General features: G+C 38.1%; 1 protein-coding gene across 1 annotated transcript; it reads left to right on the top strand.

Annotated features, from left to right (window-relative positions):
• The first annotated feature begins 30,328 nt into the window (after positions 1–30,328).
• On the top strand, positions 30,329–119,211 carry LRRC2 (leucine rich repeat containing 2). The gene is made up of 9 exons (XM_058826438.1): positions 30,329–30,462; positions 42,262–42,407; positions 62,909–63,119; positions 76,875–77,031; positions 90,286–90,422; positions 112,021–112,166; positions 114,271–114,426; positions 116,260–116,396; positions 117,844–119,211. The coding sequence occupies exons 2-9, from the start codon at positions 42,283–42,285 to the stop codon at positions 117,891–117,893; spliced, it is 1,119 nt and encodes a 372-aa protein (XP_058682421.1). The 5' UTR covers positions 30,329–30,462; positions 42,262–42,282; the 3' UTR covers positions 117,894–119,211.
• The last annotated feature ends 24,968 nt before the right edge of the window (positions 119,212–144,179 follow it).

Raw genomic sequence — 144,179 nt, 5'->3', positions numbered from 1 at the left:
AGCTGAGTACATAGATGTCTGGTGAGGTGAAGCCACATTGCTATGTTAACTATTTAGGCACTGGCTGGAGTTTTTCAGGGCTGGGTTTGAATCACTATCATAGGCTATTCCTCTTCTTTTGCTCTGTGTTGGGATTGGAGGGCAGTAGGATCAAAGTGAGTTGTTTTGCTTTCTTTAAGCCCTTCCTACACTGACAGTGCTGGCAGATTTGTCAGTATTTAGTACAGTGGCTGAAGGTTCATCAGGATGTCTGGAGGTCAACCTCTCACCAGTCAATATAGTTTGCATTTTATGTTTCTGTGGACATTACCACTTTTCAGTTTGGCTGCTGTCAGCCAGGGCCTTGTTATTTAGGACCCTGTTGGAATAGATGCAACCAGCACTAGACAAGTGAGAAAATGTCTGCTCCATAAAGCTTACAGATTACTAGGTTCTCAGAACAGCATCTAGTGTTATGGTTTGAAGTTAGCCAGGGAGAATAGGAGAAATAAATACCTACTTTTCAAAACGATGATCTATCTGCTGTTCCCACTTCTTGATCTTCATTCTGGTTGTTTTTCTTTTGGACTGAACTCTCTCTATTCACTCTCCAAACTTGCCCCAGTGTTAACATTCTAATGTAGCGGTGTGTATCCTTCGCAGGCTTTTGCAGATGCTGCTGAGAGTCTGTGCTTGCTGACCTTCAGGCTGTGCAGAGGAGCACAGACAAGCAGGGATCAGCAGAAGGTCTCAGAATTGTACAAAGTTACTCTTTACAAACTCAGTCCTGCTCTTCATTAGTGACCAAGAGTTTTTGCAGCATTACAAACTTTGGGGAAGCATTTATAACCTTCTGCTGATCAAATGACCAGAACAATATCTCATTTTATAGGAAACAGCTCTTTCAATGAACCATGCCACTTTTGTTACCTTATGTCCACTTTGTCACATTCCTGCTAACAAGAGACTTTTATATATATTTACACTAACAAGACAGAATGCCAAGCATACTCAAAAAGTAATTTTGGAGATTTAATTTTACTGGGTTCCCTTTTACAGACTTTGAATATATCACTTCTCCTCCAGCTATGAAAAGACTCCCTGTGCATAAGTTGCCATCTCAGGAGGTCTTAGTCTAGCAACTCCTAATACTGGCTGGCAATATTAGACAAGAGCCATTGTCTAATGAAGAAATTACACTTAAAAGAAAAAAAAAAGAAATCACAAGGACTACTGGATTACTTCAGTGATGCACAGAAAGAAAAGGGCAAATAATATATATTCCAATGTGACAAAGGTTGTAGTCTGTAAATTATGCCACTACCTACCCTGGATATAGTTAATTTGTCTATTTTGGGTGAGCGATGCTTGATGATCAGACCACACAAGGCAGTGCCAGTGTGTGTGGCATTAATGCTGGGGGCTTACTTTTGCCACAGGATTCCACTATACTTCAATGCAGTTCTGAGAAGCTAGGTTTGCTGGTGTGATGTTAACATGGAACAGGAAAGATTGAATGTGAGTTTTAATCTGCCTGTGTGTGATCAGCCTGAGCAAGAAAAGACGTCAGGCCGGAGATCAGTGGAACTATGAACAAGAACTTCCTGGTTTCTACTCAACTTTACATCTTGTAGGTAGTGACTTGTCTATGAATTTTTTACCAGAAAGAGGGAGGTAGACTGACAAAAGATTTTGCAACAGTTTATTTTCCAGTCTGAACACTTTCTCCCATCTGGTTTACAACACAGCTTCCCAAACACTTGAGTAGCCTGAGAGGAAGGTGAAGCATGCTGTGGAGATTGGAGGAAGGAGGAGAGGAAACGGGAATATTCATATCTGTTATTGCTCCTGAAAGGGAAAATGAACCTCCAGTAGAGAGTAAAAGGCAGAAAAAACACAACCAAATTGGAAACAGTCTGTTGCCAAAAATTTAAATAAAGGGTTGGTTTTGGTTTTTTAAAAACAGTCTTTTTAAAAATACTGTCAATATAACTTATTCTCTGTAAAGTTTTCATTCTGTCAGAAGTTATGTCCATTCCCAAGTGTCCATTTAGCAAAAAGAAGACTCACCTTTGGAGAGAAAGATAAAAAATAAAATGCTCTTTGTTTATGACAGGTAGAATTTCTGGGCTTGCATAGAGGTACCTTCAGGCAGCTGTTCCACGAGTCTGACAATAAGCATGCAGTCTGTAGCTATGGTTGTTTGGAAATGTGACAAATTGGAGAGGGCCCGTTTTCTAAATGAGATGCTGTGGAAATGTATTGTTTTGATACAGTATTGTTCAGGAAGAAGGACTCACCTTCAAAAAAAGGAAAATAACTTGACAGTTGAAGCTCTCAGCTGGGATTTGTGAGACCTAGGTTTGAATTCCTACTTTTTCTGATTTAGCCTAAGGAATGGACTCAGTCTTTCCTAAAATCTAGTTTTAATGACCTATCTAAAAGACTATCAGCTATTTCAAAACCCATCTCTGCTCATCTGTTTCTGTCTTCCTCTTTTATTTTTTTTTTCAGACCTTTTTTCCATTTTTTCATAATAATAGCAAAAAAAAAAAAAAAAAGTAAATCCTTGGCTTTGTTCTGATGCAAGACAGGAATATGTTTTACACCTCAACATTTGCAGGACAGGGAATCAATTTTCTGCCCAGCTCTGTCTGGAATATAATTATGGCAATTTTAATATCCTTTAACTTTAATTCTTTTTATTGATCCTGTTATTGACCTGTGTCTGCTTGTTACTGTGTAAATACTGGCAAAGAAACAGGTAAAAAAATAACAGTTATCAGGTGGCATCAGTAAAGTTTTTAATTTTTTGTGAATGGAGAAGGAAAGAATGTTTTTTTCAGTCAAAGTCCAAACCTCTTCTGTTCTCTTTAGTGTAATCTTCAGTCCCTAGTGTAATTGTACCCTTTCTTAGTGGCAAGCGTGTTCTAACTCTTCTGTCAGATTCACACTGGTGTCTAAAAAAGTCTGTCATGGCCTAAAGAGTGAGAACTGGAGACGTCATAAAGCAAAAAAAGTTCTATGTCCATTTTGAAATCATAATATAGGATAAAAAACCAGTAAAGGACACTGCACTGACTGCAATGATTTCCATAGTGAGTTTGGGTTTGTTTTTCAAATATTACAACAGAATTAACTGTTTTACTACTGAATGGCTGCAGAAATCAGGGGTGGAAAGGAGGAGATAGGATACCCTCACTCTGACTGTGGGTTTACACCTGATACAAATTCTTGGCTGTATCTGGGCCATTTCTGAGCTTCTTCATTTCAGATGTCAGAGCATGTCTGGCATCCAGAGCATGCACACCACAGTCCTTGGGTCCCATCTGTTTACATATGCTTTGTGCATGATTAAATGGGTAAAGGGTAGATTGTCTTTGTCAAGCAAGATTGGCAGATTGCTTCTCCTGCATGGTCAACATGAGAAAGAAATTTCTATGCCCGTGTATGCAGTCATACAGAGAGAAATGTGCAGCTTTTTAGCTGAGATAGCCAAAGCCAGCTCTCCTCACAAAAACTAACTGCAACTAAGCTGTTGGTTTTGAGCAGGATTATTTTTCACTCATTTTATTCTAGTAGAATTACCTCATGCAGGCAAAAGGTATTATCTCTTTAATAACTGATGAGTCAACCTGTTTGTTTTCATGGTGGAAGTGAATGGCTTTGATACAAGCAGTGTGTTGCGATTACAAATGAATGAAACAAATGAAGGCCAGGTTATATCCAGGGACAAATTTTCAGAAGGGGTCTTTTTTGTTGCTCTGAGTTTTTGTTGCTACTGCCAGTACTTCTGATTCCCAGGTGCAGGTGTGGGAAGGTGGAGGGAGGCAAATTGTAGGGCAATGTATCAGTTAAAGGGTGTGCAGTTCTATCATGTGCTTGGTGTGCATGAAGATGGCCAGGACTGTGCCTTGTGCATCTGGCCTTGGGGTTGTTTTAGGCATTGTTTTTGGGGAAAGCCAAGAATGATGTCTCAGCTGTGCTGGGACAGTCACAGGCCACAGCTCCAATGCATCTGTAGTCAGTACAGGTCAGGTCTCTAATCACTGTACAGGCAGGACACAACAAATTGTAAAAACCAAAAAAAAGGCTCTGAACTTTTGTGGTTCAAAAATGGGTTTTTTCTGAGACCGTGTGACAAAATATAAGATAAAATAATAATGAAAAACAACAGAAGCTTTCAGAGGAAACAAGGGATTAGGCTTGGTTGGGAATTAAAAAAAAAAATGCTAAAAGTAAAGCCTACAGGCAATGAAATGAAACCTAATCTGTTTGCCTCTCTGCAGGACCTCTGGACTAGAGTGTAATCTCTATTAATGTCACATTACTTTCCAAGGATGGAATTTTAAACTTAACTCTTGTTAATTATTTTGTTTATTTTGCAACTTTAATTTCCATTCTTTGCTCCCATCATGAAAGATTTGTGAGTTGTGTGGTTTGATGTTCTTGCACATATGTTGTCTTAGTTTTGTCATTACGGACAGTAAAAAGAAAGTTTTGAAATCCAGATTCAGCTCGCTTTTGCATTTAGATATTTGGAAAAGAGTGGGAGAAGAAAAAGGGCTTCCTTGAGATTTTTGGTTTTATATGGTGCTTGAACAAATCAAAACATGACAAATATCATGAGGAGAGGTGCAAATAGAAAATTTAAGTATCTTTTTCGAAAGTTGAAAAGGTTGGATATGAGTACAGTCACGCAACTTCAATTTCATGGTGTACAGATTACTTGGATGTGCCCAGGGATATTTTGAGCCTGGTCTGTCCTGACAAGTTTTATCCATAGACTTTGTCTTTTATAGTACTAATCTTCACACTCAGTTTAAAAACCTGAATTCAGCAAGTTGTCTGGTTTTCCGCCATGCAGCTTAATACAGGCAATGACTCATAAAGCATTTTGCTTTAAGCAATGGTTTCCATGAAAGTGGGAACACCAAAAACTTCAGAGTTAATAATCTCTTCTTTTCCTAAATGTGTTCAAATTAAATAGATAAAAATGCACATTGTCTCGGGTATCCTACTATATTTTGTAAGGCACAGGCAGGGTCACATGAAAACAATACTTTATGGAACTGAAAATGTCTTTTTTTTTTTTTTTTTTTTCATTGGAGGGCAGTGGAGTTCATATTCACTACATAATCAGAACAAGTGTGTGTTTAATTACTGTGAAAGAGCTACCATGTGAATACTTATTTCATGGCTTTCAGGACTCTGACATCTTGGTGTGGGAAATTACTGCCCAAAATGTAACCACAGTGAACACAAAATGTGTGGGACATACTGATCAATATGTGTGAGGAGTGGAAAGTATAGGTAATAGAAATTCCCTGCATCACACACAGATAAAAGAAAAGGGGTTTGAGGATGTGCATATCCGGGATTTCCATACCTCATGGAATCCTGTCAGTGCTACTTCTCCAGCTGAGGTAATTAATAAGTATTCAATAAAAAAGCCCAACGACTGTGACATCAGTTTATCCCTTCACAGGCAAAGATATTGCTTGAATGTCTCTTGTAGCCAATATCCCCTCAGCCCTGTTGGAGCTACCAAGGTAGCTTTTGCAAGAGCTGGAGGTACTGCCCTGGCTAGAGACATATTTAAAGATTCCCTTGGTGCATAAAAGACTTGAATTGATTTCTGTTAAATGCTTGTGTAAATAAAATTCTGTGCTTACACTGAAAAAGAAAACCACTGAGTCTGGGGTATGCCAGGGTTGGAAGAAGCAGTAGCTGTAGTAACACTATTTAAAGCCACAGAAAAGCAAAATGTCTCCTTTCAAATTTTCTTTCTGGCCAGTGTTAGGCCATGATTGGGTTATTTTTATTTCTGTAGGAAGAGAATGCGACATTGAACAGCTGTGAGACCAAAGGGCAAATAACTCTGTTTTAAACAGCAGAGGGTGATGAGGGACTTCTAATATACCTCATCTTAATTTGCTCTTATAAGTGACCAGCTTGAGTGTTCAGAGTGCTTTCCTAGCTTGACTCTGCTAGTGTCTCATGAGCTCTCAGCTTCAACATGCATGATCTGTGGAACTTTTGTGCTCCTCTTTCATGATATTTTATTGATAAGAGTTATACCAGAATTTTGGACAGTAGGTGGCTAGAGACATGCATTCCAGCCCAGTGCAATTTAAACTCATGTCTCCTAGATCTGGTGAGAATCACCTTAACACCTAGCTAAATTCATAGCAGAGTAGATTATACTTGTAACCAATCTTTTGAATTTATGTTCCTATGTATCAAAAAGCCCTATGAGCTATAAAGAAATGGAAGAATTAGTCTGCAGTCCCTGTGTGGTCACAAATGTATGTATTTTTGTCACAACTGTCTCTATGTAAGTAAGAAAGAAATCTGTAAATGGTTGCAGGCAGCCCAGACTTCTGCTTTGAAAATGAGTGCACTTAGCACCAGAGTAAATTAGCTCCCTAGATTCTCACTCCTCCAGTGAGCTTGTGGCACAGCTTCAGCAGCTGCAATAAAGGATGCCCCTACTGATAACCTCTAGCATGGTGATCACAGCCCTCAGCTCGGGAGTGAGAGATGAATGTGAGTTGCTCTGCTACAAAATAGATTTTCCATTTCTAGATGAGCAGCTGTTTGTATAAAGACGGATCTCAGAATCATAAAATTATTCAAATGCAATCAGCTGAAGAGGTATGGTGACTTGATGTCCTAAGGAACATTGTGTAATTTTGCTAGGTATGCACACCAATCTGCTAGAAAGAGAGGGACAACCCAATTTTGACACTGATCTAGGCAATGTTTGCCTATAAATAATGGCAAGGAAGTCAAGAACAGGTAGCCTACATTTTGAATTATAGCTCTTTTTTACACCTGTTCAATTTTTCACAATCACTATCCAATACCCAGGATGGATTTACCTATCATTTCATTGTAGATAAATCTTTGGAGAGAGAAGTCTGTCTTCAGCTGGAGAGGCTAGCTCTTTTTAACTAAAGTCTCTCGTGGTCTCAGCTCGCTTGACATTTCTGAAGAAGTGATTTGGTTTCAAGTAGATCGGACTACGTGAAAGGATTCTTTGGTTACCCATGCACCTGATGAACCCTAGGTGGTACACAAATATTTTTATCCTAATGATCAAAATGGATGGAAATACAGGATGCATTGTTGTTTTCACTCCCTGAAGATACTGGCTGAGACATACGGACATAACAGTACCAGTAGAAGCAGGTGTTTAAGGGTGGATTTTTCATTTTTTAAAGAGGGGACTTTGGCTCTCAATCTGTCCCTATTAAAACAGTTAAACTGCATTAGTGGCCAGAATGAAATAAAATTATTCAATAAGACTTTAATATGTCTTTATACAATTTTTTAAAAAAGTCTAAGAAGAGATCAGGTATTACTGTAAATGTGGAATATTCCTTCTGAATTGAATTCTGACATGCAAAGCAACATAAAATGTGTTGCTGTTAAATTCCGTAGGAATTTTGCTATTGAGGCAGACAATAGGTGCATCTACCTTCCCCTTCCCACAAGCCTAAACTGCGTGAACGGCCTTAGGGAAAAAACCAATGCAGTTTGTACCAGCCTCAGTGAGAGGGGTGTAGCATCTTCACAGTGGGGTTGCCACTGCATGGGATAATACCTGGTGAATCCCAATTCCTTTATATAAATAAACACCCAGTAGAAGGCTGAGGTCCTTGAGGAAACCTTGATGCAGAGAAGAAGCATATGAGATATCTCAGCAAGATAATTTAACTGACTAAAACTTTAAAGTATTTTCTTGTTGCAAACATTTTAATGATGGTGTGATCACTTTTATATAATCCTTATAGTGCAGTTAAGATATTCAAACTATGGAATTGTTCAGGAATAATTATAAACACTTTTTTTACTGCTGCAACTTAATCTACTTTAAATTACTGGTACAGACTTAGTCTACCAGATTAAGTAACACATAAATATTAACTATGTAGGTAATTTGGCACTTCTCTAAAAACGGGCGGATAAATTCTAATGACTTTCATAAGAAGGATTCATTTTTTGGGAAGCCTGAACCAATCCATAAAGAGGTATTTAGAGTGATATAATTTGCAAAATCTCAGCATGTATAATTTTTTCTCATTCTGAAGCAAAGGGTGAATGGGAAGGAAAGCTTCCTCTCCACTTAAAAAATAAATTCATTGCTATGAACTAAAAAGAAAAAAATAAGATTTTCAGTTCTAAAAAGGTCAAGTAAACAATTTATGTTAAGTCTTTACAGCAGCTCAAGATGATCACTCAGTCTTTTCAAAGAGACAATCAACTCATGACATGGCTGTAATATCGGTGGGTTGATTTTGGGAAAAGTGCCACTCATCAACAAAACCCCTGAGACCCCAAAAAATCAAAAACCCCCAGTAAATTAGACAAAAACCCCAACCAAACAAAAAAGTAACTGCCTAGTGGATAGAAGGATAACATATTATTACATCCACATATTATTCAGTTACAATGAAAAATTCAAAATTATGAAGCCAGTTGCCAAGATTTTGCAGAGTGGGTTAATTTTAAACACATGGGAAGAAAGCAGACTTCGTCACAAAATATCCTGTGAGCTTGCAGCCTGGCACCAGCTCCTGCTGTGCACAGCAGGAATTTCCCCTGCAAACTAGAGCATATACTCACAAGACACTAAAGAGGATCAGAATTCCTCCTGATCCCTCCTTGAGGAAAACATATTACCTCTGGCTTTGTCAAGAGGATATAGATCCATCCTGAAATGGGATTGAAAAAAGCATTTATAAGCAACAAGATAGGCATAGATTCAGTATTAAAGATGCTACTCCTGAGTTTTGCTAGCAAAAAAATTCACCCAAGTTATTTGAGAACAATCAAAACATTCAAAGTTCCGTAAAGTCCTCCCCTCCCCTCCCCTCCCCTCCCCTCCCCTCCCCTCCCCTCCCCTCCCCTCCCCTCCCCTCCCCTCCCCTCCCCTCCCCTCCCCTCCCCTCCCCTCCCCTCCCCTCCCCTCCCCTCCCCTCCCCTCCCCTCCCCTCCCCTCCCCTCCCCTCCCCTCCCCTCCCCTCCCCTCCCCTCCCCTCCCCTCCCCTCCCCTCCCCGTTTCCTTCTTTTTTTCCTTCCTTCCTTTTTCTGTAGAAATGTTGAAAAATCTTTCATAGGTGTAATCACAACAGCAAAGTACTTTTTTTCCCCCTTGAGAATCAGCAAAATCCATACTTGTATTTTCAGCTACCTCAGAGGGAGATAAAGTGATAGAGAATCCATGTCACGGTGAGAGTTGAAGTGAAAAAGTTGATAGATACTGCTGAACATAATTTTGTCAGGCAGCAAAACTCACAGGTCAGACTGAGAAATGTATGAAAGAGTTTCTTCAGTGAGACCTGTGGTACCGAAATCCCTCTAAGATCAGCCTTGAATTAATGTTGGGGATCTTTGCAGTCACTTGTTCCTGCTCACAGTGGTGGTGGTGCTGTATTTCTTCCTGGTTCTAGGTGTTTATATTGTGTGTCTCTATGATACTTTTTGGAGAACCTCAAAGAGAATGGTTCGGCTCTGGCCCAAACTTTGGCTTTAAATCTCATTATACTGTTTTGTTTGTACCCTCACAAAAGGGCAGATTTGGTGTGAAGCGTTTATGCTCCTCCAGGTTTTCCTCTAATTTGTCACGATGTAGTGAAGACACTTCTGAAGTATGTTGTAGTCAGAATCTCCTGCTAAACCTACATGCCCTGGAAGAAATCACCCAAGAAAGGCTTACCTTGTCAGAGGAAGTTTCTTTGCTTTGGTTTATATCACAGGTGTTGTTAATTATTGGATCATTTCAGACAAGGCTCTCAGACACCTCAATATCTAGCAGTGTAAGCTGCTTGGATAACAGTGTTGCTGTTTTCCTTTTCCATCAGCTACTACTGGACATCTGGAAGCCAAATCTAAACCTACAGCTACAAATGAATGCCTTGATGTCAGTCTGTATGTTCCTTTTTCAGGGATGTCCATGGCAAAAGAGGTCTGTCTAGAGACAACAGGGGCAGAAAAACCCCTTTTGTTCTCAAATTTTTGGCCCAGTGTATTCTTTAACATAACTGTGGGACCACCCAAAAGCATGAACATGTTTCACTTTTTCTCCTGAACTGAAAGGAGACTAATGCCAAATCACCCAGGAGAATCAGGACCTAGTTACCCATGTGATGCACAGATTGTTGGACCTTTCGGTTCACCTACTGAAAACATTAGGTCTGACATTAATTAATTAACAGTGATTATTTCCGTTTAATATAACTCTACTTGAATATTTGGGGTTTTTTCTGTTTGAAACACTTGAAAAGAAAATTAGAAACTCCCATTGCTGGTTGCATGTGAGGCAAGATAATTGAACAGCTCAGAAAAGAGCCGCAAACCATGACCCTATATTCACTTTGTCCCACTGGGTAAAGGTACTTAGACCTAACATTTTGATACAGGCCCCATCTTTACTTTAAAGCTTCACTTGACTGCTTTAAATAGAAGACCGATTGCCTAGATGGATTTTCAGTGCTCCACAGCAGCAGTCTATTAACCTATTTAGATGGTATCTAAGGTAGTAATGAGATTAGAAACAAGAAAGGAAACTAGGAGGGAGGAAAGTCAAGAAACTCAAAAGCAGGTTAAAATTTTGGTGCTTTTTGATGAAAGCATCAGAAATAAGAGTCAAATTGTCCTGCAAGTGAGTGTGTCCAGTTGATATGAAATAATCATTTAAAGACATTCATGTACTATCTATAATTCTGAAAGAGGCTAATGCCAAGATAACACAGAATTATTAGAAGATGTTATGCATTTCTCCCCAGTGGCATCTCCTCACAGACAAACTGCAGCTTTTGGGAGCACTCTGTTTGCAATAAAACTAGTTTTTCTGGATTACAAATCTGTACTTTCCAAACTTTCACTAAGGACATTAAATACAAACTTCAACCACTCCAGCAATTAAATTTTCATCAAACTCACAATCTGACAGCCACTGCCCTTGGCCAGAGCCATTGTTCTGGACTTCAGACAATCAAGTGCTACTTTCTCCAAGAGTACGTTTTGTTTCAGAGCTATGTTGTCTTTGGATCCAGCTTTTACACCTCTAAAGCAGTAGTGAATTTTCATTAATTCCTAATTTATCTGTATTGCCTAATAAAAGTTGTCATGTTCACAACAGTAGGATCTGTTTCTCCCTCTCTTTGTATTGGACCCAACTTTGTAAGATGTTGTTTGTAAGCAAATGAGATGTTATTGTAAATCAGGTTTGCAAAACTTGTAGTTGCTAATTTTCAGGGAATCCCTTCAGGTCATCAGTTTGGGACAGTACTGAAAGCTGGGGATCAGAGGCTTTCCACAATAGGTCATTGTAGCTATATTTTGCCACTGCTTTGCTTAAAACAAAGGCTAACCATTCTACAGCCCTGCAGCAGGAGGCAATTTGTTTTTCATGGAAAACCACAGCCTATTAGCAGTTGTGAGCACAAGCTATTGCCCATTACAGCCATTCTTAGAGGAGATGGCATGTGTACACACTTGGAAAATTCTTCTGATTCACTTGGGCTAAACAAATCAGGGAATGGCCATACTGAGATCGATATCAACCTTGTTTAAAAAATCTGCCACTCAGCAGTAAGTCCAGCAAGAGTTATGCTGTAAAAATATTTTAGCAGAGATGTTCTTAAAGCACAGAGATACCCTAAAACCACGAAGCAGGTATCAACAGTGGGCAAATGTGAAGTTTGAAAACTGGAAAGAATTCAAGAAGTAACAGGGGAAACAGCACTCAAAGAAAACTTTTTTTTTTTTTTTTTTTTTTTTTTTTGTTAAAAGCATAAGCTTCTAATAAGAAGTAAGTGATTTAAGGGAGGCTCTAGGACAGTATTATGAGCTTAGTTTATTTTGCCATGACTGAAGTACAGACTTGGAGAGAGCTAAAAAAGCAGGTTACACAATTAGATTTGTAAATCTTCATCGAACTGGCACATGCATGGCAGGAACTGTTTCTGACCGTAGAAGGAGATATGTATACATATAAAAGTCTAAAGTAAGGATGGCACTCAAATTAAGCTTCTTGATGAGGCAGGAGAAACAAAATTTTCAAAGTGTGAGAAATAGTCACCTCAGTTTTCTGATGAAGAGTCATAAGAAAAATAATCTAGTTGCCTAGGAAAAGAAAGGTTTAACAAGTAGTTGTTTGAACTATGTAAGTGGGTACTGCATTATTTAATTTGCCATTTTAACTTTTGTATCAGTCATTGAAACCAATATATTATAAGCCTAGATTCTTTCCTAAAGAGACTGTCTTTCAGTTCTTGTGAAGAAAAAACGCTGCTTAGGAAATTACATTCCTTTCAAGGAAGATAATTTGGGGAATTAGAGAGATATTAACAGGCTTGTCAGATGTCCATGAAAAAAACCGTGGCTATTTAACTGAACAACTATGTTCTCTACTCACTGTAGAAAATAGCATCCTGTGTAAAAATCTCTGTCAATCTCCCCATCTCCCTTCCCCTTTTTTCCCCCTCATAAAAGAGTGTGAAGATCCCCGGATAGTGACTTGAGGTATACTGACAATCAGCTTTATTTTTCTGTTACACCTTCCATGGTGGTAGAGACAGATCCCTGCAGGTACAGAAAAACACAGCTTTAGAAGAAATTGCTCAGGACTGTTTAAACATCTGCAAGAAGCCAATATTGCTAGCTAGGTACTACAGAAATTTTCTATTAAATGAAGAAAAACCAACCCTGAAATCACACTTTCAAGCCCAAAGAAAAGTGAGAACTTTCTGTTCAGCTTCCATTCTGGAAAGCAGAGTATCAGTAGTGTGAAAATAACCACAAATGTTTTCTGTTGGTAAGATACTGGGAAAGTATTTTGAGAATCTCCTCTTCATCCTTACTTTTCTTGAGAAGCCGAAATCAAAAGGACAAATTCTTTCTGCAGTGAACATGCACATTTTCCACTTCTATTCAAAAACCTTTCTGAGCCATTGGAATGCATTTCTGGCGGGCACTCAGGAGCACAGGAAATTTGAAAGGAGCTGTGAATAGCTGTTAACAGTTGCATTCAGAGGAGAGAAGATAGTGGAAGCCAGAAAAGCTAGAGCAGCGGTTTGTTCCTTACCTAGTAGGCAACTCAGATTTTTATGTTTCTACTTAGCTTTCTAAAATAATCTTTTTATAAACAGAGATTTTCCCTATTCCGTGGTTCTAGCAACACAGACCCTTAACTTTGCATTTTCCCCCTCAAGTAATTAGACAGTTGTCTTGTAGTATGAGGTTTCTCCAAGATGCTTTTTTGGCATGTTTGATGTCCTAGTTGTAATGCTGATGTCAGCAGCCTTCTGCAATCTAGCAGCTTAGGATCCTGCTTAGTGAGAAAATGCACACTGTGTATCTGCTATCTCAGCCCCTAAAGCTAATTTACTTACCACAGTCATTTTGAAATACGTGCTATGCTATGCAGAGTCCTACAGACACACTTGTATGGAAAGGAACCAATTCCTTTTTTACAATGGATAACAGCATCACAGTCTCTGCTAAATACAGAGAAAACAAACTGTTTATTTTTAAAATGAGCCTATAAGTAAACCAGTAGAATAAGGACTTCTTTTGAAAATTTCCATTATGTTTTTCATAATGTTTGTATGTTTTCACTGTGACTATGTCCATCAGTCACAGTACCAGCCACAGAAGTGCTAATACATTAGGCCCTCCCTGAAAACACAAACCAAACTTCCCAAGGTACAAGTTCTTAATTTTTGCAGCAAAGTTTAACAACTTTAACTACTTGCTTGTAAAGTTCTGTTAAAACTAGTGCTCTTCTCCTGAATCCTACCTTCACACATATGTGTTTTTGTGTTTGATCACCTGAAAGCTACAAATAGTGAATTTCCTTCAACTGTATTGAAAAAAATAAAGGAAAAATATTTTGAAACAGAGAAATATTGGAAATGTCTGTCTTACAAAGATTAGGTTTATTTTGGATATTTTTTATCCTATCCTGGACCACAGGGCAGGATGATAACTTCTTGATGTCTTGCCTTCCTGTTTGTTGTAGCTCTGTAATTGCTTGATATTCTTTCAGCAGAAACTGAGAAACAGGGTTTCCCTTCAGTATTGTATTTTCCTCATGTTATTGCTTAATGCAGATTGAAGTCAGGGTGACAGGAGGAAATGGTTCCGTAACACGATGTTTAGTAAAAATCCACCTCTATGCTGTGGTCAGGGAGCTGTATTAATTTATTGACAGCAGCATTTCAGCAAGGATACAGAGAAAACTTGAGTCTTTTTCAAGTGAGAGTACATATTAAAAACATTATTTTAAGTGAAGAAATTTTGGGTATCACCAAAGTTTTAAAATATGATTGTAAAAGGCTGTTTGCCTCACCCATTAGTGGCTTTTGCCATTTAAGACCAAGCATCTTCTAGTACAAAAATCATCTTCTTCAGGCACAGCATGTACATTTAATTTCCCAAATGACTTTTCCATTTTAAAAGATAGATTCTTCAAGTGGTTGGAAAATAGATTCTTTGAAAACAGCAAAGCTCTAGCTGGCTTCCAGCATGCAAAACCTTTAATAACTTCAAGCAGAGGCTGGTGGATACACAGCAAGGTTACACATTTTTCATAACTGGTAGTTTTCCTTTGTTTTAAATTTTCTAGAGTGAGAAAGCTTACTATCTGCAAAAATATCTCCCTACAAGAATGATCCCAGAAAATCTGAGAAATTTTGTTGTAATTATCTTAAGACAAATAATCTAAATTAAGGACTAGAAATATGCAGAGTATTATGGAAGTCAACTAAAAGTTTAGAAATCTGATAGAGAGCTCAGGTTTTTAAAACCTAGTTGAAGAGTAAAGAAATCTGTTCACAGCAAAAGACAAAGGAGAAGCAAAAGTCACTAAGGTGATGAGTGTGAACTATTCAGTCAAGTTGCCACCATTCCTATGGCATAAAGTTTGTCCAGTGCACAGTCTTCAATTATAGGGTGGCACAGGAACTTACTGTCTGTGAGGCCAAGGAGAAGTAGCTAGCTTATACCCTTGAAAATTTATTTGTTCCATGAATACTCTAAGGAGAATCCAAAATTTGTGTCCTGGTGACACTGTTCATTTCTGTGGATGACTTCTGCTGTGCTCTTAATTTTAAAAACTGAAAAATATACGATAAGGAAAAAAAAAATAAAAAAAGAGGGGAAAATATTTAAAATTTTTTCAAATCTTCCCTAGCACACTGAGTGGAAAAACCCTTACCAAACACCTGTCCCAGCTTCACTGTGTCAGGGAACAGAAGCAGAACAAAAATGAATCCATGACAAAAAAAGGGGTTCAGCAGAGGCAAGAAGGACAAGTCTAAGTTGCTGTATAGGTAAGAAAAGTGGAGTAATTCCTCAGAAGTTATATATATAATAAAATATATAGCAAAAGTTCATGTAAACAAAATTTAATCCACTAGAAGAGCAGAGAAATCTATCCCCTTCAGTTGCTAAAAAATAAGTCAAGAGCACTAACAGAGCTGTAAGGAGGATCTTGACCTTTCTAGCCTAGTAGGGAGGCTCTTTACTCATCATCCTTCTGTACACTTTCAAAAGCAAGGAAGAAATAACAGCGCATTCTGTTGTCAAGTCCCTCTAGCTGTTGCTTACCAACGTCTGTTTTCGAGAACAACTCGCCGTGAGAACTTAAAAGCGGCTTTCCAAGCTGCATCCTATAAGGTTTAAATGCGGCTGCCTCTGCTTTCCTGCCTAGCAAGTTAGTCAATAAGCAATTGAAAGGCAATTATCACCTGTCTACCTCCCATTCCCAGTTTGGATATTTCCACTATAGCTCACCTGAGTGAACATATGTCACAGCAGATATAGGCTGCCAGTGTTTCTGGCACATACTGCCCCAGTACTGCACACGTTTTGCAGCAGGTGTCAGAGGCAGATGTATTTTCACTCATATTCGTGGGATGAAGATTTATTTGTACCTACACAGACATAACTGCCCCAGGAACATTTTGGAAAGCCAGCAGGTAGTGCAGAAAGACTTTTTTGTGAATGAAAAAGACGTATCTGCAACACGTTCAAGGAAATATCTAATTAAAAACTGAAAACTGCAGGAATGAGTTGAATGATTTCTCATATTCGAAAGAATCCTAATTATATCAAGTCTAGTATGTCTAATAGCATCGAGTCATGCAGTAGCAGACAACTTTAATTTCCTCCTTTCCAAACAGGAGTCCTGGCCATTACTTGGTCATGGAACTGAAAGCTGCAACGTACGAAGTCTTTAGTCCCATCAAAGCTTCATGAAATCACAGGATCTCTAGGTAGGCTTAAGGATCTGCCAAGCCAATACAAAACAGAATACCTTGTATGCTAACCTTGTCTCTTATGCAGATGATGTCTGCCTCAAGGAAATTTGCACCTGTAAAGTTTAAATTTGAACAAATCATCAGGTGAATGTCAGGCAGGTGGCCAAGGCTCTTTAAGCCTAACAGAAGTAATCGAGGCTTTGTGGGCACTGTAAATTACACATAATTGCCATGTCAAAGGGCCTAGCCTTTTGGGAAAAATAGTTTGACAATATAGATTTATGCACTCATTTTGCAATACAAGGTCAAAACACAAGGTCAAGGCAATAGAGAATAAAGGACTAAAAGTCATACCTCCATTGCATTACAGAAAATTTCAAATGGGGTCTAATAAGCAGTCAGTTCCACTACTGTTGAAATTAGTGGTGGCCCCTTGGGTAACCACTGCTTGTGCTTTGAGTACACCATCATCTGCAGCTACTTGTGATGGATCTCACAGGACTTGTGCAGTTTATTGACTGTACAACAGAATGGCTGTACTGCAGTCCTCGGGAAAAAAAGCATCTTCTTTTTCTCATGTGCAAAGCTGTGACAAAAATGTGTAATGATTTGCTAGGCAACTTGGGGAAATGAACTTTAAAGGCCACATATAAATAGGTGATAACTAAAATTTAACACTGGGATACCAACATTCCTTGGACGTTTATGCACATAAACACACACTCTCTCTCTCACACACACACACACACACACACACACACACATATATGCATATAAAGCAAAAAGATAAATCTGTGGAGATGGAGGCACAACATGTCTTCCAAGTTGTACTATTTTAAAGTCATGGACTCCCCTGCAACACTTGCATAGTTTTTTCAATACTTTCTTTTTTACTAGCTTCAGCATCTTGGCGTTAAATTGAGCTGGCACTGTTGCAGGCCATTTTAAATTGATACTTGCAGAACAGCAAGAAGTGTGAAGCTGCCAATGAAGAGTCAATGAGGAGCCAGTGATAGCAGTTATCAGCTTCTCCACACAAATGTCCTGAGTTTTCCAGATGTGTGAACCTTTCCAAGTTTGATTAGAAAGGGATTAATTTTCTTTTTTACACACACACACACACACACACACACACACACACACACACACACACACACGTATATATGTATATATCTGTATATACGTATGAAACAGTTTATGTAGGGTTGCAAGTTATAGCCCTTCAGGCAGATTTACATTTCAATGCACTCCTTTTCCCAGGGCTAGCTGTTATTTCAAGAAGCAGTGAAAATTTTTGATCAGACATGCTCATGCAATTTTACAAGCAGTTTGCATCATTTCACTGTTGAGCCAGAACTGGGAGAGGCTATGCTTTAGCAGCAAAGCCAGTGAGTTGGTTATGACATTATTCCTATAATGCTGAAAATGCAGGAGGTTCATGGTGTCTGAATGAAGCAGAGTTTTTTAATTCCCTTGGTATTCATCACTATTGATGTGATGCAGGGCTTTCTGGATTAGGGAGGGGAAGTCATGCCATTTAATGCAAAATACATGAGCTGCTCCCATCCAGTGAGCTGTTCTTTGTCATTGGCTGATCACCTTCTCGTCCCTTCAGAAAGAAAACACATTGGGCAATAAAACAAATTGTTTTTTCTTTCTTTGGTCTGTGACTGGAATTGGCCCATTTGATATCAGATTGGGCGTCTCTTGGTCAAAAGCAGGGGAAGTGGGAAAGGGATTTGGAGAAGGAGTGGGAACCATGGCTTCTGTTGCTGCAGTCTACCCCATTCACCAATCCCACTGAAATCAGCCTTGGGAATAGAATTAGCTAAATATGTAAAGAAAAAATGTTGAATCAAAAAACTGAGTTAGAAACACCACAGCCTCTCTCATTTGCAATGTGATGAGAGTGCACAGTTAAGACTTCCATGTGAACATGCTGGTACAAGGACTAGCCAGCAGGCCATCAGCATGTTTTCACTATGGATTGTATCTGTCAAGATGTATTGCCATTTTGCATCAGACTGGTTAGACAACATAAGAGTGGTATGTGCTGGGGTTGCTGGAGCTACATATATTAAGTTCTCCATTGTGTAAACCGGAATTTATTAAACTATGTTTTTTTCTGCATGTTTTCTGTATTCTTCAGGAAGAATGGTGCCATGAATTTATCAAACATAAACAGTAACTTACAGATCCTGCAAATCTGTTCCTTCCCTTACCCATGTTTGTATTTGCAATTGCTGAGGTATAAATCAAAGCAAAAAATCTTGTATCAGTAAATGTACTGTGAGTTTTCCCCTTGTGTAGCTGTAAATATATTTGAATCCTAGGGGATGATGTGGACATGGAATGTTAAATGATCCTGAGTTAGATACTGAAGCAACATGACTCCATAGGAGAAACTGAATGTCCTGTCTTCCAAGAATGTCTCAAGCATTTAAGACTTAAAACAAATGTTACTATGACTTTCTTTCCCACTGCCCAGTCCTGATAACCCCCCCCCCCCCTGCTTCCACCTCCCTCCCCCCATTATTTTAAACTGGTTTTATATCCTGGATAACTGAATGTAAAAAAATTGTTTTCATTGATGTGGTAAATCACATGCTGTGATTCTTGGGATTGTCCTCTACAGGGACAGGAGTTCAGCTTTGATGACCTTTGTGGGCTGCTTCCAACTCAGGATAGTCTACAATTCCACCCTATGCTATGAAATCTCCCTCTGCCTCTCTTCTTAACTTCTCTTTCCACTCCCATCTGAGCAACCCGCTTTGTGCTGGTATGTGTTAGATCCAGAAATCCTGTTATAAACTAGTTGCTTTGTCAGAAAGCTGCTGATATATTTTGCTGGAACTCTTTCTTCTGAGCTAATTATTAGCCACAGAGAGGAACTGCTTACTGGCAGAGCTGGTACAACGTAAAGGACGGAAGTATTCACTCAGCAGCAGAGAATGAACTGTGACTTTCAAGGAACTTTCATACAGCTTGTTGTGCTTTTCTACCAAGGAGTCTCAAAGTTCAAGTTTGCCTCTCCTCATCTCTTGCTTTGGACCTGAACATGTAAGGCAAAATGGAACAAGAAACCTTCTCCTTTTTGATGAAATTGAGCTCAGTTCACCCTGTCTCATGGAATCATGCCTTAAACATTACATTCAGGCTTGGATTACATGCCATCATAGAGAACTAATCTGTAAAGTGTATATAAAGTGTATATACCTCTATATGGTACTCAGCCCTTCCTGAAGGCAGAAACTGCTATTGTTCACTTCCAGAACAGGTTATTGAAGACACTGGGAAATTTTGGATTTGACTCCTGAAATATTATACCAGCAAACTGCTGTCAGTATGGACCAGACACAAAGAGGGAAATAGTAGATCCTAAGAGATGTCTTGTAGACACTGATCAGAAATCATATAGAACAATGCAAAAGTCTGATGTGCTCATTGACTGACTTTTTGCTGGTGGTCATTGCAGCAGAGGACAAGCACAGTGCAGTAGGTGCTTCTTACTGTATTGGAACTTATTCAAGATACTGTCATCAGCACTTTAGCCAACGCTATCAATTTATTGTCAACATTCACTATTAAAAAGATAAGACTTTAAATGCCTATGTACAATCTCTTTGTAGAAGACAGAAAGATCTTTGAGATCCCTGGAGCTTTTCTGAAGACCCTTAAGTCTCCTAGAATCTGCTCAGTAGCAGTACAGTCATTAGCTCTCTGGTCATCAGTCAAAAAATTTGTGCTTGGTTGTCTGAGAGTGAGACTTCAGTTTCCCAAGTGCTGAGCTAATTTGGCTTTGCCACAGTCCTGCTTCCTTAAAGCTGTGGCCCTGTGGGACTCCTCCCTTCCCTGCAGGTCTCCCCACCTGCTGAGGTCTGCCAGGTGTGGATTTCAGACGACAGAAATTAACTCTGCCGAAAGAGACGGGATGTTTTTCCTCTTATGCATTAGCTCCCCAAGCCTGCTGTGTCTGGAACAATGCATGTACCAGTGCCAAAAGGAGAGAAGGGCAGATGGATGTGTTCAGGGCAGAGAGAAAGCTAAAATGACTGAAGGAGGTCTAGTAGGTTTCTTTTTCTGGCAGATTTTATCCCAGCTTCTTCTGCCTCCTACCGGGGGCCTCATGTAGTCCTCCAAGAGATTAAAAACAGACTTGGATCAGTCAAAATGTGTCTTTTCATGTTTAAAAAAAATCTCATTTTGGTGCTCCTCCATTACTTGCTTACAATGTGGATAATACACATTGAAATACACTCTGAAATACAGTCTTCCAGTTAACTTTATTATATTGAATGAAAAACTATTTAAAGCACAAACTGCCTGGGAATCAATGATAGTCTGAAAACATAATCTCCCATTTTTTTTTGCACCCATTGCTTGTGGATACACAATGAAATGCTGCTTAAATCCTCTTTTTCTTCTCCAGTACTGAGAAACAGAGGTTTTAATAGTTCTGTTTTTCACAGTGTGTATTTTACTTAGTTTGTTTGGTCCTGGCATCCTTCATGTTTTGTAATTATTGCAGAGGCAAGAAATATGACTGAGGGATCCTTTATTCAGTTCCTGTGCTTTTGCAGGTCAAGGCTGTGCTAGGCTTTGCACAACCAGCATGAACTGGCTGTGAGTAATTATTGGCAGAACACAAGGAGAGGGCTACTTGCCTCCAAACAAATGAGATACCGGAGCCTCTTTCTCAATAGCACTGGAGGAGTTTGATCAGCTGCTGGAAAACGCTGCAGTAGTATGAAACTTAGTTCAAAAGATCCTGAAGTTAAAAGGGCCTTTCTAAAAGATATTTTCACCACAGTGACTGTCTAGAAAATGCTGTTTCAGTAATATCTGCTCTTTTTAGGATATTTTGTTATATTCATTGTAGTACCTAAGCGCTTCACATGACTTTTTGAATCTGTGTTAGAAACCTGTGTCCTAGTATAAATGCACATTTATTTATCTGTTGTTGGAAATAGTTGAAAATAACAAAATATTTCCATCAAAAGGAAATATTCTTTGTGTCTCTGATTTTAAGCATTCTGAGAAATCATTACCAGTCCTACCGATGAGTTCATTGTACTAGGATCTGTTCCACCTCAGACATTCATCTATAAACCTGTAATACAATTATTAAAGCTGTGCTAAAGGTTGGGTTTATTAAAACTTCCAAATCAAAATGATGAATTTGGGTCTTAATGGGATAGTTCATTTAAACAAATTAAACACCATTTAAACTGTTTTTTAAAAATCATTACATTCTACTAGGTTAATTATTTTAAAGTTATTGTGTAATCTGTATGAATTGCCCAGACAGAACAAGGGTCTTTCATCCTCTCTTACAATTCATCTTCTGCTGTGATAAACTGCTTTGTCTCCACTTGTAATTACCTTCTGTAATTGCCACTGCCCTCTCCTGTAATATTTTCTTGACAGACTGAAAGCTAATATATATTTAATGATTGTAGCACCTTTAATATTTGCTGTTGTCAACAATACAATGCTCAACTGTGCAAAGATATACTGGTAATAGATAATGCTGTTGTTATTGTGATGCTAGTAGTGAACTGCTGTGATGACTTTCATCTACAAAGGCTGGTGAGGTCTTCAAGTGTGCCTTCCATCTGAGGATTATAGCACACGAGATCTGACGGTGGGCCTGTGTGATCACAGGAATAATTAACGTATCTGTCTTGTCTGGGCTGCTAGAACCAGCTTCAGTAAGCATCCCTGAACCAAAGCACCTGCCAAACCCGGACCTGGTTCTTCTGCAGGTGGAACAGGGTGCCACACCTACCCTATTTACTATTCACACAGCTTCCTAGACCCTAAGGCTCTCCATCGAATGACGATATATATCTTGTGGCTTTTGGCTCTGTGAAGATTTATAAGTGGTGGGGTCAGCAAAATTGATGTCTTGTCCCTGCGGTATAGAGGTTCTTTTCCAAAGAGCCTGTACTCTGTTCCAGCTGAATATTTGATTCTGATAACTAGCCCCATGAGTCATGTGTAGAGGAGATGCCTGACTGTTACTGGGTGAATTACCTTATCAATATTAATGTGTGCTAAGAATGTTCATAAAACTAAAACTTCTCCTTATCCACTTTCAATACTCCATCCTTAATCTTGTTCTTTGTATTTCTCTCCTATTAAGTAAAACCCTTGTATTCTATATAAATGAAAACCATTAACAAGCCATCAGACTGGCACAATTAAGTTATTTCTCTTCCTTTCAGGGCTCTTCCTGCAGTCTTTACAACTGCAGTGTTATAATGGTGTGTTTTGAGGCTGGACTTTCATTCAGTGTAATTTCTTTCACCTCTTTTCATAGTATAGAGAATGAAATAAATTTCAGAGAGAAGCACTACAAAATTAGCTTAACTCCAATGGCACAAGATCTGCAGTGACCACAAACTTTTTGTTACTAGCCTAGATTGAGTTTTATTGCCCTAGTTTGAGCTAGCTTCTTACATGTCACTTTGAAACTAGAAATTATCTTACTCATATGGGCTCCAAGCAAAAGAAATTCACTTCAACTCTTTTAATACTTATTAGGTCGTCCCAGTGAGATCTAAATTTAGTGTATAATCAGTATCATGGCACTGAGTTGAGAAGTCACTTTGCGATTTTTTTGCTGTGTTTATCTGAAAGTTACTTCTCTTGAAGGAGATCATATTCATATTTACACTTTCTCTGCCTCTCAAGGCATTTTTTTTCTTTAAGTCACCTGGGTTACACCTTTAATGTAATTAACTCTTTCTTCTGGTTCATGTGCCCTTCAAGAAGTGTCTCCCGAGTCAGGAAAGCATTGAAACTGCCTGGCATTTCTGCTGCCAATCCAAAATACTGTTGGCAAACATGCTTCAGAGACCCTTTATAGTCTGTTTGTACCTCCCCTCCTGCTGGTAGGGAGCAGGCAGTGGGCAATGTAAGGGCATTTGTTATCATGGCAGGCAATCCTTGGTCATGAGTCAGAATCCCAAAGCCTCTCTAAGCCTTTAGCCCAGCCTCCTCTGATTAACCATGCGTCAGAATGGTTTTATGAGGTCAGATTACATCTTCTTCCCTGTAAAGACAGGAGTAGACACCTGGCACTGCAGGCCAAATTTGTTTTCTGATGTCACAGTTTTTCCTCACTTGCTGGCCTGACTCGTGACAGCCTCGTGAGTTCTCACCGATCTTTTGTTTCTTGTTTTTTTGTTTAATTCTTTGGTGCCTCTTTTCCCTTACATCAGCGGCTCTGAAAAGGTCAGCTCTATTTTCTTGTTTTCTTTTTGAAATGGCTTGTGACAATTATTTCCAAGTATGAGATGGTTAAGGAATGCCAACAAGGCATTTGGACTACCAAAAAAAAAAAAGCAACTATTGTGTTGTTTATTGATGAACAATTTAGTTTATTAGCATCAGCATGAATTTAAAACAAAAACTTCTGGATCAGTAGAGAGAGACAGCTTCTCCGCTCTGTCTTTTCTATCTGTAGCTAGTACATCTACATCCAGGAAAATTACTGTCTGTAGACTAGTAATAGACATGGGGAGCCCTTTGAACTGCATACTGTATGTAAATGGCTCTACAGTGGGACTGGAGGGATGAGGCAGTCATGCCAGAGGGTTACTCTGTGTTCTAGTAAAATATTCTTGCACATACCTGTACTCCATAAAATAGACTGCTGAAGCAGATCTATCTCTGAGGCCCCATGTGGCACACAGGAATAAAGGAAAAAGCAGGTATTTGTATTCATTTCTGCATAGTAGCAGTATAGTTGAAGACAGAAGCGCCTCAGGGTTCAATGCTACAAGTGCAAGGAAGTGGATGTCCCTGCAATTTGGACAATAGATGGCACCCTTTGTTTCTTTCTTAAAAACATCATCTTCTGCTGGGGTTTTGTAAAGCAGCAAGTCTGCAGGAGGAGGGTGACAACAGTGTGTGTGCTGCTTCCTAGCCAGCTCAGAATAGGAACCTTTCTTTGTTTTCTTTATTGTACCACAGCGGAAAGCAACGGGGCAAGAGCCATAAATCTGTATTGATCCACGGTGTGCTGTGGTTTTCACAGGGTAGAGAGTCGCTTTGTCCTTTCAGACACATTACAGGAACAGGCTGCTGTACTGAATTTGTGTGGCCAGGTTTTGGCGGGGGCAGGGGTGTGGGTACAGGGGTGGCTTCTGTGAGAAGCTGCTAAAAGCTTCCTCTATGTCTGGTTGAGCCAATCCCTGGCAACTCCAAAGATGGATGTGCCACTGGCCGAGGCTGGGCCAATTAGAAATGGTGGCAACACCTCTGGGATAACAGACTTAAGAGAAAAAAGGGTTATTGCACTGATGTAACTGTGACCAGAGAAGAGCAGAGTGAGAACATGTGAGAGGAAAAACTCTGCAGATATCAAGGTCACTGGAGACAGAGCGACAGGCGGTGCTGCAAGCACTGGATCTGAGATTCCTTTGCAGCCTGTGGTGCAGACCGTGGTGAGGCAGCTGTGTCCCTTCAGCGCGTGGAGATCCACAGGGATTCAGAGATCCACCAGTAGCTGGTGGAGGAGCCCCACACGGGAGCAGGTGGGTGCCTGAGAGGAGGCTGAGAGGAAGCATGAGAGGTCTGTGCTGGAGCAGGCTCCTTGCAGGGACCTGCAGACTTATGGAAAGAGGAGTCTTTCAATAAGTTTCCTTATGGAGGTTTCCTGGTAGTCCCGGTAGGACTTGTAAACCCATGGGGGACGCACACAGGATAAGCCTCTCCCAGAAGGACTTCACCCATGGAAGAGTGCCCCCTGTTGGAGCAGTTTGTGGAGTTGCCCATTGGATGGACTCAAATTGGGGAAGTTTGTGGAGGACTCTCTTCTGTGGTAGGGTCCCCACACTGGAACAGACTATTCTCCCTGAGTAGTGGGAAAATCAACTGTTTCCTGTTTCCTTGTGCTGCCAGGGTGGAGGAGGTAGAGCTGGAAAGGAGGAAGGGTAAGGGAAAGGTGTTTTTAAGATTTATTTTTACTTCTCATTATCCTGCTCTGAATTTGTTAGCAATAAATTCAATTAATATCCCCAGTTAATGCCTGTTTTGCCCATGATGGTATTGGTGAGTGATCTCTCCCTGTCCTTATCTCAACCCAGGAACATATATTATATTTTTCCTCCCCTGTCCATTTGCAAAGAGGAGTGATAGAGAAGCTTTGGTGTGTGCCAGGAATCCAGCCAGGATTAACCCACTACAGCTGCCTAGGCAGGGTGTTCAATTTGGTAGTGGTCTATTTTCTCCTGAGCTTCTGGCAGGCAAAGGTGACTATAAATGGGATTGAGTTTTCCTATATTTCCCCTCCTTCTTCCAGATTTAATTGTCCCTGGAATGCTATGAGTTTTGTCCCTTGATAGTGCCCTGTTACACCTTGATGAAGACATGCACCCCCAAAAAGAGCTTGTGCTACTTCACTGACGTGGTCAGGGTGGAGGGATAGCTATGGTTGGCTCCCTTTAATGAGGCTGTCTCCTAAGCCTGGCTCCTACCAAAAAGCCTCCTGCTCTCAACAATTACTGGTCAATCAAATGTAACACACATCTAATTTCTGTTCATTCACATCAGTGGGCTCCTGGTGGGCTCTTGTGTCTTTAATTTGTTGCACAATTAAATGTAATGAGAGAGATCAATAGATGACATGTCATTATTTAGTTCAGAAAATGTTTCTTAAATGAGGTGATTCAGTTCAAATCAGGTACAAGTGTAAGTAGCTCTAAAAGGAATCTGTGGTTGAGTGAAACTCTGCTTCCACTTACAAATGTGTACGTCATTCACACAGAGGGATGGTCATCATATCTTAATTTTGATGTAAGTTCTGACATGTTTTCATCTTGGGAATCTTTATAACCTTGTTAACAACCTCCTGGGTTAATGTGACCTCAATCAGTCACAGCCTTGTTGTCTGCTCAAAATCTATGGTGTTCTGTACAACTCCGGATTTTAAGTGCTACGTTTCTTCCTCACAGTGTCTGTGCAATCCTTTGTGAACTTTTAGACATTCTTCCTGTCATGATTTGAATGTCCTTGCACATTTACTGGAGGCTGACTTACCTCTGCACAAACAGTCTAAATGAGTTAAAATTATTTTTAAGGCATTTATGAAATTTTGGGGACAGATATACAGATGTCTTATAGTTCTTTGTGAGCTGCTTATTCCCAGATACTTTGGGAGCTGCAATTTTGAGGACTTCTGTATTAAGTCGACGTAGTCTCCAATGAAATCTCTAAAGAGAAGCAGAGGAAGAGGATGTTTTGTGCCATCTCACCAAAAAACCAAGATGAACCACAAGCCAAGCCTGCGGAAGCACCTATGTGACAGAGAGGTAAATCTGCACAAAAGGTCTCACAGCACAGGTAGGACAGCAAAATAGTGTGAGTCAGAGCCCAGAATTATGAACATTGCCTGAGACTCAACTCATCATACTAATGCTCCAGGCACATTTCAGAACAGTCATCTCTGGGCTGTAGCTTTGTCTGGAGTTATAAATTGGATCTTTCTTTGGTGCATACTGAGATTGCATCAGGAAGGACTGACCCCTTAATACTGGAAGGTCACAGATATAAGAATCTGACCTGCTGAAGTGATTTCTAATGTGACTTACGGATTCTGCAGTATTACATTTACTCAGCAGCTCTGACAGCTCAAGACTGAAAGCCATATGGATAATATGAAAGCAAAGCAATAAGCAAAATGTTTTATTTTTGCTGAACAGTTTGATTCAGTACATGATAAATTACTGTAGCAAGTTCTATGTAAGTCTTTGTTCTGTGTAAGTCTTTGCCTGGATTTTACTTTGTTGTATAATTATGGGAAATATGTCCCTTAAAAGCTGTTATTTGTCAAGTGTTTCCTTCTGGTAGATGTTTTGGTTTCAGCTATGCTAGAACCACTCTGTTGTCAGTCTTTTAGGTCTGAAGGTCTCGTGTGAAGGTGCCTTGTCTACACAAAGTGCTGCTCCCACTTCTACCCCATGCTAGGTCTTGGTTACAGCCTGTGTTACTCATACATTGACCTTAACCTTTAGAGTTTTCTACTCACCTTAATTTAATTGCATGTAATTACCCTTAGAATGAACAATGAAGACAGACCAGAAAAAAGGCATAGACATGCTTATATGGCAATTATTTATACAGCAGATTATGTTGCTAGTATCTTTGTTGCCTTTACTGTGTGAGTTTTCTATAAAGAAGAGATTAAGTAGGGAAGTTTTGCAACAGCTGTAATGGTTTAGTTGTGCTAATGCACAAGTGGAAAAAGATAGTATCCCTTGGTTTGTTTGTTTGTTTGCAGTCAATTCTCATTTACATCAGTTGGACTATCTGAGTGGTGGATTTATCAGTTTCGCGGGCAGAGGATCTGCTGTCCTAGGATAGTACACTGATTCATAACCAGGGCTGTTTTGATTTCGAGTGAATTCATCACTGGAAGCAATACAGCTGCTGCCTCTGGAGCAGCTGGCTTCAAACTGCAACAGCTTGGGCAGATTTGCAAGCTATTTCGAAGACTCGGATGTCAGGGAATCCAGTGCTGGCTCCTTCTATATTTCACAATAGCTCCAGTTTATGAGACTGATGAACTCCAGCAGCCAAAAGGGACTGTGCCTCTTTATGAAATGACTGTTTTTGTACCACTTACCAGGCAGTGGTCCTCATCCAGGAGGATGATTCAGTAGACTGCAGTGTCAAATGAGTACATAGATGCTGGTCAGTCTACTGGATCACCTGGACGAGGAGCAATTCCTGTGGGAATGCTGTGGCAGGCATGCAAGGCTGTGTTTGAACCAAGGTCAGTTGGCTCTGACAGATGAATACTGCTGATGATGAGCTAGGATGCAGGATGCAGCAGGCAAACACCTTTGAACAAACTAGCTTCTGTCACTCTGGCATGCCTTAAATAGATTCAAGCCTGCCAATAGGTTTTGTTGTTAGCAAGCAAGCCTTCTGTCTGTTCACTGGCCTGAGCAGTCTGCTGTCTACTACTCCCTTACTTGTGGTATTTTTGTACTGTGCCAGCACTTACGTACTGACTTACAGGTTTCCTTTTCCTTAGTATTTTTTTGTCAAGTATACTGAGTTTCACAACTAAACAATATTGTATATTCTGTCTCTCTTTCTCTCTCTCTCTTCTGTCTTTCTCTCTTCCCAGCCAGTCACTTTTAAATACTCCTCTAAATCTTTCATGCCCTTCCTCAGTTGTTTTTCCATCCTTAATGCATTGTCTTTAATAGGATAGCCTGGTGGTTTTCTGTTGCTTTTTTTTTGTTTGTTTGTTTTTTTGTTATGTAGGTGATGCCTACTTTATCAGCTGATCCTTTTTCTCATTTGCAGCAAACACCCCAAGCCTCTCCTTGTCATGGGTAAGCTATGATTGTAGTTGGAAGGTTAGCTGATCTATGAATCCTTGGTTAAGGCCAGGGAATTAACTGCAAGCTCAGCTTTCTGTTACTGAAACACATTTCAGTATTTCAACACTTAAAGAACACAAGACCCCTTACTCTCCTGTGCCAAAATCAACACCTGTACACCAAAGGATGGATCCTGAAAAAGTGAGATGGAGGTCAGATTTTTTCTTAATACAATTACTAATTAATTATTATTTCATTTTTTCACATTCTGAACAAAAATATAGCAACATGTTTTCCCAGGCAAAGTGCATAAAAGCAGAATTACAGACCATGCTTTTGAATATAGAAGGGACTCACTTTCCCTGCTTCAAGGTATTGTCTCCCTCACTGATTTCTTCATCAGCTCCTCTGGCTGAAGTTTGGTAACTACCACAGGAAATCTGTATAGCTATGTGGCAAAAGAAACATGCAAATGGGTAGTTGTATCAGAAAATAAAAAGATATTATAAAAATTGGATGTGGTGATCACTATTTATTTATTATGTAATTGAAAACAAAGATGACTGATTAGTAGGGATATGTGATGCAGGATCCTTAAGATATGTCACCATGCCTTTAAACATACTTCATTGAGAACGATCAAAGTGAATCCTGATACTACCTCCTTCAGACCTGAAGACAGAACTGAACATTTAAACTCACAGCTCATGACTTTCCTTGACTTTCCTATTCCAATCTGATGTGGTCTCAGCAAGGTCACTGAAAGCACAGCAATATAAAACTAGTATCTGAAACTTCAGCCAAGCCCAGCTGCAGTAATTAATGCTTATTGTTACTGGCAGGGATGAAAAATAAGCAGAAATTGTTGTAAAACCTTTTTTTAAAAAAAATTATAATATGAAACTTTTAATTGAAATGCTGAATTTTAAAGGAAATCAAATTAAAAGCATTTTTTGAAAATATTTTGGAAGAAAAACTTTATTTTTTGAAAATAATCCTCCCTCCCTCCCTCCCTCCCTCCCTCCCTCCCTCCCTCCCTCCCTCCCTCCCTCCCTCCCTCCCTCCCTCCCTCCCTCCCTCCCTCCCTCCCTCCCTCCCTCCCTCCCTCCCTCCCTCCCTCCCTCCCTCCCTTTTTCGGTGTCCATGTCCATCTTCCCTCTTACACCTCAGGACCCTTTCCTTTTCCCATGGCTCAGGACCCCACATCAGCCCCTTCAGCTTGTCAGTCCCTGCCCTGGCAATGCTGATTCTGCAGCAAGATGGTCTCTGGCTGCCCACAGCCCTGCTCTTCTGGTCCATTAAAAATAATTAGGAATACCACCATCAGTGACAAGCATTGTCATAAAAAGATGAGTCACCTCAGTAAGAAAAAGCAGAATTTGCCGTAAATCACTCAGTCATGCAAACTGCATGGTGATTGTCTGTGTACACATGTGTATTAATTTCAGATTTGGATGGACGTGGGAAGGAAAAGGTAGCCTGTACTAGAGGAATTCAGACTCTCTATGCATTTTTGTTTTGTTCTCCTTGCCCTTTTCCAACAAATATACATAAGCATGAGTAACATTTTCTCTGTCGTACTTTCCTTGAAGCAAATGAGATGCTGTCCTAGCACTGTTGTTTCCATCCTGTGTTGACTCATGCACTGCAGACATTTTATCCTGCCCATGTCTCTGCTGTAAGACCACAGATCATGTTATCACTTTACAAATATAGCATATTAGTACATCTGGAAGGCTAGTCACGCTGTGGGGTTCAAACAGATCTGGCTGGCCGTGAGCTATGCTATAAACAACCTCAGTGTCCCACATTGAATAACTGCAGAGCACACTCAGGAGTTCTGGACACTTGTGTTTCTTTAGTAGTAGGTAAGTGACAGTTTTGCTGATTGTTGTGTTTCGCCAGATGTGTGGGGTCAAGGTGGAAAATGGCAGGGAAAGTTAGAAGTAGCTATCAGGTTGCTGCTATTTTGCTGTGGATCTTTAAAAACCAAAGCATATAGGAAATACAGCTGAAACAGAGAGCATTTAGTCCATTTAGTATGTTAGGTGGATATCCTTAAAGAGAGTGAGATTCATCCTGTGCATAGTTCCTCTAAGTAGATTTACACTTGTGACAAATCCAAACTTTATAATTTAGGAAACCTTTCAAGTTCCACTCTGTGACTCAGATATAATAAACCATTGCTATTACATCTCAAGGACATATGCTGGTGTGAGAATGATTTTCAATAAAAAAAATGGTTTGAGAGGTCAGTCATTTATCTTTGTTGTCTGTCAAAATTTAGAGTGGAATTTAAAAAGAGTTATAGAACTTCAGTTTCTGAAGGGTACTTACAGTTAATCTAACTGGCATAGGAAATACAGCCTGCTACATCTTTTGTGAACACAGCCTATCATTTAAAGTCAAATACTGTCATTATTGTTGCTGTTGTTACCACAAGTATTTATGGGCTATCATTGACATGTTACTTTCTGTAGGTTAAAAGGTACTGACCAGCTCTCTTCCTCTCAACAGCAGTTAACTGAGCACAGTTTCAAGGATCAGGGATGGATGACAATTCTTATTAAGAGGTAGATCGTACCAAAGATTTTAATTCAATTTGCTCTTCTCAGACAGAATGTAAAAGAATTATTACAAAGGAAGGTATCCAGCTGTCAATGTCACCTGTGACTCCTATCCACAGATGTGGTGAACGTTTTGTGGGAAAGACTAAGGACACAGCTGTGATGAGAGAACTGATAAAATACAGAGGCCACCTCATGACTGTATGGTGGGGTTTGGGCCATTAGTGCTAAAAGAACCTGACTGCTGGAGTAGTTGAAAGCAGCATCATCTCTTGCTTATCTAAAAATGCTTATCTAAATTGTCTGCTATCTTAAATCACAGAATTTAACATCTTTGCAGTTGGCTATGACTATGATTTTACTCATTATATTACTAATGATCTTGTATCTTATGCTGGAAATAGGACTGCTATAGGTCAGATGTAGGTTTTTGTTCTTCTGCAGTAGGGGCAGGTGGCAGGATTGAATTCTTAGATTAATACATTTAAAATGGCCCCCAGGGAGCAAAAGAAAATTATACATTTGGAAGGTCTTTAATTACTGTCAGTTAGGACAGAGAGTCTAAAATAACATTTGTGATGTGGTCATTCACAGAGATAATTTCTGAAGCTGTACCCTCTAAGGGTACATGAAAGGTAAGTAATAGTAGCCTCAATTCTTGGGAATTGTTCAGGAACCTTAAGACAAGCAAGAAGTCAATGAAACATTGTGTTAAAAAACACAATGGACCTGAAACAAGTTTGAGAAATCTGAGAGTGTAATGTTATGCTAAATTAAGATCATCTAATTGTATATGAAAGCCTCTGTGTTTTGCTCAGTGACAATGAGTACAAGTTTATTTGCCACAGGTCTATGTATAAGAAGTTAAGGGGGATCTCTCTAATCAGTTCTTAGAACATGCTTTTGGTTTCCCAGGACTCTGTAGTATGCTGCCTAAGACAATCATTTACACCTGCTGACTACAACTACATTCATAGATTGAACACCTCTACCAATATGTAATACACTTTTGAGCTGTTTCTCGTTTGATAAGAAACAACCTGAAAATACATGCCCATTTCAAATACATCATTCCTCTCTCAGTCTTAAAGAGAATTAGGCCTCTCTTCAGCAATACCTAGTGGGGGAAAAAGAAAATTTGTCAGAGACATCAGTCCAGTGTTTCATTAGCTTCATTGTCAGTGGAAGAATAATTAGTCAGCTCACTGAAGTGCTAGGGGAATACAACTGTAATAAATCCCCTTGCATATGTAACATCTATCATGCTTGATGGCAAACATATTAGTGTTACAAGAGTTGAGAAAGTATAAGGAATATTGTAATTCAGCTGCTAATTAATCCATAATTAAAGACCTAATTAATGAATAACCCTGTGAAAAATTGTCTAAAAATCAAGATGTGAAGACTGCAGTGATAAAGAGGACTCTTGCTTGTGAGACTGGTTAATTTACATCTAGAATAGGAACTGATTAATGAAAACTGTCAGTAAAGCATTATGCTACAGCACTGGCCAAAGAAATATACACATAAAAACGTGTGGAAATCAAGTTCAGCTCTTGCATATCTGTTCTTAATTTTATAGTGTTCATAGCTATTTTTACCTGAAATATGATGAGTAGGTTTATAAAATAAATTTTCTCTTAGTTGTGGTGTGTAAACAATGTAAAATTTACTTATTTGTGTATGAAAGAGGCTAACGTCAGATTCTATTCATAAATGTCTCTTTCATTAAATGGCTAAAGAAGAAAACTATAAAGAGAACTTAATTCATCAAAGCGTTCATGATTAAGCTCCGTGATACAGAAAGACACTAATTTCTGAAATTAACTTCACTGAGAGCTGGACTAATTAATAGCTTGAAAGTGTCACTGTCTGTCTGTGTTTGTTTATGTAGGAGCCAGCTGGCTGAGACTGTACTCTTGAGAGAGCAGGAAGGAACATTTCAAACTCCCAAAACATCTGGGCTCATGTCCAGGTGTCAGGACTGCCTTCTCCAGCCGTGGAGCAGCTTGTCTCTTTCCTCCTGTATTTATTCTGTGCTGCAGCTACATTTATTGGATCTCTGGGGACCCAGGCCTTCAGGGGAACACCCACTGTGATCCATTGCATTGCCCTGCCCACATATTCCCCAGGACCCAGCAATCACATGGATGCATGCATATGTGTTCTGAAACACAATCTGTCCTGGATCTGAGACCTCGAACTCTCCCTGTCTGCACAAACTCTTGCTGTTAAATCTGCACTTTTGGTGAGACTAGCGGCAGATAAACAGACCAGATTAGCAGAAAGGAGAATTCTCTGCTGGTGTAGAACAATAAGAGATTGTTACTAGAAGCAAAACAAGGTAGGGAAGGGCAACTTCCCATTTTGCAGTCCTCTCCCACTCCTCAAGTGTCACAGAGAAGCACTACCCCAGATACAAGCTGTGCTCAGTTAGCAAAATATAGCTGTGTATGGTGAACATTGGCAATCTTTATTGCTCTTTCAATCACAGCATGTTTCTCTAATTTAATCTTTTCCTGATAACATAAAAAATGTGTTCAGTTGCTATCCAAATGTCAGGTTTCCTCTGAATTATTTAAAGACTTGAGAGATAAATGACTTGATAATTCTGAAGCACAGTGTGAGTGAGCTTATTTCCTAAGAAATTATTTGCAGGATTGGTAGGAAATATTTAACTCACATTTTTCATCGTGTAATCCTGCCAGTAATATTCATTAGAGTGCAGCAGATCTCCCACAGTGATTATCTGAGAGAAAAAGGGCCCAAGTGAACCAGGTTGTTAAACAAATTGAAGAAACCAAAACATTAATAATTTAATAACTCACGTAAAACAGCATAGGAATGTATACACAATGCTGTCTTTTTAGGGCAACCAGGTGCCATGTGAAATCAGGAGGCCAGGTAACAGGGACTAATACTGGCTGTATCTGTAGTATCAAAACTATGTTTGACTCTTTCAGACTTAAGAAAAGATACAGGTCTTGTTCTACAGAATACTATGCTGGCCTACATTAACACTGAGGACAGTTTATAACTCTACTATAATAAAGCCAATGTAATTTTGATTTATCACTGGCTGTATTCTACCCACTGCAGAGAAGACAGATCATGTTGGTAAACAGGGAGGAGCTGTAGAAGAGTTTGGTACAGTTAATCTTGGCAGACCACAGAGTCATCATATCTAAGAATACTTCTCTTGTGCTCCACTACTTTTCTTTTCAAAGAACACCTTGCCCTGTTTTTTTGTTCTTGTTTTTGTTTTTTGATATGGTTCTCGGGGTATCTACACATTGATTAATATATCTCAGATGTTGAGATAAGTGCAGAAAGGATGAAAACTGTTTTTTCAATGAAGCTGCTGATTTGAAAAGCACTTTTCCTCTGTGGAAGGCCTTCCATCCAGAATTCAGTGTTGCTTTTAGCTCATGTATCCTTAAACTGTTTTTTTGAAGATTGGGTAGTCCATGGCACCTCATGGTGCAAGTGCAGGTGACTGAAATGAGACTCCTTCAGCATTAAACACCAGGAGCTGCCAAAAGGCATCCTAATTTTGAAACCTACTTGCCTCCAGTAGTCCTGCACAGTTAGGTTGGTGACACTTCCAGAGATATTGAAAGTAGTAATTTTCCCCCTTTATATTAAGCCAAAAAAAAAAAAAAAATAGAAAAAAAAAAGAAAAAGGGAAAGAAAAGTCATCAAATACCTGCTCAGGGTTCAGAGGTCAAATGGAAACAAATACAAGTGGTCATGAGAGGTCACTGGTTGCTATCAAAGATAGCTGTGAATGCGTCTGTGGCAGACCTGTAAACAAGGGATGGAGATATCAGTAGCTGAAGGGAGCAAGGACATTTAAGACACAGCACACCAAACCTCTCCAGTTTTACTGAAGAGTTGTCTTCTGAAGTATGCATATATTTGTAACAACAACATGAATAACAATAAATAAAAAATAATAAAGATTGTAGACATCCCATGGTAGTTATCTTCTTTTCCATCCCATATATTTTCAACACCTTGCTGAAGAGACTCTGTTTTACAGCTTCTGAGTACTCCTACTCTTTAAAAAAAAAAAAAGTCTGAAATAGATGCTAGAGACCAGTTTGCCTACTTTTAGGTGAATTTATGCAATAAAATAAAATAAATGATAATATAAATGCTAAAATAAAAATAATCCATGCAGATACTTGGGCAGATGCTTTTACTAGCAATAGTATTTGGCATTAATATTATATCATTTAAATAAAAACATATGATTAGTATTAACCCTAAGATTACGGGGTTTTGCCAGTCAATTCTCCAAACGCCTAAGAGTATCAATATCATTATACACATGAGGAAAGTTTTTGACTTTAATAGGTCTACTTATAGACACATTTAAATGAATAAAATTTCTGGAAGGTTAAGGAAAGGTGTTTTCTTCTTTCTAAGGCCAGAAATTGCACACCAGTGTCTGTAAAGGTAGTTTTTCTGCTTTATGCATGTAGGGATAGTTCACAGTAATAGAGCACCCAAACCAAGGTGCTGGCAGCAAAAGAGTGGTCGTAAGACCACAGAGCAAGTGCTTCTTCTCACCTTAGCTGGCTCAGAGATGTGGCAGATTATTAAATTCACTTGCTAAAAAGGTGGGTCTCAGTGTTGAGATGGGCCCTACAATAGGAAGAGTCAGAGAGAGTTGCTTAGTAGGAGAGGAGCTTGGTAAAATGTTCTAGTGAAGGCACAGGACCTTGGAATGATGAAATCGGGAATATTTTTCAGGCTGTTTTATCTTGAACTGAAAGAACATCCATGGGGAGAGAAAGAATCTGTGGTTTATAATGTAGGAGGAAAATTCTATTCATACAGGTTCTTGTGATTTCCTTATTGATGAAAAGAGGACAAGGTTGACATAGCCTGCTGATTGAGGAAGAGATGTTGCAAAGGCCATGGTGTACAAAGAGAATTTTTATTCCCCCTCTTCGTAAAAAAAAACCATTAAGAGCAGGAAGGAGTGACCCCAAAGAAAATATCTTTCCTCCGCCACTAATACAAGTCCCTCTGGTTGTAAACTGTTATGTCACCTTGCCAAGTAATGCAATGCTTATTAAAAAAAAATAAAAAAGGGCTATCTTTAAAATCTTAGGATTATTTATTTATTTATTTATTTAATTAATTAAATTACCTAAAAATAATTCCTTAAATATAATGTGTGGCTGTTTCTGAAGGGGAAATCTTAGAACACTTAAAAAACCCACCAACTATCCTTAATGGCCAGCTTTGTCTCTGAGCTAATCATCACAAAGACAAGATCAGCTTGACTTCCCAGTATGTTGCCTTTAAAGGACATTGATTGAGGTCTTGCAGATAACTTCTTGCAAGGTGTAAATGGCTAGGGATAAGATTATTTGCTTCTGTAGATACACACAAAGAACTAATTTCTCCATATGTGATTCTTTTGTAAATGACACTCCCTTCTTTTTGTGTTCCTGAATCCCTTTTCCCCTGGAAGGTGCTGTACATGAATTATCATATGATAGCCTTGTTTTGTGATCTATCTCACTCAAAAGACTGATAAAAATTATAACTACGCATCATCTAAGAAAGGTGTGCTGATGATCTACAGCATAATTTAGATATAGATACATCTAAATTATACATTTAGATATTACTCAAGATATTTGATACATTTAGATGTTATTCAAGTCAAGATGACCTTAAGCAGCAAACTCAGTGTAGTTATGAAGTAGGGTCTTGCAAATGCAGGTCATGACTGCTTTTGTGGTCAGGACTTGTCCTTAATGAAAGCAAAGTTGCCTGTTTCTTGAGTAAGAAATAGTTTTTCACTTACTGCCTTGTGAGTGGGTCAGGTAATCCTCACAAGCATGACAGAAACCTGTCCTTAATGATCATGTGTAAGTATGGGATGAGAAAGAAGCAATGCTGAATTACAAAATGATGGGAAAATTGGAAGAGGAGGGGTGCTACAGGATGTACAGACTTGTGTCAATAACTGTATGACTACTTTGAGCAGAGCAGCCAGATGAGGTGACCTCTAGAGACCCTTTCTAAGTTCACTGTGCTTTCTGACAATGGAAATTGTCTGTGAATAACCTAGGAATACAGAGGAAATATAGCTGTGTTCCTAGATGATGGGAAGAAGTTAGAAAGACGTGTATGACTGAGAGTTCTCTTTATCCAAATGTAGCTTACCACCTGTGGATAATAGATGACAGCTTTGAGTTTTCCACCGCAGGCCTTATCTGATGTTTGGAAGAAAAAAGCTACTGCACATGAATTTGAACATGTATCTCTAGAAATCGAAATCATTATTAGTAGTTGCTTCTTCTGTCATAAGTTCTTGCTGTGCATGAGTAGTTATGCTGAAGAACCTACGCTTGGTATTCAGTTAAGCCTAGCTTTAGCCAGTTTTCCTTTCTGGGCAACATCTCATCATCAGGAAAAAGGTGGTGTCTGAATTTCAGCAAATAGAAATCCTGCCATCATGCTTAATACTTCTTGCCCATTTTTTAGACAAGGATATAAGATAAAGCAACAGCCTTGTGAAGATTGCTAGGTAACCTTTTCAGAGTTGTAGATGTCAAAAAGCATTTCACATTTGTCCTGATGCATATTCCTAAAGCTTTAGTCACCCTGTAATCTGATCAGGATTTGTGGCTTTGCTCCTTCTGAAGAGATTAATTCTGAGGCGTTATGATGGATAGCTCTCACCTCTCACCCAAGTTCCTCCTCTGCTTGGCTTTACCAAAGAAGAAAACCCCACAATGCCTTGCACCTTAGTACAAAAAGTGGATAAAAGCTATATGTGGATAAAAGCAATATGTGGATAAAATGAACTTCTCCAATCCAGTTTTCAATAAATCAGTGTCTCAATAAAGAAGGGATGACTTAACCTGTGAGACAGGAAGGTGAGAAACAAGTCAAGGAAAAGGAGCGCTTTCAGGGTCTATTCAGAGTCTGTGTTGATTAAGGCCATCTAGTTCCAACAGAGGTCAAGTGTCCAGCTGCAACTTCACTGTCTCGCAAAAATTCAGCTTCTGCAACAGCCTTTCTACCAAAACACACTTCTATGAATTGGTCTATTAAAATGAATTAGACCCTGTAGAGTGACTGCTGGCCTGCAGTTACTGTGAGGGGTGAAGTCCTTGTCACTGGGTTTCTTTCTCCTGTAAGCAGAGGTGAACATTTTATTTTATGAGGTAAATAGTTCCTGTAAATTAGTAGTGAATATGTTTTAGAAGGACAAACCTTTCCACAGAGAATAAGGTCACTGTTTTAATTACACTGTTTTAATGGGGTTTTGACTCAGCTGTTGTCAGCTGTTAGTTCCAGACAGATTAGGAACTATTTTTGCCTAATTTTTAGTGCTAGCAGAGATAAACAAGAAATAGGTGCAGCTTTATGAACAACAGAGATTACATTTTATATAAACCTCCTAAGATACAAAAGGCTATGTAAATAGAATGATACTGGTCTCTGACCAGTTTCTGAGCCACTACTTGTTGGTATTTGAAAGGGCCTTTCTTACTGAGTTGACTAATAAGGTGAGCAGGTAGGTACCTTTGCTCTGGATGTACCTATGCATAAGTCTTTTTAGTCCATACTGTGCATTTTCCAGAGGACATGAGGGTGTTTTCCTGGTTCAGAATAAATTATTCCTTTATGTTTTATGTACCACAGAGGGATGTGTAGGTGGAAGGGGGTGAAAGAGAACAGGGATGGTTGCAAAGTTGCAAGGGAAAAAATACAGAGGGAGAATAATTTCCCCTTTGTCCTCAATGTTATAACAGAAGGACAGATAATAAATAGCTCCAGCTGAAGGACGCAATGCTTGGTAGCATCTGAGGAAAAAATTATAGGCATGAGCTTGAAAACAAACAAGAAAAGAAGAGGAGGATGGCTCTTTAACTGATAAGTAGATGGTCAAACAGGGTTTTGTTCTACTGTGTTTTTTTTTCCTAAGCTTTTAAGTGGTATAATAAATGTGTTCTCTAATAAAACCTCACACAAAGTTTAAATAACTGACTTTTTGATAATCTGACTAGTTGATAATCTAGCTACATTTCATGAGAGCCAGTACATTGTGATGATTGTATCCCCACCAGTGACTCTGGGCAAGAAAGTATAGCTTCACTTCTTTAATGAAGATTTTTTTGTGCACTTGCATTAGAGGTTTAGTAGGTGATTAGTTTCCTGTACTGGTACTGAGCCACTGTAGGGAACACCATCTTGTGAGTCATACTGTGTTTCCTGCAGAGAATCATAGAATGGCTTGGGTTGGACAGGACCTTAAAGATCATCCAGTTCCAGGGCAGGGATACCTTTCACTGGGCTACATTGCTCAGACCCCCAACCAGCCTGCTCCTGAGCATGGATAGGTAATCCACAGCTTCTCTGGTCAACATGTTCCAGTGCCTCACCACCCTCATAGTAAAGAATATCATCAGAATATCCAGTCTAAACCATCTCTTTCAGTTTGAATCCATTCCCCCTTGTCTTATCATTACATGTTCTCTCCATTTTTCTTGTAGGCTCTCTTTAGGTACTGCACAGTTGCAATTCCCCCAAAGCCTCCTCTCCTCCAGGCTGAACAATCCCAATTCTCCCAGTCTTTTCTCAAAGGAGAGGTTTTCCATCCCTCTAATCATCCTAGTGGTCCTTCTCTTGACTAGCTCCAACAGGTCCATGCCTTTCCTGTGCTGAGGAATCTAGAGGAGAATGCAGCACTCCAGGCTGGGTCCTCATAAGAGTGGAATGGAAGGGAGGAATCTCCTCACTGAAAGTGCTGACCATTTCTTTTGATGTACTCCAGGACACGTTTGGCTTTCTGGGCTGTGAGGGCCCATGGCTGGGTCATGTCCAGCCTCTCATCCACCAGCACCCCTAAGTTCTTCTTGGCAGAGGGAAAGGGCTGCTCTCCATCTGTTCATGCCCCAGCCTGTGTTTTAATGGGTTGTCCCTACCCAGGTACAGCACCTTGCCCTTGGTCTTCTTGCACTTGCACTTAGTGCAGCAAGTTGGTCTTGCACCAAGTGGGAAAGTGGGAAATAAGTAGGAAATTCCTATAGGCCCACTTTTCAAGCTTTTCCAGGTCCCTTTGGATGACATCCCATCTTTCAGGTATGTCAACAGCACCACTCAGCTTAGTGTTGTCTACAAATTTGCTGAGGGTGCATTTGATCCTTTTGTAAATGTCAGAAATGAGGATATTTACTAGTACTGGTGCCAGTACAGACTCCTGAGGGACACTACTTGTCCCTAATGTCCATCAGGACTGTGAGCTATTGACCACTATTCTTTAGATGTGATGGTCCAGCCAGCTCCTTATCCATCCAACAGTCTACCTGTTGAATCTGTGTTTCACCAAACTAGAGAGAAAGACATTGTGGGGGACTGTGTCAAAGGCTTTACAGAAGTCCAGATAAATGACATCTGTAGCCCTTCCCTTGTCCTCTGGTGTAGTCACTCTATCACAGAAAGCCACTGGGTTGGTCAGGTGGGACTTACCCTTGGTGAAGCCCTGCTGGCTATCCCAAATCATCTTCCTGTTTTCTTTGTGACTTAGCATAGATTGTAGGAGAATTTGTTCCAGGACTTTCCCAGGCACAGAGGTGAGGCTGACAGTTTGGTAACATCCAAGGTCCTCCTATCTAACATTTTAAAGATGGGTACAGTGTTTCCTTATTTCCACTCACCAGGGACTTCCCTTGGCTTCCATGACTCTCCAGATATCAGGAGATTTCCTTGTTAATTATATCAGCCAATTTCCTTAGAACTATGATATGTATCTCATCAGGCCCAAAAACTTGTGTACGTTCATGTTCCTCAGAGGGTCATGAACCTGATCTTTTGGGAGGGAATTTTCTCTGCAGTCAAGAAATGTGAGAAAAGAGTTTGCCATTAAAGAATTAGTAACTAAGCTTTCCCCTTGTCCATTGCTACCAGTTTTCCAGCATTTTATACCAGAGGCGATATATATCCTTTGACCTCCCTTTTCTGGCTGACATCAGTTCTTAACTGCCTGGAACCTCATACACTGGGACCAAGCCTTTGTCTGTTGGAATGTGTTTCTATATGTGATGTGGTTTAGGAATGGTGTTCCCCAATTTAGTGCTCCCACTCAAAATATACCAGACAATGTGCTGCTCTCTCACTGCCTGCCTTCCCCTGTAGCAGGATCAAGAGAAGAATGGGAAGCAAAAGGTAAAGATCATGGGTTGAGATAAGAATGATTTAGTGGAAACAGCAATGAAATAAAAAAAAAATAACAGTGACAACAATACTTATAATAGTGTACAGGACAGGTGAATGATTCACATGTGATTGCTCATTATGACTTGGAGTTATCTGACTCTGCACTCCAGTAAACTGAAAAAGACAGGTGTAATTACTTCACCATGTGCTGAGGTGAATAACCTCAGGGCTCTGGCCATGGCCCTGCTGGCTGCTGTAAAGTCAACCCTATTGACTGGCCAGAAGAAGGACATCTCAGTATGTGGGGACCATGACATGTCCACAGAACCTTCCCCATGTCTCTGCATTAGGCAAGTTTTTTTTTGTGTGTTATGGGGCTGGTCTTTCAATGCTTTTCACAGATAAGCACATACTTATGGGAACACTGGAATTTCACAAATTCCATTGAAGTAGGACAGCTTGAGGTCATAAAGATCAATACACAACAACTCCAGATGAAGTGCTGTTGCATGATTTAAAATTAATAAATTCTTTATGAGCATTCATTTTAATATTAGTCACAGAAATTATTAAAAATGCAAAGCCTTTAAAGCTATTCTCATCAGTGTTACTTAATCAAACCAGTATTTTTTTGCAACTCTGTCTTTATCTTGGAAAGGAAAAAATGTAAGGAATACAAAAATTCAATGTGTAGCTGTTGCCATGGATTTTATGTAGAAGTCAATTGTGTGCCACATTGATTACTGCCAGCACAAAACCCTAGATAAATTGGGTAAGATGGAAAACATACTATGCTAATATTTCTTATGACCTCAGCTTTTTTCCCCAGACAATTTTAATGAAACATGATAGTTTAGATCTTTATTTTTTTCATTATTCATTTTCTGAAAAGTTGGCTTGTTCTTGCAGGAGAAGCTTAATGCCAACAATATGGGGCATCAGGTGGTAATATTTGACTTTTCTGTCATAAGAGGACTGTGGGAAACTCGAGTTAAGAAGAACAAAGAACGTCAGAGGAAGGAGAAAGAAAGATTAGAACAAAGTGCATTGGAGAAGTAAGACAACTTTTGTGTTGTTAATTTTAACCAAATCTGTTCTTATTATCCATTAACATTGCCGTATGCTAAATATAATAAATGGAAATATATAGATATAATAAATATGATTAATATACTAAATAATAATTGTTGATTAATAAAATTTTGGGGTTTGGGTTTGATTTCGGTGACATCTTATTTCCTTTCCTCACATGATAGTAAGAGAAATGCAGCACAAAAAATACTTATGTTTCATTAGTTTCTGCTCTTTCTTATGTAGATTGTAATATATTAATGTTAAATTTTATTGTTTACCATAGACATAAATTGAAGAGAAAAAAAACATTAATTCATACCTTTCTATTTCTCATATGCAACATAAAAGTATGTATTATTAATTATAGAATTTGTGAACACACGCTCATAAGTTTCAGTACTAAGAAATACTTTAAGTCTTGTTACATTGACAGGAGAAAGAAAAGGAGTTAAATTAGTGGACACATTAGATTGCTTCTGAATAGGTAATAGCAAAGAGAACAGGAATTGTTAGGTTATTTTTTCTTGTTGGAGTATTAAAAAAAGCCTTGGTTATAATGCTTACACACAATTATAAGTTTATTGTTTTTATGATATTGAATTTATTTTTTCTTTAAGCAATATTTTGCTTCCCATAAGAGACTGTTAAACATTAAACTGTGTTGCCAAGTTTGGAAACATATGACTTAGCAATTTCCTCTCTCTGAGAAAAGAAAAAAAAACACAAATCACTTTCTGTTTTAAAAATAAAATGCACAGGGTTAAACAGTGCCCTTTTTTAAGAACATAATTGCATTGAACCTTTGTGTGGTGTTTCAGAACTCTCAGGATATTCTCACTGCCAGTGCAGCTACACTGACAACAGAGCAGATGGTCTAAGAGGAGACCAGGGTAATACAAAGTCTGACTGTCCTTTCCATGGGACCTTTCTCTTCAAAACAGACATAGCAGCTGTCTTGGTTTCCCCATCTCCACCAAAGCTTACATTAAAAACTTTAAACCTAACTAAAAAAGAAGAAAAAAAAAGAAAAAATAAGTTCATCCTTCAGATTGAATTCTCTAGCAAGGATAAGCTTTCTTTTTGGTGTGAGCTGTGTCCTGGTTTCAGCTAGGAATGAGTTAGTTTTCTTCTTAGTAACTGGTACAGAGCTGTGTTTTGGATTTAGTGTGAGAATAACATTGATAACACACTGTTGTTTGGATTGTTGCTAAGTAGTGCTTAGGCTAAGTCAAGGATTTTCCAGTGTCTCATTCTTTTCTAGTGAGGGGCTGAACAAAGAGCTGGCAGGGAATACAGCCAGGACAGCTGACCTGAATGTGATATTCCATGCCATAGGACTTTTTTATTGCTATATAAATTGGTGGAATTGGCCAGAAGTGAGTGATTGTTTCTCAGGAATCAGCTAGGAGTGGGTCAACAGGTTGTGAGCAGTTGTATTCGACATAATTTATCTTGGGTTTTCTTTCTCTTTTTCATTCTTATTATTGCCATTATTATTAATATTATTAGTATTGTTATATTTTACTTTGTTTCTGTTATTGAACTATTCATAACTCAATGCAGAAGTGTTACCTTTTTTCCTGATTCTCCTGCCCATCCCACTACATGGTTGGGGAGAAAATGTCTGTGTGGTATTGGTTGCCATCTGGGGTTAAACCATGACAGCTGAGAGATGGATGTTTGCTGTTTCCCTTATGGTAGAAAACACAACTGAAAGGATTTGGGATCAAACTTGACCAAAACTTATTTCTGTCCCAATGTGGACAACATGTCAACATCCCCCTTCTACTTTTTTGTTTTTGGTTTCGGTTTCCTGTGGTGCAGATGATAACTTCTGAGTTCATTAGTACAAAAGCAATTAATGCATGGTAAGTTTTCGCTCTTAAGAGGGAAAGAGGGTGGCCTTATGTCCTCTGAGGTAACTAATATGACCTTCCATGGCTTTTGTCAGTAGCATATGTTAAGAATAAGTTCTTAGAGTGACTTGTCTTTTCCATGAAAACACGAAAATGCATTCTCCCTATTTTTTCTGCCTGTTGTTAATTGCTGTAGAGACACTTTCATCTGAAAAAGTGGGGCTTCACTGCTTTTTCTGCATTTTTTCCCACTAATGACATCTAAATTCATGCTCTTATCTTCCTGTACCACTCAAAGATAGGAAATTTGAGATCTAGTGCACAGAAATAAAAGTTCCCAGGTGCATTTGCCACATGTGTGAAGAATTTTTGTTTTCTTCTTTTAAATTGCAATTTGTGTATTGTACTTTGTATAGCTGTGTGTTGTCATGCACTCAGATTGTTTTCCAGTTAGTTCTACTTTGGAGCTCCGGGAAAAAAAAAAAGGAGGAAATACATTAGACTTTGTCTCTTGAAAATGGTTGATCAGTATTACACCGTCTGAAACAAATGGCTAAGTTCATGTTCATTCTCATAGTGCAGCCTTGTAGAATGGTCAAAGCTGATAGAATAATGGTCAAAGTAATAAGAATATTAGTAATAAAATGCCAAATTCAGCTAAAAGAAAATCTTCTTTGTTTTATGAGGTGTACAGTGACCACTGGCATTTAGGTCCTAAATGTTATAAATTCACTCGAGAGAGTGTTTAAAGTTAATAAAGGGAAATTTTATTAATTATAGCAAGCAAGCAATAAGCAAAATACAGCGCTGGACAGCCGGAAAGCGATCCCGCTTTTCCACGGCCGTGCCTCCGTTTTTCGTGTGTCTCCTTTTAATCAGTCCGGCTCTCCGGGCTTCCCCGATGACGTGTCCTTCCTCGGGTCTTTCTACGCATGCTCCTTCATCGGTCTATGGGTCTGCTCGTTCGGTCTTTTCCTTATCTTCCTGTAACCTTTCTTCACTATTCCCTGTAAAGGCTTAGCTCAGTAATTTTTTGAATTCAAGGAATCTTAGCAAGGACATAATAAACGTCAGTAGCTATACAAGCATCAGATACTATACATACGTAAGTAACTATCGTAAGTAGGTACAGGGTAAGTAACAATCTTGATTTTACAGAACTTAATATTACAGAATATCATATCTACATGTTTAGTCGAACAAAAGGGTCTCTGTTTATCACAATCCCCCCTTTTTCTATTCCCTACTTTTGTTCGTTAAATCTTTGCAATTCCCTTTTACTTAGTTCTAGATAATCTTCGGTTTCTTCTCCATTTAAGGGTTCATATTTGGTCTGTATTAACATAAGATGAGCTGCCTCTAACCTGCTTTTTACGATGTTAATAACTTTATTAAGAATGCAAGGGCCAAAAGTAAGTCCTAAAATTAGTAAAATCAGTGGTCCGGCTATAGTAGATAGTAAAGTTGTTTGCCAGGGAAAATAATTAAACCAGGATTTGTACCAACTCTGTTGCATTTCTTGTTCTTTCTTTCTCTTTTCCAGTCCTTCCTGTAATTTAGCCATGGTTTCTCTTACTATCCCACTTTTGTTTACATATACACAACACTCTTCTTTAAGTGCAGCACACAGGCCCCCTTGTTGTAAAAATAATAAGTTTAATCCTCTTCTGTTTTGCAAAGCCACTTCTGCCAATGAGTTTAGGGAGTCTGTGAGGTCTTTTATGGATTCATCAATTCTCCTTAAATCCTCATCTACTGAAATTCTAAGCTCTTTAAGTCCCTGGTGTTGATGAACTAAGGATGCTATACCTGTTCCTAATCCAGCCCCTCCTATACCTAGTAATACGGCTACTGTTAATACTGTGAGGGGTTCTCGTTTCATCAAATGGTGTTCTGTGTTCTGGTATTGTGTATACATATATTTTTCAGGATGATAAATAATCCGGGGAACTATTATAACTTGTATGCAAAATTCATAAGTTTCATTAAAGACTGTTACAGAAACACATGGGGTTACTCCTAAAGTGTTACAAACCCATTTAGTATTAGGTGCTGGAATCAGCCACTGAGCTGGCTTACGAGGATCTTTAACTTGTAATTTTGTCTGACATAAATGTTTCTTATCTGGGGGCACATTTCCCACGCATTTACCTTTTCCAGTGACTCTAGATAATGTTATTCCTGGAGTGTTTTCTCTTCCCGATTTCCATAAACAGGCAGCAGGATTAGTGCCATTTACTCTTTTTGGTTCTGCTGTGGAACCTATGGCCTCATAAAAGGGTGGGTTAATGTTATAGCATAACCAACATTCTCTAGTTAAATTTGGGTGTGTATCATTTAATACTTTAAAGGTAGCTTGCAATATTTTCCAAAGAACTTCATTTCCATATTCTTGGGGTGTCTCTACTGTAGTTGTTACTTGTGTGTTATTTTCTAATTTTTCTGAATAATTACTCTGATCTCTTACTTTGGGGTCTATTACTCCCCATACCACTGGATTTGGCCCAACAGATCCCGAATCATGTAGAACTATTTCTTTCTTTATAAGAATGTGCACTCCCCGATCTTTTCCAGGTTCCCATATCCTGAGACCCCAGGTTCGTCCCAATAACCACCCAGGGTCTTGGGACTGTGTAATATTGATGTAATGAAATTTGCAAGTCCCAGTATATGTTACTTCTCCCGAGGGGCCTATCCAGGGCTTTATACATCCATGTGGACCTCGTTCAACCTTTAGATACTTATCTGGGTTTTGTACTTTCCACTCCATGGAAATTGTTTCACAGCCCCAATATCTACAGTAAAATTTCCCAGGGTAATTACAATATCCTCTGCCTGGATTAGAAGCTGGGCACATATATAGTACTCTCCCGAGCGGGATATGACTAGTACTCTTCCATTTAATAAGAGAGTCCAGTGTAACTTGAAAGCTAGGGTCTCCAGAGACGATCTGTGATTGGATAATAGCCTGGTCTTCCCATCGAATTATAGACCAATTAAAGGGTTCGTGAGTCTTGCCTATACAAATGTCAAATGTGCTAATTAAGATTGTAACTATTATTGATTTCTTAAATGAGTATTGGCTTCCTCTGCTATAATAGAGGCTTTTCTTTTGTATAGTGTCAGTTTGGATTTCCCAAAAATTATTTTGCTGGGTTGTATCATTCCCATTCTTGTGGCATTTCTAGGTCCATGACCTTTTGGTCCCATGTATATTGGAGTGTTTCCCTCCACAGTTTATTACTCCTCTGCCTCTCCCATCGTCGACCCGTTTGCTGCGGGACACGGGGTGTACCATCTTCTCGGCAGCAAGAGTATTCTTCGGGAGGGAAATTACTCCTTCTCTTATTAATTCTTTGTATGTATTTTTTCCAACTTTTATGCTTTATTAAAGGGATATTACATCTTAATTCCGGGAGCCTCTGTCTACACAACCCAGCTACTATGTTTGTTACAAAAAGTGAAGGTTCGTTTGGATGATAACAATAATACAAGGGATTAACTCCTTTTGCATAAATAGTCCACCACTCCTCTGATCCTTTTTCAAATTCTCCTGCTTGTATTCTAGTTATTAAGGCCCAATTAGTGAGTTTTCTCTGGGCTATGTAGCAAGATCTACACACCCCTCTCGGTGGGTAGCCTCTATGACAGTGGGTCCACCAATATTCTTCACATACTATACAGTTAAAACAAACAAAAGGATAACAATTCTGACATAAAGCACAGCCTATTTTAACACTCCTATTATATATTTCTCTACCACTAGATGAGGGTATTTTATATTCTATATAAAAACCTTTATAAAAGTTACTATTCATAAGCTTCTAAACCGGTTAATAGTCCTTGGATGTTACTTTGTTTTAAGTCTCAAGTTCCCAGCCGGGCTAACTGCTTCTCAGTCCTTATCTTCTGGTGGCTTCACAGGTCCCTTTATCCGACTGGCATGTGTCCACCCCTTCTCAGCTGTTCGAACTGCAGAGTCTGTTGTTAATAGGACTTGATACGGTCCCTCCCACTTCGGTGTTAAGGGATTTTCTTTCCAGCTTCTTATCAACACCCACTCTCCAGGTTGTACCTGGTGTAATATAAAATCCAATGGTGGTCTCTGAGCCAGCATTCCTTTTTCCCACAATGCTTTTTTAAATTGCATTAATTTTATTAAATACTTATTGATATATTGATCACTTACATTTGGATGTGTTTGGACTTCCTCTATATTATAAGGCATACCATATAACATCTCAAAAGGGGAAATTCCTAAATCTGCCCTTGGCTGGGTTCGAATATTCAGAAGGGCTAGTGGAACACATTTAACCCATGATAATTTTGTTTCCATCACTAGCTTAGTGAGTTGTTTTTTTATTTCTCCATTCATCCTTTCTACTCTTCCAGAACTTTGAGGGTGCCAAGGGGTGTGTTGTTCTCACTTTATTCCTAATGCTTCTGAAACTTCTTGAGTTATTTTGGATGTAAAATGGGGACCTTTATCCGAATCTATTGTCTCTGGTACCCCATATCTGGGAATTATTTCTTCTAGTAACACTTTTACAACTGTTCGTGAAGTTTCCCTAGATGTTGGGAAAGCTTCCACGAAATGAGTGAGATGATCCACTAAGACTAGGAGGTATTTAAATCTCCCTACCTTTGGTAGTTCTGTGAAATCAATCTGAATATTTGCAAAGGGTCTTTTTGCTAAGGGTCTCCCTCCATAAGGTAATTTTCTAAGATTTTTCCTATTTGTTTTTAAACATGGGAGACAACTTCTAGTAATTTGCTTAGCCAAATCTCGAATACCTGTGCTCATATACTTTGCTGCAAAATAGTCTATTAACCCCTGTGTGCCCCAATGTGTTTTTTGATGTATCTTTTCTAATATTCTTTGTGCTATGGCTTTTGGTAGTACTTCCCGGCCATCTGGGAGAAACCATCTCCCCTCTGAGCTTTCTATTGCTCCTGTCTCTGGGAGTTTTAACTTTTCTTCTTCAGTAAATCTAATTCTCAAGTCATTATCTTTATGTTCTAAAGTTTTTTCCTCCCCCCCTTTTTCTTTTAGGACCATTATTCGTAATGCTGCCTGTTTTGCCTCTTGATCGGCAGCATTATTTCCTCTACTCCTTAAGTCTATTCCCTTCTGGTGTCCCTTTAAATAAACCACGGCTAACCTCTTGGGTTTTCTCAGGGCTTTTAAAACTGCCATTATAAGTTTTTGATGAACCAGATCTTTCCCTTGAGAGTTTATTAAACCTCTTTCTTCCCACAGTTTACCAAACGTATGCACCACCCCATAACTATATCTGGAATCTGTATATATTGTCCCCTCCTTTCCTTCTAGTAATTTCAATGCCCTTAATACCGCATACAATTCACAGGCTTGGGCTGACCAAGATTTGTCTAATGGACCTGATTCCAAAACTCGCATATCTGGTCCTCTTATTACAGCATATCCTGTTTTCTTTTTTCCTTCTATTACTCTGGAGGACCCATCCACAAACAATTTTTCTCCGCTTTCTAATTCCTCTTCTTCCAGATCAGGTCTAATTTTGGTTTGTTCTTCAATTGTAGTTATACAGTCATGTATCAAAGATTCACTTTCAGGTTCTCCATACAAAAATGCAGCCGGATTTTGTACAGTTGTAGTTTCTAATATTAAGTTTGGGGCTTCAATTAAAATTCCTTCATATTTTAAAAGTCTAGCATCGGAAATCCATTTTTCCGCCTTTTGTTGTAGCACACCTCGAATATTATGGGGGGATATTACTTTCAAGTTGCTATTAAAGGTGATTTTTCTAGCTTTCTCCACCAGTAGGGCACATCCTGCTACTGCTTGTAGACAGGCTGGCCAACCTTTACTCACAGGGTCTAAAATCTTTGATAAATACCCTATTGGCTTCTTCCTCCCTGCCCACTCCTGAGTTAGGACTCCAAAGGCAATTCCATTTTCTACATTTACAAACAAGTAAAAGGGTCTCCTCAAATCTGGGAGACTCAAAACAGGAGCATGAATTAAACTCTCTTGTAGTTCCCGGAGTTTTTCTGTATCTTCTGAACTCCATTTTATTAATCCTTCCTGTGTCAATTTCTGATATAAGAATTTAACTTTACTGCTATAATTTTCAATCCACTGTCTACAATACCCTGTTAATCCCAAAATTTGACGTATCTGTCTTTTATTTTTAGGAGTTGGTAGTGATAAAATCCCCTGTATTCTTTCAGGATCTATTCTTTTCTCCCCTCTTTTAAGATAATGACCTAAATATTTCACCTCTTCTTCTACAAATTGAAGCTTTGCTTTGGATACTTTCAATCCCTTTAGACCCAGGAAATTTAACAATTTAATACTCTCTCTCCTTACATCTTCTTCCTCTTTCCCAGCTAAAAGCAAATCATCCACGTATTGTATCAAGGTCACTCCTGGGTCCGTCTGATAATCCTGTAAAATTTGTTCTAATGCTTGCCCAAACAAATTGGGAGATTCTGTAAATCCCTGGGGCAATACTGTCCATCTCAGTTGTTGTCTCCTCCCTGTGTCTGGATCTTCCCATTCAAATGCAAAATAATTTCGGCTAGCCTCATCAAGAGGGCAGGCCCAGAATGCATCCTTTAAATCTATAACACTGTACCACTGACTGTCAGGTCCCAGTTTGCTTAATAATGTATACGGATTTGCTACTACGGGGAACCGTGCCACTGTACGTTTATTAATTTCTCTTAAATCTTGCACTAAGCGATAAGTCCCATCTGGTTTCTTTATTGGTAATATGGGTGTGTTAAAAGGTGACATACATGGTTCCAATAGTCCCTTACTTAACAATCTATCAATTTCTGGTTTCAACCCTTTTCGTCCCTCAAGTGACAGGGGATATTGTTTTATTCTAACTGGGATTTCTGGGTTTTTAATAGTGACCGAGAATGGAGTTATCTTCAACTGTCCCACACTCTCAGGGGTATACCACACTTCTGGATTTATTTTGTCTTCATCTTCTACTCTTAAAGGGCATAGCTTTATTTTCCACTCCTTATCAACTATATCTAAATGCATTCCCAATTCAATGATTAAATCCCGTCCTAACAAATTATAATCTGCTTCTGGTACTAACAAAAAATTTCCCAACCCGACTTTTGAATCTGATTCTATCATCACATCTTTAATAACCCCCACCTTAAAGGGTTCTCCCTTTGCCCCCACTACTGTGGCAGTTTCTTTGGATAGACTACATCCTTTAGGTAAAAACTGAATAGTTGATTTTTCCGCTCCAGTATCTACCAAAAAGGTTATTTCTTCTTGTTGGGGACCCACTTTTAACTTTATCAAGGGCTCTTTCTGATGTTTTTTGTCCCCTATAAATATAAAGAGCCCCTGACACCCCTAGTCTTCTTTAAACATCTTTTCATCCTGGATCCTCACCCTACATTCTCTCCTAATATGTCCTTTCTTTCCACAGTAAAAACAAGTTTTAGTGTTCTGTCCCTCCTTTGAATTTCTAATCGATCTCTGTTGTTTCTCTTTCCATGTTTGATTTCCACCTTCTCTTACAGCAGCCACCATCATTTTATATTGCCGCTTCTGAGCCTCTTCTTCTCTCCTGACATACACTTTTTGGGCCTCCCTCAAAAGCTCATCCAAACCCCTATCTTGCCACCCATCTAATTTTTCTATCTTTCTCCGAATATCCTCCGAGGATTTTGCCACAAATTGTGCTTTAAGCAGTGCTTGCCCCAATTGTGTATCTGGATCCATTCCGGAATATAGTTGAAAATTTTTTCTTAACCTTTCCAACCATTCCGTGGGAGTTTCATCTTTCTTTTGCCTCTCATTGAATGCTTTATTAATATTATGACCCCTTGGGACTGCCTCCCTAATTCCTTGAATTATAATAGTTCTCAAATCCTGCATATTTGCTCTGTGGGCTGGATTCTGATGATCCCAATGGGGATTCTGGAGGGGCCATTTTACATCTGCCAATGGTCCCTGAGCATGCTGGGCATCCCAAATACGCATGCCTTCCCTTCTAATCATGTTCCTCTCTTCTGCAGTAAATAGAATATTTAGGATAGATTGTAATTCCTCCCATGTGTATATATTAGGTCCTAAAAATTGATCAACTCTTTCTGCAACCCCCAAAGGATCTTCCAGTAAACGCCCCATCTCCTTTTTAAAGTCTCTGACATCCCCTGAACTAAGAGGGACAGATATAAACCCTATTCCAGGTTGGGGGCCACCCATGGGCATTTCTCTTAGTGGGAATAAATGTTCCCGTTTCCTTCTGGCTCTATTCCTGGTGACTGGCCCCACTTCTGACAGGTCTGGCATGTCTGAATCCTCCTCCTCAGAATTCTGAGGGGGAGGGGAAGGGGCTCGAGAGGGAGGGGAGGGGGCTCGAGGGGGAGGGGGAGGTGCTCGAGGGGGAGGTGGTGGTGGCACAAATGGAGGAGGGGGCATTATCATAGTATCTTCCTTTCGGGATTTCTTTTTCTTTCTTTTCCTTTCCCCCGAATTTTCTGAATTTTCTGTTAATTCAAATAAATGAACATCGGGATTTTCTACCCAGATTTTTGCATAAGCACTCTCCTCTGGGTTAAAAGGGATCTTTGTTTTTACCCAGGAATTTAACTTTTGTTTAACCCACTCTTCAGATGATCCAAATATAGGCCAAAATATTTTCCTTGAAATTTCCTTTCCTCCCCATACTACTACACAATAGTGAATCATTTTTGCCTTATCTTTATTTTCTGTCCCCGGGAAATGTTCCCAATTATCTAGTATAAAGCCCAACGGACTATCCTTAGGTATTGGTGGGAGTTTAACAGGTACAGAGGGCTTGCTTCTCCCCAGTCCCATTCTTCCGGAGTGTTTTCAATCACACAATTCCTTTCGCTTCCCCCCGTTCGTGGCCCAGGTCCTCGCGGGCCAATGGGAACCGCACTAATAGGGGGTCCGCTCTCGCCTGGGGAATCCGGCTACCGGTTCCCCTCTCAGACTCACACACACTCACCACACTCCGGGATCCCGACCCCGCCCAGACGGATCCCCGTTACACTACTCACGCGTCCCACGTCCCGCGTCTTCGTCCGGACTCTGTGCACAGAATTTTAAGGGGTCGACCGGTCTCCTTTTGCTTATTGCTTTAACTTTAGGTTCGTCGGTGCAATCGAGGGAGGACCCGGCCCCCCCCCGGGCCGCTAAACTTTAGCGGAGGCGCCTTCCCGGAAGTGCCGCGATCCGTCCTCCTAATTGCATCCGAGTCACGGCACCAAATTGTTATAAATTCACTCGAGAGAGTGTTTAAAGTTAATAAAGGGAAATTTTATTAATTATAGCAAGCAAGCAATAAGCAAAATACAGCGCTGGACAGCCGGAAAGCGATCCCGCTTTTCCACGGCCGTGCCTCCGTTTTTCGTGTGTCTCCTTTTAATCAGTCCGGCTCTCCGGGCTTCCCCGATGACGTGTCCTTCCTCGGGTCTTTCTACGCATGCTCCTTCATCGGTCTATGGGTCTGCTCGTTCGGTCTTTTCCTTATCTTCCTGTAACCTTTCTTCACTATTCCCTGTAAAGGCTTAGCTCAGTAATTTTTTGAATTCAAGGAATCTTAGCAAGGACATAATAAACGTCAGTAGCTATACAAGCATCAGATACTATACATACGTAAGTAACTATCGTAAGTAGGTACAGGGTAAGTAACAATCTTGATTTTACAGAACTTAATATTACAGAATATCATATCTACATGTTTAGTCGAACAAAAGGGTCTCTGTTTATCACACTAAATGCCAGCTCACAAGTTATTTCTTTAGTGCTTTTTAGTGGTCTCAAATGTTAGACTAAAAATATGAGAAGACATTGCTGATTTTTGTCTTGAAAATATAGATAAAGTTGTATTTCTAATTAAATAATAGAAATAATGTTTCCATTTCATTATTTTACGGACCTCTGCATTGACTAAATTCAGGTATCATACTCAGGGATTAAAATTTTAGTATTGTCAGGTAGGTCCAGTGAAATAAATGCAAGTTCATACTGTGTCACAGTAAGAAAGATTTAAAAAATACTTTCATCCAAAATGAAAATTCCCCAAAGGACATTTAGAGAGGGCACTTTCCTGAAATGAGGACAGTGTTCTAGTGTTTACAATTCTAGATATTTACTTTTGACAGAAGTCAGAGTGAATTCCTAAGAAGGGTTAAAAGTAATCGTTTCTCTGCAAATTCACTCATGGAACAGAGTTTGGAATCTGGCCTTTGGGGCTATTTTGTTTTTTTCTTTTTTTAAGCAAAACCCAATTTTTCTCAAAGAGGTTATAATTTGCTAATGGCTTTGAGATTGTGCAGTTCTTTTATATGCTGTGTTGCTATGTAAAATGACCTGATAATATGCAGTGAAATGCAGTGCGTATTATTCCAGAACAAATACCCAGTTAACCTCTAGGGAGCTTTGTTTGCCTTAGGGCAAGGTAATTTAGTTCGTGCAGCCTCATTAAACAGTAACTCGTAAGATAATTTTTGACTGAAGATTTTCTTAAGAGGAAAATCTCACAAATGAATGAAAAGCTTCAACTGTGCATTAAAGGTGAGGACTTGTAAAAATACTTGTTTACAAGGCAGATGTTTAAGCAACTGGCCAGTGAAAGCTAATTCTAGACAACCAGCTACTGAGAATACTGGCCTTCTGAGGTACTGGTATCTGATAATTTTTTTTGTGGATTAATTCAGTCCTCTGTTTCCTCTTTGGTTTTGTGGGACTGTGAAAGTATTGCAGTTTAAAGAACACATGTAAACCAGCAACTGAATATAAAAGAAAAATAAATAGAGCAGTGTTGTGGGTAGGCTTATTTTCATTTTATGTCATGCTTTTGATCCTGTCAGAAAACCCCATTTGAAATCTTCCATAGGATATGGACCACAAATTCATACAAAAAGTGTACAGTATCTTGAGAACTCCTATATGTTGATGAAAATGCTTACTATGGAAAGAAGTTTGTATTTACAGCACTGTTTTATAGCTAATCTTCTAGGTTCTGGTAGTGGTGAAAAATCTGTTATTGTTCCCCAAAATCTTGAATGTTGTCAGATGATCCTGATGTGGTATGATGATTTTCTGCATTGATATTTCTTTATTACTTGTCTTCTTCTCTCGCTCTCTTTTTAATTTTTTTTTTAATTATCTTTTATTTTTAAAGGGAATAAGAGTGAAAGCTTAAAGTTAGATTTTTTTTTTGAGGGATGGCAACGTTTGTTATTTGTGTGAAAAGCAGGTAAGATAAATCTGAAAGCTAACAAGTTAAGCATTAGAGTGAGGAAATGCCAGAGCTGTTTGCCCAGATTAGCTATCTAAATCTTTGCTGTGAAATGGCACAGCCTCCTCTGCTTGCCAACAAACATGCAGCAAAAATAAAAGTTTGTTCAGATACCTCTTCCAGTGTCTCTACTCCAGAAATTTCTTCCCAAAGTTTGGCAAATTAAATGTGCATGTATTATTTTTTGAGTTATATACTTCCCAAATATTAAAAGTAAGAAGCAACAAGAAAGCCACACTTTGCAGGCAGACTGACTTTTCTTCCCTGAAAGGTTACATATTTGTTTAATAAAAGGGATTTGTCTCTATTTCTCTGCCAAACTTCAGTGTTATAACTCTACTTGTACCTGAACTAAGATTTTATTTGTTATGTTTATCTTTATTGTCCTACTCAATACCCAATGCAGGACTTTTTCTATGCTAGTCTGAAACTGAAGCTGGGAGTCCCTTGGCCCCAAACACAAATTATAGTCAGCAATTTTGTTTTCAATCACCAGGACAAATAAGTATACTAAGTTATTTGCCTTTGTTTGTAGGTGCTTTTGCATAGAGACCATGCATCTAAAGTAATGCACAGACATGCATTGTAAGATGAAAGCTGCTGTTCAGCCACAATCCTTTAAAATGCTTGGAAGAGCCTGGCACTGATATGGAAATTGGATCAATCCAATTGAATTTGAAGCAAATGTTACTCATCCATCACGAATATTATTCTGGGCTGAGCTCCAATTTTACTGTGATCTCTTCTAAAAATTCCGTAGGATTATTTAATGATCCTGCGTAGATAGTGATTCTGATTTAAACATTGCTCAGGAGCTCTAAACTGGCATCACCATGTAGTGTCCCAGTCAATTCTTGTGTCCTGGTTTAGAGGAAATAGTGCCATCTAACGAAACTTCCTTTCCTTACCTAGGAATCTCTACTTTCTCCCAAGAGCTTCAAATGAGACATTGGCCAGAGGGTAGCAAAGGAAGAGCAATTGAAATAAACCCAGTTACTCCCACTAGTTTTGATGGCTATGAAATCCCTACCAATGCACGCTTCTTTTCCAAGCTGGTTGCTCCTTTGAAAGGTCCAATAACTGAGTTTCTTGTAGAGTAACTCTTTGTATCAGGTTTATTAGATTCATAATTTTGTTGAAGAAAATAGAATTTCAAGCAGGGAATTCCCATGTCTTTGAAAAGAAATACATATAATAATAATAATAATAATACTAAAAATATATATGCCATGAATTTTTTTTCTGAAGGTATGGTTCAATAGTGAAGTAGCCCTTGGGAAATGATTACCTGAAGAGGAAAAAGACACTAACCAAAATGAAAATACTTGAATCTGCTATTTCCCTGCTGATCTTATTTCATAACTGTAGAGTATTGTCCTGAAAGCTTACTGTAAAAAGTCAATATATGGGAAAATAACTTGCCAGAGTAAAATTTCTCTATACTACATACGTCTGCCAGGTGTGCTTTTTTGTTACAGATATATAGGTATGAAACTTAACTTTTCTTTTTTTTTTGACAAACATGAATAGCATACAGCCAGTCTTTTTAAAAATTAGTGGGACTCTTTGTATGATTGAAGAGGAAATACTGCAACAGTTAGCTGAGTTGAAACCTTAGATCTCATCTGGGCCCTTTGTCCAAGAAAAATATTTTTTGTGTTCATACTCCCACCTAAATTTGGCTTGACTTTACTATCTTCAAATTTCTTACTACTGAAAATAATTGTTGTTTCTTTAATATGATTTCAACAGTTTGATCAAGGCCTAGAGGAAGATGAAAATATTTTATTGTTAAATAGTATTAAAAAGACATAAACTTCAGGAGAGCTGTGTTTTTGTAACTTAATTGTCATATGTGGCAATGTATTTATGGAATATCAGGTATCTTTAAAGTGTCAGGACCAGAAATTTAATTTCACTAATAGTATATTAGTATTCAAAAGATTTATTATTAGTGTAGACTTTTTTTTTCTTTTTGCCTCACTGGTTTAGAGGCCTTTACTTTTAGATATCTTTCTTGAAGTTCCGTGTAAGAGCCTCCAGATATGACAACCATGGTGGAAATTCTGTCTAATTTGAGAATTATCACCAAATGAAGACTGGAAAAGGTCTTCATTTTCACAATGATCCCTTAAAAAGTACCATCAACTCAGTGTTTTGACAATGACAGAGCAGAATGACAACCATGTAGCCAAGTAGATCTCTTTGGCTTGGTCTCAGCTGAACCTGCAAATTTACAGCTTTGTCATCTTTTCTTCATGATACACACTGGCTTGATATAAGTTGCTACTTCAAGCCAGTAAGGTTTGTAATGATTATTTTGGGTAGTGTGTAGCTCGAGGGTACAGCCAGGTGTTGTAAATTATTAGACCCTTTACCCATGGGAAATATAATGTTTTCATTCTGAGATGTACTGTACAGAATTATGCACTTTTGTTGCTCCATTATTAATTCACCTTCCATCTGTTCAAAATGTGCTTGTACACAACACTTGCATTCTTTAGAAGCCTAACAGAGCACTTTACCATAACCTAATGTATGAGTAAAAAGGAAATTTGACATAGGATTTCCATATCAGTGTGCAATATGCATGTTAAATTCCCTAGCAAGTTTAATTTTTACCCTTGTCTTTATTCTGAGGTAAATATTTCACTGATTTGCTCAACAGCGATTTTTGTTGTATGCATTTTATTTCACTTGGCTAGCAATGGCCTCCTGAGTTTTGTGCTTTGTGCATGTTATCAGCAGACTGTCAGAGGGCAGTTTGTTTTTTCAGCTTTAATGTTGCTCCCTTTTTACCATTTTTTATATTTCTTGTTTTGACAGAGTAAAATTTTAGACTTGAGCCCTCTACTCTAGTGTTCACTGACAGAGACAGTGCTGATGTGTAGTAATGCAGCTGACTTTTTATTGAATTAGACTTTTTGACCTCTTCTTTCTGTTGTTTAAGTTTCTAACATTCTTATAATTTATACAGTGAGGAATGAGTCAGCAATTTTTTGGGCTTGAAAGAAGAGCAATGAATACAAAAACTTCCCCATTTTGTGGGCAAGTTTTTCCAGTGCACTAAATTATGCACTGAGAGAAACATTTATTCCTTTAACAGAAAATGGAGGAATTCCATAGAAATGCGAGGGTAGTAACGCAGAGTTAAGCTTCACAAAAGGAAAGAAAAGTTCTATGTGGTGGACTGGAGAGTGTGAGAAAAAGCAGAACAGCAGTGTTAAATAAAATTTGGAATATTTAAAAAGAAAAGAATTCTAGATGTTTTATTCTATGGTCCTTATCACTCCTGCCTTTTAATTGCTCAGATAACTTTGTTCTCTTCCTTGAAATTCAGTTAATACCATACCACTTCACTTCCTAGCTGTAGAGAGCTTTTATAGCTATATAGCTACACTCACTGGTACACAAGTTTTGGAACAAAGTATGAGTAGGTGGTTTGGGACTATTTATTTTTTCTTATAAAACATGAAAATATTGTTTTGTAGCTTTTTCTAGCAATCTCTTGCTATTACAATATCCACACTCTGTTGCCTTGGCAATTTCTGGGGTACAAATGGCAGATTGAATAGTTAAGATCAATACTAAAAATTGCATTGGCTCTTGTGTCAAAGCATCTGAAAGATTTTTTAACTACCATGTTTACTGATATGAGAAAGTGTCATCTGAGCACTTCTAGAATGCAGCAGTGGGGATATCCTTAGTAGGGCTGCTTAGTGAAATCAGGTCTTTGGATATCTCTCCTTCTGTAACAGAAAATTTGGAAATATAAGCTGTAGCTTGTTGACATACCACAGTGTGGGCTAAGGAGCTGTATCTACTTTAACAGATTTTCTTGTCTTTATCATATCAAGTAAATATATGGAAGATTTGTGGAGATACTGTGCATAGTTGGTGGACTCTTCCTTGACTGTGCTAACACCTTTAGTCCACACTAGGGACTCGCTGGGCTGAATGTTTTTGTCTCTGTCCAGTCTATTTTTAATTAGCTTACATATCACAGCTTGAATGTATGAAGTATGGAATATTCCACAATGCAGTAGACACTGAGAGAAACTGGGAGATTTATTTCAAATGTATTTAGTATTCTCACACCTCTGTTGATACTTTTAACACCAGGAATTCTTCCAGATGTTGACTTGTGATGTGTACTCTGATCTCTCTAATCAAAACTGAAGCCAAAAATGAATAACACTTCTGCAGCTATCAATAACTTCTATAACTATTCCTTTATTTCTCCTTTCATGTTTTGAGAAGTTATTGTTCCCCTCGTCTCTGTGAAGTTTCCTTCATCTGATATGCTACAAATCCCTTTCCTACTCATTTGTATACCTGTAGTAACTTCATTTGCTCTTTTGATGTTTATCAGAGTTTGGTTTTCCTTCTAATTTTTATTATTTCAAGATATATACAATTTTCTCTTTTAAAAGATATTTCTGTAAGTTTTGAAATAAGGGATAAAGAGATCCTTACTGTCTTTTCATTAGAATGCACTTTGTCTGAATTTATTCAGTCTTCATATACTCTGTCAACACTTTATCTAGTGAGCTGCTTTTTAACCAACCTCACTCTTAATTCACCTCCTGAAATATTTGTAGAAGGTGCTTTTCTGTACTTTCCCTTTATAAAGATGGCACCTAGGAATACATTGCAGTCATTTTTACTGACGGGGCTTTTTGCAGTTCTCTTGTGTTCCATGTGTAGTGTGCTGCTCCTTGAAACTCTCCTCTGGTGACTCCTCAGGCTTCCTCCTCTGATAAATGATTGTATGTATTTTCCAAAAGTGTGGAAAGTGCCTGCAGTGTGTCTGTGTGCCCTGTGTCTCTGCCATTGCTGTGCTCTCTGTTTCCAAGTCTTTCCAAAATCCCCTGAGATTTCTGTAAGTGCCACAACTGTCTCAATATCTTTCTATCAAGGCATGCAGTTTTGCTGTCTAAAGACTTACTTTGATAGCATTAAGACAATTATGACTTTTCATCTGTGCTATTGTATTTTCATAAAAGTGCTCTACACTGCAGTTTCATACCTTGTTATGGGTGTCCAAAAATTATTTATTTCAACAAGACTTTGGGGCATGCTTCTTGTACTTAACTTTGTAACTCGTTTCTTGCATGTGACTTAGAACCAGACATTCTGGTTTTAATCCTGACAAATCTGGGAGCCTTTTATGATGGACGCATGGCATTGGTGGATAGGGGCAAAGCGATTGACATAATCAACTTGGACTTACACAAAGCTTTCAGTGCTGTCTCTCATGACTTTTGATTCTATACAGGGGGTCATGCATTTGATGGATGGACTGTCTGGCGAATAAAGACTTGGCTGGATGGCCACATGCAAAGTGTAGTGGCCAGTAGATCAATGACTGAGTGGAGACCAGTGATGAGTGGTGACCCTCAGGAGTCAGTGTTGGGGCTGATGCCACTCAGAATCTTTGCTTTGGCGACATGGACAGTGGGATTGAGGGCACCCTCAGCAAGTTCACTGACAACACCAAGCTGTGTGGTGTGGCCATGCTGGAGGGAAGGGATGACATGCAGAGAGACAGGCTTGAGAAGTGGGTTTGTGCGAAACTCATGAAATTCAACAAAGTGAAAAGCAAGGTCCTACACCTGGGTCGAGGTGGTCCCAGACATATCTACAGAGCCAGCAATATGTTCAGAGCTCAGAAAGCAGCTGCGTCCTGGACTGCATCAAAAGCAGGTCAAGGGAGGTGATTCCATTCCTCTTCTCTTTTGAGACTCCACATCCAGCTCTGGTGCTCCCAAAATAAAAACAACATGGAATTGTTTGAGCAAGTCCTGAGGAGGCCATGAGGTTGATAAGAAGACCAGAGCATCTCACTTATGAAGACAGACTGAGAAAGTTTGGGTGGTTCATCCTGGAGAAGAGAAAGTTTCTTAGAGATCTCATAGCAACCTTCCATTATCTGGAGAGCGGTGACAAGGAAGCCAGAGAGAGTCTCTCTGTCAGGGCCTGTAGTGAAAAGACAAGGGAGAATGGCTTCAAAATGAGAGAAAGTTGGTTTAGATTAGATATTAGGAAGAAATTCTTTACTGTGGAGGTGATGAGACCCAGAAACCAGTTACTCAGAGAAGCTGTGGAAGCGCCATTCCTGGAAGTGTTCAAAGATCGTTTGTTCATTTGTTCACAGCTGAGGGGAGAACTCAAGCAACCTGGTCTAGTGAAAGGTGCCCCTGCCTGTGGCAGTGGGGCTGGAACTAGATGATCTTCAGTGTCCCTTCCAACCCAAATAATTCTATGATTTTATGATTCTGTTTCATGTGACATTATTTTTTACATCTTAACCTTATAGAGAAGAATCCCATGATTAAGTGGTAATATGTGTAAAGATCTTCCTGTTTGAACTTTATAAACTTGCATGTATTTATCTTTCTAGGACATATTTACTTTCTTTAGGGGTACTTTATCCTGAACTTTGTGTCTTTCTTAAGCTCTTGGTTTTCTTCAATCCTTTAGATTAAGGTTTCTATCAGAGGATGGAGATGACATAAATGAAGTCATAGTGTGAGTAGTCATAAATATAGAAGTCAAAGTGTGAGGTCAGATTCATGATGCAAGGGGCTCGGCAGAGTCTTATTTTGGTGTAAGGAAGTCTTGATTCTGTTAATCAACCAGTTCTTTAATTGACTAAGCTGAAATAAATCTTTCCTAACTAAAAGCATGAGCTTTTGACAGTGCTTAATTATGTCAAATTGAATTTGCACCTGAAGTTATATGAGAAAAAGCTTGCCTTGGAGGTGATGCAGAAGTTACACTGAAATTGAATCTGAAATCAGTTGGCATCTGATAACTTTGACCTTTACCTCCTAAGAAGATATTGGTGTAAAAATTTAAATAAATCATTGTACTTGAAAAAGAAAGGGCAGGGAAAAAAGGCAATTATTACCTTTTTTTTCCCCAAAGAAAATGTTTTCATATATCTCCAGATACTTAATTTTGTTTATTCATAGAACTTGTCCTGTCAGAATATATTTCCTATCCTATCAAATTAAAGGGCATAATTTTTGCTTTTTTCTGTAACAGTTTGCTCAGTCTCCACTTTTCTATTATTCTTTGGGTGTCACTGTTTTAGTGTCAGTGGATGAAATCCTGATCACTTGAAATCTATATGTGTGTCTAGAAAATCTTAGCGTAACTCCAGGAAATGCATATTTTCTTAATATAGATATATATGTATGAAATTAGCCAATACCTTAGATGAACAACTGTACTTTGTTAAGTACTTCTGCAAACACAGATTAAGCTTTAGAACTTACCTGCCATATTTTTTCAGCTGATTCACATAAGCATTTTTTGGGACTATTTCAGGATAAAACAGGAGTGGAATTTGATACTAGAGTGTCGTAAGAAAGGTATTCCTCAATCAAAATACCTCAAGAATGGCTTTGTAGACATCAATGAGAAGAACCTGGACACTCATGGAAAGACTCCTCAACTCAAGAAGAATCATGCCTTGTCAGATGGAGTAAATAAGGAACAAAACAAGTTTATTTTTCAGCTTTCTGGAGAGCAGTGGACGGTAAATATAATGGAAAATATGTTTTTATTGGTGAAGAGCTTGGGTGTCTTAGACCACATCCTTTAATCCCTCCTTTTTTATGGCAAATGCATATGAAATTGATGCTTTTTCACAGTATGAGAAGCAATCAAACTATTTGCTAGTGCCAGTTTCCAGGTCTGTGTACTTTAAATTCTCTGTTGATAAATGTAATTTATCCCTCTCAAAAATTTGGTATGGGCAATAACACTGCAATAAGGTCTCCTTCTCTAGAATTCCCCAATGGGTGAAGAGAGATGAAAATAATATTTGTTGGCTTATTGCTGTCTTCTACTAATCAGAGATCTGTATTATTGCTCTAATGGTGTGATAACACTTTATTCAAGCTCTGCTCAATTTAAAACTAATATTAGTGTCAATCCACAAGGGTCTTAAAAAAAAAGTACATTTGACTTGCAGATATGTTTGATGTGAAGGAGCAGTTTGCAGGTAAGATGTGAATTAGTGGTAGCTTGAAATTGAGCAAGTGGTGGGTTAGACCTTTTCTGAAGCTTTCTGGAGTTGTAAGAGCTTTAATTGAAATGTATTTGGAGATATGCTACTTTATTAATGATAATGTGAAATTAAAATTTTGAATTTCATGTAGTATTTTCATTCCAAAAAATATAAATGAAAACATTGTTAAAAAAGACAGAATTATTTTTTTATTGACATCAAGTGTAACTTTATCCTAGATTTGATCTTGAATCTGATGGTGTTTTCTTTTTTCAGCATTTTCTTTTTCTTGTTTTAATTTCCTTCTGAATAAACATACAATATTTGAAATTTCTGAACTATAGAAAACCCTTGTTCCCATTCAGCCCTACTAAGGAGACTCTTTCTTCAATTGATACCAATCATTGTTACCTATCACTGATAGAACTGGTTTGTGGGGAGCTGTCACATATCTTCATTCAAGAACTTGGGATTTTGGAAGTGATGTTTAAGACGTGTAGTTAAATACTGCATTCTTTTGGGTATTGTAAACCTTAGTTTAGAAGAACTTAAAAAAAAAAAAAAAAGAAAAGAGAGACTATAGCTCCTTAGACACTGATGTAGTAACAACTGCAAATATCCTCAATGCGTCAGGGTGCAGGGAGTTGCATAATTAAACTTTTCTGTTGCTTGCTTTCTCTTGCCAAACCATTAAAATTTTGCTTTGTCATCATAAGCTAGGCTTTACATTAGGAGGCAAAATCAAACACACGTTTTGTTCTGTTTTCCAGAATATTTAATTCTAATTTGATCTGAAAAATCCCATTTAAGAGAAATTGGTGTACTATTACCTACATTATGCCATCTTGACCAGTACATTCCTAACCACCATGGGTTTTGTTATCTTATCAGATGCTCAGTGTGTCCATATCAAACAGCTATGCAATCTCATTGTCCAGCTCTAACCTAGCTAAAGTGGGTTTCCTGTTTCAACAATAAACTGTGATATAGTTCAGGTATCTTCAGACAAAGATGCAATCACAGCTGATTTATTTAGAGATCAATACTTCTTCAAAATTGAAATGTCACTTTCTAACAGATGACAAGTATTTTAAAATTGTCAAAACTCATTTGACAAAGTTCTGAAAGAAGTGTATATCCACTTACTGTAGAAATTTTGTAGCTTTTATCTGTTGTACAAATCATAAAACTTATTTTGTTTTCTAAAATCTGAACTGATGACTCTGAACCAAAGACAGAATCAGATAGTATAGTCTTTTCCCCTATTACTTTCTCACAAAAAGAAAGTATTCACATGTAAGCAAATGAATTTTCAGACTATAAAACCAATGCTGCACAGTCTGGCAATCTACACATGAATAAAATCTGTGGATATGTGACAATTTTCTCAGAGAAGGCTGTATGTTATGTAGCTGGGAGCTGCGGTGTCAATTGTGGTTTAGTATTTTTTTATGTGCTTTGTGCACAAATACATCTAGGAGTTGAAAGTTTCGGTGATTAAGCACTCAGGGACTTGGAGAAGTCAGAGTTGGGATTACCTGTGCAGATTTATGGGCACATAACCAGCTGGATTTGCTGTTGACTGGCCACTTACCACTGGCAACAGCAAACAGCACAGTCCTGTAAAGTATCCATTTGGGGATGAGCTGCTGAATTTTCTATCTTCCCTTTAGCTGATAAGTATTTCTATTATGTTTCCCTTTTTCTCTCATCAATGAAGCAGTAATATATCCTCTAGACAGTTGATAGCTAAATCTGAGCAGGTTGTTGGTGTGACTTAGAGGTTTAATTTTGAGAACAAGGCTTGCTTCTGAGCTATACCATTTTTTTTATGGATGCTGGGAAGCTAAGTCTCACAGAGGAGTAATCCCCAGCATGGGGATGTGGCTTTAACACATCCTTTCCATAGGTATCAATGTCAGAGTGCCCAGGCTGTCTAGATGGTAGAAATGTAGCCTTGTTAGAAGGAACCTGCTGCTTTGTGCTCCATATTCATGTAGCAACTGGCTTATTGATTCTGCATGGTTGAGTAGGAGGTTAAAAATTGGTTTTGTAAAACACTCCGTGAAGGAATCATAGAATTGTTTAGGCTGGAGTAGACCCTTAAGTAGACCCTTAAGTGTCTCATTGAGACAAAAACATTAACCTAGCAGTTGAGGGATGTAGTCAATGCCTTTGGTCATGCTTCAGCAGAAGCACCATGAGGCTATCTGGCACCTAGGGAACATGGTCTCTCCTTATCTCTAAGGATATCCTTCATAGCCACAGTTCCTGTGGATAGGTAACAGTGTTCACCCAGCCACAAGAGTTTGGCATAGTTTGGGTAAATATTCTGAAAATAATCTGGATCATGCTTTTTTGAAAATAACATCAGACCTTCTTCTGAGAACCTTACTAAAGGTGAAAATCAGAGCAAAACATCACATATTTTGAATTCCTAATAGGAACTCCTTCCTTTGAGACCTCGTGCCACTTTTTTCCCACCTCTCAAATATCACTGATACAATGCATTTTTATTAGATAGTGACCTACTGTTCTTTGTACTTATAAAGTAATTTTAACACATCTGAGAAAATACAAAGCTCTTTGAGGGCAACAAAACAGTGAGGGAAAAAGGGGTAATAATTTGGAATAATTAGCCTTTAACACTTTTTGATTTATTTCTACTTTTAGTGTTCGTGACTATGGGCCTTCCTTAAAGGCATGTATTCTTGTGAAGAAGATTAATAGAGTGAGTGATTTATGGATTTAAAGCCAAGGACTTATAACACAGTGTTAAAGTAGACAAGGGAGCAGTGGAGTTTGTACTTTTAACAAAGCTAGAGTGACAGTGACATCAGTGAAAAGAGACTGGAAATAAGAAGAATCAAATACAAGTCAGGCTTTCTTAGAAGCAAGAATAACAATCTTAAACATGATACAGCTAGCACTAGGCATGCCTTGCAAGGGATAAGTACAGAAATGAAAACTATTTTGATGCCAGGAAAACAGAAGGAGGAAATGTTAGATTGCAACAGTGAATGAAACACTACATTTTCCTGTATGAAAGTCTGTACCAGTATGAAAAAGCTCACATGAAAACTACTAGGTTAGACAAGTAGGCACAAAGTAGTAGCTAAAGAGACTAGAACTTAATTTTACAGTATATGAATTCTGAAAAAAATGTATTCTCTTTATGCAGATCTATATTTCCTTGCAGATCAACAGCACTGGATGTAGAATTAGTCTTTCTGCTTGAAGAACAAGCACTCAGCAAGTCCCTCGGAATCTGAAACACGTTTTGTAACCTGGGTTCTGGTTTAGCCATGCCTGTCCATGTAATCAGCTTCAGCCTGTGGGAAGTGGTTGATAACTACATTTATGACATAGTCTTACCTTTGTCTGTCAAAGCTCCATCTGGCTGGGGCTGTTTGACAACATCCTTAAGGTTCAGGAGTCCTTGTCTCCTTTGTACATACCAGGCAAATATTTTAGGCTGGACATTAGGGAAAAATTCTCCATAGAAAGAGTGACTGAGCATTGGAACGAGTTGCCCAGGGAGTTGGTGGAATCACTGTCCCTTGAGGTGCTTAAGAAAAGAGTGGATGGCACTTGGTGCTTTGGTTTGACAAGGTGGTGTTAGGTCATAGGTTAGACTCTGTGATCTCAAAGGTCTTTTTCAAGCAAGTTAATTCTGTGGTTCTGTGACTCAAGTGTCTACCTCGCATGGGTGTGCATTTCTTCCAGCTGAGGACAATAATGAATTAGTATTTGCAGCTAGGAAAGAAAAGAGCATACAATAAAAAAAAGGACAAGTATCATAATCATAGAATCACAATTTGATATTGTGGATGAGATCAGACAGGTTTTCTCTTGATTTTCTCTTTTAATATAAAAGGGGCAGAATCCAGTTGTATTGCCTAAGCAGTGAGTCTCCCAAATCTTCCTGTGTCTACAAAGCACTTGGGATTTTGAAAGCATGAGAATAGTGTGTTGTGCCACAATTAATTTCACGTTCCCAAGGTATGTTTCAGAAAAAGAAAATCATTTATTTGAGAGTTTTACAGGCAAAAATATATGTATATGGATTATGGACCTTTGAATAATGTGTTTGAATCGGATGCCTAGGGAAAAAAAACCCTAGAATTGATGCAGCACTTGAGAATCTCTGTACACATAAACATGTATCTACTCAATTAAATTAGTTCTTCAGAGAAACAGCACCATTAGAACTAGAAACTGAGGCAAAATAATGCCATGAATATTCATATGAATTTTTAAATTAAATCACTTTAACTCTGTTTTTCCCCTCTGAGTGTTTACTTTCTGCTGTTAATTAATGAATGTTTATTCTCTGGCGAATCAGTGAATTTTAAATGTTTTTCACAAAATATTCAGGATAAACAAATTCTTTGATGTTGTGATATCAATATTGGCAGAGGAAAGCTGATGATGCTCCTCAAATGCAGAGCAGGACTGTTCTTGGTTATGCTGCTTTATCTAAGTAGAGGATTTAGATGCACACCTACTTTAAAAAACTTTAATGTCAGATGTGCAAGTAAGTGAGTGGTGATAAAATTCTTTACTCATAAATCACTATTTTTTTGCATTTAATTTCCTAGCAGAACAAGGCAGCAAATTACTATATTTGTATTTATTCTCACAATTTCATTGTCTAACATAATATGTATTTTCACTGAGAATAGGATATTTTCATTTGCTATTCCTAACTGTTTCTCACAGTGATGTATTTATTTTCTACAAAGGGTCAGGAAGCATTGCTACATTGAATGGACAGGGAAAAATCTATCTTGTGCTTATGTGAATTCCAGAGATTCACACCCTGCCCCCCCCTCAAAAAAAAAGAAGTTCCCGACTCTTTTATTTAATAATAAAAGTGGTGACCACTTTTATTATTAAAGGTGGTCCCACATTGTAGTACATTTCATCAAATCAAGACATCTAAAATTGTTGAGTCCAGCCATTAACCTAACGCTGCCAGGTCCACCACTAACCCGTGACCCTAAATGCCTGAGGAATGTTTAGCCTAGTGGCAGTGTCGGGATGCAACCCCTCTTTGCTTCTGGGCTCCAGCCAGTCAGGAGCTGGAGTGCAAGAAGCATGGAAGAGGCTAAAGGCAGGGTCTCTGCTTAGCCCATAGAAGAGGAGCAAGGGGGCTCTCCTGCTCTGCCTGTTGGCATGGGCCTTGCCTGCACTCTTCTTTCTCTGCAGAAGCAACAGGCACAAGTAAGCATGGTTGGCAAATCATCCTGTTTTATTGGCATGTCAACAATAAAGCTGCTCACTCTGCTCCCTTGGGACTGTGATGTCCCACCACAGATTTGTAAATGCTCGTGGTTGAAAGGAATGACAAAAGACACAGGGTTCAAAAAAACTCACCAGGTTTTATCAGTAAATTACTGTTACAATTTGATATTAAATTCTTCTGCCTAAATGAAGGTGCAAATGAGACCAAATGCTGGTACAAGAACACAAATTTTACTTTGTGTACCAACTTTATTCAGAAAAAATTGAGGCAGTGTCCTAGGGTGATTTTTTGATGCTCGCATCCCCAGTTATCTGTTCTGTTTATGCTGGATATTAGGTTCTGCACCTTTAAGACTGGTTCTGAGAGTGAAGGTAGGGAAAATAAGCGCACAGTTTGTTTTCAGAAACTGCACTTACTCCCCTACATTTTCTGCCATTGCCTGAGTTGTATGCAGCATGGACAGCAGGAGAGAACTCTCCCTTGCTTTTAGTTAGTTTTTTTAAGCTAGCCGAGGCACAGTAGTTCCCCAGACTGTGGTTTTTCTTTTTCTTGGAACTAATCAGCCCTGCTCTGGACTGAAAACCCAGCCAAACCCCTGGGAGCTCAGGCCTGTGGCCCATGGGGGCCTGAGCCTCGGCACTCTTCAGCACCGGAGGGACTGATAAGAGATTGAGAGAGCCCAGCTACACCCCATGACAAGGACTTTCTGAATTTGCCATCTCTTCAGAACAATGAGAGGTTTTATGGTTTAATATTATTCATTTTTTATGCTTGAGAATACTTTGCTTGCTAAATAAACAGGTTTTTTTCCACTTTTCTCCAAGGAAATCTTTCCCCAAACCAGTAGTGGGAGGGGCTGCTTGAATCTGCTTTCTAGAGAAGTTTCTTCACAAATTTGCCCTAAACCAGGACAGGTGAGGAAGGAGAAAGAGAGAGATAAAGAGATAGAGAAGAGATAGTACAAGCAGAAGATAGCTTCCAGTGAGTGCTTGTTTAAAGTATATGCTGAAAATGTTACTAAGCCTTTCCTTACACCACCATGTTACTTAAATTTTGATCGATGGTCATAGTCTTTGTCTATGGTGGTGATGTGGACATACCAAACAGAGGGAGAAAATAAGGATGAAGAAGAGGTAATGCAATAAATCATGTATGAAACAACTGCCATTCCAATAATCTAGAAAGTAAATCCAGTTAATAACATCATTCCAAATTTTAGTATCCATGAGCCCCACCCTATGAGTTCTAATGATAAGAGTGTAGACATCAGTCAGGAGTTGGGGCTTCAACCATTAAACATGTCATTTGGCTTCATGGATTAAAACAATTCAGCAGTTTAGCCATTTATTTCTTTCATCTTAGCTCATGCTTCCTTAATGGAAGTAGAGGCATAATAAATGGTAATACAACATTCTGTGTTGGTTAAATTTAACATTCCACATGTTGTTCTTTAACATTCTACATCTTGTTCTTGAAGTAACTGATTTTGTAAGGCCTTTTTTGATACCTGTTGGACTTGAAGTTTTAGTTCTCCAGAGGCATATTTTTTTCAATTGCTTGGTGTATGCATTTGCCATGTGATGTTTTCTATTTCCCATTGATGTGGTCTGATAATTATACAAGGTGCATCTTAAATCTCAAAGCTAATCCAAATGGTACAAGACAGTTCCTCATCTTGCAAATTCAGGTGTCATTATAGTCCATCAAATATACTTAGGGAGATGATGGGAACAAAATAGAGCTCTACATGTAGTGGGTGTGAAGTATTCCAAAAATACTGCCTGTTGGATATGGGTCCAGTGCATCTTAATTTTCAGGAACTGGGTCCAATGTCAAGCCATGGGGTGAAAAAGTCCCAAGCTAGGCCTCTGTGGTATGTCTTTGGGGGTGGTAACATCCCTCAGTACTTTGTCAAAGGGTACCATATTGGGATAGAAATGCAGAGACGACAGGCTATGGGCAGAGTTTTTCAGGTAGCCTTGCTCCTTTTTTATTTGTGGCACAGTTACTTGCTACAGTGAGGTTAAAGTTTGAACAGAGACACAAACAGCATGTCCTTCCCAAGATTTTTTCTCTGAAGGAGGGCACGGAATTTTATCCTTTGGGATCTTTAACCCTACACCTTCAAGGTGCTCAATAATATAGTTTTGAATATTTCCCATTTTATCTGTGTCTGGACCCCCAATCAATACATCATTAATATATTGCTCGGCCCTTATCCCCTTATCTCCTGAATTGTTGATAATTTTTGGGCTAGGATAAAATGTGTGGAGGAGTCCAAGTATCCCTTCAGGATTTAGTAAAAGTGTATTGTATCTCCTTCCATGTGAAAGCAAAACAATTCCAATGGCTTTCCTGAAATGGAACCATAAAATACATCTCTTTCACACTAGTGGTAGCTAAACTTGGATGAGCTTCCTGTATTATGGCAATTAACTCAGCAATGTTAGGCACTGCTGCTGTTAAAGGTCTAGTATTAGAATTTAATTTCCCATAATCCATGGTGAGTCGCCATTTTCTGTTTGGCTTTTTTACTGGCCAGACAGAATAGTTACAAGGAGAGTGAGTGGAAGCAATTATCTCCTTTTTTGGCAAGTCTAATATCACATGGGAAATTCTGTCTGGACTTGAGTGGAGGTACTGTTTATAGAGAGGTTTACCTGCCCTGAAAGCAGGTTTCTTACTTGCTGTGCAAATTTGTCATCATGCACAGTCCACTCTTTCAGACATTTCTGGAAATGGGTTGGAAGCCTTTGGGGGTTTTGGGTGCCCTTGATATCCCCCTACAGTCGAAGGCTGCATCTTGGCCTTATTCCTGTGCTTAGGTGGTACTGTGTTGTGTTAATCTTTGGAAACTACAACAAGCATGTTTGTCCTGGAAAAGCACTGCTCTGCTTGGGCCAGCACAACCGACTGTGTGCCTGCCTTTTCCAGCCACATCCTGTTCTTTCCCATGGCATGTTATTACCAAAAATCCTTGGTTATTATCAACAATTCTTGTTTCTTATTAGCAAAAATACTTGGCTGGATCCACAGCCATCCATCTGTATATTGTTGTTTGAGATATACGCATTAGCCCCTTATCATCTGGGATTTTTCAGAGATTCTGCACAGGCTTAGGGCCAGCCTCCATCTCCAGAGATCCACCTGACGCTGGCAACAGGATGCTACAGCTCTGGCTGTCCTGTGAGGCAAGGGAACCAGAACACCCTGCACAGAGCACCAAGTACCCTCCTGAAGGAGGAGGCCTGTTGCATGGGGATTGCTGTAGGTGCAGACCTGCGTAGGATAAGCTCAAATGACTTCCTATTCCATGCCACCAACCTGTCCTCCCAGAAAGTGGTCTTTTGGGAAGCTGTTCTTTCTCTCATTTCCCACATAACATCACCTTCAAGGCTGAAAAAACATTCTTTCTCCCAGTCCATGTCTTCATCCAAGCAGGACAGCAAATCCAAGTCATAAGGAGACCTGTTATGGACTCACTGCAGCAGATCCAATTTGGTGGTTGCAGGTGTGTGCAGTTGGCTGCCTCAGTGCTCTTCCCATGCCTCACACGGGAGGAGCATGGGAAGACGCTGTTCCTCAGTACTCTTTTGATCTGTGCTGTCCTCTTCTTGGGACAGCTCTTGGTCTCTATTATCTTCCCAGTCTTTCTCCCTCTTATCTAAGGCCTCTGCCTTGCTTGCTGATGCTGACAGGAGTGCCCCTGCTGCCAGTCCTACTTCCTGCTCCTGAGGACATGGGCTTCCATCTGGCTTGATGTGGAAGAGCTGGGGAGTGACCAGCAAGGCCTATGAGTTGGAGTTTCCTGGCTCTCTCTGCTGCTCTGGATTGTGCTGTTGTCCTCATAGACAGCATTTCAGCCATCCAACAGGGCTCATAAAACAGGGTCAAAGTTGAGCCCGTTTTTCTACTGCCTAGAGGTAGGCGACTGAAGTGGGATACTCCATTGTTAAAGCCCCAGAACTGTGACCATGCCTGATGTGTGAGGGATGAGGGAGGCTTCTCTTTTCTAGCACTCCAGCTTTGGTTTTCACTGTGTTCCAGTTGAGGCAGCTCTTGGGAGTCATAGTTTCAAGTATTCCCTCTCCTCTACCAAGACCTTCTTCTTGGGCTCTGGTACTTCCAGGACTGCCCCTGCTGCTGCCCTTGCCCATTGCCTGCTGAGGGTGTGGGCTTCCAGAGGGCTTGGTGAAGAGCTGGGGGTGGGCAGCAGGGGCTGTGTACAGCCCCTCCCTGGCTCTCTGCCTCTGCTGCTCACTTGCTTCATGAAGTCAGAAGCTGCTGCCTTGGCCATCTCTTAAGCTTCAGTGGTGAGAGACACACAGCGCTCCTCTGCCTGCAGTGCTGCCTACAGCTGCCTGTGACCCACCTATGGGCAGGAGGAGAAAGATGAAGAGGAGGAGGAGGAGGAGGAAGTGGAGTTGGGGTCCTGTCCCACCAGTCCTTCAACCTGTGTCTCTGGCAACCTCTGCCACTGAAGTATCCAGGGGATGTGTTACCTCCTGAGGGAAATGTTCTCCTGGGATTGGGCACTCCAGGTCTTAGTGCTCCTTAAATAACCTTGGGGTCAGGGTTTGGCCTGAGACGGTAGTCTCTGGGCACCATGAGACCCGTGCATCACAAAGGGCCCTGGAACGTGCTGCTGTGACAATGGACCACACACTAGCACCCTTGTAACAGCAGGGTGGGATGCACAGAGCTGGCTGGGACTGGGTGGAGCCATCTGGAAGCAGCCATGTCCGGCATAAGGCAGACCCTGCTTTCTCCACACAGAGGCTCCAGCTGACCTAAACCATCCCCTTCCCACACAGCCTCAGTTCTTGTGGCGCTGCTGAGCTCAGCCCTGTCTGCCTTTAGCATCTTGGGGTGCCACCACCCTGGGCAGCCACTGGATGGGGAGTGATGCCCAAATGCCAGAAAGATAAACTCCTTGTTGATAGAATTGCCTTGTTAAGGTTTAGGGCTTGCCACCCAGCAACACTTTCTGTGCAGAACTGTAAATTAACACTTCTGTGTGGATTGGCCTTTTTGCACACTGGCTGAAAGACAACACACAGATATTTTCAGAGAACAGGGGGGACATGGGAACAGTGCCAGTGTTGTGCTGGGGACCTGCAGCAGGGAGTGCCAGGAACAAGCTTCAATTTTTTTTAAAAGAGTGGGAGATTTGGATCCAAAATTTTATTTTGGCCTGTGACAGATAAAAGTATGGAGCTGGAAAATAAACCAAATTTAGATTCTTAGAGCTTTGATCACAGTTTTAGCTCAGGCTCAGGTCTAGCAGGTGAATTCTCTCCTAATTAGAAATATTATAATCAGCAGTGGTTGCATGTTTGCTATTTATTTCCTTTTAAAACTTTTTTCTCTTCCAAAAATCAAACAAGTTTGAAAGTATTGTTTTGCTGTTAAAGGCAAAAGGCTGGCTATCCTCCAAGTGTCAGTCTTCATGCAGCAATTTATCAGCAGGCTGCCAGCTTTAGCATGGCAGCAGAAGATTACAAAAGAACACAAGAGAATCAGAGAGTAAAGCAAATGTAAAGCCTGTGGAAGTTTCAGTTCCCATCCCTATCTTGTTTGTAAGGAAGCAAAATATCACATCAATTTGTGTTTCTGCAACACAAATATAAATGTGTTTTAAAATGGAAAATATTGAAAAAGTGCATAGTAGTAAAGAATCTGCATGCTTGCATTTGCAAATTGTAAATATGATCATATATAAAGAAATATTTGCAAGAAAGAAAAGCAAGTTGACAGTTGGTAGAAGAATGGAATTTTCTCCCATTCTTCTGAAGTCATGTCTAAATGTATTTCTGTTGCTGCACAGGAATAACTTGGTGCTTTAAACAAGTCTTAATGCAGACATAAAGATTTAAAAAAAATATCTTTATACATTAATAATAAACAAATTTTTTTTGTATTTTGCCTTAATTTTTCTGAAATGGCGAATTAATTTGATTTTGATCTGGTAGAGAACCTTGTGTCCTGCATGGTTTTCAATGTATCAATGAGAATTTTGTGGAGTACCCCTTTCATTGTGGGAGAACAGCATGGTTGTTGGCTTCAGAAGAGAAAGAACTGTATTTGCTACTGAAGAGATGAAGGTGGTGTGTTGTCACAATAAAGTGCAAAAAAACAGTAGGTCAATAGAAAGGAAAAGACTGACATGCACTGTGGAGAAATAGAGTGGAAAATAGTGTTTGTTGACATAAACATTTTTTCCCCTGCAATATGATTTTTCATCTCTCTCTCTGAATCATGGTTCTTCCCTACAGAGATATCTATGACACTCCAGCTAAATACTGTCCCCAGTGTGTTGAATTTTCTGTTCTTTACAGGTAGGGAAAACAATACTAATTGAATTTGCTGTTGTCCTGTAATATTTTATTTTGCTGCAGAAAAATGTGCAGCACTGAAGATGAGAATAGTAACTGATTCCACAAAGTTGGAGAGATTTCTCACTACCAGCCCTGAGGCATTTGAGACATTTTATTTTTAATTGTCATAAACTGACAAATAGAGAAGATGGATCACAATGCAATACACATGCACATCTTTTTGGAAAATGAAGTAAGAAATGAAATTATCTGTATTAAATATGGAAGGGAAGGTAGCAAGGCATAACAACAAAACATAGGTTTTGTGTCTCCATGTGTAAATTTGAAAAGAACTGAAATGAGAGGCAGTAACGACCAAAAAAATGGCTTCTGATCAACAGTCCAGTATATCTATAATTATAATTACAAATAATTACAAAATTTTAATTTAGCTAAAAGTTAAGTAGCACTATTGCTACTTAATCCAGAAGTTCATCATTAATAAAATAAATTTGAATGCATCATTCTTACAAATGTCTTAGGAGATCTATGAAATCTAGTAGCAAAAAGACTAGGGCAATGCCCTTTTCATAAAAACCAGTAATTCCTACTGTGTCATATTCTTCATGCAAAGGAAACAAACCTGAAATTTATAAAAGAATCAGGCTGAAACTCTCACATCTGTTTTTACAGAGCAAAGGTAGTGGTAGAAACTCTTCCAGATTATTTATTCCATATGTTACCAGTACACAATGTTATAAAAGCTAGGACAGACTGGTAAATTATGAGATGCTTAGGAAAGTGGAGTTTAAATGATCTGACTTTCAAATTTTGGAGTGGGTTTTTGTCTGTTTTAAGTTCAAAGAATATGGTGACAAAATTCAAACAAAGACATGTACATCTGAAGTGAATACCAATTAATTAAAGCAATTTGTAACAATCAAAGTGTTTATAAATTTAAGTTTCTTTCATGTATTGAAGACTTGTTAAATAGAATAATCTGAGAATTACTCAGGGATTACAGGAAATTTCAGAATTACTGGAATTTTGAAAGCAAAGTATTCTGCATGACTAAATCAAAAATTACTTTCCAATGTGGAATGATTTAAAAATAAATTTTGTTTTTTAATTTAAAAATCAATTTTATTCTTTCTAAGGAAATCCTCTAAAATTTTTTTTAGCATTGCCACAACATCTTAGGAAGCTAAGCCAGGTGATATGTGTGTATAATACCTGAAATAGTTTCTGTTCCCTCTTGGAAAACAAGTCTTGAAACATTGGCAGATATTTGGAACAAAATCACACCTTTTTTCTTTTTTTTTAACAAACCCTATTTAAATATTCTCTATGCACTCTTCTGTTCTGTGCTGCATTTTACTACATCTTGATGTGTGAATTAAAGCACTGAAATGTGTTTTAAAGAAATCCTCCATCTGGAAAAAGGAAATAATGTGTGAGACACCAAACAGATTGAGTTCTTCAGATAGGTTTCTGTTTTAGAGCAAATAATTGCATTAGGAGTTAAAACAAAAATGAATATGTGATGAGGACAGTTGTAATGCTCTTCAAAAGCAGATAGCTTCTGAAAGGCTTTGGCAAATTACTGTTCTACACCAAGATAATTAAGGCAAAGTACATTTTTCTCCCTGTTTGGAAACAGGGTAACAAAATTCTAACTTCATGCTTTCTGTTTACCTGTTTTTGTTTCATTTTCAGGAACTCCCAGATTCTCTGAAAGAACAGATCTATCTAAAAGAATGGCATGTGTACAATACACTGATACAAATCATTCCAGCCTACATTGCACTATTTCAAGATCTGATAGTATTGGAATTGTCAAAAAATCAAATCAACCATCTTCCAGCAGAGATTGGTGAGTTGATCCAAGATATTCAGATATTTATACTCATACCATTTAACGCCATTGCAGGGAAATGAGCATCCATGGATATTCCTGTTAATTTACTGATAATTGTCTCCTCGCTTACACTGAACAGTCTTCACTGCATTTTTATATCTCTCTGTTTTTGATTATACTTGCTAAATTGTATTGAAAACCGTAAATATAATATGGGAAAAAGTTAGCACATTTTTGCTATCTGATTAAAAGGCAGTTATTGCTTGTATTCAAGTAGATGGAGGGTTGTTTCTGGGAACAGGTGATATTTTATATTCCTTACAAATTAAGAAAAATATAAATATTGCAGGATTTTAAGCCTCAAACAAGATGAGTGGAAACAAAAGATTGTGGGAAAAGGAACCAAAAATAGAATCCTGCCAAAATATACATTTTTTTTAAAGAGTTCAGTAATGATCTTAATTTATTAAAGAGCTATATCATAGAGTAATTGATTAATAGAAAAAAGTGGATTGGAAGGGACCTTAAAAGTCATTTAGTTCCAACCCCACTGCTGTGGGCAGGGACACCTTTCATTAGACCAGGTTGATCAGAGCCCCTTCCAGCCCAGCCTTGAATGTTTCCAGGGATGGTGCTTCCACTGCTTTTCTTGGCAACCTGTGCCAGTGCCTCAACACCCTTATGGTGAAGAATTTCTTTGTAATATCTAACCTAAATCTACTCAACCTGATGTAATATGTTTTAGAGAAACAAATTCTTAATGCTTAAATGCTTCAGCCCTTGACATTTTAAGTTACAGAAAAATAATTTTCATGCTTACCTCTCCTATTTTTTGGATCTTACAATAGAAAATCTTGTTTGACAGACTGTATTGGTATTGAGAGGGATTTACTGCTCCTATGAGGAAAAATATAGCTGTAACAGGTGGAATCTTTGAGAGCTGAAGGAATTGGGCCCATTGTGGGCTTGCGACTGTTGAGCTCATGCACTTAGCTGTCTCAGCCTTTGATTTTAAATATAGTAGTCTTAAGCTTTCCCAATGAGTGCCATTCCTCATGTACACTAAGAGATAACAGCTTAAAGACTAAAACCTCCACCTCCCTTGATATCTTAAGTTTAAATAAGAAAAACAGGAAGAGGGAGAGCATCCTGAAACACAGAAATATGACCTAGAACTTTCTACTATTTTAGTATTCCATTAGTCAAGTAACACCCATGCTTTTGATTTATTTACTAGCACTATAGTTTGGAAAGAAAATTTTACATAGACATCAAGATCTATTTTATAGTTTCAGCCTGGCATCTAAACACACTAACACATCATAAACAGGACACAAGCAGGAGAAAATAGACATAAAATGAGCGCTAACTGTTTTATCAGCACTTTGACTGCAGATCTCAGGTAGGTCAGTGAGTTTAATGGACAAACACCTTATAAGATATAGTTTGGAAGAAAGGGGAAATAGCATTGAAGAAATGGGAAAGGCTACTAGTTTCCTGCCAGAGGCTACCCTAAGCCATTAAACAGAGGCTTTTAAGGGGTTGCTGCTTATCAATTGAGGCAGGTTGAGACAGAAAAAGTTTTTCTTTATTTTCATAATATTATACACTGTTAATGAAAATGATCCCTACAAAGAAAATATCGCTAATGCCATTAAAATCTGTTTCCACAATGAAGGCATGAGCACAGATCGCAGAATCACGGAATTGTTAAGATTAGAAATGTCCTCTAAGATCATTGAGGCCAACGATAAACCTATCCCCTCTGTGTTCATCTCTAAACCACATCTTTAAGAGACACATGGACACATTTTTTTTAACATTTTCAAGGATGGTAATTTTACCTGTTATTTGGGTGGCCTGTTCCAATGCCTGGACAACCTTCCAGTGAAGAATTTTTTCTCTAGTATCTAATCTAGACCTCCCCTTCTGCAATTTGAGGTAATTTCCTCTCATTTTTTCACTTCTCCCACTTTTCACATGGAAGAAGAGACTGACTCTCATCTTCCTACAACCTCCTTTACAGGCAGTTGTAGAGAGTGATAAGGTCAACTTCCTTTTCTCCAGGATCAACAACACCAGCTCCCTCATAAAATATGTGCTCCACACCCTTCCCCAGCTCTGTTTCCCCTCTCATGTCTGGGGCTGTTGTGAATTAGAAATGGTATTCCTCAATTTAATGTTCCCACTGAAGAGCTCCAAACCATGTGGCACTCATTCATTCCCTCTCTGTCTCCTCTCCCCTTTCAGTGGAGTGGAGAGGAAAATGTGAGACACAAGAGGTAAAGATCATGAGTCAAGATAAGCACAATTTACTGGAAACATCTAGAGCATCAATTACAGAGCAAAGCAGTGATACCCAGCCACACTTAATTGACCAGAAGGGACCCCTGAAAAATGCTGTGAGATGGTATAGGATAACCTCTGGGTATTAGCAATGCCCCTGTCTGGACAAAACCAGGAGAGGAGCTCAGAACTGAACATAGGATTTGAGGTGTGGTCTCACCAATGCTGAGTACACCAGGACAATATCTTCCCTAGTCCCACTGGCCACACAATTTTTGATACTGGTCAGGATGTCTTTGGCCTTCTTGGCCACCTGGGGACACTGCTGGGCCATGTTTCCATGTCTTTCAGCCAGCAGCCACAGGTCCTTTCCTGCCAGGCATCTTTCCTGCTCCTTTTCCCCAAGCCTGTAGTGCAGTATGGGCTGTTGTGATCCAAGGACAGGACCTGGCTCTTTACGTTATTGAACCTCATACAATTGCCCTTGGCCCATTGATCCAGCTGGTCTAGGTGACTCTGAACATCTTTCCTACCCTCTAGGAGATCAATCCTCCCACCAAAATTAGTTTTTGCAAAATGACTTAGGGGAAACTTGATCGCCCGATCCAGATCAACAATAAAGACTCCAAAGAGGGCTGGCCCCAGCACTGAGTCCTGGGGAACACCGCTGCTGACCAGGGTACAAGTAGATTTTTCTAGTAGAGGGTAATGTAGAGCCTGTATCAGACCTTTTTAGAGAAACAAGGAAAAAAGTTTCATTTTTTCTAGTAGCAATCACCGTTCTTTCAATTGCATTAAAATGATGGGATTTCTGCTCATCAGTAGCTTTTATGTTATTCCCATTTATTCACTTTCCCACCAATATGTTTATCCCACTAGCTTATACCCATGATTTTTCTTTCAATGTTTTCATTGCTGTTTTTTTATGTAAATGTTTGCCTAGAAGGGCAAGAGAATGTTAAAAAATGTTTTGTTGTAGGGCTTCCCTCAGACACAGTGTTACAGCACTCACCATCCTCCTCTTACCTGGGAACTTTTGTTCAGAAATTTTATTTTTCAAGATTCATAAAATCTAAGCACTCCTCTGTTGAAACATAAATTTGAACATTAGACTGCATAACCAAATTAACAGATTTGCCAAGCCATAGGTGCTACTTATATATATATATATAATTTATATATAATTCTACATTGCAGTAGTAATTCTACCCTATCCAGAAAATGATGCATAATCACTGATGTAGTGTAAAAGAAATAATAAGAATAAACAAAAAGCCACTCCAAGACTGTGTACCTGAACTGTTTAGCACTTTTTTTTTTTTGCCAAAACATCCCTATGTTTTTCAGTCTTACTGAATGTTGTGCATTGATAGGCCACATATTAATAAGGCAGTGGAACTGACCTTTCTGTTGTGACATAAATTACAGAGGAGCTTTGTCTCAATTTGTGTAATGCTCTTTGCTCACATGTAAGGGGATGTGCTTGAAAATAGCTGTGTTTTTATTTCACATACTATATATGCATAACCAGATGGATATTGATGTGTATTGGAAATGTTAATTATTTTCATAAGACAGTATTATGAAAGGTCTTGGATATTTTTAAGTTTTTGAATACTGATTCTAAGTGAAACCTTTCCTACTTAAAGTATACTTATATATATATCAACTTATCTACTAAATTTTCACAAGGAAAATTATTGATGTGGGTTTGATTTGGGAGCTCTATCTAAGCGAAGAGTGAGGACTAAGTGTTAAATCAGAAGGTGAGGTCTGGAAAGGTTAAGTGATAAGGTATTCATCATTTTGTCTTCTGCTTACACAACAGCAATAACTAGGTAAATATCACAGCTAAAATGTACTTGAGAGCAATGACAGATAGTTGATGTTGGCAGTGACATGCATCTTGTTGAGTCTTTAATCTTCAGACAGAATTGAAGTCAAGTTTAGATCAACAAATCATCTGGCAGAGAATAACCTGGTGAGCCATATTATGGCAACTTTTGATTCTCACAAGAAGTAAAGGTATGAGAGAACATGAGGCGGTAAGAATATTTTCAATGGAAAAAAATATTGCTGAAGTAGAAGTCTCTGGAGTTCTGGAATATTGAAGTTCATATTCCTGTTTTACCAGATTTATAAAATAATGATCCACTCTGAATCAGAGAGAAGAAAGTATTGAATCCATTATCAGATATTTGAAATCACATTTTATAGTCACATATGTAGATGAACAAGAAAAAATTTGTAACAGAGGGGAGTTGAGAATACTTCTGATTTGATAGCTTTTGTGTAACAGCAAATATTTTAATGGGAATTGTAAAAAAAAAAAAAGAGGACTGCAGAACAGAGTTGTCTGTCTTAAAATGGTTTGTCTATGAATAAAAGAGAAAAAATCATGAATGGGGTGTAGCCAGGGGATTTTCTTTGTCTTCTGAGTGAGATTACAGCTCTGGCTTTGACTATGTGGCTGCAGTGCAGTTGCTGTATATAAAGTAGTGCTAGTACATTAGTAATTGCTATAACTGAAACTATTTACATATATTCTCATATTCACATAGGAAGTAGTGAACTGAAGTTCAGTTTAATGTTCCTGAAGCCTTTGTGCTGGCACAAATTGTAAGGTTATATTGGGATTTTTTTGTCCTACAAATTATCCATTATACTTCTCAAAGAGCTGTTAACTAAATATTTGTACTGTGTCCTCTCCCATTTTTGATTTTCTAACTATTTAGGATTAAGAATAACTGCTTTTGAGACTTACTTTATTAAGAAATCACAGAGAATTTTTGTCTCTTTTCCACTACACAGTATAAAATTTCCTTTGTGCATATCATTAATCCAATTTTCTAGAATTCAGAGGGGAAAACTATTACTAATAGAATTTTAAGTGACTTCTTCATGCCTAAAATAGTTTTTCTGTTTATAAGATTCCCAACGTGTTTTTTGAGTTTTCAAGAAGAAAATACATATTCTCATCTTAAATGACTATTCTGAGGAACTGCAAACTCATCTATTATGTTTGCCATTTATTCAGTATTCAGTGTTATTTGTCCAGCAGCTCAGTCTTGTGTGAAACAGAGGAAAATTTTGCTTACATCCCCCCTTTGAAGAGGCAGCATTAAACACTGGTGTTGCAAGTTGACTGTTTTTATGAGGATATTTTTTACTCAGTTTTTAATGGCACCCCATCAGGGACTGGGGGAGTGAGGTCATTTGCACTGTAGCAAAGATCAGTTTCATGACCACTTGAGGAACTTGAATATTGGTGTGGCTACAGGAGCTGCTGAGATGCATCCCAGAGGCTTGAGGGCACATTTGGGAAGTCATGGCAGACAGGTAAATCCCCAGCTGAACCGAAAGATGGGAAATGTTGTGCCCATTTTGGAAGGTAGAAAGGAGGACCTTGGGGTCTGCTGACCTGTCAGCATCATCTCTGTCCCTGGGAAAATCATGGAAGAGATCCTCCTGAAAGCTATGCTAAGGCACACAGAGACCAGGGGGTGGCTTGAGAAAACCAGCATGGCTTCACTAAGGAAAAGTCCTTTCTGATCTACTTGTTGGCCTTCTACAATGGAGTGACTTTATCCATGGACAAGAGAAGGGTTCTTATTTGTCTGGATTTTGGTAAGGCCTTTGACATGGTCTACCACCACATCCTTCTCTCTAAATTGCAAAGGCGTGGATGTGATACTGCATGCACTGTTCAGTGGAATTGCTAGATGGTCTCATCCAGAGTGTACTGGTCAAGAACTCAGTGGCTGGATGGACATTTGTGAGAAGTGGTGGGCCTCAAGAGACTGTATGGGAAACAGTGCTATTCAGCATCTTCATCAATGATTTAGGCAGTGAGTTTGAGTGCACCTTTAGCAAATTTGCAGACAACGCCCAGCTGAGTAGTTCAGTGGACCTGTTTGAAGGTTAGGTTAACTTGTCTGTCATACAGAAGGACCTGGACAAGCTCAGGAACTGGACTTATGTGAATCTCATGAGGTTTAACAAGACCAAGTATATGGATGCTAAATATGAGCAAAAGGAGGGAGCACAGTGCCTGTGGAAAAGCAGGCCTCATAATTTTCTCAGTCTCGCCTGAGAAAGTGGCCTGGGAAATCATATGAAAGAATTAAAACAATCCTCAGAGATAGAAGACAGCCTTGCTGTTTGTCAGTTTCTTGTTTTCTTGCAAGAGAAGGTCGAGGGGTGGTGTACCCCACTGACGAACGATGGTGATGTGTTAGTTTACTAACCAGTAAGAGTTTTACCTTTCTGTACTTTCGCGTATCAGTCTATAAAAGAAGATCTGAGGTAATAAACCTTAAACTCTCCTGTTCAACTCACAAGAGAGTCTATGTCACTCTTCTCACCGTTCCCAATAGAGTGACACAAGTACAAGGTGCTGTGCTTGGGTGAGGCACATGCTGGTACCAGCACAGGCAGAGGATGAGCAGATGGAGAACAGCCCTGTGAGAAGGCCTTGGGGGTGCTGGTGGGTGAGAGGCTGGACGTGATCCAGCCATTGGCACTCCCAGCACAGAGAGCCAAACGTGTCCTGGGCTGCATCCAAAGCAGCGTGGGCAGCAGGGGAGGGAGGGGATTCTGTCCCTCTGCTCTGCTCTGGTGAGATCCCACCTGGAACCCTGCATCCAGCTCTGGGTGCCCAGCACAGGCAGGACATGGAAATGTTGGCATGATATTAGAGGAGAGACACAAGGGTGATTAGAGGTATGGAGGGCCTCTCCTATGAAGACAGGCTGAGAGAAATGGGCCTGTTCAGCCTGTAGGAAAGCAAGCTCTGGGGTGACCTTACCATGGCCTTTCAACATCTGAAGGAGGCCCATGAAAAAACTGTGTAGGAATTGTTTACAAGGGCTTGTGGTAACAAGACAATGGAAAATGAGTTAAAGAGGGTAGGTTTAGTTTAGATATTAGATGTTCTTTCCTCAGAGGGTGATGAGGAAATTAAAGAGGTTGCCTAGATAAGCTGTAGATCACCCATCCCTGGAAGTGTTCAAGACTAGATTGGATGGGGCTTTGAGAACCCAGGTCTACTGAAAGGTGACCTTGCCCATGGCAGTGGAGCTGGAGCTAGATGATTTTTAAGGTCCCTTTCAACCCAAGCCATTCCATAATTCAATGATCGTATGCTTGCAGATTAATGTAAAAAGTTGTCTAGCTTTTTACTCCAGTTTGCACAAGTGGATCTACATTTGCATTGAATGGGAACTTTAGATAATAAAGGAATTCTGTAACCTCATCTGTATTTTGTCTCTGATACCTTGTCAGGACTACTAATTAGGCTTGTGTAAAAGGTGAATTTGTACTACCATTATTAGAATTCTGCATTGCTTATAAAAAATTAGAGAATTTAATTACCAATTCAGTGATTGAGCTTCTAGCAGTAGATCTTGTCTACCTGGTATTCCATGATGTATTTGATACAGAGAACTATGGAAAATGAATGTTTGACTCTAACAGAATGGACTTTGATGCCACAATTGTGAAAATGAGCAAAAGATTTGTTAAACCAGAGATAAAAATGTGTTTATTAGGAAAGAGAAGGCATTGGTCATGAAGAAGGTATTTTGTGGATTTTCTCAAGGATCAGTCTTGACTTTATCACTTAAGTAATTTTCAGCAACTGGGTTACTGAAATTTTCTGACACAGTTTGTCTGTGTGTTGTCACTGCAAAACAGGTGGAAATATAGTAAGGCTGATGAGCAGATAGGCTTCTGAAAAAATACAGAGATTAAATTCACAGTTGCAGAGCTCAAGGTCATGTATTCAGTTTTCATGAAGCATGTCAGAGATCATTAAATGCAAAAAACAGAAGAAATTAAATTCCAAATCTAACAGTCACAAGAGAACTATCCAGTAATTTTAGATGAGAACAGATGCAAAGTAAGTCTATTAGGATCATTTAAGGAGGGGAATTTTTATTTTGTCAGCAGAGACTAGAAATAATGGCTTATTCAGGCTAGTAAAATAAATTCTGAGATGTCTGTTGCCTATGAAAACATCAGAAGTAAACACCAAGGAGGAAAAAAAAACCTATTTAAAGATGAACTAGACAAAAGAATGAATGGTTATAAAACTTCTACAAATAAATGTGGGCTAGCAATCTGAAGATTATTTGAAATAAAGAAAATTATGAAACTCAGTAACTTCTTATAACACCACAACAGCAGCAGATGTAAAAAATACTTTTCCATGGAATGTGAGAAATAAAAAAATGTGATTATCTGAAGTGGTCATGCAAGGATTTTATCCAGGAGATCCTGGTTAGTCTTATATATGTCTTATCGCCCTGAAGGGTGTGCTAATGCTTGAATACTGCTCACTTGTGAGGTGGCATAATTTAATCCACTGAAGAGCCCAGAGGTGAAAAATAGCCCCTATAGAATTCCAAGAGACTGCTCCCTGCTGGCAGATCTTGGCAAGCTTCATTCCATTCATCTATGTTGTCCTGAGTTTGTTATGGAAATAAAATTCAGTTGCATGAATCATGCCTTTTCCCAGTAATTTTCATAAACTTAATCACAGCAATTACTGTATATTGACTGTAGAATCTGTAGCACCCTTCTGCCATTTTAGAGAGATATTATATATCACAAGGAAAAATGTGATGCATCTTTTACTTATCTTTTTTCTCATACCTGCAAACCATACTGGGAGCACTGACACACATGTCAGGTGCTGTGAAAATCAGACAGAGAATCTGTGCTTGAGTCCATTACACTACCCAGAAAGGCTGCTACATTTTTGTGATTTCTTTTTAATAAATAGCTCTGCTCCATGTCTCTAATGCATCAGAGATGACCATCTGAACAGAGTTGGACAAGACAGTGACTAGCATGTTGGTAACATCAGATGCCATTAATAGTTATCTTAATTAATAATGGAACTGAGAGGTAGAGATTTCAGTGAGTGAAAAATTAGCAACTACATCTGTTGTGGGTTAAGACTTGTAGGCAGCTAAGCATCATAGAGCTTTCTCAGTCCCCCATAGTCCAGTCTCCCACAGCACTATGGGGAGAGAAAGGGAAAGGCAAAAGGGAGAAACCTAATGCATCAGGATAAAGACAGCTTAAAAGGAAGATGTGAACAAACCAGTGATGAAAAAGCACTCACCACAAATAGATCCACATACAGTCCCTAAGCTGTAAGGACCTTGGAAAACTCACTCCCATTCTGCCCTTGTCTCCAGCTTTTCTGCTCAATGTGACATATGCTGTAGCATATTTCTTTGCTCAGTTTGGATTCAGTGTCTCAGCCCTGTCCCTTCTCAGCCTCTTGCCCACCCCTAGCTGAGTCACTGGGGCAGCAGAGGGAGAAACAAAATTTTTTGCTGTATTACTACTGCTCAGTTATTGCATTGTTTGCTCATAAATCCAAAACATAACACCATATGAGGTGCTATGAGAAGCACTAAGTCCATTCCAGATAGAACCAGTACAATATACCAGTGCTGAAAGAACAGACATTCCAGGCCTATTGAATAAATTTTTCTTTTTTTATTCCAAAGAGATTTGCTCTCCTTTAACAAGGGATTAGTTGAGAAAGTAAAGTTGAGGAAGTAAATTGTGATTTTCTGATCCTCTAGTTTTAAGGTGTTTCTGTTCCAGTGATTATTTTGATGCAATGAAGTGGTAAGTTCATGGTGATGACACTTAGCACATGATATAATAGATATATTAAATATAAATATATAGTAGATATATTATATATAAATATATATAATATAATATAATATATATAATATATATTATATAATTTATATTAAATATAAATAGATAGTATCTTTATCTATCTTATGATACTAAACCTGATAAGGCTTCCTGATCAGGAGACTAAACTTCTATTTTTTTTAGGTGCTTAAAAATATGGAAATAAGGTAGTTCAGATGTTGACACAATTAAATTAGTTTTATCACTCCAACAACCCTTGTCAGATAGTAGTGTACTGGCAAAACAATGCCTGTTGTAGTCCTACAGAAATATTTTCTTCTATTTTAACTAAACCAGCAACTTACAGTACAGGAAAACAAAGTCACAATCCTAAAAGTATAGCTGAATTTTGAAATATACCTCAGTTCCTGGCAGACCTAAAACTGGAAGGAAGCTGGGTAGAAGACCTTATGTTTTTCTTTGTTGTAACCTGTAGAGATTAATATCTCACAATATATGCCTTGTCTGCCAAATGTGAGATGATTTGGGTGGTCCAGTCATAATTTGAAGACAATGTTGTGTCCAAGGGAGACCATGGGGTTTATGTAAAGTGCTGTGTGATCTGGTGACTGGTAATCTTGACCATCAATCTACATGCCACTGGCTCTGACAACAGCAATTTCTCAGGGAAAAAATGTAGGACTTTCTACTTCCTATGCTTCTTCTCTGTCCTTTTCTGTGGAGGCACCAAAAAACTTCTGGTGAGGATTTCCACAGATTGCAAAAGGTGAGCAACTCTAAGTCAACATTTGCTTTGGAAGAAGTTTAACTAAGTGTTAAAGTCTTAATGATAAGATCACTATTATGACACTGACTTGAGGACACTTTGTACTCTGCAATGTCAACCAAATCTAATGAAACACCAGATTCTTAGAAAAAAAATTGATTACAAATAGGAGACTATTGTGATTTAGGAATGGTACCCCCCAATTCAGTGCCCCCTGAGACTCTTCAAACCATGCACTACTCCATCTTTCTCCCTGACTTTCCCCTTCTCCTCTCCCTGCAGCACTCTGGAGAGGAGAATAGGAGGAACAGAAGACAAAGATGACACACTGACAGAAGAAAAACTTAACAGGAACAGCAATAAGTTAATAAAATGTACAGTAACAACCACAATACTAATGACAAAAGCTACAAGAAAAGATGCGATTCACACAGAAAAAGACCCTGATAATAGAAAATTAATAGATCAGATGGTTCCCACCACCATAGTTACTTGACCAAACCAGAACTCCCTCCTGGAAGAAAGTCTCTTTCTCCCACTCCTGACAATGATGTGAGGTGGTATGGAATAATCTCTGTGTCCTGGCCACACCCTTTTTCAGCTACCTGAAAAAATAGCCCTCTCCTGTCCAGACCTGGGACTCTAATTAATATAAGTTTTTGGTTGCTGTATGTCTTGTCTTTAAAAATACCTTGTCCACTTTGGGAGCTTGTTGATGATGATGCTGTTCTCTCCCAGTTTCCAGCTGTGAATTGCATTTGTATTTCTTACCTCTGCATTTCCTTCTGAATGCTGTATTCTGTCACTGGGTAGAAGGGAATACAACAGGAAAAGAAATGAGTGGAGTGGAATATTGGAGATGATAACAAGCTGACTATATATATATTTTATATATTTTATATATATATATATATATATATATAAAATGCCAATCTATCACAACAGTTGATGTTCTTACAGGAAGGGATGCCATCCAGGAACACCTTGGCAGGCTTGAGAGGTGGGTTCATTTGAACTCCATGGAAGTCAACAAGGGAAAGTACAAGATCTTGAACATGTGCTGGGGCAATTTCTAATATCAGTGTAGACTGGGGTTGAATGGATTGAGAATAGCCCCACACAGAAGTACTTGAGAGTACTGGTGAATGAGAACTGGGTATGAGCTGGCAATGTGCATTTGAAGCCCAGAAAGCCAATAGTATCTTGAGTTGCAGCAAAAGAAGTGTGACAAATATATTGAAGTGAGGGTGTCACTGTGAGACTCCACCTGGAGTACTTCATCCTGTCCTGGACTTTCAGTACAAGTAAGACATAGCCTGCTGGAATGGCATCAGTGAAGGGCTGTGAAGACTGTCAGAGGTCTGGAACACTTCCACGAAGGAAAGCTGAGACAGCTGGGAGTGTTTAGACTGGAGAAGAGAAGGTTCTGTTGGCACCTTATTGTCACCTTTCAACATATAAAGCTGACTTATGAGAAAGGTAGGGTGAGACTTTTTACCAGTACCTGTACCGACAGGACAAGGGACAATGGCTTTAAATGGACCAAGAATAGGTGTAGATTGGATGTAAGAAATTTTGATGCAGGTGATGTGACATTGGAACAGTATGCCTGGAGAAACTGTGCATGACTCATCATGGGAAGTATTCAGTCAGGTTTGACAGGGCTTTGAACTAGATGATTTTCAAAGGTTCCTTCCAAATGAAACCATTGGTTATTCTACGTGACCATTTATGTAATACAACAACCGGGCTTTCCATATAATGTTCTCATCTTATGTATTTAATGATTCCTTTGTTAACACATCAGCTATTTCATATATTCAAATTTCTTCCAGTTTGATTATATCACAGAATAACTTGCATTTTTTTTTCAGCATATTGTATTTAAATTATGTTTCTAACCCTCCTTTTGCTGACAATTATGTAATGTTATAAGCTGAAGACACAAAAATCTTTGTTACTGAATGTAGCATAGAATATTATAAGGGTGTTTAAATTAAGACAGTGGATATGATAAATCACAATAAAGAAAATAATGAAACATATGCACATATCCATTTTACAACCAAAAGTGTGCAATGCAGGATACTAAAGACAGAATTCTTGATGTCCTGACTTTAGTATGAGTGATTGTTCCCAATACAGATTGTATAAAAGTTTCTAAAATGTGTTTCAGTTGGCAGGCAAATGTTTTGCAGTGGATAAGTCAAAAGCCAATTACTTTAGTTTCAGCTGAGATCAAGAGGTATCTCATCACTGGAAGAAACAAAATATTTGAAAGTCTTTGCTGTCTCCTTTCAAACTCTCCAAAAACATTGCTGCTTAAGGGATATTATTGCCCCTCAAAATGTTAGTGATAATTGCAGAAAATATTTATTAATCTTACTCATCATCACAATAAGGAGCTTTTTCTTTGCTTAACTGAGTATACCTTTTATCCTTTTATTTTTGCTTTCTCTCTCTTTTTTCTTTTTTCTTTTTTCAGTTTTTTTTTTTGAAGTACACTGATTTGAATTATCTTACCCTCACAGGCCACTTAAAAAACCTCAAAGTGCTCAATGTGAGTTTCAATAATTTGAAGTCAGTTCCTCCAGAACTGGGTGATTGTGAAAATCTAGAAAAACTGGATTTGTCTGGAAATATGGAAATAACAGAACTCCCATTTGAAGTAAGATAATAATCTATGTTTGTTTCCATCTTTTTTATTTGGCTTAAAAGGTATTTTATCACAGTGTTCAAATCTTTTCTTGACAGATTAAATCACATTCCTTGCAGTTTTTAACAATAATGTTTTAGTAGTATCACTGAAAATGTCTTAGAAGCATTTAAATAGGGCCAAGGTACTTTGTTTTGGTTTTCAAATTTTAAAATTGACTAAATTTTGCTTGCATATATGCTGATACATGGAGGACAGGATTCTAAAGGGGATTTGGCTGTGGTAATAAGCAGAAGGCTGCAAGTGGCTGTTTTCAGTAAAAATGAAGTGCATCTTGATAGTCACATTCACATACACACTTCGTTCCCAGTGTCTGCTTTCCTTTAAAAACTGTATGGAGAGTTCTATAAACAGCACTGCACTTTGCTACGAGCACAAATATCTTTCTGAAAATGATATTACATGTGAGGAATTACATGAATGTATAATAGACTGAGAAAAGGACTCCCAGGCATGCACCAGCATTATGTTTTTTTCTGTTGGCTGCATAAGTGCTCTCTGCCACAGCTGCTCTGAGACTTATTGTCTGGGAGAAATAAAATCATTGGCTGGTACCTAACCACAATTTTAGTTGTCATCTGTATTTCTCAGGTTCTTAATATCCTGATTTCTGGGGCGTGAGTAGACGGACCTTTAGGGAAAAGTGTCAGGCTTTTCTTTACTGATGTCTACTTTTTCTCTAAACATCTGTTACTGGTAATTCACAGACAGTGTTGGAGTGGATTAAATTTATGTGGGATCTGATTTAGCTGTGCTTATGTTTTCGTCTGAGGAAAGTAATAGTAATTAATTTTCCATGCTGACTTTTCATAGTAAAGTAGTTTATCTGAAAAGAATTGCTAAAAAAATTATGTGAACGAAACAAAGAGTAAACCTTTCCACTATTAACAGACACAAAAAAGAAATGCTGGCAACAAAATAAGCATTGCAGGTCTCCCTTCTCCTGCCTCTTCTTCTTTGGATAGCAAAACTAGGGAATGAAACAGATAGAACTTAACTAGTATAAAGGAATCATAATGGAGTCAGAAAATCATATGTCCTGAATAGGCAAGGGAATTAAATAAAATTATCTTAGAATAATGAGTGTATTCAAACCTGTGGGTGGTAAATTTACCCCCAGTCACTGCTATTTTAAAATCACTGAGTATTTTCCCAGTTGCTTGCAGAGGTCTTGTAGTGCAAAGATTTACCCATGTTTATGCATTATGGGAAGTGTTTGCATATAAACATGCCTGTGCATGGAAGTCTTTCCAGGGCTGAGCCTGAGAGACTGCTGTTTCTTTTGGAGAGCTCAAAAATATTGTTTCCTTCCAAAAGTCTCCTATTCAATGAGATTGAAAGCCACAAAACTGAGTATAGGTTATGGCCTAATGGTTCACTTAAAATCTATGGAAAAAAATTTGAGTTGTGCAAATAACAGTAAAAACTGCAAGCAACATCATGTTAGTATGGTACAAAAGGTCAAGAAGAAAAAATATTGGCATTATCTATTGTGTTTCTCTGGAGGCTGAAACTCAATTTATATTTGTAGTAGATCTGGGAAGTAAGCTAAACAAGCTCTTCTGATTTAGATTATAAACTCAGTTTCTCAGAATCAACATTTCAAGGGCAACTTTGGAAGCGGAACATATAATTAAAAGAACAATTTTGTTGAATGATGTGAAATGCTGCAAAGTGTTTGGCCTTTGTCAAACTCGCTAGGCCTCGTTATTCAGAACAATTGCATCAGTATCCTTGCTAACATAATAGGTGTCTAATGTTGACTCTCAGACAAGTAGTTATGGAGCTTAGCAGGTAGCTATTTAATGAATTAAAATATTGAATTAGTCTAAATAATCTAAAAAGGGAAAACAGAAAGACAGTGCTAGGCTAGCTTTGGATAATAGCCAAATGCCTACCTGTCTGATCATTTCACCCCTTCTCCTCAGCATGACATTGGGAGAAAACAGTTTGAGAAATCTCATGGTTCAAGATAAAAGACAGGGAGATTGTTTCTTATTTATTTTTGTAGGCAAAACAGATTGTACTTTGAGAAGATAATATTTGTCAATATATATTTCATTAATAAGAAACAAAACACTAAAACAAAATCCTTCCCTCTCTCCCAAGGTCAACTTAGTTTCAGATTCCTCTTCTATCCCTGAGTAATGCAGGGTGGTAAGGGAAGTTACAGCCAGTACACAGAAGTATATAGCTGCTTCTCCTTCATCCTCACATTTTTGTTCTCCCCTCATGTGGGGTACCCATGGGCTGAACTTTTTTGAGGTATATCCATCTGCAGCAGCATGAGTCTTCCATGAGCTGTTGTGTGGAGATCTACTCCACCATGCAGCACCTCTGCCTCCTCCTGTTTTCATTTGACATTTCCTCTGTTCTTTTTCACTCTTTTTATTGTCCCCCCTTCTCTGGTGGATTATTTTCCTCTTTCTTAAATCAGTTTTTAGAGTGGCACCCCACACATTGCTGAGGAATTTTGCCGCCTCCTGTGATCAGTCCATTGCAGCCATCTGGAATTTTTGGTATCCATTTGGGGCAGCCTCTGGTGTTTTCCTGCAGAGTGTCTTCCCCTGAACTCCCCACACTCCCAGCACCTCGTCATGGACAAATAATACAAATATTTATGACCATAAGTTAGATGATAACGTTTACTGTCTAATACAATTGCTGCTAACATCCATTAATCGAGTGAAATTGTCATAAGGATGGGTTGTGTCTCTCATGTGGAACCAGTACTGGGAATTGGAGGTTATAAGCAAGCAAATATATGCAAGCCCTGTTTTGGTAGGAGAATGGCTTCCCTTTACCACATTAGGAAGAAAGAGAAAACTTGGCAATAGAAAAAGTAATGTAGAGTGTTGATAAAAATGTTTCCTGTTTATCCTCTGTTATGAAGTTAAATTTTTATTTGACTTTCAAATCCTTAAAAGTTTCTTCTGGGAAGATTAAAGGAGTGTGCAAGAACAGCATTAGTATTCTTCAGTGTAAAACTTAGTCAAAAGTAATAAAGGCCAACTGCAGCCCAGTAAAAATTATGAAAGTCTAATTTTGCATTGGTTTTTTTTTTACATAGAGTAATGGCCAGAGAGACACCCCATCCAAAACCATGTAATTATTCCTGTCTTAATACACCTCATGAAAGTAGCTGCATCACCTGTTCATGTATGTCCAAGTTCCTGGACTTTTTCAGTATTTCTGTTTGGGTGTGCTTTGGAACTGTTCCTTGAGGGATGTGCCTTGTGCCATAGCATCAGGAGGAGAGCACATTGCTCACTTGTCTGTTCATTTTTAGGAGAAAGCTCTTTCTCTGTTTGTAAAGGCCCCTTTCTGCACTCTGTAAGTCATCTCACTAAATCTTAAAATGAGGCAATCTGATGCTACATGAAAAAAAATAGATGATTTGTGCTCTCATCTTTTACTTTCTCAAGGCTTAGGAGTTCATACCATTCCATATTGTGTCCAAGGAAGAGCAATCTGTTTCAATGTCTAATTTTCAATTTTTTAAAATTTGTTATATTGTTGGATGTCTCACATTTTCAGATATTAAAAAGTTACAGTTAAGATCAATATTTCATTAATATCAATTGAAAGTAAAATTTGGCAGAGAAAGTTTATGGATCTGCAGTGGAGTTCAAATCTATATTAGCCACACTTGCAAATTAATAATGTCTTCCTCTGGACGTGAGTGAAAATATAAATTAAAAGAATATATAAATGTACATATAAGACAAGTCAACCTACATGACATTACGTTAATGTAGTCAGCCTGTAACAGATACTTCTAGACCTCAGTAGCCAAGTTTAGCAGAGGAAGGTACACTATGAGGCTTAGTAAGTAGGCTTGTTATCCTCCCTGATACAACACTTATCTCATAAGATTCTCAGGTGGAGAGTACTTTGTTCTTCTAGTTAAGATGATCAGGAGAGGCATGTCCTGTACCTTATCCAGTCTCTCTCTTACCTTACTGTGATTATACTGGATGCTATATATTAATAGCTACAAGGGGAAGGAGATGGATGGATTTATTTCCAAATTTCTTGTAAATTTTGCATATGAATTTAAGAATTAGTATGATGTTGGTATTTGTATTTTAACTGTTGAATAGAGTTCCTCTCACTGTCATCATCATACAGGTTATGCAATAAATTTCTTCTTCCTGGAAAAAACCTGTACTATAAATACTATATTTTCTGATAAAAGTTTGTAGAAAAACTGCTCTGGCCTTATTTTCAGGTATGCTTTCTTCAGAAAGTATTAGTTTCTACAGTTATTTACTGAATCAATTAGATTAGATTAGCAATTAGAGTTTCTTGTGCATGATATTTCAAAGAGACAGCTTTGTTGTGGATTTCCTTTTTTTGACCAATAATGTTGCGGTAGCCAACAGTATCTATGTGACCCAAAGGAACTTCAATGAGAAGAGAGGGACTATGAAGAAGTTCTAATTTCCTCCATCTGTACCATCTGGTATGGCACATGCTGTCAGCCACAGGACAGGCAAGTCATTCCACAGTACCAGGAACAAGACAGAAATGCTTGCAGTAGATGTTCTGATACAGAAAACAAATTAAAAAATTTTTTTCAAAGTTATTCTGCCTTGAACTCTGTAGTGTTCGATGCTACATCTGAGTAGTCCCAGTAAGTGATCAGAATGTTTTCTGTATCATCTGGGTAGTGCAAAGTGAAAGAATTAGAGACTGTTAAAGCATATGAATAATTTGTCAAGCAGAGTGAATATCTATGAATGCCTACATTTTTATGTCAATCCTGTATAAACTGAACTTTGAAATTCAGAGAAATTAAAAGGTTATGCTTCATGGCTGCTTTAACACACTGTGTCTTCAAAAGATCAAATTAAATCTTGTTTTGTATTTCTGTTGCACAGTTGCAGCTAAGTCCTAATATAAGCAAGCACATACATGAAGACCTTTCAAAATCATAGAACCGTAGAATAGTTTGGGTTGGAAAGGATTCGCAAAGATCATCTAGTGCAACCCCCTGCCATGGGCAGAAACAACTTTAACTGGAATATATTTCTCAAGGGCCCATCCAATCTGACTTAGAATGTTTCCAGGAATAGGATACCTACCACCTCTCTGGGGAACCTGTACAGTGTTCCAGCTTAAAAACATTACCACTTGTCCTATCACAATAGTCCCTGCTAAAAACTGCCTCCATCTTTATTGGAAGCCCACTTTAATAACTGAAAGGGTGTGGAGGCTAGCTTTGGAGCAGGCTGTAGGCCCATGGCCTGCCAGCCCTGCCTGAGAAGCTAGCCTGGGAATTTCATGGGAGGATTCAAAACAATCCTCAAAGACAGAAAACAGCCTGCAGGTGCTGTTAGTCTGTTTCCGTGTTTTCCTTGCAGGAGAAAGTCAGGGGGTGGTGAACCCCACTGACCAATGATGGTAATGTAGTACTTTACTAACCAATAATAGTTTCCTTTCTGTACTTTCCACGAACTAGTCTATATAACATGGCTGTAGCAATAAACTAGAGATTCTCTCCTATCTGACTCCCTTGAGAGTCCGTGTCGTTCTTCCTGCCGTTCCCAATTAGAACGACAAAAGGGCACAGTGAGGTCTCCCCTGAAACCTTCTCTTTTCCAGGTTAAACAACCTCAGTTCTCCCAGCCTGTCCTCACAGAGCATGTTTTCCATTACTCTGATAATTTCTGTTGTTTTATTTTGTACTCACTTTCACAGTTCCATGTCCTTCCTGTGCTGGGACCCCAGAGCTGGATTCAGGGTTCCAGGTGGGGTCTCACCAGAGCAGAGCAGAGGGACAGAATCCCCTCCCTCCCCTGCTGCCTACGCTGCTTTGGATGCAGCCCAGGACACGTTTGGCTCTCTGGGCTGGGAGTGCCCATGGCTGGGTCATGTCCAGCCTCTCACCCACCAGCACCCCCAGGGCCTTCTCACAAGGCTGATCTCCATCTGTTTATCCCCAGCCTGTGCTAATATGGGGGTTTGCTCTGACCCCGGTGCAGTATCTTTTATGCATTAAATCTCATGATGCTCATGTACTCGGTACCCAAGTTAGTCCAGATCCTGCTAGATGACATTGCATCCCTCTGGATGACATCACGTCACGTCACGTCACGTCACGTCACGTCACGTCACGTCACGTCACGTCACGTCACGTCACGTCACGTCACGTCACGTCACGTCACGTCACGTCACGTCACGTCACGTCACGTCACGTCACGTCACGTCACGTCACGTCACGTCACGTCACGTCACGCACATCACTCAAACAGGTCAACTGCACCACTCCATGTCATCTCTAAATTTGTTGAGTGTCCATTTGATCCCGCTGCTTACATCATTGATGAAGAAATTGAATGTTCCAATACAGACCCCTAGGGCACACCACTTCTCACAAACTTCCATCCAGATACTGAGACATTGACCAATATGCTGGGGATGATACCACCCAGCCAATTCCTCATTCACTGAATGCTCCAGCCATCAAATCCCTGTCTCTCCACCTCAGTGAGAAGTGTATTGTGGGGAACCATGTCAAAGGCTTTACAGAAATCCATACAGATGACTTGTGTAACTCTTTCCTTATCTGTTAATGGAGTAATTCCACTGTGGAAGGCCACTAAGCTGAGCAGGCAGAACATTTCCTTGGTGAAGATCAGCTGGCTGTCCTGAACCACCCCCCCCAGTCTTCTGTATGCCTTAGCATACTGTATTGGGGTTGTGTGGCCAGGTATTGGTAGTATGGGTGCTACAGGAGTGGCTGCTATCAGAAGCTGCTAGAAGCTTTCTCCAAGTCTGGGAGAGACAGTGGGCCACTTAGAAATTGTGGCAATGCATCTGTTATACTTTAGAATGGAATAAAACTTATTGTGCAGATGTAGTTTCAACCAGAGAAGAGTAGGGTGAGAACATGTAAGAGGAACAGTTCTGTGTGTACCAAGGTCAGTGCAGAAGGAAGGGGACAAGATGCTCCAAGTACCAGAGCTGAAGTTCTGCTTGCAGCCTCTGATGCAGAACACAGGGAGGCAGCTATGCCCCTGCAGCCCATGGAGGTCTACAAGGACACAGAGATACACTTGTAGCTACACCTTGGCCTTGCCCACCGCATCCCTGTACAAATAGACTGTGTTCCTATAGTCTTCTCAGGTTACCTGTCCATACTTCCGCTATGTTTTTCCTTCTTTCTCTTTAGTTTGACCAGGGTTCCCTGCTTAGCCATTCCAGTCCCTCCTCATCCATGCCTGGTCATTCACACCTAAGGAGAGAAAGATTTTATGCATTATGGAAGGCATCCTTAAATATCTGCCAGCTCTGTTTTTCACCCTTGCCCCTAACATAAGTTTCCCAAGGGATTGCTATTGACTAAACCCTTGAAGAGCTGGAAATTTGCTTTCTTAAAGCTCAGGGTCCTGACTTTATTCTTTGACTGACACATATCCCTCAGGACTATGAATTCCTGATAAGGAATATAAACTTAAGATAAATAAACTATAAGAAGGAATAACTGTAGCCCAAACAGCTTCTAATCTTTATGTCACAAATTAGCTTACTTGCACTGATGACTTACAGGTCCAGGAATACAACCCCCTGGAAACGCTTTCTATGGCCACAGGAGTTATAACTGGTCCTATTTCTCTGCTTTGCTTCCCTGAAAATATGAATAGTTGTCTCTTAAATAGTTTAATAATACTAACATGTGTGACCCTAAAAAACCCCCTGACATGATCAGGGATTTATTAGGCATTAAAATTAGTCACCTATGGTTTTCGAACACAACAGTATCCAGAATAGACATAAGTAATTTTTTATACATTAATATGATTCCAATTAATATTTTAAAACTTAAGTCAAACAACTGGAAAATTTCCAGTCTCTTTCATCCTCTTTTTGTTTGTCTGTCCAGTCCTCTTCATGAAAGACACACATTTAGCAGGAGGAACAGAGGCACAAAGTCTAGGCATGTGTGTGTGTGTGTGTGTGTGTGTGTGTCTGTGTGTGTGTGTGTGTGTGTGTAGGCCTCAAATAAGTCCCCACTGGGCATTTTCATGTAACTTCTTGTCTTTGTGATTAGACACAACTCAAAGCCATTACCTGGTAGGTGGGAGACCAGACATCTCTATAGAAATGTAAAATAATAGCTTGTTTTACTTGCACATTATTCTTCAAATCTGTGTGCTTCCAAACCTGTCTCATTTCATTGCTAATTGTTTTTTTTTTTAATATGTGTGACAATTGTAAACTAAAAATTCAATCAAATGTACAGGACATTATTTCCCAGGGGTTCCACTATCCAATAAGGCACTGGAAGAACTCACCTGTAGGTCCTTTCTGTCTTTTTAAATAGGGCTATAAAGAATCCATTGAATCTTTACTTCTGTAAGATTTTTTGTAGGTTGTAAAGGAGCCATGTGTCATATTTGTTAAAAATGGAATTTTATTTGTGAGGGTTTTTCAGGACCACAAAGAGAGAGGAGTGGTGCATCTTGGTATTGGTATTGGAAGCCAACCTCTGGTAAATTTAAATCACTAAGGAGAGTCCAATTGACTGTAATTGGGCCAATATTTCTGTGCATGCATTTTTCAGTCTCAGGAGTGGTTTTCCAGTTGCTTGTCTTGGTTGCATCTCCATTAGACAGGATTTCATCTTGTTCTTCTTTGCTCAGGGCTTATATTCTCTTTGAATTTGCTTAAAGCTCATGATAGCTGCTTTTCAATGCAGTTGGTCGAAGTGGCAATCCATGTAAAACAACAGCTGTGTCATGGAACTGGTATAAGATGCAATATCAAACATTGGCAGGTGGAGTGTGAAACTCAAAAAAGCAGGTGCAAAGGTGTTAGGTGTCAGAAGAGATTCTCAGAGGCCTTACTACTGCAGGAGTTCTCATAAGTTTTTTAATAGTTGAGGAGCTAAAGAAGGACATGGATCTATGTTAGGAAATAGGATTATGCAGCTAGGCATGGGAAAATGCATCAGTTGATCCCACTCTTGACACCGTGCTTCCAAAGCCTTCTAATTAATATAGCACCATTTTAAAACCACTTCACTATCAGAATAAGTCAGCAGCTAATAATAACAGTCCACTTCACTGGAGATCTGACCCATGCTTACCTCCATGCTGTGGTGCCAATGACCTTTCCTTTACCTTTCACATTAGTTCAGTAAAAGTAATATCACCTTTCACAATCTAAAATGTTTTTGTAATAGGGAATGACAGACAAGTAATTTTACAGCATAAGGGAAGACTTAACAATGACCAAAGGGGCATAATGTGAACATTAAAGCATGGCTATATTATTACAAAAAGCATGAATATAAGTGTAAAAGGATTCAGCACCAGGAAAGAGTATTCGGTACTGTTCCAACTCTGCTTTCTCTCAAAACAGTTCCAGATCTCTTTGAAAGCAAAATAGGCTTTCAAAATTCTAATAATATAACCTCCATTCATCTGTGAGATAATCTGAGGCAGATTTTATATAGCTACTGAATAGAAGCAGAGAGCAGAACAAATACATAGTACTATCAGGCTTGCATGTTTTGTCTTGCAAAAAAATGTCTCTGGTGCCAACACACAGGGATTGATGATAATCAAAACAGAGTTTTAGCTGAAGGGATAGAAATGCATCCTATTTATTTTTTCATAAAGTGCAGATAATGAGTGGTATTATTTATTCCTTAAGAAGAATAAAGTTGGAGAGTATAATTGAAATTAATGTGTTTAATTTATTACTGAATATATTTCTATCAGTTAACTAATTATAGTGTTTACATGATTGATCAACTCTTCATAGCTGTAAAAAACACTTGGTAAGGCTGACATTTTTATTCATCATCATTGATTAGTGGGAAAGATATAAAGACAGAGATAGCCTGATCAGTTTAAAGTAGACATCATCCCAGGATTTTTTTATCTCATATAGAACTCAGGTAAGATCTCTGTCTTACTAGTCCTGGACAAAAGAACATAGAATTATACCCAGTGTGAAGTGGAAGAGATGTCAAATTTGTGAGGAAATTCAAAGAAGGCTGTGTCCCAGTGGATCCAGCTTTACTTTTTGATAAGACTCACAGGCCTGGACTTCTGTCATTCTAAACTGCAGTACAAAGCAGGATGAATTTAGCTTAAGAAATTAATGGCTAGAAAGCTCAGAACAAACACAAAAAATGGAGGCATGTCTTCACTTGCTGTTTAGACTGTGCATCTAATTCACTATTTTGACTTGTCATAGAGCCATTTTCTACTGATGGAATTTAGAAGGAGATGTGTAATTCTATGGATAATAAAAGCACATGTTATAGAGGTCATGCAAAGGTTAAACCACAGCTTTGTAAGAATAATATTTCCAGACTTCTCTTATCTTTTACTTTGCAAAATCAACTTTTTCTTTTTTTTTTTTTTTTCTTCTTCTGGTCTATTTTTAATTGACATGTGTTTTATTAGATTCCCCATCACCTGCATTACTGTAGCCACATAAAACTGTTTCTTTCTGGACTAATCCGAGGAGATGCTGATAATCTCTGTTTGCAGAATTCTGTGACTCGAATTTTGAGATACCATTTTTACACATGCAGTGTGGATGTTGGGTGTGCTTGTGCTTGCCTGTGTGTAGAGTTGGTGTGAAGAATGTGTATGATTATGTGACAGAACTTCCCCTGACTCTGTATGGTTACACAATGCATGATTACATGGCTGCATGACCGGCGAGTGTATGCACCACAGATTGCTGTTGACTCCTAGCTTCAGTCATGTCATATGCTGGCTGCCATGTAGTCTTGAGACTGGTATCTCATTTCATCTTGAAACACAGATTTGATCAGTTGAAGGTGATGTCTGAAGGGTGTCACAGTAGTAGCAGAGGGGCTACCAGTGTTTTAATCACGCATGGGCATCACCATTTCATGATTTACAGTTCTTTTCTGCACTTACAGTTTCTCTTTGAATATAGTCCTTTCAGAGGTGGTTTAAGGAGAGGCCAGGCTACTTTAAACTGTCCTTAATATAGCTGAAATATTTTTCATTCTCAGATATAAAATGCTATTTGAAATAGTGTTTAGAGGCAACAAAAAAGTTATCGAGATTAGAGGACCTAATGTGATGCTTCAGAACTGTATAATGGTGGACTACATTTTTTGGAAAAAGGGAAGAAATTAGGAGGTTCTAAAAATATAGGTCATCTTAAATATCAATCAATTTCATTGCCATAATTAAGGTCTTGATATACTCGTTATATTACATACCTGGATTGGTTCTCAGCATGTCAAGACTAGAAATCAGGAAACCTGTGTTATACTTCCTCTGATGTACTTTTTCACCTTGGTAAGTGACTTCCTGCCACTGTGTTTCTGTTCACTTTTTCCCATTTGCTTTTAGTGACTATTAAAGGTATTGAAACAGCACAATAGAGAACTCTTACCATGTGTTTTTTAGAGCATTGCATCACAGAGATTTATTTGCAGTTTCTTGTGCTCTGGTAATGATGATATCAGTAAAGTAATAAACCCTACATTGCAGATCTACTTAAAAATTTAAACTTTTAGATGTTTTGACATTTGAAATCTCAGCATTAATTAGTAATTAATAAGCAGCATTATTCTACAAGAACATTGGTGAGGTGTTTGTGCTATATTCTGAGGCTGAAAAAACTTGAACTGCTTCTTTGGACTGTGACATAGAAATAGAGGTTGTCATTATTTATGTAAATGTCAGCTTCCTCAGGATTCTGCAATGTTATTAAAAAAAAAAGCTACAAATTCAAGAATCTAATTGTGTAGAGGTTTCATTTTATGGAGAAGTGCAATGCTTTTTGGTTATGTTGTTCTTGTGAAGGAAAAATGTCATGAATTACCAATTTCTTGCTCAATTGTTCTAACCTTTACAGTTTTCTTAATCTTGATTTAGGTCTTTCAAAACTGCTGCAAACCAAAAATTTAAAGTAAATAAGGTATTTCCGTTCTGTTATTATTTATTGTTAATATCCAAATCCCACCTATTATTACAATTTGCCTAGAGAAAAATTGAAAATTATGGTGTTTTGTGTGTAGTGTTTTATTTAGTGGGAAGTAATTTGGGATTAATTATTGTATATCACATTATATATATATATATATATCCAACTATTTATTTGCTTTTTTGAACACTAATGCATAGTGAGCACAAGACTTTCACAAAGTTACTTTTTTTATTTTCCCATCCTTTCCCAGGTTTCAGTCAGTTTAAGAAATGCTCTTGCATTAGCTTCTACTTCTCAGTATTAGGTTTTATTTGCAGTTGTGAAAATCATGACAGCTTCAGATGCATGCTGTTAATAATAAATGTTACTCTTATGTATTTGCTCAGCAGTCATACTTTCTTTTGCTATATTCATGTTTTTATATGCTTTTAAAATTATATAGGTATTTAACATTTTAATAACATTAACATTTAGTATTTAAATATAAATACTATATTATATTTAAATATAAATACTAATATTAACATTTATTATTTAATTAGGTCACAGAAAATATCTGATATTGCATATGATATGCACAAATACATCAAAGATTTTTGTTTTATTATTAAAAAATTACTGGGGCTATATATGCTTCTAGCAGCAATATGTAGCTAAACAAAGATAAGTATCTTGAATGCAATCTGAAGGGAATTGAGTAGTAAAACATTTGTTTGTAAGCTACTTATATTGATATAGGGCATAGCAATAAAAGTGTAAAATGTGTTTGAGATTATACTGCTTCAATACCGTGAAACCAGATTCTACACAATTTATCTTCCAAACAGCTACTCTGGGACAGGCAAGATGACTGATTTTGTTAGCCACTTTTTCCTTTTTGTTTAAGAGACACAGGACAATATTTAGCAATCTAAGTAGCTTATGGAAGAAGGCTTCAGCTGCATTCAGATGCCTATATCTTCCTGAGGTACTCTGAGCCAATGGAAAAGGTCTTGATATAATTTAGACCTAGCAGCTTCCCAGAAATACAAGAGCCTCTTGGCTACACCGAAGACCTGGCCAGATATATTCTATCCAGGCAGTTGTTGTTTTTTTTTTTAAAGAACATTTCAGCAAATGTTTCATTACAGTATAATGGAAAAAAAAAAAATCGATCAAACAACCAAACAAAAAACAGAAGAAAAAGATAATTTACAGACTTTCCAGTAAAAAGCAGATGATGTTTGTAGGCTTGTTATGTTCTCATCCCTACCAAAGATGCATGACTGTGTGGTACTACTAGAGGGCTGCTCTCCAAAACCTGTGCCACATCTCAGTAAATTCTACATTAGAGGAATTCTACCTCTAAAATTCATCTTGAAAGTCCAGCTCCATTGCAAGCCTTCTAAAGTGTGCATATGATTAAGCATTCATTTTTATATTTATCAGACACCAAATAAAAGCAACATAATTCAATGGATGCACTAAGGTTACTTGGTCACTGGACGACTGGATGGAGTAGAGCAAAATGAAGTACTAAGAACTGTAAGAATTCACAGCCTCATGCTCTTAATAGCACCAACAAGTTCTTGCTATCTATTCTAGATAACAAGTTCTAGATATCTATTTGTACCAAAAACTGCTCACTGTACAACACTGTACAACAACTGTACACTGTACAACATATGTGCCATTCCTTAGTTTTCTTGACCAAGTCAGGAAACGACCTCTTGCATATTTGATTATTTTACTAATATTAGCTTTATTTTCAATTTATTTTTGCATGTTTGTGACAAAGCAAGACATAAAACTTCCTTGAAATAGTGTTATAAAATAGGGAGAACAGAATCCTTTGGGAAGAGATATAATCAAAATCTTTCCTGTTAGGTTTGTCACTACCTGAAAGAAAGTATATAAAAACCCCATGTGTGTCTATCAACACTATAAGAAAGGAAGAAAGAGAAGAAAAAATTTTCTGTAGTCCTGTAAAGCCACAAAGCAGTGACCTATTGTTTTAAATTTTTGACAATGTCTTCAGTTGTAGGTTTGTGTACTAGCAGTGTCATACATATGTAGTCTGTGGAGTTAAAAGGAAAGTAATTTTTATAATGGATATTTTACAAAAATATGCTGGACTACATATGGTCTAATTCCAGACCAGCTATGTCACAGTGTGCAAAGTAGTCTTATCTGCATTGTGAATTTCACAAATCTGGGGATATTCTTTATGAAACCTCTGCTTCAAGAGAAGACAAATCCAGATACAAGTTGCAGGGTTCTCCTGCTAGTAGAGAGTTATTCACAACTGCTGTAGTTCTCAGCACCACAAATGGCAAGAATCTTGTGCATTTTGGTGAAGTTATTCTGTGCCATGACAAAAGAAATTTCCACCATTTATGTTTGCAAAGCAGAAAAACCATAGAGATGCTCATTCCAGGTATCATAATGGTGGCTCACAAATTGCAAGTCTTCTGATCTCTGCTGCTGAGGCAGAAGTGTCTTTTTTGCCATAACGTTTTGTCTTCCACTTAATATATTAGCAAGCTGATTTCTGGCTGACATTTTGTGAAAGTCTTTATTCAAGCTTATCAGGCTATCTCTGCTCAACCTGGTGTAGAATGCAGATTGTGTTGTTGCCCGGCCCCAGTATATATAACGTGAAATAATTTCAGCATCAATCATCAAAATGGGGTGATTGTAACAAATTAGAACTACAGAACCACATTCTTAGTTTTATTTCTGTGATATTCTCCCACAATTTTCCTATTTATCTATTTTGCATCTGTCAATATTGCATTATTACTTGGTTTTCTTCCGCTGATACTACCTCTTCAAACATCCTTGATAACCTTTTCCTTTAAAGTGAATATTTTATCAATGTAAAGCAAAATAGCCAATGTATTGTAATTCTTTATTTGAACTGTCATCTTTGTTTATAATGTATTTTTAAAGTTGCTACAGAATAAAATTTCCATTTCTTTTGGATGACTTTCCATTTTCCACCCCATTTTGGAAAATACTGATTTATTCTGGGTTTCAGAATGAGCTCAAATGAGCATACTCAGTTTTTTGAATCAGAAGGGTAACTGCACAGGGTGCATTGTGTTGTCATGGCAAACCAGAATTGTTGTGCATGATTAAATCATAATTAAGATGGCACCATCTGAATAGTATTTCTTCAATTGCTATGCACCTTGAAGCAGAAATGAAAAAATGTTTTTGGGTTTGTCTCTGTTGTGCAATGAGAGCAAGCAGTATTGATGATCTCTTGGTGAAGGAACAGAATATAACTTTAAAGAGTCTTTTGAAAGGTTTAAAAACACTTTGTCTCCAAACATGCTGGATAGGTCAGTTAATGTCCATATGCTACTGATATTGCTGCTCTTCCTCTTCTAATGATTTTAATTGAAACATATGAAGAGTACACTCCCAAAGTGAGCTACTGGACCTATTTAAGTTGATGAAAAATCTTTAATTGACTTTTGGTAGAGCCTAGTTTTCCCTTCTAATTTGTGCCCTTAATTTATGAGTTTTGGAAATTTGAATATGAGATGATTTTATGATGGCAAAGCTCAATAATATATGCAGACTGTGTGTAGCTGCAGCATCAAAGCTGTGAAAATTTAATGTAAGTAATCAACATAAATTTATTTTTTGAGAAAGTAGACTTGTTTTGGCTTTAGCCCAGGAAATCATTAATTGGGTACTTCATTTCATACATGTGACTCTTCTGCTGGTTTGGAACAACTCCTATATTTAGACTTAAGCACACAATATCCATTCTTAGGGATTGTAGCTGTATGATGAAAGCCCTGCCCTTATTGCTGTGTGATTCTTCAATCACCTGTGATTTATCAATACCTGATACTTTTGTGAACATTGCATGTGTTGCATGTATTGAATGTATTTTTTGAATATTGAATAAAACTGATTTCCTCATTTTTTTGTAGAGATAATTAAAGATTTGTGCACACAAAAAACCTACTTTAATAATAAATAAAATCCCTTTCTATGAACTTCTAATGTTAGATCATCATGACTATATTTACTGTGTTAAACACTAAACTTCAGTTGTTTGGATGATGAAATAATGAACTGTGAAAGGGGACAATATTAAATTTCCAAGTAAATGGTTTGGCATAAGGATAACAGTGTCTGTTGTTGGATTAACTCTACAAAACGTTAGGATTTTAGCATTGCAAAATCAGAATGATGCCATCACAGCCAGTGCTGTCTTTCACTTACATTTCTTGGGTATAGCTTACCATGATTCAATCAGTGAGAAAGGCCTCTGCCCTAATTTAGGTCCAAACAACACCATATGCTCAAGTCAACAACTCAGATTTTATTTAACAATCAATATGAAGTAGAAAGAAAGAAATAGAAAAGGCAGAGGGGAGAAAGAGAGATATGAAGTGGAAGGTATTTGCCCCCCATGAATCCAGCAGCAACCTGCTGGTCCTTAATGTCCCTGGGTTTATTGGTGATGGGGTTCCTAAGGTCTTTCAAAACTCCTCACTATTTATACATTCTAGCAAACAAAGAAATTCATGCTCATTGGCTACACTGTTCTTTTAATCTATTGCTCATGTGATTACCTCACTTCTAATGATAGTAAGCCCACATCCTTAGTTTTTCTCTTCTTTTAAGTTGATAGGTTTCTTAGGTTGGTACGCTGTGAGTTGGTGCTTGTGATTTTCCCCTGCAGGAATTACCTTTCACCAAGATGGAGATGCTTTCAGCACAGATGCTGAGTTGGCTTCCCTTGAGGCCCATAAATTCTGCATTCTTTGTGGTCATTATCAGTGATAGATTCTTCTCCTAAAGTTTTGTTAACTTTCCCCATGAGATAACACTCAGACAATAGCACCACCTTTATCTTATCTCCTAATGTGGTGGCTTAATTTACTGTCCAAGCTCCAGGTATCCACAGAGGCCTCTTCGGACAAGCTTCAGTGATTATGGATGCTATTCATATCATAGCTTGGGGTGAGCTTTACCACAGTGTGAATTTTTTTCTGGATGCATTGTCCAGGATGTACTACCCAGGTCTCACCTCCACCAGGCCTGGAGTTAGTGCACATCCTGTTCTCTGCTTATCTCATCTCATTTCATGGTAAAGTCCTTCCCCTTAACAGTGGTCTTAAAAATGTTTGAGACAGGTAACTGTGCTCTTTAAGGCATCTTTGTACAAGATACAACCAAATGAAGTGCTGTTTGATTTCATGTATTTTGGGCTTCTGAGGGTTTTGTCACAAAACACATGAAATAAATACTCTGTTTTTAAACCATTGTATTGACTGTTGAATATATTTGCTTTATCAAGTTTAAGAGTCTAATTTGGCAGTCTGATGGTGGGCTGGGCTATAAATACACAACCATATCTTCATGAAAGGTATCATCTGCCTCTAATGATTCCTCTACTAAGTTTCTGTAGTTAGTACTTTTATCCGTGAATGTCAATGAGATTATAGAAGAGGTTAGACTTACAGCTCAGTGAAAGAAATTACAGGCACTTGAAGTCATGATATTTAAGTGGACAACTATGCAGTTTGTTCCTAGGGTGTTTCTTTTTCATATATGTGTTTCATACTGTGTTCAGCAGGTTAATAATGAGTGTCAATCTACAGGAAACAATATATATGATAGCCTATACCATTGCAGTGGTACAAATTTTCTTTGACTTGAATTCTGAAATTTCTGGGCAAAAGTGCATTTGTAATGCATGGATAGACATTTTTTGGTTAATCCTTCACAAGTTTTACCATGTATTGAGTTTTATGGGTTGCAGTTTCTATTACTTACATGTCACTGAAAAATATGGTGTTTTAAAACAATGTTACACCTTTTAATGTTTTGATGCTAAGTAGTAGGCAACTCATGGTAAATAAGCAAGCAACCTTATGTGCAAATCCTTTTCACAACAAAAGAGAAGAAGAAAAATAAAACTACACTCGTTAATCAAATAATAGTTTAGCCCTGGACATGTTGTTCTTTTCTTTCAACTGAAAGTTTAACTGTCAGAGAGAAAAAGAGGCCACGGACCTCTACTATATTATCTGGATTAATTCTATGAACAAAATTATGAAGATAAGTTAAATGGTGCAGTTTTTCAAAGAAAAATGACAAGAATGATTAAACATAAGTACCACAATAAGTCTGTCCAGTTAGCTAGACTATTAAATATGGTTATTTTTTTTTAATGGAACTTGTATAAAGCCTATATAGCAACTGATTCAAAGTTGCATCATAAAGGAATGATGCCGAATTTTGCCCCAAAAGGCGATAAAATAACTGTCTAAGAGACTCAGTTTAAGTCAGATAGACAGGAGGTATTTTATTAGCAACGTGCACGTTGGGGAAATCTCTAAAGGGATTTTTCCAAAGTCTTACAGCAAAAGCGTGCCTTTTATACAGTTTTAGGTTTGGGATTACATCATATCATGCATATTCATATGGGGCGTGCCGTAGGCGGAGCGTGGGCGGAAACTTCTGTTTTGAGGATCTTTTCGGGGGTCGTTCCGGTCGGCCTTCATCGTGGGCGAGGGTCTCCGAGGAGTCTTCCTCTTTAAACTTTTGAACTTCTCTCCAAATTTGGTCCATTCCCGGTGTAGTTGGCTGAGTTCCTAAGCTTTGGCCAGGCTCCTAGGGTCAACTTGACATATTGGCATTAGACATGCTTTAGCTTTGGCTCGAAGTATGCTTTGTCCGGTGGTTTTCATCCTTATCTTCCTCTCCTGTCATTGTGTTCCTAGTCCTAGCCAATTTATTGCTCCGGGTGTTTCCTATATGCTTCACATTCTATGTTTTAACCCATTATTTCTCGAAGGCTATCTATTTTATGGCTTCAGGAAAATAGTAAAAAACAACATCAAGCAAAAATGAATGATAACTTAAAAATTATATGGGAGTCATGCTTGTTTGAAAATGAAATGTTGTAAAAGGTGCAAAAATCCATCAGTCCTTTAAGAAGAAATAAAATACAGTGTTTTCTTTAGAAAATATAATACACAGCTGCCATAATTTCCAATGCATCATCTATCATAGGCATTTGTTGGTAATTTATCATGAAGATATTAAATTAAAAATTCCATTAGATTTCAACATACTCTAGAAAATGGGCAGCTTTGTTAAAGTACTGAGGGCTTGCAGCATATGGAATATAACCATGGCTCCAAATGTTCTGTGGCATGCTGAACCAAAATTTGTATTGATAGAGTAGATGGCCTTATGTTTTGTTTGCAAATTTTTATAGGAATAAAACCTCTTGAAAATGTTTATTTTAATCTAACCAGGTTTTAAAATATTAAAACAATCTATATACCATTAGACTTGTTAGCTTTGTGAAAAATGGGAGAAACATATGTGAAAAATGGAAGAAACAGCTATATTTCTTAAAAAGGTAATACTACAATATTAAGATTGTTTGCAATGTTTAATTCAATAAAGGACTTTCAGGGAAGAATAGTTGAAGAACTATAAATTTGCCATTTAACCTTAATGTTACCAAGTTTTTTCAGCATGACTGCGTGCAAAAGCAAAGTGTTTACGAGCCTGAGTGAACAGTAAAGAAAGTATATTTTAACATATATCTGTTACTCTGTATTTAGAGGTTGTGGCTTTTCTCTGGGGATGGTTTGAGAGCATTTTGGGTGGAACTGAAGCCTGTGGGATATTATTTTAATTCTGTACTTGCAAAATTTTTGGGAGGATAGTTTGTTGAAATACATGTATCAGCAGTTTTAGCAAGTTATTCTGAGTTTAGGGAAACTTTAAATATTTGCTGGGGATTTGAAATGGTGATGATAATTTGAAACGAAAAAGTTATTGCATATAAAGATGCTGCCAATTATTTTCTATACTGTCTTGGTTGCTACAATCTAGAAGAGTCTCTGTGCTTTCCTTGTTCGAAGAGGGATTCTGTTTTTCTGGAAAAAAGATTCAGTATCTGAATTTACAGAATATGACTAAGTGTTCATTGCTTGTAGTCAGTCCCCAAAATGACAAAATGGTTGGAAAGTAAAATGTATCACAATAAAATGTGTTTGCCTGCTCTGAATGTGTAGTGAGACATATCCATGGTGATGACTCACCAGGACTGTTTTGAGATAGTGTGGGGGGAGATTTTTAAATTATACCTTTGACTTGAAGAGCTCTGAATCTCTATCATGTTTTTGAAAGAGAAACTTCATTGTGGAGTCATTTGTAACAGGATAGCTTCAGTAAATCTCCCTGAAAATATTTCTCAAGAGGATAAGATTTTGAAGCTTATGAGGTTATAACTAGAAAAAAAGAAACAGCAAGCAAATAAAATCCACAAAACCCCAAATCAAACAAGAAACCTACATCCCAAAAAAGAAGTACAACAGCAACAAAAAACCCCACAAAACAAAACAACAAAAAAACACCCTACCAAAAATCACTGTCAAAAGGCCTCTAAAGAAACTAGCTCTGTCACAGCATCATGCTGTGAATGTGAGGATTTTAAATAGCAAGGGTCAAATTAAGAAGAAAGCCTTGTAATTACAAGGAGCTTGGTTAGATAATATAAAAAAAACCAAAAAACAACCAGGTCATAATTCTTAAAAATTAAAAAATAATTCTCAAGGATAATTCTCAGAGTGTTTTTTCTTATTTTATAATTTTTTTCATATTCTATCCTTCACATGTGTTCTGCTTTCCTTGGAAGTGGAAAATGTGTTTAGTTTGCGGTTTTTTTCTGTATTCTGAGGTACCTTCAGGAAAAGGCCAAGGAAATTTTTTGCTACTTTTTTCTGTATCATGATCTGTAGAGTTTGATTGTGATGGTGACTGATGATTAGAATCTCAGAAATACAATTTCAGTTCTAAAATACTTTTTTGGTTAACATTTATACTCCTTTGATATTCACTTTAGCTAGATGCATGGGTTTATAAACACTGGTAGAATGCATAACTGATTCACTACACAGAGAGTTCTATTCAACTCATTAATTTCTTTAACAGGTGTATTTTACATATGTATTTAATTTTCATTGCATTTAGTATTTATTACTTTAAAATAGAATTTCTTTGAAAATTATTCCAATACAAATTTCTAGTGTTCCTTATTATATATTAAGTTTGCAGTATGGAAGATGTGTTTTCAAAGATATTTGAAAATTATTGGACCAAATTATCTGTTGGCTTAAATTGATAGCTTCATTTTCTAATCATGTCCTAGTATCACACTCTCAGTGCACAGCAAGGTTATAGTGAAGGGAATCTTTGTAATTTTGATAGGGGTTATCTAATCTCTGATTTTGAGAATGGTAACCTGGTATCTATTAGTTATAAAAATTGTCTTTTGTTACCTCAGAACCAAATAATTTTCTGGTTCCAGACTTGTCATCTAAATCTGTAAGGTTTTAAAGAATAAAAATTTCATTCAATCCCCTGATGCTGTTAGAAGAGTGATGAACAATTTGGGAGGTAGGTACTTCTGAATTTCATTTTCTATAAAATGATGACTAAGAGACAAGGTTGGCAAGATAGTTGAGTAAAAAAAAAAGAATTCTTATCTTTCTAAGTGCTTTTAAAGGAATAAAAATTGTTGATGAATGAAATGTCTTCTTGTATTTGCAAAAAGTAACTAAAATAAAGCACCACTTCTTTCTAGCTAAGTAACCTGAAACAACTCACGTTTTTGGATGTGTCAGCAAACAAGTTCCATTCTATTCCAATTTGTGTACTCCGGATGTCTAATTTGCAGTGGTTGGATATTAGCAGCAACAGCCTGAAAGATCTCCCAGAAGACATAGACAGGTAGTTTATGCTTTAATTCAATGAGATGTATAGGAACTCTTAAGTGAATTTAGAAAGTAACAAGCTTCCAAGGGACACTGTTGATGGAAAGTCACATTTGGAAATGTATCAGGTATTTTTGCATGCAAACATTTCTGTTATTATTAATGGACTGGATCTGAGAACAAAACCTACTTTTATTAGCTCATTGATGGCAGTCAGTTAACAAAATATATTTTATGCTGCTTTCATAATAATTTGTGATTATATCTAGACATTGTTTTTTGGGAAGTTCACCAGATATATTCTGCCCACTTCCAGCAAAGGGGACTCACCACAAGAAATTGGCAGCAGTAGCTCTCTGGAGGGTAGATGGGGAGAAGAAGGTGAACTAAAGCATATTTTAATTACTCAAAAAGCTTGAAAAACGTTGTTAGTAAAGAAGAAAAATATTGGTAAGATTCAAAAACCCCAATGACAGTCCTCCTCTTCTACTCTGAATGTGTGCAGACATACTCACTCTCCCAATTTAGACAACCACTTTGAACCAGTTTTTTAAAAAATAATGCTGATTCTTTTAATGGGATTTTTTAGCCTGAGAAAGCACTTTTTTTATCCCCAAGCTTATTTATTCACTCTAGAGCACTGTGGCAGCTTGGTTTATGAAATTTTAGCTAGCCTTTACTGAAAAAACTCAAACAGGTTAACTGAAGTTTATTAAAAAAATATTCAGGATTATTTATTTATCTGGGAATAGAAATCCTTGTGGCAGAGGAAACTTCACAGAAAACTCATTCACTCCTAACTTTTACAAGGCCTTTTTTGTTGGGCAAAAAGACTTTTCTGGAATGTTGTGTAATCACAGATTATTCTGACAGCAGCACTGGTCTTAACTTGTGTTAATAATTCACAACAAACAAAATAAACTCGCCATTTTTTCCCAAGGGATATGACAAGAGATTCAGCTAACTTCAAAGAGTTTCTAAGAGGATATTTTCCTTTTAGGCAAGGATACCCTTTCTACTTAAACAACCTTTTTTACCCTGGAACCTAAATTCCCTTAGCTTCAAATTATTCCATTTCTACAATACATCTTCTCCATTTTGTACTGAGTTGCCAGATTTGATGCTAGAATATCATATTCAGACTCCAAAAAATAAGGTTTTCTTTGTTTGACTTTGAGCTCATGTGCATTCTGAAGACTAAAATATGTCAGGATAACCCCCACATCAGTAAACTGATACTCTCATTCAGACATGTGACTTCAATGCCCGTGGTGTCAAAGAAGCTCAGTGAATAATCCTTGTCTGTAATACCATTACAATAGTCTGTGATTAATAAAGATGAGTTGACAGTAAACTGAAGCCTTACTTAATATTTTTACCTGGATTCAAACAAACCACATGGGCCTGATGAGCATAGTCTGAGAACAGTGTTTTAGGAATGGGCCCTTCCAGTCAAATAAGACAAATTCGTTTCATCAATTTGCTATGTTTTTTGTCTTCTACCTAATACAAGGAATAAAGGCACAGACACAAATTTCTATTGCATTAGGAAAAGCCAGGGGAAATAACACAAAAGTTCCTCCACAAACCACTGTCATTAAATTGATTTCATTGGGACAGCTTGCAAGAGCCTTTTGACGAGGAGCTGGTCTTTCTCCTGCTCCCCACAGTATTAATTACTAGTGAAAAACAATAGATGGAGATGTACTGCCTACCACAGATATACCTAATTCATAGAAACCAGCATATGGGTAAAAGGTGTGAGCTGGTGGCTAGTATTTTTATTTAGTTGCAGGATGCACATGGTGAGGCTTTATATCATGTTCTGTCAACATTTTCTATATGAAAGCACAGTAAATTTTGTAACCTTTTATCTTGAGCATGTTTCTGATTGCTTGTCAGAGGCATGCTATTAATAATGCTGAACCAGTACTGGAGATTTCCACTAAAGTTGATGAAATTTTGTGAAAGCAAGGTTTGAGTGACTTTTTAAGAGAACAAAGATGTTGCATTATATTGCTCCCATTATACACAAGATTAAGTCAGTGTTACTATCTTGGATAGATGTTCCTGTTTGAAATAAATATTTTACATCATCTCTATCTTTGACATCTTTACAGGTTAGATGAATTGCAGACACTTCTCCTACAGAAAAACAAGTTGACTTACCTTCCACGAGCTCTTGTCAATATGCCAAAGCTCAGTTTGTTAGTTGTCAGTGGTGATGACCTGGTTGAGATACCCACAGCCATATGTGAGTCAACCACAGGTTTAAAGTAAGTAAAAGTGAAAGAGAAAGGAAAATATTCTTAAAAAGATAAGGTAAGATACACCCAGGAGAAATGCTTTCACCAGCACCAGTTTCTGCAAATTCTGACCATATTTATATCAGAATGGTAAATGAGGCACTAAACTGGAAATTACAGAGGCTCTGCAGTTCCGTGATTTTCACCTACCAGTTACCCACGTCGAGCATATGTATGTCTAAACTGCTATTCTGGCTAGACTGGGTCATAGTAGCTCTAACTCTAGAGTTGAAAAACCATGCTCCACAGTGGGGCCAGTAGCCTGGGATCTAGCTGCTGATAAGCTCAGTGCTAACAAAAGCATCTTGGTGGGAGAGGAAAATATGGCTAGTAAAACATTAAGTAAAGTCACAAGGGTTTAGTAGTTCTTTGCTGTGAAATATCACTTTACTGCTGCATGCAGAATAAGACTAAAAGACATTTTAGTCTGCAATTACAGAGATACTGCATTTCTGCAGGCAATGTTCATGTTCTTGATTATGGAACCCTTTCAGGCTCTGTACTGGGTCTGGCTTGGAGTGGAGTTAGCTGTGGCTGGAATTACCTTTCCTCTCTTAGAGCTATTCCTTACACTAGTAGCTAAAAAGGTGCTGATAACATTTCAGTGTTTTTACCAATTGCTGGGCAGTGGTGGCACAGCATCAAGGCTCTCCAACCCTCCCCTAAGAAAGCACCCAAGTAGGTGCTGAGGGTGAGCTAGGGTTTGGGAGGGGACACAGCCAGAGCAGCTGACCCCAATTGACCAGAGGGATATTTCATACCCTAGGGTGTCATACTCAGCATATAAAGGTGAAAGAAAGGTGAGAGGTGGTGGGTCATGTGTTATTGGAGTTTTTGTCTTCCAAAGAAACCAACTACATATACTGAGTCTCTGTTCCCCAGGAAGTGGCTAGATATTACCTGTTGAGAAGTAGAGAGTAAATTTTTTTGCTTTGCTTTTCTTCTATGCATAGGTATTACTTTTCTCATTAAGCTTATCTACAATTTTTTCATCTGCTATTCTCCCTTGTCTAATTGAGGAAAGGGGCAGAGAGAGGTGCTTGGTGGGTACCTGGGCCAAACAAGTCAGCTGATCACAAACTCACAGCAATTCATCAGATTTTTAGAACTCCAGATGATTCGTTGGAATATTTGTTGTTTTGAAAGTAACAATTTTAATTTTTTTTTTCCTTCTTGGTGTGAAAATCTGAGATTTTCAGTATGCTATGCACTTGTTTGCCCGTTATTTAAATTGTTTATGCAACCACCTAGTTTTTCACCTGCAAAGTATAGCTTTAGATACTTTACAATTACAAAGTAATGCATGCCCTGCCATGTATCGTAAAAGACAAGTAATGTAATAACCAAAAAATGGAGGTACATATTGTCAGTTAAATGATTCTGGCAAAATTCCAGAGTGCTAGGCATTGTTGCTAGGATGAAGTTCATATTGCCCATTAAGAGATGGGGAAATTACAGTGCAGTTGGTCATAAGTTCTGTAATAAAGAACTATACCTGTTATTGCAAAGAATGATTTATGTAGATAGAAGGAAAAAAGAAAAAAAACAGAACATTTTCATATGGAAAGTGGATTATAGAGGAATTTCCAGTTGGAATCTGTATTTTTAATAATAGATGTATCCTAACTATTCCATAATGCTAAATTAAGCTAATGTTCTTCACATTTCTTCTGGCTTTGGTAGAAATATGCTACCAAATTGAATTAAAATTCAATTTAGAAATGGAATTTCTAAAATGTCGTTTACGAAGGCCAGTGATGTTCAGCTGCCTGTACATATATTTCTGTGTTAATCTCTCTCTAGATTTGTAAGTCTCAAGGACAGTCCGGTAGAAACGATTGTATGTGAAGACACTGAAGAAATAATAGAAAATGAACGTGAACGTGAGCAAGTTGAGAAAGAGTTTATGAAAACATACATTGAAGACCTAAGGGAAAGGGGTATGTCTAAATTTGCAGGAAGCTGCCTGCTGTCTTGGCTATAAATGCAGACATACATTGGGAACATTCATTTTTAGGAGGACAACCAGTATTTCCTTAAACTCTAGTTGTCTTTTGTGGTATTAAATAAGACTAATAATAAAATGCCAAATCTGCTTTGTTAAAAGTTTGGACCCTAATTAAGACCCTTGATATTGAACATATGTATACAAAATTGTGTTTGTATATGCCTTAACCTTAATTGATGGTGAACACAAAAATATCCTCATTCTCTGGATTTACTTACTTCTCTTGGGATTAGTATTGGTGATTTTGAATTCCTGAAGAGGTGCTTCTCCTCCTCAGAAAGAATCACAGTGTGTATGTGAAAGCCTCATTGTATTGGTAGAATATTCTTTGACAATATTATCTACTTCAAGATACTAACTATTTAACCACTCTACAATTATAGAAAAATACCTGCTTTTATCTTTATTACATAACACCTGAAACTATACATATTACTTTATGTTGCTATTCTGTTTTATATTCACCATTATTGAGAAATCCTTGCTTTCCTGAGTGTTCTTTAATAATTTTTTTTTAGGAAAAAGGGAAAGTTTCCTGTGAGAGAGAATACATCATAGGCTCATTTTTAATTCCTTTAATTGTTTGTGTGTAGAAAGGACTTTCTGTGGAATGAATCTCACAGTTGATTTTCATTCCTTGCATTTAATTTAAGTGGTCTATATAGTGGTCCTAGAAACCTGTTAAAAGAGAAATATAAAGAAAGACCACAGGGTGTGGCTTCATAATACTTTTCTTGTTCTCATGCTGGACTTCTGTTTGTTAACAACTAAAATCTGTGCATATGAATATTCATTCTGTCTATTTCCAAACTCAAGTCTACTATAAAAGTGCTGGATTCTGGTAATGGTAACAACAGTGGTTAAAATAGAGATAAGAAAGCAATGGAGGAAAAACTAAGGTCATGATCTGTCTTTAGAGACAATCATAAAATATGTAGTGATGAAGTTGTATCTACAGTCTTAGGAAATGTGGAAGTCTGTCACGCTGCCTGAAATCTGCATTTGACCCTTTTGAGAATAGGCCAGCTTTATGCTCTTTGAGGGCAAAGGCAGCTCAGGGATAGTTTTATTCCTCCCTAAACAGAACTTACTTCCCTGCTTTTTATGGAGAGTTTGGATCATGAATCACTTTTGTATTCCTGCTTCTGAACTTTTGTGCTGTAGATAATGCCAATAAGTTCTTTTGAAAAACAGACTGTAGAAGGAATATCTTCTATAAAATATAAAGCAGCAGAATTTCTGAAAGATAGCACAGAGATCATTTGTAGAGTAGCTTTGAAACAAGACCAAACCCAGCTGTTTCTAGCTAAGGGTTCCATTTATTTGTGCTGGATTAAATAGCTAAAGTCTGAGATTTATTTCTTTTTTCTCTTTTTCAGAGTCTACTCCTTCCTACACTACAAAAGTAATGCTCAGTCTCCAGCTCTGAAGATTAAAAATCTCTAGGTTTCTACTGAATAGCTGAATAACTCCGTTTTTATCTACCTGAATAGCAAACACATGAAAATATAGATGGCCAGAATAACATCAAAATCATATAGAATTATTTATTTGTTTCTGTAGTCTTTTCAAGTAACTACAGATTAAAAAAGGAGCAGTAGAACCTTCATAACATGCTGTTTCACATTTTAGGTCAACATGCTTATTTTCAAGTTCACAGCAGCAGCCACTAATTTGCATGTAGACCTGCTGAAAGTAAATATTTACTGTAATTAAGTATATACAGGCATAGCTGAAGTATGAAAATTGTACGTTGTAGTTGAAACAGTGAAACAGAAACCATGATCTTAAGAAGATATTTGATTTTATAAAAGGGGATAGATTTATTAAAAAAAATGAATGTAATTTGTCGTTTTCTTAAGACCAAATACACACATAGGTATTTACAATATTCAAATGAGAACACACCCATAGTTCACATTTGCGTCCTGTTCTGCAAGAAAATTGTTCTTGGAAATTTCGGTTTTGATAAGTTTCAACAACTTTACATACAGAAACTGTAGCACTTCTCCTTTTTATTTTCAAGCATATTTCAAGCCTTTACTTGTTTGTAAATCCAAGAACCAATGTGATTGAAATTTCTGTGCTAAGCAGTCTTATAGTATAGTAGTGTACTAAGTAAGATTTTAAAGCACTAACTGGTGTCAGCTAATACTATTGGCAAAATGATGACACAGGTCTTATATTAATGGTTTTAGATCACAGGATTTTGCGGAAATTTGTTGGAATTTTCCAAGTTGTGTAAGAATGAGTTTGCTGGTAAAACATTATTTTGATTGCTATATAATAATCTGTTTATATGCAGTTATTTAGGTGTATATAGAGTAGAGTTTCAGAAACCTAGTTTCACATGTACCTTTTTGTCTAATAAAGCAATATTTTTAGTCTAAAAAGACTTAAGACTTTGAGAATCGAGACTCAAATTATAGAATTTAAATGGTCCTAAACTTACGGGTGCAGTTAGGTGAGACAATATTTGCATCTTTGGTTTTTGTTATGGGTGAGCTCTTTTCATTTTTGTGCATGAATGTCACTTAAGTAGCCATATTTAAAAAGCAAAGCAATGAAGGATATGCTTCTCAGGCTTCCATATGAAAAAAGAACTTAAGGTCTTTCCCTTTCCCTTTCCCTTTCCCTTTCCCTTTCCCTTTCCCTTTCCCTTTCCCTTTCCCTTTCCCTTTCCCTTTCCCTTTCCCTTTCCCTTTCCCTTTCCCTTTCCCTTTCCCTTTCCCTTTCCCTTTCCCTTTCCCTTTCCCTTTCCCTTTCCCTTTCCCTTTCCCTCTTTTAAAATAAAAAAATAAAAAAAACAAACAGTAAGTGTGTTATTTATTCCACTTACAGTCTTCTGCTGTTATAGTACTATCAAAATAAAACTCACTCAAGTTGGTCTCTAGGTGTTAATGCAGATTTTAAGCAAGTTCCGTTCCAGGGGGAAGTTTAAAAAATAAGAAAACTTGACATTGATCTGAAGCAGAAAAATAGAAGACATTTTTTTCATTGTTATGGAGAAATTGAAACAAGATCAAATGGTGTCCAAGTGGGCTTAGAGAAATTAGGCTGTGTGGAACCATCCTACCAAACTTTCTTTCATTAAAATTATAAATTTAGTTAAGTATTGATATTGATGTAATAAACTTCTATAAGACATATGTTCTGATATTGCTTGAAATTCTGTTTCTAGAATTCTGTCATAGTCTATTATTATCCAGTGAAAGTTATAGGAATGGAAATCACAAAGGTTGAGTTTATAGAAAGGAGTTGTAACTACAGAAATCTAGGGATAGAAACACAATTAGCAAAAGTGCCAGTGCAAATTCTACTATCATCAGTATTGTACATATAAACAGAAAGTATGTGAATAGAGAAGCTGTATAAATCCTTAGGATTGCTGCTAATCTTGCTCAAAATTTTTTTTGCTGTTCACAGATAAGAGTGGGACAGAAACAAAAATTTTGCATAAATAAAGCCGATACATTTTTAAGTTCATTGAACATCATTGTTCACGAGTCCATTTACTTGTCAATATTTATAAATTGAGATCACTGTCTAGAAGCAGAATTTTTTAATGCAGCAAGCAAACATAAGGCAGAAGACTAAAACTTGAATTCTCATATCTGAATTAGAAACAAAAGCTCTGTTTTTTTTTTAAATTAACCATGGGATGACTTATAAAACACAAATTCTCAATCACCAGCAATCTTTAAGTTCAGGTTAACACTTTCCTAAAAAAAATCTGTAACATTTGACTCATGAAAAATGCAAGATTACTAGTATACAGGCGTCCAAATAGTGTTCTCCAACTTGACATCAGACATCTGTCAATTCAATTTTCATGGAATCATGGATTGATTTCAATTGCAAGGGACATTCGAAGATAATCAGTCCTGACCCCTCTCTCATAAGACAGGGGCATCTTTCATTAGATCAGGTTTTTCAAAGCTCAGTCCAAGCTGACTGTGAATATTTCCCATGATGGGGCACCCACAACACCCAGTAACTCACCAATCTTGTAAAGAATTTCTTCCTTAGATCAAATCTAAAATTAAATCTACCAAATTTCAGTTTCTTACTGAAACTTACCCTTTGTCCTGTCACTAAAAATCCTGTTAAAAATTTATTTCTCCAACATTTTCATAAGCCTATTTGTATTGAATAGCTGCAATAAGACTTCTTTTTTCCAGTCTGAACAACTTCATCTCTCTCACCCTTTCCTCAAAGGAGAAAGGCTTCAGCTCTATCCTCAAAGAAGAGGTGTTTCAGTGATTTTTGTGGCCCTCCCCTAGATCTACTCTAACAGGGCTTTCTTGTGCTAAGAATCTTTCTTGTGCTAAGAATGATGCAGTACTTCAGGTAGAGTCACAGGAGAGCAGAGGTTCCCTCGACCTGCTGGCCTTGCTCCTTTTGTTGCAGAATAGGGCTGGTTTTCTGGGCTGCAAGGCCTCATAACTAGCTCACGGTCTATTTTACGTTTATTAGTATCCCCAAGTCCTCCACAGGGCTGAGAGCTTTTATTCCTAGCTCTTGTAGAACATTACTTCCTCAAATGTTATCCATAGATAAGAATTTGTCACTGCTGTTAACAGAACTTGTTAAGTACCTTTGTTCGAGGGGAAGACGGTGTACAGTGGTCTCCATTACACCTAAGACATGCAGTGTGTAATGCCAGCTGCCAGCTGGTACTGAAATACCTAACTTCAGCATAATTCCATTTGAGTCATACTTCTATGTCCTTTACAAGAAGTTATACTTCTATGTCCTTTACGTATCTATCATATGATGTTAAATATAACTTTATTAGAGTCCTCTACTGTAGGAAAAAACCCATGCATATCAAAATTTTGAATTAGATCTAACTGTACTGCTTTTCTACCCCATCTGTTTTACTAGCAATTATAATTTAAATTATCTTTTACTGGAAACAACACTACCAAAGAGAATTATGATATTAGCATGTTTAATACTATTTCAGTTTTGAAACGGAATAATTTTATGAATGATAGGAATTCTATGTACAATGGAAATGTATGTTATTTACAGGTTTCTGATATCAGGTACTTAGACACCTTAAGGAAAATAATGGGGGTTTTTTTCCGCACTGCATTTTCTATGGCTGTCAAATACTACACGTCCTAAAACTCAATACTTTGTTCTGCTTTACATCTGGCTGCTATTTCAAAGCAGCAAGACTGGGAAGAATTGAAATATGTTTTCTAGAATACTCATGGACTCAATGTGCAAAAGTAAATCAGAAAACCACATTTAATTTTGTTCCATTTCCTTGTTCTGTATTGTGGCCTTGTTTCTAGGATAGCATATTATAAGCCAAGAAGACAAACTTGTAAGGATAGCAAAGAACCTCATATTTAATTAATGGACGTCTAGGAATAACATAGTCTTGCATCAGATATTGGCTTAACTTACAGTTAACACTGTACAATATATTCTTCCCCCCGCCTTGAGCATTTCTGAAACATCAGAACTGATTTACTGTGGTTACTTTCTGCAAAGGAAGCACCAAGCAAAATGAAAAATGGAATGGCCTTTTCCTGATGATGTAGGCTCTAGTTCCTGGTTTGTGGAAGATTTCATAGACTCATAGAATTCTTGGGTTGGAAAAGACCTTGTAGATCACCTAGTTTCACCTCCCCCTGCCATGGGTAGGGACAGCTTCCATTTGACCTGGTTGCTCAAAGCCCTATCCAGCCTGGCACCAAACACTTTTGGGGATATGTATTTACAATTTCTATGTTCCAGTGACTCATCACGCTCTACGTAAATAATTTCTTCTAATATTTAATTCTAATATAAATTTTAAAATGGTTCCCCATTTGACCGAAAACTGTCAGATTGCTTAAAAAATGCCTCTCCTTTTTTAAGTCCTGTTGTTAATGGCCCTCTCAGCAGGTCCACATCTTTGTTGCACTGAAGACCCCACAGCTGGATGCAGCACTCTATGTGGGGTCTCACAAGGACAGGACAGAGGGAGAAAATCACCCCCTTCCACCTGTTGGACAAGTTGCTTTTGATGCAGCTCAGGACATGGTTGGTTTTTCTAGGCTGTGAGTTCACACTATTTACTCATGTCCAGCATTTCATTCTCAGGAACTCCCGAGCCCTCATCAGGATTGCTCTCAATGACTTCTCCATCTGTGTTCATGTCTGAGATTGCCCTGACCCAGGTGCATCACCTTGCACTTGGTCCAGTTGAATCTCATGAGCTTCTCCTGGGCACACTTGTCAAGATTGTCCAGGTCCGCCTGGATGGTAACTCATTCTTCAGGTGTGTCAACAGCTTTGTCAATCAGCTTTATTTCATCTGTAAACTCGCTGAGGGAGTACTTGACCTCATTGTCTGTGTAATTGAGATAGATACTGAGGAGCACTTGTCCCAACACAGAGCTCTGAGGAACATGACTTGTCATCAGCTCCACCTGGACATTGACTTCAGTTCACTGGATATGACTGTCCAGCCAATTCCTTACCTACCAGTCCACCCTTCAAATCCATGTCCAATTCAAAGACAGTTGGTCTTCATTTTGGAGACAAGGATGTTGTGTAGAACAGTGTCAGAGGCCATACAGAAGTCAAGATAGATGATATTAGTCTTTGCTTGTTGACCATTGCAGTCACTCCATCACACAAGGCCACCAGTTTGGGCAGACAAAATTTTCCTTTAATGTTGTGGTTATAGAAAAAAAAGGTGTAGTTTCTAGGACTGTTTAATTCCATACCATCCACATTACTGTGGGGCCTTGGTTCAGCTGGGGCCAGAACAGTAGAATTATCATCTTTAGCTGGGTTTGAGGGAGAGGGTGTGGAGTTTGCAGGGTCAGCTCAGCTCATTCAACCCCTCTCTGCTAAGGGCAGTCCCTGTGCTGGCTGCCTTGGATCACTTCCTTGATCTTCACGTGCCTTAAAATATTTTCTCCGGGGATCTGCTGCATAATCTTCCCAGGCACAAAAGAGAGTGTGCAGTTCTCTGTGTCTTCTCCCCTTAAAAATATGAGTGATAGTTCGTTTCTTCCAAGTATTGGAGACTTCACCTGGTCACTATGACTCTTCAAATAGGATGGAGAAGTGCTTGCTAACACCATCACCACTCAGGACCCTGGATGCAGGTCAACAGGTCCTGTAGACTTGTGGTTATTCGGTTTCATCAAGTGATCTCAAGCCCGCTTTTCATTGACAGTGGGAGGCAACTCACTCCCCCATCCCACCTAGATGTTCAGGGACTTGAGAGACATGGGATGTCTGGTGGTGGGTGATTGAAGAGCTTTTTGGGTATTTCAAAGAGCTTTTTGAGTATTCCCTCCTTCTCCCATTGATACCATATTTGTTGATACCAGATATCCCTTCTCATCTACCAAAGATGGGAATACACTGTTCTTGGAATTTATTTTCTGACCTACATACAAGTAGCCCCTTCTTGGCTGGAGATCTCTTCCCTTTCTGGGAGGATCCTTCCCGAATTCCTTAGTGAGAATTTACAGGTACTTCTTTACTGTTTCCTGGAAGTGCTGTTGTTTCCTTGTTCCTCTTTGACACTTGGAAATATATCCCTTTTCCTTGCTGAGTATGGTTTAAAGCTCTGCCAAGAAGTCCAGCCTGTTTCCTTCCTAGAACATGCTCACCTCACCCAGTCAGGTGACCCCATTGACTGTCAGCTCTTCCTCAGGTGTGCATCCTAGATCATAGAAGCCAAAACACTGAGCATGGCACCAGATATGCAGTCAACCATTCTCTTGATCCATTTATCTTCTCTGGGTCCCCAGTCTCCAGCTAGGGGTATAGAGGAGGACACTACCCATGGTTCTGATCCCTTCAACATCTTTCTGATGGATGTGAAGCCCCTTTTGATACTTTAAAAACTTCTTGTTGCAGCCTAATTCAACCCTGTGTGTAAGAGTAGGAGTGCATGATAGTCCTCTGGTTTTACCAGGTGTGGCAGCCTCTTTGTGACTTTGTGAATGTGAGCCCCCAGTAGGCAGCAAACCTCTCTAGAGAGGTCCAGATGGCAAATGGATACTTCAGCAACTCTCAGAGAGAAGTCAGCAATTACTAACAATGTTCATGCTTTTATGGCGTCACTCTTTCTGCACAGATTAGCTCCTGCTTCATAATGGATGGGGGTAGGCTGGAAAATAAGGGGTTTTTGCCCTCATTTTGAGACCTCATTTGAACTGGTCCTAATAAATAGAACTGTAACTCAGCATAGCTCTGGTTCTGTACTTCTAGAGTAACTACTATATTCTTCAAATGCAGTTCAAGAAGAGTCTCCTCTCTTTTCAATAGCTGAATCTGCTACTTGGGCTGACTCCAGCTGTGACTACATTCTGTACTACAGCTTGCTCTCTTCTTCACTTCACTGGTCCATTAAGAGCTATGGTATTGCTGAGTGTAAATAGGCGATTTGCATCGTGTTTTCATTATCTACTGACTGTCATTAATATGAAAGGATCATTACTGTCTCTTACTGCTCCCTGGAACTTTCTGTTTTCTTGTTGCCAGCTGCAACATAACTACTCAAGGTTCAGCAAAATCTCAGTAAAGATGCTTTTTATATCTAAAATGCAATTGCGTCTTAAGCATATTGCCTTGGCTACGTTCAGAGTTTATATTTTTCATTAATGCTTCCAGCCTTTTCCTAAAATCAACAGTGACATTTATAAAGTAATTAAATTTGCTGTCAAATCCTGGTGAATAGATCTGTAAAGAGGAATATCAGCTTAGAGAACTGAAAATCAGTTTTAGGCTATAAAAGAGCAAAATTTGAGTTCAAATTTACGTATACAACATTGCATTTTCTTTTTCATTTGTTACATAGGTTCAGACAATTTGAAGCACAGTCAGCCTTTAAGCCTGTGTATTATGTAATGACATAAAATAATACATTTTCAAAAACCAATTTGTTATACTGTAGGGCTCTAAGTTGATAAAATGTTACTCAGTGTTTCGTTCTTATTCTGTGTTTGCTGATTTCAAAACTGTAATGATCTGTCACCTGTGGTATCTATACAACTTTCTGTCAAAATAAATATTTGAAAATACATTGATCCTGAGCTTGCAGTGCTGCCCTGGCCCCAGAGAAATAGGGCAGGTCATCTGTTTACTCTGAGGGTATTCTGGGAAGGTGAGTTCAGTTGTCACATATTGGCAACTTCAGGAGCCACTACTGGCAACACCTGATAAAACCAGACAACAAAAGGAGATTAAGCCTTTAATAAAAAAAAAAAAGTAAATATGGCTTTGATTTTTACATTTTAAAGAGGCCCATATTACTCCCTGGAAACTATTTCTAGGCACCCTGACAAGAACATCATGGAAGCTGTTTGTATGGCTTCATCAGGGGGAGTTTATGCCTGACCAGCTTCCACATTGAAATGCCTGGCCTAGCGGAAGGGCGGCCAGGTCCAGAGTGAGGTGGTCAATTGCTCAAAGTCTAATTCAAGGCCAGTATCAATTGGTGATCCTTGAGGACAATACTGAGTCTGAGCCTATTTAATATCTTCATTAGTAATTAATTAATAACTAATTGTCATCATGATGATGGGGCACAGTGTGCCTTCAGCAAGTGTGCTGATGACATAAAACTGGCAGGAGTAGTTGATGTATTAGAAGGCTGTGCTGCCACTCAGGGATTGTGCTCTTATCCTGGAGAAACCTCTAGAAATGGGCTGACAGGAATCTCAAGAAGTTCAGTGAGAAGTGTAAAGCTCTGAACCTGAGGATGAATAACACCAGGCATTAGTGCATGCTGGGGGCTGGAAAATAACTTTGCAGAAACTGCTCTGTGGGTCCTGGTAGACACCAGGTTGTACATGAGTCGTCAATGTGCTGCAAGAAGGCAAGGGCTAATTGTATGCTGGGCTACATAAAGATGAGTCCTGCCAACAGGCTGATGGAAGTGATCATTCACATCTCCTCAGCATTGGTAAGGTCACATCTGTGTCCAGTCTGGGCTTCCCACTAGGTGATGTATTGACATGCTGGAAAAAGTCCAGTGAAGGGCCATGAAAATGATTAAGGGACTGGACTGTCTCTCCTGCAAGGAGAGGCTGAGAGAGTTGAGACTGTTCCACCTGGAAAAGAAGTCTCAGAGGGACCTTATCAATGTATATAAGTACCTGAAGGGAGGGTGCAAAGAATATGGAATCAGGTGGTCCTCAATGGGGCCCCGTGACAGGACAAGGCACGCTGGACATCAATGGAAACACAGAAGGTATTTAATGAAAATCAGCAAACACATTTTTACTCTGACTGTTATTGAGCACTGGCACAGGTTCCCAGGGAGGTGGTTGTCTTCATTCTTTGAGAATAAAAAACCCCAACCCAACCCAAACCAAAGAATGAAAACCAAAGCCAAACAAAAACTTTCTGGATATAGTCCAGGACCATCTATTCTAGATGACCACTCCTGAGCATGGGGTGTTAGACAAGATGATGACTAGAGATCCCATCCATCTTCCACTGCTCTGTGACCCAGGGATGGGATGGGTGTCCTGAAAACAGTTTTGCTTCATGTGGCCAATTCCAGCTGTAATGTTTCAGCACTATAGAAAGTTTATTTGCATGGCCTGATGTGCAGGTTGATTACAGCAGATTTATTGAAGAGTGCTATCTGCTGTGTTGTCAACTTTGAGATCAGTAATATAAAACCTGACTGAATATTTCTATAATGCAATAATGTTAAGAGAGAAGATTAAATAATATCTTAAGTCATGGGTGAACACTGCCTGACATTCATCAACATATTTGTGGATATTGCAAGCGACTTCAGTAAACAGAGGAATTTGTTCTGTACAGCTCTAGAACTGCTTCACTGACTCATGGAACGAGTATCACTGTACTGTGCATCAGATGTTTGGATTAATAGAAGTGAATATTGTAAAGAAATTCTGCAGATGTTTGCGATAATGCCATTTTGCACACTTGTGGAAAATTTTCTCTGTTGCATATCCCTGCCTGCTATAGGGTGAGAATCATAGAATTATTAGGGTTGGAAGGGACTTGTGGAGTTCATCCAGTCCAATCCCACTTCCAAGCCAATGGTCACCTAGAGCAGGTGACACAGGAGCACATCCAGGTGGATTTAAAATATCTTCTGAGAGGGAGACTCCATCACCCCCCTGTGCAGCCTCTTCCTGTGCTCTGCCACTCTCAATGTAAAGAAGTTCTTCCTCATGTTGATGTGGAACTTGTGTATTTAGTTTATGGCCATGGATCCTCATCATATCACTGGGCACCACTGAAAAGAGTCTGACACCATTCTCCTGACACCCACCTTTGAGATATTTATACGTGTTAATAAGATCCCCTCTAAGTTTTCTTTTCTCCAGAATAAACAGGCCCAGCTCCTGCAATCTCTCCTCATAAGAGAGGTGCTACAGGTCCCAGATCATCTCTGTGACCCTCTTCTGGACCGTCTCCAGTAGCTCCTTGTCTCTCTTTTACCGATGAGCCCAGAACTGGACACAGCACTCCAGATATGGCCTCACCAGGGCCAAGAAGAGGGACAGCATCACTACCCTCAACCTTCTGGCCATGCTTTTCCTGATGTAACCCAGGATACCCTTGACCTTCTTGGACACAAGGGCACTGATGGCTTATGGACAACTTGTGATCCACCAAGAGTACCTTCTCTGCAGAGCTGCTCTGTCTGCCTGCAACCCCGGTCTGTGCTGACACTTTAGGTTGTTCCTCCCCAGGTACAGGAAGAACTGTCCTAAAGATCTGTACAGCCTGTTAGTAGGATTTCCTGTTAAAAGTATGATCTTGGGACTACATCTCATTTGCTATTAGCCTAGATTTGTGGAAATGGCACAGTAAATGTCCTGTGTTTTATAGTACTCCCATTTTTGTCTTTAGTACTACAAGGCTTTACAGTAAAGGTAGACACTTTTTCACTAAGTAAACAATTGGATTGATGCTACAGTTTTGTTAGAGGTGGTTTTGCTTTTATGCTGAAAAAAGTAAAAGTGAAGGAAAAACAGCTTATTTTCTGTGTTTAAAATCAAATCAGAAATATGAATAGCTCTGAGATGCTCAGGTCAATAAGTAAAATAGTTTTGCATTTATGATACCAAGTGGAGATGAGAAGAGTTTCAGATGAAATTGCTGAAGTCATCAGTAAGGTATCTTGGTCAGAGCTGGTCAGTAATTTCTTTTTGTAGTGTTATGTTAACCTAATTCATTTTTCATGTTGCTTTCAGCCCCCTCAGGGAACTCATGCGGATTAAGTTTTTTATGTGTTTTAGTTCTGATATATTCTCTGTTTGACTGTTTCTACTATCACAAAGGAGTTTAGTAAAGCATTTCCTCTGAAATCCATGTTCACCAAACTACAGCCTTGCCTCATTAGCAACCAGCTTGTGAAGAAGTTGTAGGTTATCCACTGTAGTTATCCAGTTGCTGGCTTCTGATATTTTCTGATTTATTTAAAATCAATGTAGCAGATACGCATGGGAAGTGCCACTGTGAACTATCAGAATAACATTTGTAAATGGCACCTCTGTAATACTGGAATAGGAATGAACTCTGCAAAACAAAATGTCAGCCATGTTCGTGATACTTAAGTATTGCATTTTACATGCTATCTTCTGGGAATTGTAGTCTGTTCCTCGTGCTCTGGGTAGTTACTAATTTCAAGAGCTTTTATATCTGGCTGACGGCTTCAATTTCCTTCCTCAAAAGCTCACAATGAATTCTTTATGATCTATTTCTATCTTTTATTTGAAAACTATATAGATATAAAAATACGGGAAACAAAGAAAACCCAAGGCACACTAACCACTGACTGAGAATTCACTGATCGTTCCAATACTTATTTTGAAGGATGATAAACTTTTCTGGACAACTTTTCCGTTGGAATTTTTAATTTAACCAAGCCACATAAATTATTCAAAGGGAAAACTGGTGAATATTATTGTATTCTCAACATTTTTAAAAAATAAATTTAAGGTTTTAATTTTTTGTACAGCATCAAGGGTCAGCTGATTGGAAGGAAACACTGATGTATATGCGCTTTGAAATATGGTTCAATGCAATCCAAAGTGCAAGACTCAGATTTTTTAAGGCCTTATTGTTTTTTTTGGCATTTTTCTCCTATTTAACTATATAAATTTCTGGGAGGCATATAAGGTATTTTCAGGATAAATTATGTGAATGGAAAGAAATTCTTGAGGCTTTAGGAAAGAAAAAGAACAAAAACATTACAAAACTGATTTCTCTAGGTGTTTTTGAACTAAATGAATAGTCTTCTATTGTCTAAGAGGCATGATTGTAGACTTGAGAGTTTTGGAAAGGTGTTAATTAATATTGCTGCATGGATCTGAAGCTTCAAAGTTTTCACTTGTGTTTTGGTCCGTTGTTTTTGGTGGCTGTAGATATTAGAGAGAGAATAGTTGCCTGGTATATGAGAGAGGAGTTTTGGAAAGTACCAGAAATGTACATCTTCAGCCAGGAATTTCAAAATGTATTGTGACTTCTATTCACTCTCTGTTAATGTTGCAATATATACCCAGGTCTGTTCTTCCAATTCTGAAGGGTTTTCATACTGTACTAGAACACCTCAAGAAGCTTTTTAGTTTCAAGGGTACTGGAATTTGTGTGTGGATCATGCACTTCTTCCTTCCTACAATTGCGCTGGCTATCTTGTCAAATTGTTATTTAGAAATTGATTCTCTCCAGATTCATCTGTTATGTAGGTCTTTTGAAATGTGAGCACAATTTTTATCTGAACTGCAAAAGGGGCAGTTTTAATGGAAATGAAACCAAACAATAACAGAACAAAATCAACAGATTAATGAAGGCTAGGTTAGTACTGCATATTTTGAAATTGTGTTCACTATTACAGTCAAGGTTGCTTCTTATTAAACACCTTTATCAGGTATGATTTTTCTTTGTTTTATCTTTTCATCATATCTCATCCCACATTTCACCCTTAATATTTTATTACTTATGTATTACACAGCTTTAAAATACATTTGTATTTAAGAACCTATTTTCATCTTCATTCTGACCAAAAGGAGCATTCTGGAAGCCTGTCCAGATACAGCAACAACTGTGGCAAAAAGCAATGTACAGACAGCTAATTAGAATTTTGCTTTATCTTTCTATTGCTGCAGGTAAAATATCAGCATCTGTTAGCAAAAAACCAAGGACTGGCTAGCTAGCAGAAATTCTGTAATGCAGGGACAGTAGAAGCTGTAGGACTTTTGTTGGTTTTGAGAGGGATGATAAACAAAGTGTAGCATTTCACAGTCAGAGACTGTCTCTTTCATGTAAAAAAGACCATATGCTGCTCTAGTGCTCGTAGCTCAATGTTCAGCCTGAAAGACTTTTATTAACTTATAATTTACCAGTGATCTTTAAAAAAAGTATGCCACCAAACTTGTATGAGCTTGGCTTTCTGAAGTTTCAGAAAGATTTTTAGCCCAGAAGATTTAGCTGTTCCTCATTTGTGTCAAGATAGAAATTAGCCAGCTCTCTTTCAAAAAAATCTATATATTAAGAAGTACCATGATGTGGGAAGCAGGAAGGTAATTTTTTCTGAATATCTATGGTCCTCTGTTTTTGGGAAAGAAATATTCATTTTAGAGAGGCTGTACTTGTACATAGGAAGCATAGCAATTACACCTGTTGGTAGAAATTGCCGTGGCTTAGTATTGTTCTGTCTTTTGTAATGTGAGTAGGAGATTTACTATTGTAGCCATGCCACACATATAGATGCAGTGTAAGGAGTCTAAAGGTAAGTGCGAGGCCATTTCCATCTCAGCCAGATGCAAACTGCTCCTAATTTGTAGGGGACATTGTGGGGACCACAGAGGCAGTCTGTAAGGGCAGATAGTGACAGAAGTGGTGTATCTGGGTGATTTTTGTGATGACAAGCAAGCTACCTACTCATATGTCTTCTGTCTGACAGCAGGGTGCTGAGGAAATGGCAGCTAAGTGCAGGGGAGATTTGCGTTCTGGTCTGGTTGAGATTCTTAATGTGACATATTTTTGGCACCACAAGTGGTATGAACAAAGGAGAGGTTTGAGTAGGTGGAGCTGACAGATACTGTGGAATATGGGAGACATGTAGCAGCTTCTAGCTGCTTCTCCCCACTCTTACTCTATATTTTGATCTTACCCTAAACCTGGTGGAATCTGGCTAACTCTTCCCACACAATTCCCACATTCACAAAGCGCAGCTCCCACCCATCCAGTAATCTTAATTTCTCTAATTTAACCCAGTTTATTGTGGCTCTGCAAAATGCACTGATAGTAGGGCAAGCTGGGGAGACCACCTTGGTTCATTGGCATTTCATGTCCTTTCCTTGCCTGGCTGGAGTAAAGATGTATGCCCAGGATTGTCATGCAGCTGCTGAAAGTGGCTGTCCAGCACAAATGCTATATGTATCGCTGTTTGTCTTATCCTTGGGATTGCTGTTATGGCCTAGAGGCACAAAAATATGCATTATACATTTCTGTTATTCCCATTTCACAACCACTTTAGAGAGACTTTGATCAAATTATTAGGAATCATGTTTCATAAGTATACTATAGAATACAAAGATTTTGCTCCCCAGTTTTAGTGCTACTGAAGATTTCTGTAATATCTATCACTTTAATATAAAGCCATACATTAGATGTAGAAAGATTTATTAGAAGGGAAGCTATCTGGCATAGGAGTGATTGATTCCGTATAATTCATGCCTTAGAAAGCAGTGGCATTTTGCCAAAGGAAAAGCATTCCCATGATCTGCTTTGACTTTTGATGTCATAGTGGAAATTTTCAGAAATTACATACACTCATATACATTAATTTCTTTTGCAGTACCAAGCCTTAGGCTAGACACTTGCCTGCATTTTAGTGTCTGTCCAGATCAGTTTAGTTAAAGGAAATAGAATGAATTATATCTTCATGTAATTTTTCTTTTTAATCAGGTGTTTGAGTAGAACTGTTGAAGGGAGAAGACTACAGCAGTGAGTACACTGTAGCAATGAAACTGATTGAAAGGGATTATTTGGCATAATAAATAAGTTTAAGGTATTCAGATGAAACTTCCAGCACTGTGGAAAAGACTGTCAAGTGCACTATAGGTCTTTCCTCTACTTCCAGAATATCTTTGAAACTTTTTGAATAGTTCTGGAGCTCCACAAATGTTTCACTTTGCCTCCAGCTTACACATTTCCTACAACTGTCTCCTCCATTTCTGTGGGGTAATGTCTTCACATTCATAAACAGTAAATATCCAGTGGTACTGCTCAGGGTTGTAGTGGCTGTAACTAATAATGTAAGTACCCTATGACTGATTTCTAGCCATATTATATTACGGACCCCGCTGTCCCACAAATGGGCGTCCTCTGTGTTTTCTCACTTCTGTAGAGTGTCTCACTCTGTCTCACAGAATCTAACTTTTATTAGAATACTGGAAGCACCATTCATAGTAACTTTTCTTCTGTGAGGTTTCTGAAGCTTGCTGATTCAACTTGAAAGCTGAGATTTGTTTTCAGAAATGTGAGCAATACCCTACTCTCTCTCCCTTCCACACCAATTACATGGAGAGATCTGCAGAAATTGTCACGTGGTAGGAAAAAGAGAGAGGGGTACTGTGTGGTTATTACCACATCTTTAATGTCATATAAGATAGAGCCTGACTTATGTAATGGATGCATAAATTTCAAAAGGTTATTTTATTGTTTTTCTAGACAAATAAAAAGGTTACATTAATATTTTCTTTGTTTCAACCATGCATTTTAGACCATATCTATTTTATTTCTTTTTTCTTCCCTAATTTTACATAGATCTTCAATGCATTTTTAGCTGTTTTAGAAAACTACCATTTTCTTGCCATTTTTTTGTTGAAAATGTAGTTCTTTTTCATAAAAGAAGTTATAATTTGATATTACTAATATATTTGGTGAAAAGTTCTGAAGATATAAAAAGAAAGCACCCATAGAATTTAGATTGATACAGATGGATAGACAGTAGCAGGACAAGCACTCAATTTATCTAAAGTCAGCAGGCGCTGTTTTCTTCTTTCACTGGCTATTGGAAGTATTTTTATTTTCATTGTTTTTGTAAACCAGCTAGGTGTTAATTCCACATACCAAGTGATTTTTGTACTTAACAAAAAGCCCTCTAGAATGTCATATCAGACTTACAAGTTATTTAGAGAATGTGCTGATGAAGTTTGTAAATGATTCACCACATTCTTCACTGTATTTCTTGACTTGATTGCCTGCTCTTAACTGAATGTCAAATAGGTTGGCTACCCATTATCATTTTAAAATTGTCCAGGTTTTTAATTTTATATTATAAAATTGTCTTATGCTAACCTCTAAGCTAACTTTTGAAATTACATTTGTTGTTCTTGTGGGAAGACTCATAAGTCTTATCTCACAAATTGCTCCGTCAACTTGCCTTCTGATAGATATAACTTTTTTCAAAATCTATGAATGCATGTTTTCCTTGTCAAGCAGGATGGGAAATGCCATAACATCCTTTCCCTTTTCCCAAGTTCACATAATCAGTGCTCTCGAGTGTTGTTGACAAGCCTTGTATTCTGACAATTAGAAACTGCCTTCTCCCTTCTCATTTTTGTTTAGTCAGTATTTGTTTTATTCTGTACCAAGGTTGCCCTTAAATAGATTTTCTTTCCCTGTCCTTATACATAATTCTCTAATGCATACTGTAAGCAACACTGTTCATTCTTAAGCAATTCTCATCTACTCTGTAAGATCTACAGTTCTCCATCCATGGTATTTGCTTTGATTCTAGGGTGTCTACTCTGTCTTAGGGTTTTGAGTAACAGCCACCAACCCCTTTTTAAAAATTTTTATTTTGTTCTTGCTTTCTGTATTTTTTTTATTTTGTGTTGGCGAATAAAGTGGCATGAAACATGCTGAACTATGTATGTGTTTCAGCACTGCTGTGTGGAGAAGCATTAGAGTTTTATCAGATACTCAAGCATGTACAAAAAAATGTGCTGTTTTCTGTGTATGCCCACACTGGTGATTTTTCATCATGTTGCTTACTGAAAAATCTTGATTCTTCTCATCATATTAGAAATGATCAACAGGAAGTCACATGGTTCATATTTTAACTAATTTCTTACTTCACAGAGATTTCAAGGGTCTTCATATTCTGATTTCAGTTTTCCACAAGTACTTTGACTTGCAATGAAGCAAAGCGAATGTGCTTCATTGTGAAGGAGGTCTTCTTGCATCAAGAAAAGTTTTATGTAAAAGCCCATGGGATTCTTCTGCAATGTCTCTTACAATATTCTTCATGTTTACTATGTTGCCATCATGAATTATTCCACCTTAAAATCAGATTATATTTTTGGAAATTTGGAATTAGGTTCAAAGGTATGTGCTTGTTTATAAGATTGTGAAGAGATATCTATATGGATATTCTTAAATATTTTTATCACCCACAAGGTATTTGAGCACTGGGACAAGCTCCCCCAGAGAAGTGGTCACAGCACTAAGCCTGACAGAGTTCAAGAAGCATTTGTTTAATGCACTTAGACACATGGTGTGACTCTTGTGGCATCCTGTGCAGGGCCAGGGCTTGTACTCAATGATTCTGATGGGTCCCTTGCAACTCAGCATGTTCTATGGTTCTGTGAAAATGAGGTGTCTTATAATTCTGTTGAAGAATCTTAATTTTGCATGTCATCAGAGACATGTATAGTTGTTTCATTTGTCTCACTGAATTATCCTTGTATTTTTAAAATGTTCAAACAGTCCTTTCCAGAGTGAAATACGAAGGGGAAGGAAGGAAAAAAAGTCAAGATTTCCACATTAATCAGAGAAGGTAAGCAGGGGAGAGGAAATATTAAAGTGAATGGAGAGTGCAAAAAAATCTTGTAAAGTCATGGAGTGAGTGTAGAGGTTTGCCCCAAAAACATCCACCTAGCTCTGAGGACAAAACAGAAAGAAGGTGAGAATACTCATAGATAGAGGCAATGGGATTTTAATAAGAAAAGTTAAAGCTGCATGGAAAGGAAAATGAAAAGTGTCTGCCATTCCCAGAAGATGTTTCTCCCTGGGAAAGCAGGGCAAAAGCATAAAGACTGTTTGGGAAGACAAATACCAGAACCAAAAAGATCCCTCCCTCCTCCTCTCCCTGAACTTCCATTGCTTAGCAAAATGTCATATGTAAGAGATAATGCATTGGCCAGATCTGGTCAGCTCTTTTGGCTATGTGCCCTCCACTCTCAGTCTGCTCTAAGGAGGACAGCGAAGAAGAGAGAAATGCTTTTGCAAGCATGACATGATCAGCCATGAACAAAACACAAGTGTGCTACCAGCAGTGTTCTAGCCATGAATGCAGAGTATAGCATGCAAAGAATGCTGTGTAGAAAGTAAATTTCATCCTGGCCAAATCCAGTACAATGATAAATACAAATATCAGTCAGAAACATTAATTTTATGAACTCTTTACATTTCAGAGTGAATTTGATTAGTCAGTTGAATATAAGATTTTTTTCCTTTTGAACAGAAAAAAAAAAGCACATATTGTGAATTTTTCCACTTCTCAGAAATTAATAAGTTTGTTACAGAAATGCATTTTGGAACAAGAGAATCGACTGTTTTGTTAAGATCAGTATCATTATTTTGCTGGGAGTTGTCACTAAAAACGAAATGGAAATTTGTTGCTAAAACGTGGGCTCCTAATTCACCTTATAACGCCACCTGTTTGAGTAATGTACGCTTGTTTAAGCACAGTAAACCTCAACCACACATCTTGCTTGTCTTTAAAAATTTAGCCAGGAAGAGCCACCAGGAAAAAAAATACTAGCTTGCCCTTTTAATTAAAAAATGTACAAGGTGTAATTTAAAATCCCTTTTTAGCATTAATTTCCAGTACTTTCACCGTCTTTGCCGTATGTTACTGTCAAGGTCTTGATTGTTACACCTCCTGGAGCTGTAGAGGTTTTTCCTTTTGTCCAGCAGCCTGGTACTGCAGCTGATGCCATGTACTTATTAAGGAGGTGTAAAAAATCTACAGCAATATGGAAATCAAGATAAGAAAAATATTTACAGCTCTTAATTAGTGTAGAAGCTAAGCTGTGTTTTTACGTTTGCCACTGTTAGTGTGAATATCAGAAATAGTGTGTCAAGCACGATTAGGAAGGAATCCTTTCCCTGTACTCGGCACTGGTGTACCTTGAATCCTGTATTCAGTTTTTGACCCCTCACTACAAGAAAGATTTTGAAGTGCTGGCACAAGTTTGGAGAAGGTCATTGAAGCTGGAGAGGGATAGGGAGCGCAAAGTCTATGTGTGTTGCCAAAAACCAGCAAAAAAGCAAAGCAAACTCCCTAAGATTATATTTTTTGTATTTGGGAGCAGGGCATTCTTCATTGTGTCACCAGATACACAGGGGATAGCTCCACCTGTTTTACATGCTGAGTATGGAAAAAGCTCCTGTTTGCATACTGTATTTTACATACATATTCATAGGTTTTCCTAGAAGAAACATATATGTGACAATAATTTCCCAAAAGCCATTAACATATATTCCCTTCCATCGACACATAGGTTCCTCTTTCTTGAGAGTGTTGTTGGTGATCTCTGGTGGTCAGTCACCTTAGAGTTGTGTCTGACCATGTGATGAACTGATGTTATTTTTCCTAATTAGGAGAGAAGTTAACGTATCTGGTCTAGCTCATAATTTTTTGAGTCCTTAGATCAATGAAGTATAGTTTCTTACTCCTCTCCTTGGTTAATGTTTATTGTAACTTCTGATTGTGTAGTTCCATAGCCCAGTGATTTTGTAAATTATCATTGTGTTAGCCCACTTGGGGCAAGCAATTCTTCACCTGGCATCATGAGGCGCAGTTGAAGGAGCTGGGATTGTTGATCCTGGAAAAAAGAAGGGTCAAGGAAGACCTTACTGCTTTCTACAGCTACCTGAAAGGAGGTTTTAGCCAGGTGCGGGTCCGCCTCTTCTCCCAAGTAGTAAGTGACACAATGAGAAGAAGCAGCAGCTCCAAATTGCACCAGAAGAAGTTTAGGAAGTCTATTAGGAAAACTTTCTTCATTGAAATGGTGTTCAAACAGAATGTCCAGGGTACTGGTGGAATCACTGTTCTTGGAAGTGTTCAAAAGGCATGTGGGTCTAGTAGATGGGGACACGGTTTAGTGATGACCACAAAGGGGTTAGGTAAACAGTTGAACTTAATGATCTAAGAGGTCTTTTCCAACCTTAACCTTAACAAATCTATGATTTTATGAATATATGAATTGCAGGTTTGCAGGGTCACTGCATATAAATTCTTCTAAGGAGAAGAAGGATTTTTTTGACTCAGTTCAGGATTATATTTTGTTGTCCAACCATCTTGAATGAAAGGAAAACAAGTGTCCATGTTTATATGAGCTTTCAGATAAGGGTGGAAACTGATTTGATTTATAGTTTCTGCTAAATTTACTGCAGAAACATTTAACTTAGTAAGATTAAGTAGTATAAATATGAGGTGGAAAACACTTGTATAAGGCCAGTGGGGAGTCACTGAATATCACAGGCATTAAAATACCTTTCTTCTATTTAAATACTTCTGTTTATTTAAAAAAAAACAACCCAAACTGTTTCAATTTAAAAAGATACAATACTTTCCTTTCAAAATCAGTGCTGATATAAAGTCTAACTCATATGTTGTATGGTACACATTCTCTGTTTTAATGCGGCACTTTGAGTCATTCTGTTATTTTTTATTTGTTATATTTTCTGAGTCTGCCTTACAGAAGTATTTTGATATAACAGAATTTTATTATAAACAGTAATTTATAATTATGATGTGTATGTTTCGTGTTGACAAACAAAAACACACACTTTTTTTAAACAGATGAATTTTTTAAACAAGAGTTGTTTCTGTGATGCTTTTGTGTTGTGTTTTTCTAACTGCTTATAAAATAGCAATTGAAAGTGAAACTGGACAGAGGAAAACACATATTTTCGAGAAAATTTCTTATAACCCAACAGGTAGGAAACAGACTGCGCACAGCAAAACACCCAACATGAACCTGACAGTACATTCATTATTGATGAGATAATTTTATTTCAGTTGCCTTTAGATATATTTCAGCTATCTAAACAGAAATCATCCTGGTTTATTTAGGTTTTTGCAAAACAAAGAAACAATCAAGCAAGCAGATGAATTAAAGGACAGACCTCTTTTGGCTAAGTATATGGAAGAAATTTCAATAGAAAAGTAACAAATGCTAAAGGTAAGGGCAAAGCTATTTTCCTCAAACTGGGAATCCTTACACCTTCTGTGATATAATGTATGAGGTGTCACCAAGGGTTAATAGTCATCTTTCACTCAGGGAAATCTTCTCCTGTTGTTCCAGCTCCCTGTCACAGAGAACAAATACAGACTATATGTGTGTGTTTGTAATCTGGTTTCTATTTTAAGACTAGCACACTTCTCTCTCTTTTTGCTACATGGTTTAAGAAATGTCTGTAACATCTGACAAGTTTATGTGACTTCATTAATTCCCTTCTCTTGATTGACACTCCAGGGATTGATGCCATTGATTCCAGCATGAGCAAAAAAAGAGAGATGGAAACAATGTTTGGCAGGAAGCTAAATAATTTAGAAAGTAGGATAATTGAGCTGAAAAACCGTAGTGAAGTTTTCGCTTGAAGAAAAGAAAAATCTGAAAATCACAAACAGGAATAGAGGTCCAAACTCTCAGGGTCTGAAGAGATACATAGAAAATTATATAATCTTTTAGTAGTTATTTTTAAATTAGCGCATACTCTGTTGTGAGGCCTCTCGAAGTCTTTAGTTTTTTTAATAATGTTGGGACAAGTGTGACAGCTTTATTTTTTCTCTTGCAGGCATTTTTTAAATTTTTTTTCTACTTCTTCTTAATGAAATTTAAGAAAGGTAAAAAGAGTATTTAACTTTCAAACTTTCTTTTTATGTGTTTGTGAAATTTAAAATCAAACTAAATTGACCAGGCACTTACCTGTTTTAACTGGAAGAATATTTAATCAGAAAAAATTATTTAATCTAATCTTTGGGCAAAAAGGTTTTGCCCAAGCATATGATCCTAAGTCTGTGGGTGCTGGTGTGTAGTGTAAGCAGAGAGCTTGTGAGACTGCTGCTCCACTTGCACCTTCAGTACTGGTAGGGAATTGATCAGGCCTTCATAACATTAGGGAGAATCCTGATTCCAAACAACATTCATTCTGGTGAGGAAATGGGAGGGGGGAGATGGGGGTTGGAAAGGCTGTAATTCTCTAAGAACTTTTATCTTTGTTCCATGTCTTTATCTTGATTGCACAGCATACTGACCTATTCTACCAGTGCTCCCTTTCTAGCTATTGAAATTGATGTAGCTCCATTTCAATCAGTGAAGCTGTGTAGGCTTTTAGCAGCTGAGAATTTGTACTTTACTCTGGTGAATAGAATGAGATTTTTCATAGGTTTCATATTTCTGTAGACTCAGGCTTAAAATGGTACATCTATTACCCTTCAACTACTCCATATTTTTGGTTTAAATACAGTGATATTGAGATATTTCCCCTTGAGTACCTTGATGCTGTGCCATCACTGACCCATAATTGTAAGTTTATTTCTCAATTATGTAAATCCCCGCACTCTGACTCAGAAAGGTTTGATTTGCATAATTATTAGATTTATATTTCTGAATAACCATGAAGTGTCTATCAGATTTTTTCATGTTAACTTGCTGTAGACATTGGACTGTCATTCCTCTAATGGACATAACATTTTGTTTCCATGCCTATTATGTCTTTCTTTGCCTCAGAAAATTAAATGCAACTTATCTTCAAGAAGAAATCACTATTTTGGAAGAGGTAGAAGAAATAAAAACTTGACAGTAACCTAATCAATGAAGACTGACTGGGTATTGAATTAGTGTGTCCTTCTATATAAGCCCTTGCTTTCCTTTCTCTTTCCTTCAGCCCTCTGATCTAGAGGCTCATGATGTGCATTTGACAAATGCAGGTGGTTTTTATATAAAAAGTCTCAAACAAAAAGTCTTAAACCAAACAAAAAAAAATGAAAGTAATTAGAATAAAACGAAATCAGTTTCAAGTCATGTTAGGGCAACAGTTTTTGTATATATAGAATTAGAATTAGAATTAAATTATCAGTAAGAAGTCTGTGAAACCAACAAACTGTAGGCTGGATGCTAGCTATCTATGAGTTGTAATGAAATCTTTTTATGGAAGCTGAAATCTTCAGTTTTGATCTGATTAGAAATGTGTTTCACAATGTGAATTCTCCTGGAAAAATATGACTTAAAAGGGTCATGTGAATGGTTTATTCTTTCCCCTAATTCATCAAAGTATGATTAAACTTTGCTTAAAGTTTTGTTGCCAGGCTAATACTGGTTTAAAACAATTTATGATAATTTAATGTAATTTTTTCTTTTAGATGGGACAATGTCTTGGTTTTTTCTGTTAAAAAATGCAATTTGGTAAGTTTTAAATCAGTAAAAACCTTGTTTAAAAGATAAAGATTATCAGCTGTTTCTAGAATTTGTATTACCTACAGCTTAAGGAAATTAATGAGAATGGGCATCAAGAAAGAAAATATTGTAATGTTCAGGCCTAATGACATATGACACAGTAGTCAGCTAAAGAGACTTAGGAATATGATATCCAATCATGATGTTCATAAATTTTGTAGTATCACAACATTCTAATTGACAAGAAACGGAGGTCTTTTTGTTGAGAAGTGGACTGCCTATATGTGCAAAATAGACTGAAATTTTTGATACTGGTACTCATATTCCGAATAATCAAAAATATTATATTAATCTGTGACAGAATTACAGACTTTTTGCTAGCCAGTCAGAAACAATCACAAAAAAGTTTAGTGTCAGGGTCTCATTAACAGCCCTTTTGAATAATTTGTCTTTTAATCATAGAGATCATGGCATTCAATTTAATCTGATGTGAATCAAAATTTGTAGTTCTTTTCTACTGTATTTGGGTCTTGGGTTTATGAAGCTTAAAAATCTGGTGTTGCAATAGCATCTTGCACCCCCTCTGTTGGGAGAAGTCTATTGCTTGCGCCAGGAAACAGGTCTATGCAATGAATGCCATCCTTTGCCAAACCTTTGGCCATCTTACAGTTGTAAATGTATTTCCTGGGGTCCTGTCAGATACTCATTTTTTTCACTGTATAAGGCTTCTTTATATTTCAATCAATTTTTTAAATTTGGTGACATTATATACCATTAAGAGGGGGAGACTTCCATTGCAGTGAATTGGAGAGGATGTTATTGCTGTTGTTATGCATGCCATATGTACAATTATTCCACTTAGTTTAAATTTTAATTGAGCAGAAAGAGACTTGTTTGCAATTAGTAAGATGGTTTTTTTCCCCCTACTTTTTCTGCCTTCAAAAGGCTAACCAAAGACATGCAAGAGAACAGTTTACATTTATTCTGAAGCTGACACAAAAGAAATGTTTCTTGCTTTAATTATCACTTTTTCAGTAGAATTAATCCATAATATGAATTACTTACTCTGTAGGTGGCCCTCTTTTTAGCAAAGATTTCCATATTTATAAATTGGTAAAAAAGAAATTTCAAAAGGAAATTTGTGTGTTTGAGCATTAATATAATCACAAGTTAAGCTAGATGGTTCTGTTTTGGTTTGGGTTGGTGTTTTGTTAGTTTGCTTGTTGTTTTCTACCTGCTCTTCAAACTCCTCTATGCAATTTTCTGTATCGCTTGTCACCAGCTCCTATGTGCCCCGTCAATGTGATGATGACACTGGGGCTTTATCAGTATGACGATTTTCTTATTGTGCACAGGATTCTCTTTGTACTTGTTTTTCATTCATGCAAGTGTGCTTGTGAATTCTGATGTCAGAGAGAGCCACCACCTAAAACACAGCATTTCAGTTTATAGAGATTAAAAGATTAACTCATATTCAAAGTCAGGTAAATAAAAATTGACTTTAATATGTTCTTTGCTTTAAACATCAGCCTTCAGATGCTGAGAATGAGAAGCTTTTATCTTCCAGGGAAGTTATATAGGTAATACATTTGTCTATTTCTTTAAAGTGACACATCATATAGTCCCTGTTTATGCCCTACTTAGGAGGTCTAATACATGTACAAAAAAATTATGATGTAAATATAGTTACAAAGTCATGGAGCTGAAGTATCTGATGTTTCTGGCACTGTGGCTGAAAGTAAGATGCATTTTTATAAGGTTTCTGCTGAATCAGAGAAAGCTGAATGGGTTATGAAATAATTCAATATAAGATAGTGTAACACAGAGACTTAACAAAGTTATTTTTTTTCACAAAGAAGAGCAAAATGTCTTCTGTATAATTGCCTTCCCAGCTCGTATTCTGAATGCTTTTGGCTGCAGTTATCAAGGAGAATTTTTTTTGCTGTTGATTCTAACATATAGTTTCTTATTTCTCTGCTATCTCCTGCTGTGTGTTCATTTAATAGGAATATCAGAAGGTTAAACAAGAAGTATTTAGTCTCAGAAAAAAAAAAAAAAGTTAACTCCTGACATGAAAAGAAAGAATATGAAAAGAAGCAGCATAGGATACATTAATGCCTTGTAACCAGAAGTGAAAGATAAAGAGCAAGTCGTGTTAAGGGCCACAGATGACTATGAAATTGCCCAAGAGGACCAGGCTGCAACTAATTTCAAAAGCAATTCCTTTCTCAAAAATCCTCAAATTAAATGGTGAACTGCTGAGTCCTGAAGCTGAAGGGAAACTGGCTTTGAAAAGTCATGGTGTCTAAACACTTGTTTAGTTTTTCAGCACTTCTGTCGAAGTTGTGGCTACCCCATCCCTGGAAGTGTTCAAGGCCAGGCTGGATGAAGCTTTGAGCAACTCGGTCTAGTGGAAGGTGTCCCTGCCCACGGCAGGGAAGTTAGAATGAAATGATCTTTAAAGTTCTTTCCAACTCAGACTGTTCTGTGATCCTGTAAGTGTAGAATTCTTGTACAGGCCTAGGTATGTGAACCTGTATGTGAAATGGCATAGTTCATGATTAAATACAAAACTCTTAATTCTGTGTTAAAGCAAACCTGTGTAACAACAAATCAACCAGTCAACACATCAATGAAACTACCAAACAACCAACCAGCCAACCAGGAAAAAAAAAAGGATATGAATACACACAAATAGAGAAGAACAAATAAAGAAGAATATCCTTGCTGTTTCTGCACCATGACAGCTGTGGAAATCTAGAGCAGTCATTTCAAACAGAGATAATTTTATTTCTCATCTCATACTAGCTGTTGGACCTTATTGTAAGTTTCAGTAAGAGTTCAGTGATTCCTGGAATTTTATTTAATATTTTTTTCAGTCAATCTGCATTCCTCTATGATAGCTAACAAAAAAATCTCAGCCTGATGTACATTGTGCTATCATAATTCTATGTATGTTGTATCCAAACATTCCTGATTACTCTTGGATTTTTGTTAAGTAAGTTTCCTGGACCATTACCACAGTTCTGGCTATTTTCAAGTAGACAAGATCAGCTTAGCTGCTCATATCTTCTCAAACAATGTCGTAATTCATAAACTTGTTATGCCCTTCTGTTTTTGCAATACACAGAAAGTACAGTGTATTTTGTCAGGAATTGACTAAACATTTGATAAACTAATATTTTTAGCGTAGCTGGAGTCAATTTTAATTTAATTTTTGCTTTAATAATTTCCTGCATAAATAAGCAAACTAAAGAAAATTAGATGTTATGGGTATG

Source organism: Poecile atricapillus, chromosome Z (genome assembly GCF_030490865.1).
Source record: "Poecile atricapillus isolate bPoeAtr1 chromosome Z, bPoeAtr1.hap1, whole genome shotgun sequence".
Classification (NCBI taxonomy): domain Eukaryota; kingdom Metazoa; phylum Chordata; class Aves; order Passeriformes; family Paridae; genus Poecile; species Poecile atricapillus.
Note: the sequence above shows the minus strand (reverse complement) of the source record. Positions and strands in the feature narration are given on the sequence as shown.

Bases quoted from the DNA above. Each gene is read 5' to 3' on its own strand.
- LRRC2 (XM_058826438.1), top strand. From the start codon at position 42,283: ATGGGGCATCAGGTGGTAATATTTGACTTTTCTGTCATAAGAGGACTG. The intron at 42,408-62,908 runs GTAAGACAACTT...GGACTATTTCAG, and splicing joins GAACAAAGTGCATTGGAGAA to GATAAAACAGGAGTGGAATT. The intron at 63,120-76,874 runs GTAAATATAATG...TTTCATTTTCAG, and splicing joins TTTCTGGAGAGCAGTGGACG to GAACTCCCAGATTCTCTGAA.